General features: G+C 42.8%; 4 protein-coding genes across 9 annotated transcripts; 1 reads left to right on the top strand and 3 right to left on the bottom strand.

Moving 5' to 3' along the window:
* Positions 1–33717: 33717 nt before the first annotated feature.
* Positions 33718–51494, bottom strand: LOC310861450 (solute carrier family 26 member 9-like; the record flags this gene model as incomplete). Its single annotated transcript, XM_083768882.1, has 20 exons — positions 33718–33840; positions 43285–43340; positions 44176–44316; positions 44990–45044; positions 45512–45760; positions 45966–46103; positions 46204–46296; positions 46426–46495; positions 46602–46708; positions 46912–47007; positions 47189–47266; positions 47757–47870; positions 48039–48186; positions 48306–48388; positions 49279–49431; positions 49590–49754; positions 50086–50261; positions 50382–50492; positions 50642–50781; positions 51370–51494. 20 exons carry the CDS (start codon positions 51492–51494, stop codon positions 33718–33720), a joined length of 2421 nt encoding a protein of 806 aa, XP_083625008.1.
* Positions 51495–53392: 1898 nt separating this feature from the next.
* On the bottom strand, positions 53393–56516 carry slc48a1a (solute carrier family 48 member 1a). The gene is made up of 4 exons (XM_083768742.1): positions 55973–56516; positions 55300–55346; positions 54931–55051; positions 53393–54645 (listed from the first exon to the last, which is right to left on the bottom strand). Exons 1-4 carry the CDS (start codon positions 56100–56102, stop codon positions 54509–54511), a joined length of 435 nt encoding a protein of 144 aa, XP_083624868.1. The 5' UTR covers positions 56103–56516; the 3' UTR covers positions 53393–54508.
* A 695-nt stretch (positions 56517–57211) lies between these two features.
* On the top strand, positions 57212–94840 carry rapgef3 (Rap guanine nucleotide exchange factor (GEF) 3). 5 transcript variants are annotated; one of them, XM_083768998.1, is made up of 29 exons: positions 57255–57326; positions 59840–59891; positions 60973–61055; positions 69824–69868; positions 76120–76226; positions 76652–76773; positions 78889–79066; positions 79660–79744; positions 80214–80274; positions 81467–81543; positions 82233–82379; positions 82985–83091; positions 83907–83995; positions 84544–84622; positions 85004–85154; positions 85288–85382; positions 85518–85548; positions 85739–85817; positions 86033–86170; positions 87451–87548; positions 87997–88122; positions 89330–89511; positions 90076–90166; positions 90863–90913; positions 91405–91492; positions 91708–91772; positions 91883–91937; positions 93799–93870; positions 94090–94840. In XM_083768998.1, exons 3-29 carry the CDS (start codon positions 60987–60989, stop codon positions 94206–94208), a joined length of 2607 nt encoding a protein of 868 aa, XP_083625124.1. In that variant the 5' UTR covers positions 57255–57326; positions 59840–59891; positions 60973–60986; the 3' UTR covers positions 94209–94840. The 5 variants fall into 5 exon arrangements, with proteins under 5 accessions (XP_083625122.1, XP_083625124.1, XP_083625125.1 ...); XM_083768995.1 differs by lacking the exon at positions 57255–57326 and adding an exon at positions 60199–60283 and having other exon boundaries at positions 59190–59891; XM_083768996.1 differs by lacking the exon at positions 59840–59891 and having other exon boundaries at positions 57212–57326.
* Positions 94831–142631, bottom strand: itga5 (integrin, alpha 5 (fibronectin receptor, alpha polypeptide)). Of its 2 annotated transcripts, XR_014569492.1 has the most exons (31): positions 142092–142631; positions 129539–129669; positions 122788–122888; positions 122082–122205; positions 121217–121278; positions 121080–121125; positions 120836–120961; positions 120704–120748; positions 120137–120180; positions 118879–118935; positions 118144–118196; positions 117405–117613; positions 116603–116794; positions 116458–116503; positions 116209–116322; positions 114030–114085; positions 113433–113590; positions 112386–112523; positions 109858–109925; positions 108301–108451; positions 107695–107787; positions 105706–105785; positions 104992–105072; positions 104404–104509; positions 103816–103974; positions 102945–103046; positions 100045–100158; positions 99174–99275; positions 98739–98861; positions 95644–97814; positions 94831–95611 (listed from the first exon to the last, which is right to left on the bottom strand). XR_014569492.1 is itself a non-coding variant. In XM_083768994.1 (30 exons), the coding sequence occupies exons 1-30, from the start codon at positions 142301–142303 to the stop codon at positions 97731–97733; spliced, it is 3177 nt and encodes a 1058-aa protein (XP_083625120.1). In that variant the 5' UTR covers positions 142304–142631; the 3' UTR covers positions 94831–97730. The 2 variants fall into 2 exon arrangements, 1 of the variants encoding a protein (XP_083625120.1); XM_083768994.1 differs by having other exon boundaries at positions 94831–97814.
* Between the last annotated feature and the right edge of the window lie 1548 nt (positions 142632–144179).

Below are 144179 nucleotides of genomic sequence, written 5' to 3'. Positions count from 1 at the left end.
TGTTGCTCAACATTATTATTGGTCTGCTGATTAGCATTCTTTGACCTACGTATAGCCCCCGCCGGGAAATATGTTAAGTGATATTCCGAATCAGATGTATTCTTTAGTTGTGACTGTACATGGCCTCAAAAATGGAGCAATGCTGTTGTTGGGAAGGAAGGAAATTAATGTAAGAGAGAATGGTTGACTGGTGAGTCATTATACAGTGTGATCTTTTGACCGACTGAATGGGATTGGATTATGCAAAATTGATTTTGCAGCTCATGGGCTAATCAAGACAAGATAAGCAATAATGACTATTGACATCCTGATAAAGTTAACAACTACTCAATGTAGAGGGGCTTTGTGTTAAGACAATGAGGCAAGCTGGCATATGATTCATCCGCATGTGATTACAACATTCATTACACAGCTCCCGTCACAATACAACATATACAGCACAGATAACAGAGGTACAGTTTAAAAATGCAACTGAATTTGCTTCATTTAAAATAGGATCTCATATCTGATGTAATCGTCAAACGGACGTACTGAAGATGGCTGTTGAATCTAGAAGCAAGGCACTGTGTTAACCCATTCTGAACGGGCACCCATTTGTGTCAGCATCATGTTATGCTTTAGCCATTTAAAAATAGCAGATCTACAAGCTCATATCGCGCCACCGAGTGGCGCGATACGAGCTTGTAGGTCTGCTATTTCTTTTGAAAAATCGAAGAACGACTGACATTTTTAGAATCTGATCTCAGGTCAGAATGGGTTCATCAGACCCAGTGTTTGTCCGGCGGAAACCTCGTATGAATCTGATCTCAGGTCAGGGTTAAAAGTGTCACTCTGAACTGTAATATTAGCCACTGCAATATACAATAGGAAATGTGGAATACCTAAGTTATGCATTTAAGGAGATCATGGGAAACTAAACTATGAGAAGCCGTTTTCTTTTTTCTTGTGTGGTTTGGGGGGTCTTCCCATTGTCTCATGTGTTAAGACCCACCTACTCCCTGGGGGGGGGGGGGGGGTAGGATTGTATTTAAGCTGAAGTCTGACTGAGTTGTGTTGAGTCAGTACATGGCGTTCCATTGCAACGCTTCATTGCCGGCTCCGTATTCGAATACAAGACTCTAATACTCTGAAACTCTGAATTGTGTCCGTCTCATTATGTTCATATGTCGTTTAACTGTGTTATAAGTGCTCTGCCAAAAGATTCCAGAACACACCGGCTGGAGGAGATGGTGGTGATCGGTCTCTGCGTAGGCATGTGCGATAGGCTGCACAGCGGGCCTAACAAAGACAGATTGGGACCTGCAGGGCACATGGCACATAGCAGTATCCTCACACATGCTCCAGCTTAAAGCTGGGGAAGGTGGCTGCATGGATCACGGCTGACAGAACAGAGATATCATCATGCACCCACAAGTTACGACATGCAGAATAAAGGCTACCTACGTACAGTCGTACGCACTTACAAGATAATTAAAAGTGAACTAAATGAATCAATTCAATATACAGTACTACTGTAGCACTAGTACCACCAGGACACTTGCCCTACCCTGAAAGATCTTCCTAGCATACGCAATACACTCATTTTTCATTATATTCCACTGTTAGGTTCTTAGCTTATACGTAGGATTCTTGATGACTCCTACATCCAGCAACGTCCGTGTACCTAGGTAGGTAGGTAGGTACCTGTATGTATGTTTGTATAAGTGAGCACGGGTATGTTACTTATTTATACCAGTAGGGGGCACCAGAGTACAGAGAAGAAATTGGAACGATACAGAGAAGAAATTGGACGATACAAATTGGAATGATACAGAGAACCAATAGACGGGAGTTGCACCACTCGGTTCACACTGGTGTGATTTTTATGTATTTGATGTATTCCCATGTTTTGTTCTTGCTTACTGTAAATCGCTCTGTATTAAATTACTGCTAAATGCCTAAATTGTAGTGGAATACAGTTGTTTTTAATTTAACGGCTCAGTATAATTGTTGATAAAGCTAAAATGCTGTAACTTATCATGTCCTATATAAACTATGTTATAACAAAGAGCTAATTTGGACATGTTACATATATTTTCCTTTCAATTTCATGCAATCCTTTTTTGAGGGGCACTGGCCCCTTCAATTCCTGGCTTTTGAAATTACGTCATATGGCAGCCAAGTCTATGGACTTTTGATGTTTGTTTAGGGCAGCAATTAAACAAAAATTGACTGAGTCTGAAATCTGAATCAAGTGAAGAATGAAAATGAGGCTTCATTTTCCCCAAACTCAAAAAAAAAAACAGCCAGTGGGCGCCCCTCACTTCACACAAGTGTGATTCTTTTTTTTATTTTTAGTCCTATAGAATGAATCAAAAACAAAGAGGCGTCATAGAGTATGACAGCATGTTTCACGCTCTCCTTCAATACCCTTCCTTTAAGGTGAGCTCCAATTTAAGATTCGGAGCATGCCTATACTTGAACCAGCCTATGGACAAGTACGTACGTCCCTAGCATGAGATTCTATTTACCCTATTGACTGAGGATGAGCCTGTCACTGGATTCGGATTAAGGTCTTAAGACTATCTATAAAAGGGGGAGGACGGGTGGAGAGGGGGGCGTACTTGTCAAAGATGTGTTTGCTGTCAGGGGCTTGTTAGGGGCCAGGTGAAGTGATGGCTGTAGAATACTGTATTCCTTGGCTTGGCACCACCAATGTCATCCCAAGATCAACCACCTCCCCTTGTTATAGTAATAACAAACTGGGCCCCTTAATGAATCGTCAGCGTCCTGTCAATGTGTTGACAAGTCAGTCAGGATAGAGGGGATCTGGATGCACCCAGAGGCCCCATCTAATCTATAAAACCCCACCGTTCTAATTTAGCCGTGCCCCCGTAGCTCATCACGATGAAGCCTTTCTCGGTGCGGCAGAGTGTGCTTCTACATATTCATACTTTGTTTTTGAGGGGCGCTAGCCCTTCCTATACACAGGTTTAATGTTGAACATATGAAGGGAAAATGTACGTCATATTGTCTCTTTATTGTTAATGCCGTTTAATGTTTGTGTTGGCACCGTTTGTTTTACATCACCTAATCAACATGAGAAAGACTTTAATGTATTAGCGCCCCTCACTTCACAGAGGGTGTGATTTATTTTTTGTTCAATGTTTGTTTTAAAAACGCCATTGACAATGGACAGAAAATAATGTTTGTCTTTAGTTAAATGTTTGTTTTAAAAACGCCATTGACAATGGACAGAAAATAATGTTTGTCTTTAGTTCAATGTTTGTTTTAAAAACGCCATTGACAATGGACAGAAAATAATGTTTGTCTTTAGTTCAATGTTTGTTTTAAAAACGCCATTGACAATGGCCAGAAAACAATGTTTGTCTTTAGTTCAATGTTTGTTTTAAAAACGCCATTGACAATGGACAGAAAACAATGTTTGTTTTAAAAACGCCATTGACAATGGACAGAAAATAATGTTTGTTTTAAAAACGCCATTGACAATGAAGGGAAAATGTACAACATCATCTTGTCCCTAACAAATGTGTAAATAATGTATTTGTTGTTGTATTTATATTTGTTATTTTCCATACCTATGTTTGATTACTTTGTCTACTTACCATTTGTATATTATCTTTGGTGAGAACCACATACTGTATAAACCCTCCTTCTTTTCTCACCTGCACAAGAGAAATCTCTTTTATTGACGTTACCTTTTTTGTTACGTTTTTATTGTGCGAATAAACTAAACTAAACTAAATTATGGGAAAACTAGTCCATTCCATGAGTTATTTCGCTCCGTTGTGTTGTTTATTAGCAATTTAAGAAAAACAGTCGCTCATTGACTTCCATTGTAACGGGGGAACAGCTCTCTTTCATAGACTTCCAAGTCAGAATATCCAATAAATCAATTTCTGCCGAACTGATAGACCCCTCGATGCAAAGTGCAGGAATGCACGCACGCACGAGAAAACAACTCAAACCTTTAAAAAAGAGGTCTTACCCTTTAATGTTTGTTTTACATCACCATTACATCACCTAATCATGAGTTAGACTTTAACATATTAGCGCCCCTCACTTCACACGGGTGTGATTTTTCTAAGCTTCACCGAGGCCAGAGAAAACATGGTTTCATATACAGCAGAAGAAGTGAAGGTATAGCTGTTGTCCATTACAGTGGATTATTGTTACAAGATGGCAAGATTTGCCTATTTTTGACGAGTAGCTCACATTATGGCTCACATTTCAAATGCAAGCAGCATTGTGGGTTCATGTTGTCCCCTCGTTACTGTGCCTGTGTGCGTGCGTATATACAGTAAGTCTATTTAAAACTCCTGGCTGACCCTGATATATTTGCATTCGCATCCTTGTATAGGTTCTAACGTTCTAATGATTTGGAAATTACATCTATTCTAGTTTGCACTAATAGAAGATCAAACATTAGGCCTATGTGCAAATAAAAAAAAATGCTAATACAACAACACAGGCCCCCCCAAATGGATGCATATTGACCCGAGTAAAGATGCCCGAAGAACACACATGCAGATTACCTGCCTGTAGACCCGTTCTTAATTATTATTCATGTTTACAAACTTTCATCTCTCGGGAACGGGGCTACCGGAGCCAGCTGCATACGTAATGAGCAAACAGAGGCTGTGCACCGGCACACAGGAGTGGACATGAATTTATTCATGCGGACCACATGGTTAACGCATTCTGAACGGGAATCCATTTTGGTGTTAGCATCATGTTATGCTTTAGCTGTTGAAAAATTGCAGATCCACAAGCTCATAGCGCGCCACCGAGTGGCACGCTACAAGCTTGTAGGTCTGCTATTTTTGAAAAATCGAAGAACGACTGACATTTTTAGAATCTGATCTCAGGTCAGAATGGGTTAATCAGACCAGTGTGTGTCCAGTGGAAACCCTCGTATGAATCTGATCTCAGGTCAGAACGGGTTAAAAAAAAACAGCCCCATCCACCGGAATGAGCTCTACCTCGCCCCCCCTCTCTGCTCCCCAGAGACCAGACATTTATGAAGACATTCCTTCAAAGCCATTATAATAGCATTACCATTCTCAGCAGCCTCTCTATACCGTCCTACGTCATGATTGCATTTGTTTCTCTCTCCCCCTCCTCGACCCCACGCCTGCCCACCCACACCTTCCCCGTATCCTGCGGACATTAGCAAAGCAAGGTGAGGGAGAGTGCAGTCTCTAGGTTTCCCCGGGGACGTGTGTGGAGAGGCGCTTAGCAGCAGCGACATTTTAACACCCATTCTCCACCGTCCATGTGTGTCCCCATGCTGCCACCCACAGAGAGGGGAGAACAGCAATTTATTGAAGAAATAAACACTGAAATATACAGCACACACACACACACACACACACACACACACATATATACCTACATGCGCGCATGTACACATGCACGCACACACGCACGCAATGTTCAATTCAATTCAATTTTCCATTTACATTGCCAAAGCAAATGTGGAACAATACAATCAAAACAAAATGTATGTACAATTGAAAGTCAGAATATCCAATAAATCCAATAGATCCCTCGATGCAAAGTGCAGGAATGCACACGCACACACACACACACACACACACACACACACATGAAATTATCTTGTAGAATGAAGATTAATCGTTTTCATAGATTTCATATAGCTTCACAGACTTGCTTGACAACACTATCAGTGTTGTGTAGCGTGTTGGATTCATGTTACTGTGTATTTCCAGACGTGAACCTGCACTTAAACTGTCAATACTTAGTAATCCTTACCATCCACTGTGTAATTGGTATCCTCAGCACCAAACCTCTGCTGGAAATAGCAGATCTACAAGGTCACTTGGTCATTGTCGTTGTGAGCTTTATCGGCTATTTTCAGTTATCCTCAGAGTAGGGATACTATCCTATCACACAAAGATTTGGTGGTCCTGATCTAAAGAAATGATTTGAGTCTTTTAGAGACGCACTAGCCTAGAAGCCATAATCAAAGTGTGCTTCTCATGATTTTATTTAAATCAGTACATCCCAACATTGCATAAACATATGTATGGAAAAGGAGGCATTTCGACAATTGTGTTTTGTAAGCTTTGTGCCAATCAACAAAAACATGCGTGCAACCTGCTGTCACGTCCTTTTGATGTGGCGTAAAGACAGCATGCTGTCAAATTGAGTCACTCACAATTAACACTGCACAGTCCACACATGTACAAAAATCACACCTGTGTGAACTGAGTGGTGCAACTCCCCTCTCCTCTCACTCTTTCTCTCTCATTAGCAGGCAACAGTACAGCACTATCTCTCTCTCTGTTTTCAGCGCCCCTACTGGTACTAATAGTCATACTCGTGCCCATTAACGTCACATACACAGGCGGACGACACATACATAGGGACATTGCTGCTTGTAGGAGTGGTTGCACCACTCAAAAACATGATGTTGTTCCAGAAAGAATGCAAACAGTTTGATATGATGTTAATAAGTCAGGCATTTACCGGTCTGCTGTTAATTATTGGACAGGAGAGAGGTTTAACGCTAAGGGAAGTAGCCACTGAAAGCTGGCAACGATGTTTCACTATAGATCGTTTTGTCCGACACAGGCAGGCACCGGGCCAGAACAGCTGTGACACACCAATGGATTGTACATATATATCGTACGTAGACATGGGCTAAATCATTCTTGCAAAGCTAAAACATGGAAGGGTTATCGCCATGAGCAAAATGGCTGATTTAATGGCATAATAATGAATCACCGGAAGAGCTCATTCTGGCTGCCGTATGCCAACCAATCAAATCAATTGAGCTCGATTAAGCCAATCTATTATAGGGGCTGGCCTTGCTCTCTCCCAATGCCGGACCACCGCTTGCCAACAGCTATAGCCTAAACCAAGATCAGATCCGTTTCCACGATGCTGTACAGCAGGGGCGCCAATTCTTTTTTTACTGTAGAGCTACTTTCAAAATGACCAGCTGGACAAGATCTACCCACCGAAAAACAATATTATGCCATTGCTGAAAATAGTTTAAATATGTACCCGAGTGGGCTTTGGAATAGCGGAGCTGCCGTTACATATTAGACAAATGCACTTTGAATGGGAAATTGAGGGGGAGAAATGGAACAGGTAGGACTTTTTTGTATTTCATTTGTAATGCTACAGACAGCAACACTCTTGAAAACAAAATGCTTGCATTGTGGGGTTTGAGCTGACAGCAGGCCCTTTTGATGTCAATCAATCAAGTCACCGTAATTCAAGTGGCAGATGTCAAAATATTTTTTTTTACATTTAAATTAAATATTCTTTAGAGGTCATGTGACCTGCACGTGCCTTTGTGATATACTGGTAGATCGTGATCTACCTTTTGGGCACACCTGCTGTACAGTTATGGGCAGCAGGAGGGGTAAAATGTACAGTTATGGGCAGCAGGTGTACATAACTGTACACCTGCTGTACAGTTATGGGCAGCAGGAGGGGTAAAATGTACAGTTATGGGCAGCAGGTGTACATAACTGTACACCTGCTGTACAGTTATGGGCAGCAGGAGGGGTAAAATGTACAGTTATGGGCAGCAGGTGTACATAACTGCACACCTGCTGTACAGTTATGGGCAGCAGGAGGGGTAAAATGTACAGTTATGGGCAGCAGGTGTACATAACTGTACACCTGCTGTACAGTTATGGGCAGCAGGAGGGGTCAAAGCAAAGCAAAGGTACTATGTTTACCCAGGGTAACTCAAGAACTTGTTTACAGCCAGGCCCTGCTCATAGAACATTTCATGGTTGGGGTTCAATGCCTTGCTCAAGGGCACTTCAGTGGTGGTAATTGGGTCAGAGGAAGCCCAAAGAAGGGGAGAGAAAGCAGGTGGTGGAGAGAGGCACATAAGAGAGGTCTTACATTTCTAGAATAATCCTACACTAATACAAATCTGCCGTGTGTACTGTAGAGCCATCCCTGATCTTGAGTCGCACAAGGCTGAGCCATAGGGGGGAAGGATTCGGAATCAATTCCACCTGACCTTCCAACCTAATCACCACTCGCGCCACTAGCTGCTCTGCTGAGACCTCCAGCACTCTGAGATGATGCAGAGGGCCAGGTCTGTGGTGGCCGAAAACGGGGCGGAGAGAGAGAGAGAGAGAGTGTGGCCAGTCTGACCCCTTTTCCACCGGCTGGTTCTTTTTGGTTTTTAGTCCATGAGCCAGAGCTCCAAAATTGGTGGGCAAACTATACCCTATATTAAATTGTTTATAGGATCAATACAAGTAAATGAATACATGATAACCCTTCCACAGTAGTAGCTTTTTCATATTTTCGATTATTTTGCATATTTTCCTACATAATGCCTCATTTGCATATTTAAAAACGTAAAATTAGTAATACAATAAATCATTGTCTTCGTGTAAGTACTCAATTGGGGAAGTTTCATGGTGATAACAATCTAATATAGGTATGGTTTTGCACACTCAATTCATAATTAACGTTCCAATGTTGGAGCTCTGGCTCATGGACTAAAAACCAAAAAGAACTGAACCGGTTCCCATTGGGAAGCAACCGGTGGAAAAGGGGCCTCTGTGAGACTGTTTGTGGGCAGAGAAAGAGATATATTACCTACAATTACTGTATCACTGAATTAGGTAAAGGCATGGAGTTGGTGCGACTGCCAGAAGTGTGGTGCAGTAAAAGTGTTGAATAACCATGGCAGCAGATCGACTGCCCAGTATGGCGGATATCCCATTGCCTGTTACGGATGATGTGGATGATGAAAGAATCCTCGCTGGGCTGTGTGACAGGTTGATAAGAGCCATACAGTAAGGTCAGGTCAGGTTGAGATGCTACAAGCTGTGTAGGCTCTGGGAGGCTGGTTTGACATTGGGCAATAACGTGGGCATGTTTCACGACTCTCAACCCGTCCTCCACCTATTATAATAATACCAAAGCCCATTTTGCACCTGAATGGCTCGGGTCCATGCAATGCCCGATAGGTGAGAAGTACAGTAGAGAGCAGCTGAGAGAATGGAGATCAAAATAAGCAAGTCATGGCAAATTCCCAATGCTCTTTCCACTGAATACAGCTATTGTTTACTGCATAGACGGCTGCAAGCTGGACTATATATATATATAGGAATAGCATTGGCCATGGTGACTCAGTGACATACTGTAGCGTATGTGTTAAATTTCATTTTCACTTTCTTCCCTCTGCAGCCAGATATCCGGTGGAGTCAGTCCCACCTGTACTGGAACCTCTTCGGGTGCCCTTCATTGAAGGGTAGTGGGAAATAGGTTCTCTGGTTAGCCTGCTGATAAGCGCACACACACACACACACACACACACGCACATGCAGCAGGCCTCCAGGGAGCCTGCAGCTTCTCTCCACAACAACACAAGAGCCCTGCAGAAGGTCAATGGAAGGGAGATCTCTGTCTGCCTGGGGACCAGGATGTGGAGGAGACTCAATGACCTGACACCACAGGCCACTGCAGGGCTGCATGTCTCCAACCCCTTAAAGAAGTAAATTATATATGAACTAGTTTGCAAATCTATCCTTGTTTGGCTCCGGCTGCTGGAAAACACAAGTGTACACTGAAGGATGTGTATACTTGGGAAGTTAAACGCAATATGGCTCAAGAAATAGAAGTAACATGTACCAGATGGCGAGTATATTTTGCAGGTCAATATTTGTTGCCTGTATTGGTTTCAGTAAATACTGCAGATAATACTGCAATCTGGGATTTCAACGGTCACCCAGCTGTACAGTAGAGTATGAGATGTATCGTGTGTTCCAGTAATGATGTAACACAGAGCCAGGCAGGTGGAAATAAAGATCTTTCTGCAGAGATGCCTCTTCCCCCCCCACCCCCTTTAATTTATTCCCTGAGGTGCTATGAGTGATTTTGTCTGTTCTCTCCGTTATATTAAACATCGCACCCTATTAGCTCTCAATAATCATTTGCTGCAGTCCAGGACACAATGATTTCCCTTGACGCATGAAACTGCAATAACGTCAACTCAGTTTTCAGAAATAATATTGCCATCATTCGGTTTTATGCGTCTCCCCCGGCCGGAGAAAACAGCTCCACGGGACTCGCTCACTCTCATATGAAGGGGAAGTGGGAGCTTAAAGCATTTGTAATTTTCAAAAGTTGCGAGAGAAACTTGAAATGAAATCTCTGCACAGTTCTTGTCGAAGCGTTGGAAAAAGTTGGAAAACCAAAAAAATAATAGCTTCAACTTTTTGCAGAGAGAAAAGGCAGTGGATTACTCTTTCCCCAGTTCGTAAAGCTGGATGAATATGCTGGATACTGTACTTAATAGTTGTCTGAAGCCAAGGTGTGGCACGAATCCATTTATAACCCAACCCCCATATTTACTGCAGACATGGGACAATTACCTGTTCTCAGAGAGAAGAACCTGTGAGTTATAGTGTTCTCTCGTATTATCTATAGACATTTACCATAAGACATTATAGACAATACAGCTAAGTGTAATATTTTGTGCTTGATTGCATATTCAAAGCTTTCTTCACACAGTCATTATCGTCATCTAAAGTATGGACCATAGATCATTGCTTCTCCCCAAAATGGAGACGGTGAGGTCTTTAAATCTCTCCTGTTTGATGATAATAATAAAGAATCCTCTGTGGATTTGGATTAGGTGTGAAATCACACAGTCCTCTGAACAGTGTCTACCAGTTTGAGTCTTGGACCAATTTAATTTACACATTTATTTTGGTTAAGTAAAAAAGAAAGAACTTTGGAGCTCATTGAGCATTATGTGCAGTGTGCACGTCAACCCACTCATTTTCTTATTAGACATTCAGCAGTGTGGAACTTTCTGTTCTCTATATCAATAGTATTCAAATTAAAGTGCGAGCAGAGTGAGTGAGATCTCAGACAGCGAGAGCGAGACAACGCCAAGATCTCTTGTGTTTTATGTGACGAATAAGAGAAAGGAATTGTTAAGTCTCACATAACAAGTCAAAAAAGTAAAGTACCATTTCAGCCTTGAAATAAGTCTTTCCACATTTTTTGTATCATCAAGCACAAATGCATCAGGAAGATGGAAAAGGCGAATAGGACAACAATAAACATCATTATGAGAGTATATTTTTCGGATCGGCAAAGACCTGAGGGAGTGCAAGTGCCTGATCAGACACTGTCAAACACAACATGGAAATAGACAACCTAGACTAGATCACAGCCATACCGGTCCTCATTGCGCACGTAAGGCCTCCTGCACGAATACATTTAGAAACAAACCCGTTTCCCTAAAAGCCTCTTTAGCCTACACACACCTGTCGACATGTGGCAGTAGTAAAACCGTTCGCAGAGAAATGTGTGATATGAGTGGTGACTTTCTTCATCTCATTTAAATTCAAAAACTTTGAAATAAAAATTCAGCATCAAAGAAATTAAATTGACATAAGAGTGAAGAGAGCCAACTGTCAGCTGCAGCAGTCCAAATATTATTGCCATTGCGCGGCACATCTATTTACAGAATATCTGTTCACAGTGAAAGGGGGTGTTGTTGAGAAGAACCACACGCATACTCACTATATGCATATTTCATTTGGGAAACCCAGCCATTGACCTTACATACATACGCACTCTGCTTGCACAAGAAACTCTGCTTGCGCAATTAAGTAATACTTACTGACCTGAGATCAGATTCATACGAGGTTTCCACTGGACACACACTGGTCTGATCAACCCATTCTGACCTGAGATCAGATTCTAAAAATGTCAGTCGTTCTTCGATAAAAAAATAAATAGCAGACCTACAAGCTCATATCGCGCCACTCGGTGGCGCGATATGAGCTTGTAGATCTGCTATTTTTCAATAGCTAAAGCATAACATGATGCCAACACCAAAATGGGTGCCCGGTCAGAATGGGTTAATTACGTCACCATCAACAGCCAATTAGGGGTATGCATACCATACATACATACATACATACATACATACCACTTTTGGTCCAGCAGACCACAGTACTTGCACGCTCTGCTTGGGCAAGTAATAATTATAAAACATTTTATATATGCTTTTCTAGGTACTCAATGTCGAAAACAGAAAAAAAAAGGACAGCTTTATTAGGACAACTAATTAATTAAGGTTAAAAATTTAAGTAATTGGAATAAAAGACCCTGGAGAAGTGGACCGGATGACAAATACTAACAATAATAACTGGAGAGGAAACACTTTCCATCTTTGCTTCTCACCAAGCTGAAATTATGAGAGGAAATTATGTCTCGACTTACTGTGGACATTTTTGTCAGCATTCATTAATGCACGCATCATGTGAATGCGGAACTGCATCTTTAACCCCTTTTGGTGTTGGCATTACGTTATATGCTTTAGCTATTGAAAAATAGCAGATCTACAAGCTCATAGCGCGCCACCGAGTGGCACGCTACGAGCTTGTAGGTCTGCTATTCTTTAAAACCACCATTCTTCTGTGCGTTAGAATCTGGTCTCAGGTCAGAATGGGTTAAATGCTGTGTGGGTGGGATGTTAGGTTGCATGGTGGCGCTGTATATTTTTGCTACTATGGGCTATTAAATTGTATGAAGCGCATGGGGATTGCATCTGCAATGAAATGTGCCATAGCTATACCAATAATATTGGCTTCACTTGACTTTTCTTTGCTTCTTATTTTCTCTTCATGCTTTTCAATAGATGGCGCTCCAGTTCCAATGCTATAGGCTACTCGTGCCTCATAAAACTCAGGAAATATGAGTTTTATGCAGCCCTTGTCCTTATAGTCAACTCCCTTGGTGTCATTTAAAAAACTTTAACTCGTCATGCCATTTCTTTATTTGTTTATTTATTTTTAATCAAAGGGTATCATGTTTGTATAATTCAAGGACTTCGCTTAATCTTTATCAGTGGCAAAAACGATAAGTCATACAAGCGCTGCATGGTGTTAAAGTTTAACTACCCTTCCAAAAAAAATGCAGTTTGAAATTGTAACACCATTATCAGTGACTCAAATCCCATTAGCTCCACTGAGATGTATGTATTGCGCCGATGCATTACTCCCACACTATATAGAGGGAGTCAAAGAACTCAGAAGGGCCCGGCCGTTATCTACAGTACGCTTGAGGCAAGCCGAGCTGTATTACAGTAACTTGCCATTTCAAAGGAAATCTCATCACTGGCTCAAGTTTCAGAGGCAGACGCGTCCAGTGACTTAACCAACACTGATCAGAGAAGGCTCTAGAGCCCCCCACAAAGATGCTGCAGCTCGTGTTGCCCCATGTTGTCCCCATGTCAGCATCATTCAGCAGAAAATAAAGGCATTCTCCACTCAGTTATGTTCTTGCAGTCATCTCAGCAGGGCTGGACTGGCCACAGGTCATACCGGGCATATTCCCGGTGGGCCACGACCGTAGGGGGCCGCCATGGTAAAAAAAGGGCAGGCAGGCCAATAGGCGGCAGGCCATCGTGATAATGTCACTGACTGTACCTGTATCAGTGAGTGACAAATAAACCCTCTACAAAAAGGGTTGTGTAGTTGTCTGTTGGTTTGTATCATTTATGTTGTTCTGTAAAAGTGGTGGTATTATTAGGGCTTGTTTGTTTGCGTGTGCCTCGACAGAGCGGGCGGTAGAGTTTCTGCTATCTGCGCGCTGGTTGTGGTGGGCCGGTCTGGGCCAAATTCACGCGAAAATGACCGGGTCAAATTTTTGTCCAAGTCCAGCCCTGCATCTCAGTATATGCTGCCTCAATGAGCGTGAGGACTGAGGAGTCATGGTATAGGTCAAGTATAGATACACCTGGTCAAATATTATTCAATCAAAATGTGAAAGCTATACAGTCAAGTTTGTGCTAATCATTTTGTGGCAATCAATAGTACAAATTACAAAGTACATTTTATTTTTAATATTAATTCACTGCTGTATTGAAATTTATATATTATTATAAAATGAATTTGTATCTGCTATTTTCAATATTTACGAGCTTAAAGGTATATAGTAAGTTTGTTAAAATAAATTGCTTTATATTCTGATAGAAAACCAAAATACATCTTATGGATGCACCTGGGACGTATCCTCAGTGATGTATCCCAAGGTCATCTGGGTTTCGGGTCTCCAAAACATCATACCCCTCACTCAGGTGACCCAGCCGGGGTGATCAAGTCCCGAATTACGTCCCAGTAGCTACCCTCGATCAGCCCCATTAGGAAAAAACAAGGGCCACACAATCCGTTCCTCCTGAACTACTCTGCCGGGACTGGGTATGCGGGAGGATCGCATCAATCTGGCGCATGGAAGGACTAGGCTCTGTGGGTTGACTCCTGTCCGGGCCCCTCCTACGTCTCACCAGGTCCACTCCTGCTCTCACCAGGTCCAGCACCTGTGCGTTGCACCAGACTCCCAGCACCTGCAGGCATTTCATTCAGGAGTGGTGGATTCTCGAGCCGCAATGGTTCTGCAGGCTCCACCTAGCCCATGGTGGTGCCGTAGGCTTTGCTTGCAGCTTGACTGGCCCTCCTAAAAGGCCTCACCTTGGGTTTGTTGGGCAGCTTCTTCCTCACAGAAGCAGGTCGCGGTTTCCTCAACCCTTTGTACAAAGCTGAGAGGGAAGGCGTAGATGGAGCAATTTGTCAAGTCAAGCCCTGGGTAATAAATAAATCACTCACGTGGTTGATTCCAAATGTATTTCTGTAAGTTTGGGTCCCACGGGTCCTTTCCAAGACCGAGGAGGAGGTGGTGAAGGTAGCATGGATATGTGTTTGTCACTCAACCTAAAGTGCATGTAAGTCCCCTTCTGTATTGTACTGTACTGTACCGTATTGTATCCCCATGAAGGGCTGATGCATTTATAGAGAATAAAATACAGTGGTTTTCTTGGTCTGCCTTTAGTTTATATCACTCACATTTACCAGGCTATATGTTGACACTAGTGTAAATGTTTTCAGACACCAGGCAGTGTAATGCAATGGTTGTCTGGGGGTCCTTGGGGGTTCCAGGGTCCCCAGCAGTGCCAGCACAACGAGGAACAGTTTAAAAACTTAAGCCCCATTTCATTTGTCGGTTATTCGAAAATAGCCAATCTACAAGATCAGAACAGAACACCTTGCGTCACGTCGCATAATAGTATGTGAGCTTGGAGATTCACTATGTTTGGAAAATGTTGGCACTCCCTGGCACAGAATCTTTTACAACTGGAGTCCGCAGCCAGATACATATCAATTTGGGCGTCCTTTACATGAAAATGTTTTAGGACCACTGGTGTACGTATTGCGTTAAGGAAACATAGGGCAGTATTTTCATTTTCCACAAGTGCCAAATTAGCTCAGACACGAACAGTCATTGGAACATTTGTGCTATGAGATAATTGCTCTGATTTAGGTGGACTTAACTGCAGGCGTCGATTAAAACGGCTGAGCTGGTTTACACCCAGAACTGGAGGCGAGGTAAGCCTGTACTGCAGAGGAGAAGAGATGCAGAGAGACATGCTCAGTCCTGTCAGCATTCCACAGCTCTCTGCAACACATAGCTCTGGAAAATTCCTATCCGAGTGAACATGGACAAAACTGAAGGAGGTTGGTAAAGATTCAGAATAGAGGCAAGGAGGAAATTAATCAATTTCTTAGGTATTTTGACTGATTGTGAAATAAACGTGAATTGATTGTTAACCCATTCAGGCCCGACGTCGAAATTTAAAAAAAAAAGCCCTAAATAATGACAATTTTCGGAAAGATTTTAGGCACATTTTAACGATTTTTCAACTGCTATTTTATGTCTGCTATTTTGTAGGGGTTCCCGCCCCGAGAATGTTAATTTAGATGACTCTTCAAAACTTAGAACGTTACCCTTAATACTGCAAAAACAAATAAAAAATAGCAGGCATATGTTTTGCCTTGCCACCCCTCACAATACAAGTCAAAGCCCTCCCCATCTGGAAAAATCTAAATGTCATGAATCCTCAATACATCTCAGAGATACGTTTTCATTTATTCTGGTGCGCCACACAGAATGAATAAAAAAGGGGCCATGGGATGAATATTTATCATAGATTAGATGGTAGTGTATTCAATCAAAGCCCACCCTCTCTACTACAGTATTCTTATCCACATGTAAAATAGGCAATATTTGAGCATCAAAGTGATAAATAAGCGGTTGCATGGCTTCACATCTGCCTGCTTTACCCCCTCTTCAGATAAAGGCCTATGAAGAGGAATCAGCATTATATGTATAATTCTGTTTCCAAGCCTGGGTTATCCAACCGTTGCAACCAAATAAATATGTAAAGCCAAGGGCGGCTGTTCATATTTCTAAAAGTTCTACTCCTCATGTTTCATTCAGATAAGCAGAGGTCCAAGAAATAGCCAATGCCAGATTACAAATTCTCAATTTGATGACAATGACTTCTGGAAATGGAATGCTATAGATTAATCACCTCTGTGTGCTAAATATGAGCCACCTCCAGTCTGGAAGTAATGATGATGCAATAACAACCCCTCTAATTTCTTTATAGGATCAGGATCATTCAATAATTCATGATGCAGGAGTCTTAAGCATTGATATTGATACTAATTTAAACATTGTCAATTCAATACCCTAGCTTCTTGATTAAAAATGTTGACACCTAAGATGAATGGTATAATGTGACTGATGCAGTGAAAAAAATGAACAAAATAACACAGAAACGGTAAGCCACCCACCTCCTAGAACTAATAGGGTATAATCCATATGGTAGACATGAACTTACATTGAATACTGTGACAGTAGAATGTGGTGTTTATGTGCTTTTGCTAGCTAAGCAATAATAGTAATCCTCTTGACTGTAAAAATAAGTGTAGTCTGTATTTTTGAAGCAACGTGAAGCAACAAAGCAAATCCGACGTTTGTAGCTGCTACAAAAGATACAAAGCTACAAATTGAAGTTGAGCTGGGTTCAACTTCCAGATAGTACCCGTGCAGCTGTGCTGATGCGACGGAGACGCGCAGAGCAGAGCCAGCATGGGGCTAGGCTAGCAGTCTGCATGGGTACATTGCGGTCGTAGTGGCTAATCTGGCATTACATATTATACATTTCTATCGAATATCTTAAGTTTTTGAGTGGTGCAACCACTCCAAGGAACAGCTTTGTCCGTGTTCACCTGTGTATGTGACGTTCACAGAGAGAGAGAGAGAGAGAGAGAGAGAGAGAGAGAGAGAGAGAGAGGGGAGTTGCACCACTCGGTTCACACGGGTGTGATTCTTTTTTACTGTTGTATATCGCGATATAACTACTCAAGGGTGTGCTTTATCGTGATTATTGCCACTTCAGCGACGCTTGTGGAACTCGACTTCCTCTGACACGCCTGATGACATCGACGACTGTGTGAGCAACACATACAAAGTGACAAAGCGACAAATATGCTGTGTATCTTTGCACGTGCCCAGCATGTTAATTAATGCACTATTACATTGGCTCTTTTTGAGCCAATGTGGAGCAGCAGCTACTATTGTACGAAGGACTATTAGTGCACTGCTCAATCCCAATAAGTACTTTGGATGGGATGTATAGAGTCCTGTACCGTAGCAAAGCAACGCTCCTGCCTTGCTTTTGCCTTTTAGCGTTTGGGGGCCGGAATAAACTGTGAAATGAGAGCAATGTCTGAATGACACACCTTTCTACGGTTTGTTTTGTCTGTGGATTAGATTGGGCGGGAACCCCTTCTTGGTGTTATGTTATAATTTAGCTATTGAAAAATAGCAGATCTACAAGCTTCGAGCTTGTAGGTCTGCCATTTTTTTTAAATCGTAAAAAATGTGGCGCAAATCTTTGAATATATATTCTTTCAAAGTGAATGTTTTTAAGTCTAAATGGGTTAACGTCTGACTGTGTGGAGAGGCTGAGGAATCCAAATTGGCCCTAACTGACCCCGTTCAGTCTGTTGTGTTTAGGTGGAACAGCAGATTCATTTGGAAAAGACACAGGAGAATCTTGAGTGTTAATCTATTTGCATGCTTACATTCAATAGCTAAATCAACACTCGGCAGGGTTTTGCAGAGTAGGATTGGGGTAAAGGTATGTACCACGAGGTGGGCTGTAATAACAGGTTTTGGTTGAATTTAAGTTTGGATCTGTGTTAATAGCAGAAATAACAAGTTAGCAATATTACTCCCATGTGAGTCAGCCAGACAGGGCAAAGTGAGACACATCTTCACCTGAATTCTATGCAAGCCTAGGCAGTGTGCTAGGTAGAGGTGAGGTTGTGAACACGCACACGCACACAGTGCACACACACACACACGCGCACACACAGTCTCACACAACATCCAGACCCGCAGGGGGGCGGGCCGGTTCCGGCGAGCCGCCCTGTGTCCGAAACGGTTGAGAAATGACAGAGTTACCGTGTGGGGGTCCCCAGGGGTTCCTCTACTGTACTGTCACACCCGAAATCATCATATATAGTGTGTGTGTGTGTGTGTGTGTGTGTGTGTGTGTGTGTGTGTGTTAGGCTGCGCAACAGAGAGACTTGGTGATGAAAAACGCTATTTTCGTGCTCAGACACAGGGACACAGCCAGCCAGCCAGCCAGCCAGAGACACACAAAGCTCCCTATAGGAGTGGTACGTTGCACCACTCAAAAGAAAATATCACACGTCATGTGATGGTAATGTTGAAATGAAGCATAATTTTGACTTTTAGAAGCCAGAGTCACTTTCATTCATCGCAGATTCACTGCCACTATATATGTTAAGTGTTATTGTATCCTCACATTCCGTGCTAAGCCAATCAAATCATCGCTATGTGGTACACACAAACACACAAAGCAGCATGGGCAAAAAACGAAATCAGTAACAAGATGTATTTATATTGGTCACACCACGTGCCCTAAACAAACATTAAAATATGACGCAATTTCAAAAGCCAGGCATTGGACAAAAAAGTAGCCGATCTACAAGCTCAAAATGGTATGTATACACGATGCGTTGTGAGCTTGTAGATTTGCTATCTTAGCTATTCTAGAAAGTGTTCTTTCGCCCCTAATAATGACATGGCCAAAACAGGTTGAAAGGTTAAACGACGGGCTAGCTAGCCAGATGTTGTGGTTTAGTGTCTGTTCGTCAAAAGGTGAATCTAAACCAGTTGACCTCTCCACCCCCCCCCCCCCCCCCCCCCAGAACCCAGTGCCTGTCTGAGAAACGACACATATACTTTTAGTTCTACAACATTTTTGATTTGGCTTCCAATGAGGAACAACACATTTCCAGCCCAGAGAGGATTTTGTCTGTGTGCATCTATCCACTCATTCACTGCTTATACCAAACAATAACAGCAATTTGATCATGACCTAGAGTGTTGTTATTTTGTTTTTCTACAATGAAACATGGATTTCCAATAACACCTAATCAGACATGAATATTCCACACACACACACACACTGATTTTCAAACACACGCACTCCCATAGAGCACACAAATCATATTCTCACAGGGTCCAAGAGACAGCCCGAGAGCCCATTTGTATTCTGGCCGTGACATCTTGAATCTGCATCCAAATGGGGGATGAAATATTTATGCTGCAAAAATGATGGTACTCTTCATTGTCAATTTGCTTGAACATAAAAGTGCATTAGACGGTAGGTGCATTCCTGCCCAGGCAAGTCAGAACGGGGCTCAGTCAATGAGGCATCAGATTCCCACAAGGTAGAGTGAGAGAATGGGAGGGAGGGGGGGAGGGAGGAGGAGAGAAGGGAGGGATGGAGTGAGGAAGCAGGGACAGAGAGTCATGAAGCCTGATACAGCCCAATGTATACTTCGTTTTACAACTGTGTTGTGCACCGAGTATAGCTGATCTACATGCTGACATGTTGTGAGCTTATAGATCTGCTATTCTTTCAACACAGTCAAAGAAAGAGATGGGGGGGGTGGGGGGGATCGGGAGCGTGAAACAACCTATGGACAGCCACAGGCTAAAGAGCTGTGTGAATTCACACGGAGCGGAAACACACACACGCACGCGCAAATGCACATGCACACACACACACACCGCAGCACATAAACATTCAAATCACGGTAAATGTCAAGTGCCTCCAAACCAATGCCATCATCTCAATATGAAAATCTCCTTTGTTTAATTATTAATAACATGTTATGGGGTAGGGTTTTCGGGGCCAAAATTGAGAGCAATATCTTTGGCTTTGGTAATATTGACTGTGCTGTTTTGCATTGCACATAGTTGGCTTATTACATGTTCCATGACACATTCATGAATAAACAATCAGTTTTTATTACAGCCTCATTAAACATTTATGAGAAATGTATGTAATGTTGTTCACTTTGCAGCTTACCAAATTAACATAGAGCATAGACCACTATAATTTGCATTTTGATTATCCTATAAATTGACTCAATAGGTATATTTAAGCAGTAGTTTGCCATCCTTTCTGCAGTTGTGCCATTCGTTTGATAGACAAAATTATAGGGTAAGCTGCAATATGCCATACAAACTTTATTGTGCTATTATTGTAGATTGTGTCTGCCACACAGGCTAAAAATGACTGAATTACATTTGTGAATTTATTTCATTTGAATGAAATCCTCCATTTTCAGAAATGTTTTAACTAGTAAAAAAAAAAAATAGTGTTCCTCGGAAGACAGGTCTCAACCAAGCCAGGTAGTAGAAGTAAAGACAATCAAAAATCATAGTCTCGGCCACGCCTTCGGCCGGGCTAGGTTAGTTTCCACATACTCTGTGTTAAACACGGTTCATGTTAAAGGTTCAGACAAAACATTCAGCAGTTGGGTGAAACAAATTATGTTGATTAAATAATAAAATCACACTTGTGTGAAGTGAGGGGCGCCCACTGTGGCTGCCACATGATGTCACGGGGGGGGGGGGGGGGGGGGGCATGCAGAAAAGGGGTGGGCCTGCTGAGAGTGCAGTGAGTTGAGCTCAAACTGTATGCCTTTGGGGGACAAAATGCCGTTCAGGTGCATCCTTGCTTCGTGCCATACTCACAGTAGGTTAGACCGATTTGCAAGTTAATGATCGACAAGGATCGCATTATGGGATAAATGTATAGTATAAGCCATTAACTATCCTGTTACCTCTCCTTCATTAAGGGATTAAAATAATGTAAAACGTTTTTTAATTAAATGCCATGTAATGTAGAGTGGTGGAAACTAACACCATTCAGATATGACCTTATTGACCTGTAGTCCTTGAAGTCCACTGAAGTGGAGTAATGTTGATTGTTCATTTTCTAAGTCACAAATCATGTCCTAGTCCTGGTCCCTTAAACTGTTAAGAATGTGTTACAATTAAATTGCCTTTTGTGTACAAATAATTCTATAAAACAAACAGAATATCAAATTCAAGAGCAAACAGAACAACAACAGTGCAAAGCTAATTTTGCTGAGTTCCAGCGTAAACACAATTTTCTTCTCATACAGTATGCAACATTTTTCTCATACGCATAAATAGCAGTTTGCTGATCTGGTGTCTTGGGACTTTAAATAAATCAGAGTGTAAAGCGCCTGAAGGGAGGACACATTCCTCATAGTGACGTGTTCAGACGGAGCCTTCATTCTTTGTGTTGCCTTCTAGGAGCGTAGTGCCTATTTTATTCAACACGTCTTTCTCTTGCATGGGTCAGTGCTCTCCCCACAACATCGCAGTGCTTTTGACCGCGGTGGTTGCTGGTTGCGGAAAAAACATGTACGTGACTACGTGTATGATTTATGGTAGGTAAATCAGGAACCAACATTTCTTACAAATAGTCTGCTCCACAAATACAAACCACAATATATTTTCACCTGACAGGACAGACAATCCACAGTTTGATATGCCTACAGTACAGTATTATGATCAGCAGTAGCTGGTTATAGACTTCATGGAGGATGGCCTATGCCACTGGTTCTCAACATGGGGTCCGGGGCCTCCAGGGGTCAAAATGGACTTTACGGGTCTATAACTGTGAGAGTGTACAAATGGAACCAAATGGACCTGCATGCGTCCATTTGGTAGCATTTGTAAACTCTCAGAGTTAAATTAACAGTAAGACTGGCCCTGAGGGCGAGAAGCACTGGCCATATATGGAGTGTGTCTCAAGTGTACAGGGTTTGATGAGGTCAGATCAACATATGGAATGTCAGAACAGATCAGCTCCATGAGGAGATCTAAGGGTGACAGCGGGGGCAGTGTCTTGAGTGTACAGGGTTTGATGAGGGCCCAGGTAGGGCTGGGACTTAATTTTCGGTCCTGTTGAGAACTAGAGTTTAAATGGACAGGTATCAGTCAAAAGGGAGACATCGAATAGGAAGGATGGATGGGGAAGGATCAACATAATGGAATGTCAGAGCAGGTTCTGACATATGCATATACTATTAATATTGATGACATCAGGGATCTCCATATATGGGCTTAATTGCGACAGCACGTTGCATTTACTATGATCCCTGATTTACTATCATCCCTGATGATGTCATAGTGATGTCACGAGACCTGAGCACAAATATATGGAGGCTTCCCCATGTATGGGGATTTTGAGTGACAAAAAAACACATGATTCCATAGTTAATTGCGACCTTCGGTCGCAAACATTGATTTAAAAGTTAGATTGGGGTCCAAAGCGGTCAGCGGCGTAAGGCATTTCAAATTCAAAAGCTTGAGAATCACTGGCCGATGCGACCATGAAACACTCGGGTGAAGTTCTCACTCCTCCTGCAGTTACTAAGCCAGATAGAGAGCCTAAGATCTGAGTGCTTTTAGAGGCTCGTTTTTCAGCTGTCACCCCCGCCATGCTCCCAGAGATTACCCTCGACAGGCCGCACTGTCCAGGCCCATCAAGGCCCACACAGAATACCGGAGTATAACCCAGTCTGTCTCTCGAGAACAACAGCTCATAACTCAAAGATATTGGTGTCCTTGTCAATAAAATCACATATAAAGAAGATTGGGCTCAAATGAATGTGCTCTCGGGAGAAATATAGTCAGGTGAGGCTGCATGGCTGCATCTCTAGACCTCAGGAATGTGCCGGTACTCTTCTCCCCCCTGATCCCATCCCCCTGGCACCCCCCTGGCCCCTCTATTGTGCAGGGAAGGAATGCTTTTCACCCAGCCACAACCTTTTCACGGTGAGGGATGTTGGGTGTCGCCCTTTTTTTCCATTTAATTCTGAAAGAATGAGATTTACCAGAAAGCTACAGTGCACACTGCACCACCAGCAATGTTGGACTTTGCTAAGAAGTCATACGGTTTTATATTATTTTAAGAAGAAAAAAAAAAGATACAGCATGCATAGCCTAAAGGCAGATACAGCTAACTTCACTGTGGAAATATTATATTAATATCACAGTTCCATTGGAATGATTATTCCTATGATTATAGTAATTCTAGGGATGATTGCTGCTGAGAGATAGACCATTCAGTGATGTGACTAATTACAAAGAGTGGAAATGGTAGGCAATTATCTTTCAAATATTGTTATGAAAATTGAATTGATATGAGTAGAGCAGGGCTCTGAAAGAAAACAAACGCTACAGCTTAATGAAGAAAGTAGAAACCTCTGGAGGATGAGCCAGACTCTAAAGTCTAGCCCATCAAACGGTTTGAATGACCACTAGGGCCTTGCAGCTGACATATTGAGGGCAGCTGTATCGGATGCTATGCCCTTGTTTCACGTTGTTGATTCCTTTGTGGGTTCTTCCATGTAATGAAACCAATGGCATGTCTCAAAACCTTTAGTAGTTTAAGTTATTGTATTTCTGTTTCTTTTTCAAAAATCATGGCGGTAACTGTTGCTACACTAGATTCACTTTGAACATTCATTTTCATTTTAGACTTTAGAATTCTCTTACACCAAGTCTGGGGCATAAAACAATGCCACATTGCAGGGTGTGGCTGCTCTTTTTTCTTTTCTTTAGGTTTTTTTTTCTTGCCAAGAAGAGGGATGGTCCAACTCTGGTGCTAGCGTCCCATTGGTCCTCGCAGTACTCTAAAATGCCAATACCTGAGTCAGGTAGAGAAAAAAGTCAGAGGGGAAGAGGATAGTGATGTGACACTCTTGTCTATCGGCAGGGCACTTCCAAGAATCTTTTATCCTCTGAATACTGTGATTTTTTTTTTTTGCTTTTCAGACCGGCGTTTGCTTGCTTATAGGGAAATCAAACGGCAAAAAGAGGTAAGAGGCACATTTCAAACCAGGTAAGACACCCATGCATGCACGGGAGAAGGATCTTAATATTTGAAATGCGAGACAAGAGATTTCTTATTTATATTTTCAATCTATAATGATAACCCATTGCAAATGTTTCAAAAGGATATTTCGTTTTTGTGAGGAGACAAAGAAAGCACAAGTATAGCTACTTTTTAAGATGTATTGCAACAGTCTCCTGGGTGGTGCAGGGTGGGGTTACATGAACTTGCGTGTAGTAGCTGCACGAAAACGGGAAAGGTATCTATATCAACTCGTCTCTGCATGTGTAGGGCGTGAGCAGAGGGCCATTGTTGAGCTATTGTTGCGTTTTTTTTCCCCCAACAACGGGGGCTCTGAGGAAGACAGACAGGCACCAAGGTTGGCCGTGGTGGCAGTGTTTGGCTGGGGGAAGGCATGAGTGATGACTAAACAGTGGCTTTGCTGTTGGCTCAGGCCTGTGATTTTGTGCCAGAGCCCAGGATCACAACGGCAGCCTGAAGCCCTGGAGCCACAGAGCAGGGCAGGCCTGGTCTCGCAAAAAGCTCAGGTTCAGACTCCAGTGTATAGGGAGCGGCCCGCAGGTCCCCCCCTCCCAGATCCACTCCCTGCCACCCCCTCTCTCCCTCGCATGCCTTCTCATAAATCATACAGTTCCATACCTTACTCTGCAGAGTCTGCACCAGGTACATCATGGGTCTGATTCACTTCTAGCACCTAACATGGAAAGTTGAAGGTTTTCCATAATATAAAAGTAGTATTCAGTGTGTGCAGAAAACACATATTGGCACTGTACATTTGTATGTGAAAGGGGAAATAGGATAGATATCCCAATGCAGGGACTGGAGTTCAACAAAGCTGATGAAATGTGTTGTTAATTCACCAATGTACATTGCATGTTTATTGTGTGTTTCAGGCAATGTTGTCGAGAGCGACCAGCGAGGCCATTCCATGTGTTCTATCCTTCATTCCACCGGAGTCTGTATCTGTTCGACCAGATTTCAGTGGTGTGAAGAGTAAGAGTCATGGAGATATAGCATCACGGCAGTCAGACATCATCCAAGTCGGAGATCAAGACATTAATGTGATACCCAACACATGACCTGTTAAAATCTGGTTTTCTTATGATAATATTTGTATTATTGAAGATTGACATTGTTGTATGATAATGATGTCCTTTATAAAAAATGAATGTGTATAGGCTACAGCAATTGATATGTAATCACATACTGTATGATACCATATTACAGTGTTTTATATTTTGTAATGATATTGATTTTTTTGTCATGTTTATGAATTGAATACATAGACTGAATGGAAGAATGGAAGGACCTTTTTGGTGTTATCCTTTTAGACTGTACTGTTTATATTTCTGTCTAATCAAGTATTCAATCAATCTGATAAAATACATTTACTACAGGAGTTACTATAGTAAGACCCGACATGTACAGAATGTACAGTATTTGTGCATATATTTTATTCATCTAGCTACAGCAACTCATTGACATGAATAAATTGCCTGACCGTGTGACCTGTGTGTTGTCTTTCTACAATATAGTTCCATAATTTACATGTAACCAATGCACCACCCACATCAATATTGTGGCCCTCAGCCCCAGAGCATGATTCTTTCATTAGCCGACCAGCCCACACAAACAACCTTTACAGTTCATCAAATTCTGTTTAACTGTACAATAGAGAATCTGCCGAGATCTTTTACAAATAGGGCTATATAAACATGGCCTTAAACTATCCTGTGCTATTAATGACATTAAACCTTTTTTTCTACTGCTCAAGATATGCATCTTAGCAATATCCCTACTACAATTTCTCCATTATTACACAAGAGGTAGAGGTCAAGCACAAATGTCTCATGTCTGCCTGTTGCTAGGGGTTCTCATTTTAATAGCATTCCATTTTCAAACCACACAAGTTTGCAATAATAAGTGATTCCATGATGAGGCAACGCTTGTTCCATGAAACAAACAATTCCCTCTAAAGTTCAAAGTCATGCAGGGCTTTTCAACTGGTCGTGACTAAGCTTGAAAGAGCAAATTAGGACATTGAATAAGTAGAGCGGTACACAGAAAAATCTGCATACATTTGTCACATCACTGTTGCAGAAACCTTTTAACTTTTGGGGTTTAATGCCCTACTTGACGATACTAAATAATCACACAAGAGAAGCAGATCCACAAGCTCGAGACTTGGTGTGAAGCGACGCGTTTTGACCTTGTAGATCTGCTGCTTTTGCCATTTTTGAATTTGAATCCTCAAAAGTAACAGTTCTGAACACATGAGGTTTCCACTCGACAGGCAATATACAGTATAGTAGTGGTATGTGAATGTGGCCCTACGATGTTGGGGTATTTTGTTTTGGTTCCATTCAATCAATTCCCCTTTGGGGACCATTTTAGAGATTAAACAATAATACCAAAGCGAAGGGCAACAAACTTTTGGCCTGTGGTTATGCCTGTGGGTCCTTTCATATAAACATAAATGCACCCTCTTGCTCTCTTTGGCATGACATGGATTAGTTTACCATATGCCTCATGAAGACTTTGAGCAGCTAAACAATGACAGGCTTTCATGTGCACTGATATTGTTGTACAGAGAGCAATGCTGGCCTGTCAGGCAACACAAAAACACAGTGAGGAGTATGAGAATGGTACACACCAAGGATGCTCCCATACTGTCTGTCAGTCTGGTAAGGTAAAGAACGGTTTCATCAGGGAAAAGAGGCAAACATCTGAACTACAGTATGCTCTATACTATACGGTAGGCCGGCTATATCTCACACGCAATGTCCACATAAGAATGGTAGAATGTTGCTACTTGCTACCTGATAGCACAGCACACAGAATTGAGAATGGATTAGGTTACATGAATATCAATACTGTGCGAACAGGCCAAAGCATTCAAGAGAAATGCTTTTCAAACTAATAGAAAATTACAATATTGTATTTTTCCCCATTGCGATTGTGTTTATTTGCTTGTATACCGATTGGCGGCTTGATAAAACAGAACTCTGTGCAAGCCAGCAAATCGATTAATTGTTGATCACTTAAAATAAACGGCCAGCGGTCACTCGACTGGACCAATCTGTTAATTAATACTGCCGGTCTTCTCCCCATCATTTTACTCCAAACTAAAAGCTTTGGGGAGACCACATGCAGGTAAGAGCAGTATATACTAGCATGCTGTTAATAAGTCGGATTGGAAAAAAGTTATTATAGGCTACAGCTGCAGAACACAGACTCTGTTCCCTGTTGCGAAATGTTGATTCTTCAGCCTCCTAATTGTTGCAGCTGAGGAATGATAATGTGACAGTTTCACACACACAAGCAGCAGCGTTCACTAATTGCCAGCAATGTCATGCTGCTGTAATATTAGCAATAAGCCTCACTAAGTGTGATATATGCTACCTGTAAAAGTGTTACAGTGTAGGCTACATGGTCCTGTCTTTGTGACAGCAAATGGAAAGTGTCCATTCAATTGACGGCTACCTAATAGTAATATACCGGAAATATTACAGTAGGCCTAGGCTACTACCAGTGCAACTGCTGTTACACAAGACTTGAGTGGGAATAACAGTTTTATAATAGCATTTAGCAGTCATTTGTGAGAGAGAGATTCTGAAATCTAATGAATTGCGAGGGCCTATGGAGGGGCCAAAGGCGAGAACTTCCAGCTTTTGGACCATGCACCCGTCACCAGCCCAAAGAAAAAGAAAATAAAAAGAAGCTAGACCTCAAGACCCACAGCAGGAAAGATGCCATTTCTATTATTCATAGACAAAAATCAAGTACCGGTAATCCATAAAGTCATAAAAAGTAAAAAAGAAAAAGAAAAAAAAAGAATATATATATTCCTCACCCAGTCAGCAGGTTCTCCTTTATCCAAAAGCTCTGAAGGGATATAGAGCTAAATGCTCAGAAATGTTCCTTGACCAAACTTTTCTTCGTCCAGATCTCAACGTTTTCCGGCCCCGCTACACTATCGTTTACAAATGTCTGATTATGATTTAGTATTTGCCTTAAAAGAGTCTTTTTCACAAACCACCACCAAACACTCTTTCTGATAACTGAAATGGAACCCAGAGCCACCTCATTTCCTGTACTTTTATAGCCGTTCCTGGTACCTCACTTCCTGGAACTATTGCTCACATGCTTTATTCCCCACAGCTCCTCCTATGATCAAACTTGTCAACAGAAAATGAATGGTCATATCATATCGGGTCATATCGGTATCGGCGAATATGCCAGTCTAACCACTGATCCGTCACAGGGGTAAGGGGTTGACACTATGGCAGGTAAATAAAATGTTGGGGCATGTGGAGTTTGCTATCAAGTTTCCCAAATATATGAGTGAGGAGTCTGCTATAACACAACACGAGATATATAGCTAGATAGCTATAAACACTATTCCCAGTAGGTGGACTTCAAAATAAGATATATATTTTTTTATTATTATTGTAGGCCTATATATCATTCTCTGATATCGGTATTCGGTATCAGTTAACACAGAAATTGTGTTATCGGGATCGAATCGGAAATGAAAATTGTGTATCGGGACATCCCTAATTTTAACCAATATATTCCCTTGTTAACATCCAGTATGTTTCATTTTCTTTCAATACTCACCAGGACAGGACATGCATTTCTTCACAAATGTATGACAAAACATACAACATACAGTACTATCTCACCTTAGACTTTTTGGTCACATCGAGCTACACAATTCATAGGTTTGCAGCAATGCACCAATTATTCCAAAAGAGTTATAACCACGCAATGTGAATATCAAATAACCGAAAGAGCCGCCTCAGTGGGCATACTATGGTGTGTAATGAGACAAAACCCCAATGAGAAGTTTTCAAACTTCATTGTCTGGGAGAGCCCACTGTATGACCTTGTCTGTTTCTCCCACGTCCAACACAGCATGAGGAGGCGCTGGGAGTGAGGGGACTGTCAGAGGCCTGTCTGTCTGAGGAGTCTAAGGGGCATACGTTTTATGTTTACCAGACAGGGAGACTGCAGTGCCGGACGGCTCTGACAGGCTGGATGCTGGAAGTACTGCGACCAGACCTACAACAACCGTCTCTCTCTCTTTCTCTTGCGCGCGCCTTGCAGCATGTCGGCAGGACAGACATCTTCGTGGGTGCGACTGAAATTAATTGCCACAACACAACAGCTTCAATGTAAATTATAATACAATTGCACAGCACTTTGTATGGCAGCACGCACAGTATTTCTGCAGCAGTAAACAACTTTTCAAACAGAGAAGTTTTACTACAATGTCATGGATTTCAAGCTGAACTCATTTACTTTCTATGCACTCAGTATTGCACATCTCATTCTCATGGGTGAACATTGCAGCAACAATATGAAAGGGAAATTGGAACAAAGTCTCATTTGGATATAGGTCTATGCTGCATTACCTGCGTATAATCTCAAAATGAGTTTATTTCCGTCTAAAGGGCTCCTCGAGACTTTAACAATATTGTCTGTATAATTGCTTCATTACTTTGGGACTCTTTTTAATTGGAACTTCCAACAGTGGCATTTTTGCATAATGCCAGTCCCATGGCAGGTGGCGCAGTCCAGTGTGCAAGGAACTCCACAGCTGAGTGGCGTTGGATAGGAGGAGGTGTAAATGATCTGACAGAGGACTCAGTGGAGCTGACACCAGCCTCTGAACAAACCATCTGCTCCTTTCATCGGCAGAGCTCGAGGAAGAGGATGAGAAGAGAAGGGAGGGGGTGCAGACAGTGGTTGACAAGTTGACAAAAGCTATTTATGGTTGGATCAAAAAGGGATGCGTGGAGGAGGGACAATTCAACAGTTATCAAGCACTCGGTGGCTATGAACAACTCTACTCAGACATATACTGTATGGAACTTTAGACAGACAAAAGATAGACAAAGCTCACTAGTTGTGCTAACTTACTGCTAACACTACTGTCCAGTGTCCATGCTGTCCGAATGAAAAAAACTAAACAGAGAAACACCTCAACATTACAACAAATAGCACCATGCAATGCATTCTATTGACGGTGCTTGTGATTGTTGTAGAAGACTAATCCTATTTTAGAGCCAAATAAAAGTCGGTTCGGCTCTGTAGAGCCTACAATGTGACGTCATTTGAGGTTCGGGGGGGGGGGGGGGGGGGGGGGGGCGGGTAGCCGGGTACCGTCCTAAAGTCGGCTCTTCGGTGCTACTGAAAATTTCTGACGAGCCGAAATCATTTTGGCACTACAGCGCCAAAACAGCGGTAAAATAAGAGTATGAATCGGCCCTAACGTTCTGGTTCTTTGAAGTTCTCACTTCTCAGTGGTCCAACCAGGGACAAAAAACTGCAACTCTGTAGGCCAGCAGCCCCAAAGAACAACAAGAATACTGTACTGTACAGCAGTGGTTCTCAATCTTTTTCATGTCAAGGACCCCCAAAATGAATACTATCCCACAGACCCCCATTTGAAAATACATGCCAGGGACCCTGATAAGAGAAGGTTTTTACGAGTGGCCCTAGCACTGATTCTCTCAACCATTTTAATTTCAAGGACCCCCAGTTTGACATGCATTAGGTCTCAGACCCCCATTTGATGGCATTTACATCTCTGGAACCCACATTTATATTGTAAATTCAATGTTAATATAACCCTGAGAGTGTACAAACACTCTCAGGGTTACAGACCCATAAGGGTCCATTTGGTTCCTAGCTATCTATCATTTATCTGGGGACCCCCTGGAACTCCCTCAAGGACCCCTGGGGGTCCGCGGACTGCACTTTGAGAACCACTGCTATTCAGGTTATTTAACCACATTCACACTGTGGCCATTTGAGGTATGACATAAATGACACTCTCCTGCAGGAGACTGTATGAATGTCAAATATTGTAACGTTTCGCTTACTGTACAATGTACTAATCTATTAAATATTAAGATTAGATGCAAGATTAGATTTGGTGGCCGTGGGCTTTCTTCCGACTCATTACTAATCAACATCAGACCCTCACTATATGAAGTCTTATTTTGTTCCCAGGACACACAAACCAAAAAAAATGTAATTATCACCTGTCAATTTCTCCCCTCATATTCTCCTGGGCACTACACCCCCCCCAAAAAACAAAGAAACAGGTGGCATCCTATGATAGTGATAACAGTCCCATGGTCCTGTGAGATAGCAGTGTGACAGAACTGTTAATGTGTGTGTACACAGCAGTGACTGAATGGACAGGTAACACACTGACGTTTACTCTTTGTTTGTTATTGAGGAATACGACATGGCATCATTTGGATTAGATCATGATGAAACACATTCCCGCCCCCCCAGAGGAGACTGCTGGACATTGTAACCTTGTGTCTATAACGTGGAAAGCCTCGTTTCTATTCCAAATGAAGCAGTGAGATTTGGTCTAAACCCTCCCTGCCTACCCTAGAAATCTGTGTCTGGTTTGTGCCGCGATGTTATTGTTCAACCACACTGTAAATGCCAAACGATGGACATTGAGTATTCCAAAATATACTTGCCGGATTCAAAAGATTTCATCTATACACCAATGTTTTTGAATAGCTAGGTGGGCTCTAGACTGGATCCTCTCAATCAAAGTAAATTGAACCCAGTCTCGCTCATTGTGTGACCTCTGGTTTATTTCATTTCATCCCACTGCGGCTTCTGGAGACCCTCACCGATCAGCATTTCTATCCTCCTCTTTATCGTCCACATTTCCCTTAGAGAAGGCAGAGTTCCATAGAGGAGCAGAGGACCAATAGGGTATTGCAGAGGACCATAGAGAAGGGAATAGCAGAGGTCGAGGCAATGCATCTGATTGTTGGTGACATGTATGTCTGTATGATGTGTGTTCAGGGGTTTCCAAATATGTTACTTAAAAGAGCTATCTCTTTTTGGCGAAAGGGCCTTTCTGTGTGGAGTTTGCATGTTCTTCCCGTGTCCCCTAGGGTAGGTACCCTCACAAAAAACATGCAGTAATCCTGGTCTCTAAACTGCCTCTTCCTGGCCAGCCGGGGCGCCTGATGGAGGGGAAAGGAACTGGTTGGAATAACGTGTTCCTTCCACGCGCTACGTCCAACCAGGGAAACTCCCCCCTGTCAGGTGTAAAGGAGCAACTTGGACACTCAGGCATGAAGGAAGCATGAGTTCAAGTCCGTTGCTCTCACCAGGTTGGCGGAGGGTGTGTAGAGCCCAGGATCACATTAGATAATTGACACAGGGGTGAAAAATGGGTTACAAAATCGTGGGATAAATTTTTTTTAAAAGAAAAAGGAGCTATCTCAAGCCAGCCTTATGAAATATGATAACCTGGAGTTGTGTGTGTTTACTGTATATGCATGTACAAATAAAAGTAAGTTTGTGCTTTGTTGTTCTGTTGATTGTGGTCAGCATTGGTTACACTGAAACCACAGCCAATTATGATACAATATGACAAGATTGTCATATTGCCGTTGTCTTACCAGTGGGTAAGATGGCTGGTGACGGGTGTGACAGAATTGTTCTGGAAGCTATCAGCCCTTATTCCACGGGCTGTTCCGTTGTAACTGTGATAGTGATGCCACTTTCCATCTCCCCTCCAAGTGACGGCAATGTGCCCGTCTGGCATCGGAGAACAGCTAATTATCCAGCCTGGCGCCCAGCTTCCCGCAAAGCCTGCCGATACCTCCACAGGCAATCCAAAAAGACTAATAACAATGACAATGCGAGCAGACAATGGTTGTGATGGCAGTTTCCAGAGGGTGACATATTCCAAATAAGAAATACAGAACAATATTTGTTGCAGGTATGAAGTTGCAAATATTTGGTAGCAAGCTGAAATGACTTGTGATACAGACTATGAGTTGTTATAGAGAGGTATGTTGCCCCGGGCCCAAAAGTTGCCAAAAAAGAAAAGCATAAGAGAGTGTGTGTGTGTGTGTGTGTGTGTGTGCGCGCGTTGGCTTTAATTAAGAATAGAATTGCAATGTTCCACTTTGCTCATAACAAGGCCCTTTTAATATACTGCGCTGCTGAGACAAACACTTTCATAATAGGGATACAGAAACAGAACATACCGGTATCCTCATGGCACTTCTATCTTTGTGATTCCTTTATTTTACCCCCATCCCTACTTTCTAAAAACTTAATTGAACTAATTACTTTATACTAATTACATTATACAAGCCTGCCCTAATATGCTTCAGGAGAGAGACAGCTTGGATTAACAGTGCTACTAAGTAGCAATTACAGGCAATTAGTTCATAAATCAACATACAGTAGGCAAATTATATTTCCAAGTTAGGACCAAGCTATGTGCACACAGTGCTTAAAGGCCAAGAGTGCATGGATTCAAGCTATAACACGGATGACCAGAGACATTACAATATTATGCATGTCTAACCAAGTAACCATCCACAGTGCATTACTGCATTTCTTATTTTCTTCTTGAAGACAGGAGAGGTAGATTCTATAGAAACCAAACCCAAGTCCAGGAATGCCAATGTCATTCTGCAGGGGTTGCGTCTCTCTCACCTTCATCCCATAAAGCTTCCCCAGGTATAGCGTAACAGAACTCAAACTCAAACTTCCCTTCCCCTTCAGCTCTGCTCCGTGCTGGCACTTAGCATCCTGCAGGTGCCGTCTATGACAGGTTCACCTGCTGCGGGCTCACCTGTGTTTCTGTAACCGGCAGCGGAGAGGAAAGCCAGAGTACTGTATGCCTGAGTGACTCACAGAAACAACATGACACATGGGGCCTGCGTCACCATCAGCCACTCCGCAGTATAGCCATGCAGGTCTCTGCTCTTAGTGCATAGGAAAAAAAACTGTGTGACACAAGCATGGTGCCTGTCTGCGAATACTATAACGCTTTGATCTCTACAGTATAGGCCACTGTGGCTCTATGTTCATGTATTTGTTTGTTTGGCATCAGGGTCCTTGAATATGGATTTTATATGTAGACGTTGAAGGCCCCCCCCCCCCCGTTCCCTGAATAAGCCAACTTTCATTTCGAACCATTCTTATGCAAAGGGTTGAAGCAATCACAGACGTCATGGGTGAACAGAGGGATTCTTACATGAAATTGACATTTACAGCTCGGGCGCAGTCGATTTATGAGGCGACGCTTTCCAGGCACATCCATTCTCATGTAAAACAGGGGCCTCTTTTCTTTTCATTCTCATGGTTTATTTTTGGTTATTTAACAGTTTTGCAGAGCGTGGATTTTGATCAAACTGGGATGGGATGTTCGGAGGCGAGCACATCTGCCTCTTGCCTCGGCTTCCACATGAGGAATCGAGTGCTTCATGGGGTCCGGATGAAAATGTAGATGGACGGGATGTGATGCGTGCCAAGGGGACACTCACACAGAGAAGCCGTGTCCTTGATGCACAGCAGTGTGCCAGGCCTCTAAAGTGTGCTTAGTGTCACTAAAGGCTTTAACTTCCTCCCATCCCACCATTTGCATCGTCATCCATCCATGGGGCCACAGAGTCCCTGCTCAGCCATCACTCTCCCTTTTACTCAATATATATGGATCACAGAAAACAAGATCACAACGCAAGCTCTTTTAAGTCAAGGTACTTTCTTTTTAATCGCCTCTCACAACTTTTCTCTCTCTTGGTTTCCTTCTCCTTGGGGGCGACCCCTGACACTTTTTCAAAGTTTTCATCAATGATCTGATTGGCAGGAATCACCGGGTACAGAATGGAGCCACAGTGCCATCCTGTGGTTCTGAAGACTCATTACAGCAGCCAGAGCTAGAAAGTAATATGACTGCTGTTGAGCATATTCATTGAGAAACTCAATATCATTACTTGTACTTTTCCAAGTTATATTTCTATTCGTGGGAATTGTGAGTCTGATGACATCCGTGTTACAAATAAGCATTGTTGATATAATCAAAAACAGTTCCAAAGCCTGGCCTGACAATAGACCACCAAATGATGTAAGGACCATAAAACAAAAGTTTAATTGCGCAGTGCACTACTGCTGGGAAAGAAAAGCTACTATTTTATTTTCACATGTATATTTCTTCAGAGACCAAAGGGAAGCACGCACATCCCAACAAAAATGTATAGGTACTGAACTAAAATACTAGGTCGGGAACAGGATCGTGTCATACGTTGTGTGTTTCTGGTTTGACACAATTTCTCCCCTGAGCAAGCAATGCAGGCTCTATTAACTCAGTGGTAGGAATTTCAGCACTTGCGGAGGAGACCCATGTTCAAATAGGAAGAACAGGAAGGTTACTGAGTGCAGGTTTAACTAGAAGTTTAACTAGAATGCTCACAAACAGGTGTCTTAATATCTTGCATTGAACCTTGAAATAAAATCTATGTTGTTTATGGTAGTGATACTTAGTTTGAACTTTGAAGTTGACTGAAGCTGTTGGCTAGCTTTGATTTACCTCTATTTAACCTCTATCGGCACTGTATCAAAAACGGATTGCCTGCCCTGAACTGCAGCCCAGCCAGTGAGCCAGGAGTCGGAGCTGTTGGACCCAGGAGGACACAACATTTTATAAACCAACATTATAAATCTGTCAATGCATCTGTCAATGTGGCCATGGCGGGGGGGGGAACAAAAAATAAGATGAGATACTAGTCTATTCTATTAGGTCAATTTAGGTGGGTCACGCTGAGAGAGAGAGAGAGAGCAAGAGAGAGCGAGAGAGAGCGAGAGAGCGCGAGAGAGAGTATCCCTCCCTCCATCTCGCTCGTTCAAAAAGCCAGCCATTCCTTTACCATTCTGTTGCTACAATGATACAAAAAAATTGAAGAGTGAAAAATAATTAAGCCTATAGCATAAACCTAAGCTAAATTCCAACTGAACCAGTCAGTAGACCACACCAATATAAGTAACCTATCTATGTGAAATTTCCGACATGGAAAGCAAAAGGCAGCACCAGCAATTTTGGTGTGACACCCCAGAGAATTACATGCAGGAAAGTGAAGGCTCGTTTGAGAAATATTAAGAACAATCAAAGCATTGATGTCCATTTATTGGAAACACCCAAGTTGAGCTCTTCTATGATTAAAGCGCCAAACGGAAAGATAAGGAGGGACTTGGAAGCAAAAGGAATGCCCATAGCAGATGTACCCATCATAGGGATGGATGCAGTGGAATTAAGAGTCTGAATGAATAAGGACTAGTTGCACTGGAAAGTGTATTTGGATGGCTGGTGCAAGGAGAAGTCACCACGCTAAATATCATAACTGAAGTTGTGGACATTGAAGTGATGCACATCAGCGTCGGAGAGAACAGGCACTGTCAGATCAGTTACGCAAAGAGCTAGCCCCTCTCGGAACCCTCCATAAGAATCTCTGAAATTTGGATGTCGCTTTGTGTAGGGTCCCTGTTCATAACTATATTTTCGTATGGGAATTTTGGAACGCGGACATAAATATGCTCCGTAACATCATATCTGCGCCGTTTGACGGCCTGATATGGGCTTCTGAATCTGTGAACTATAAGTACCTATACATACCGCTGCGAATATCTCCTGTGGCGCGGAAGCCGTTAAGTATTTTTAATCTTTGTTTGACCGATTTGGTCGCTTTATTTCTTCTTGTTTGTTTACCGTTTATTGTACCGCCTCCCGGTGTGCGGTTGGCTTGTGCGGCTACGTCCCTGCCTCTGATCTGCTCTGTCATAGCTATAGCGCCACTAGCTAGCCAGATAGGCGGTACAATGAGGTGTCAATAAACAAGGAAGGAAGAGAAGAATCAAAGCGACCAAATCGGTCAAACAAAGATTAAAAAACAGCTTCCGTGCCACAGGAGATATTCGCAGCGGCATGTATAGGTACTTATACTTCACAGATTCAGAAGCCCTCACACGAAGAAAAAAAGTCGTCAAAGAGCGCAGACAGGCCGTAAACACGGTGTTTATGTTTTATTTATGTCCGCGTACCAGGTGGCAGCGTACTGCTGGAACAGGACCCCATGGTCTGTGTCGTCAAAAATGTCAGAATCTTCAGTACCATTGGGTTCTGCTTGGAGGGCTAGCAAAGAGCTAGGGATTGGGGTATATGCACGGCTTGGGATACACTGCCATGTCTTCCTTCTCAGAATGCATTTCTTTCATGTGGATTCCAAGGGATTCGATTTCCAACTGGTCTGACAGTGCCTGTTCCTCTCAGACGCTGATGTGCATCACTTCAATGTCCACAACTTCAGTCATGATATTTAGTGTGGTGACTTCTCCTTGCACCAGCCATCCAAATACACTTTCCAGTGCAACTAGTCCTTCATTCAGTCTCTCCATTTTTCCTGTGACCATTTTCCAATATTGGTCTCAGCCAATTAGGACTCCTAATTCCACTATATCAACTGAATATTCCAGCCACTGCCCACTCCCGTTCATTAAACCAGCTTCTGCTGCTTCTTTTTGATGAATTGAACAAGGTGGACCCTCTTATTGTAAACAAGTGTAATGCTATAATTGGGTCGTCCACTCACAGTTAACAGTCTTTGTATTGAGTTTGTGCTTGAAATGTATTGTAATTCTGCAAACTGTTAATAGACATTTCAATCAATCAATGCTAAATTAGCTCCTGGCTTTCAAATCCTGGAATTCTTACCCGGGGCGAGGTGGAGTGGAGGTCTCTTCCACAGCTGAGCTGGAGGAGAGAGGGGCAGATCTTCGGTCTTTGAATCACTTTGTTTTGCGCGCTTTTACTTACCACAACAAAACACAACAGGAGTCAGGACGAGGTGTTACTAGAATGTCCATGCGGTGCGACTGCATAACAGCACTGCCGCTACGGCCTGTGCGGCAGGCAGGTGATTGTAGGCTAAATTGGAACTGCTGCAACTACAACAACGAGCAATTGAGATAATATGCTATATAATATTACTGGGTAAAACTGCGTGTTTCAAAACTGTTATTGTGATCTCTATCTTCAGACAATATCTTTGTTGTTTTTACGTGGTGCAAACGAAACCACTTCCTTAAGTGAGTATGTGTGTGGCTGCCGGCTGGCTGGCTGGCTGGCATCATAGAGGGCTGGCATGTGAGTACTTTTTCCACCAATGGGGTTTGGTATCTGAAAAAAATATCGTCAGTCCTTCTGATTGGACACAAGCCAAGGACAAACCAGACCCAAGCTGATCTGATTTTAATCACTTCTTTAGTCTGCTTGAATAGACTGAGTCTAGTAGGTCATTTTCAAGAGTCTCTCAACTCAACCATTATCAGGACAGGAGTATCAAGAGATTAGTAAATTATTAGCCACAAAAAGGCCTTGACAAAAAGATTCATATTTCAATCAAATGTGATATAATGAAGTCTTACTTAATCCCAGACAGACATTATTATCTCAAGCATACGGCCACAGTTTAATAAAGCAATGATGCCTCAAGAATGAGATTGTTTTCCATCATCCATCCACATTCCATCGACTATTGTGTGAATTGTGTGTGTGTGTGTGTGTGTGTGTGTGTGTGTGTGTGTGTGTGTGTGTGTGTGTGTGTGTGTGTGTGTGTGTGTGTGTGTGTGTGTGTGTGTGTGTGTGTGTGTGTGTGTGTGTGTGAGGGTGTGTGTGTGTGTGTGTGTGTGTGTGTGTGAGAGAGAGAGAGAGAGAGAGAGAGAGAGATTTAAGAGAAAAGGTGGGCTGGACTGGAGGAATGAGTGGGACCATGAATTTGGTTGATTATATTTGGGTCAAATTTAGGATAAATGACTTTGGAAGTGATTATTGTGATTAAGAGGAAGGCAGTAGGCTAGATTCTATGTTCAAAGCTGCTAGATTAGAACATAGCTAGTTGGGTTTAGCTAAATGAAATAAAACAAAGTTAATCAATTGAATATTTCTAATAAAGAACATTTCTAGATCTAGAAATAGGGTGTTGAAATGAGATATGCATGTGTCTCAAACTAACCGTTGGTTGAATACTGGCCGAGACCACTCTACACTTTTTTGAAACTAATGGCTTATCCCTGCATCTTACAATTTTAAAATCATTCTTCAGGCAAGGATTTTGTGGCAACTGGCCACACAGAAACAACACAGATGACTGGATGGCTTTTATAAGCACTCACGACCACAGCAGGATTTCCGCCTCAGTGTATTGCATCACCACTGCTCCTTATTTACATGCGTCTTGGCCCAGTGGAATAGCATGCATGATTTATAACATTAATGAAGTAATTGCGCAAATGTTATTAAATTACTGGGATATGATAACACACAACACCCACGATGACATGTCGCTGCAAAGCATTAGGTGGCTTCCTCCCAAGTTGTGGTGTTCCTAATGAGTCCGCTTAGCGTTGCACCACATGCCATCACTTTGGATTGTCGACTCTAATTTCCCTGCTGATGCTCAACAGCCCAATAAGAAGCTAGTATCTGTATTCATCAGACTGGGATCTTTTATCTACTAGAAGACAGGATACTACTAGCATCCAGTAGAGTAGACTATCGCCCACTCAGTTTAATGAGTTGATGATAATGATGCTGACTACTAATGACCCAAATATAAAGCTTGTCGTTTATTATTTTGTCGACTATACTGTAAATTAGCAATAAATCCCTCTCACATCTGCCCTATGTGATCATATTGTGATAAGCACACATGTGGTGTTGCCGGGTTCCCTTACTTCTACAGAATGAATGTAAAGGTCAAATTAAATGCATATGTCTTGTGTATTTGTTTGGTATGCATCATTAGCTTTGCTTCAGCTCCAGTACAGCCTAATATAGAAATCTGTAAATAATGATTTCTTTCACAAAAGGTATTCTGCAGTAGATAAGAGCATAACCCTGCTCTTTGGAATCCATCTAAATAACTTTGATATTGAATGACCTCTCCACAAAGGCCACCCTTTTTTGAGGGGCGCTAGCCCTCCTATGTCCAGCTTTGAGGGTCTGTGTAAACACAAACATTGAAGACAAAAGTGTGTAAACGACAAAAAGTGAGGACGCAAATTTGTGATTGGCCAGAATGAGATGATGTATGATGTATGATTTAAGCTAATAATAGTATTCTTCTTGAAACCAATAAACGTAATTCATAAAGTAGTAAAACAAAGCAAAAACAACTAACCCTAACCCCCAAAACAATTAGGAGATAGATATAATAGTGCATTAGATACATATGCCTATTTAACATTAAATTATTAAAATTCCTCTTACAAAGAGCAGCCTCTGAAGCAATTTTTTGCCTTAATTAATCACCAGAGAATGTTCCATTCTTGGTGTATTTAATTGCCACTGGACCGCTGGAACTAGACAATAGGCAACATTAATTAATATCAGCTATCAGTGGTCAGACTTGCCCAACAACTGGGTAAACAAACCCTGTCCAAAGCCCATGCATTTTGCTGAAATTGCACAATCAAGATTTATGATCCCCCTGGTTGCAAACTGTTTAGCTAATGAAGCATAATAGATCGCCTACACAAGCCTATGAAATGCATATGCAACGCACCAACTGCTTTCACTTGATCAATGTCAAAAAGCTATTTTTTATATTTCCAGAGTGAGCTTGGGATGCTCTGTCTTTCTCTGTCCATGCGGACAGAGGATCTAAAGATAGGCCTCATCCCCTTGGGCAGCAGTCATCTGATAAAATGTCGCACTCTGTCTTGTTATTCAAATGCCATACATTTAAATCTTTGTTCCAAAAGGTCAGAACATAACTTTTTCCCAGGGCAGGCAAGTGCTAAACGACAAGGTTCCATGACTCATCAACGAGATAGCCCTTGACACTATGCAATTAGTCTCCATGGTGTGAAACCACTGGGCGTGTAAACAAAATGAATACATAAATCTTTCTGCCTCAAATTTACAAAAGAGACCTTGCTAATTAAACCATCATGGTCAATGAAAGTGCAATGAGTGTAAAATTAATTTCTTGGTGAACTTGCAATTACAGGGATTGAGTACCTACACTCCATTATAGCCTAGCTTACTTGAAAAATGGTTTTGGGTAGAATCATTATGATTTAATGCAATCCTCAGAAATTATTGGGTTTGCCTGCCTACAGAATCATCTTATAGGAATGAATTAAAAGTCATAATACTATTATACTACTTATTCTACCATTACTACTACTTCTAATAATAATAACAATTGGCCTATTATATTATTATTATTGTTATAGCTGCAAGCAGTATGATGGCTAAGCAATGCACAATGCAATATAAAATAAAATAAGCAATATGTATTATGCAATATGCTCAAAAAGCCATATAGAAAAGCAATAGACTGAACCTGAGAGAAAGAACACCATGCAATTAACAAATAGCATTGGAAACAGATGAGCAGAGTTGTGCGGGATTGTGGATATAAAAATGCATGTCTTTATTACGTTGCTTATAATAGTACATTGCCAACAAGACAAAAGCTAACACTAGTAAGCTACTAGTAACTGGGGTACAGACCATGCTATTACTACAGTATATGCTTGCCTTGACTGACCAGCAAACTGGCCTGTTGTTGTATGTATTGAGAAGAGGAAGCTGGGGGACACCAGAGCCAACAATATAGATTATCTTAAGGCTGCTATCACAGACTATATTGACACGGCGGAAAACTTGCCATTAAGTTAATGGCAGGGTGGCAAGTTGCCACCCTGCTAAATCCCCCATGTAAATTATGGCCCATAACACCTCAACAGTGCCACGCCCCAATTTGTTAATAAAAGAAAAATGGTTTACTTATGGTTTCTAGCTGATGGACCACAGGAGCAACAGATAACAACAATCAACTTACTCAACGTAATATATTTATAACTTATATTATATTATTGCGTTGTTGTGTTGGCACAGTCGATGTGGAACAAGTCCCATCAACAATTCGCTGCTTGTACCTGGATGACAAACAAACCCCTCTTCTCTTTTTATTCTCAACAATATTTGGATTCATATCAGCACCCAGGAAACTGTACAACCCAAGGTTCTACCAAAGTTCAACATCACTTTAAACCTCTCCCCGTCTGGCAATTTCACTTGGCAATTTCAACTGGGAGAGGCTATCTCCAAGAGCTCTAAATTAAATCTGATGCCTCATGGAAGCCTTGTAATTACTTGTGGTGCCAATTTGGCTCCACGGAAGCAGGAGCGCGGAGGACCAGGTGTGCGCCAGTATATCTTAGGGATGATTTCTTAATAGCTTCATAAATCTATTCATGCATCATCACAGGCATCCCAATCCCAACGCCATCATCAGCCCGGTGCCAGGCGAGACACCACAGGCCTTTCTGAGCATCTGATGCGTGACTGCATGTTAGCCCATACATTTCTTTAGTTCAACATCATTCCAGAATTACTACACTACACACACACACACGCACACACACACACACACACACACACACACACACACACACACACACACACACACACACAGGTATGACTGGCTGCAATTAGAGGTGTGATTTTGTTGTAACTGTATTCTGTAGGTACAGTAAGCTATTCCTCTGGGGTGTGAGGATAGGGGGGGGGGGTGGAGGAGTGTCCTTTCCTCACAATGGAAAGAGATAATGGTGTTCTATAAAATTGAAGTTGCAAGACAAACAAAGTTGCGTGAAAGTGCTGATGCTACTGTATATGTTCCCCCCCTCTCTCCCCTGCCTGGCCTTTCCCTGAGTCTCGTTGTCTCCGCGGGGACTCTGCAGCCGGTCTGCTCAACTGGCTACACCTCACAGCTGTGGCCGTGCAAGCTCTCAGTTAATTACAGCACCGCTGTCTGCAGGTCTGCTCAGTCAGCAGGTTCACTCAACAGTTGTTGTGAGAAGTGGGCAAATTGTCTTTAGAGGTCCCCTCATGATCTGCTCATGCTTTCACTTGTGTTACAAAAGGGCTCATGTGCTATAACACACTGCCCCCTGTCATCAGAGCCAAGCACTGATAGCGCACCAATTAGTGTATTGTGTTTTATTAGGATCATTAATTGGATGTCAGCGTTGAAACGACACTTGTTTATGTTCAGAAACTGTAATGAATTATGTAAATTAGGATGACAGTGCATTTTTCTTCTGCAGCAAACTCTCTTCAACATCATGCTCCTGTTTATTTTCAAGACTCTATATTATGTGCTCAAAACATGTTCTGTGGAAGCAAAAGAAGTCTTATATAAAAATTATGCATTGATGATTAATTATAATCTAATTAACATTTCACGTCAGTATACAGCGTGACCATAGACTACGTATACCTGTTCCAGATCTTTCTCTTCCTCCATGTTAAAGGCAAGTTCTTGTTTCTCTCGCGCTGCCTGTAACCAACACAGAGATTATTTTTACACATTATATACAGTACAATTAAAACATTCAAATCATGTCAGGGCATAAAGCCTAGGTGAAAAAGTGAAGTTTTTTTTTTGTACATCTTGTACATTATAATGTACAGAATGTGCTGTATTTATAAATAACATTTGTTTAGATACAGATTAGTATTTTGTTAGAACAGTTTGGAACATTGGAGTATTATCCAGTTTGTTCTGAAACAAACAGAAAAACATGTTTTCTTTTGTAAGCCAATTCTTACTGTCGATCAGATTATAGATCCCCTGCGGGGGTCAGAAAATTGGAGTATTATCCAGATTTCTTTTGTGGGCTAGAAAATTGGGGAAATGAGCCAATAGTTTGTTCTGAAACAAACAAAACAGAAATAAAGTGGGGGTTTTTAAAAGCCAATTCCTACTGTCGATCGTGCAGATTATACTAAGATCCCCTGACCGAACAAATGCATTTGTTTCATGTTTGTGTCTGTGTTCACATGTCAATATTCCATTGCTCATTCCCACTGCTGAGAGTACACAAGTAAAACATCATCAGGCAGTTAGAGTTATAGGTGAAAAGAAACAACATTGAACGGTGTCAGTAAGGTGAAATTCAGAATTATGGTTAGTTGTGATGTTTTCTGTTGACCCACGTTGGCCTCGATAGGTTGACAAAAGGTTGAAAGGAAGAAAGAAGGAATTTATAAGTCAGGGAATAGATATCAGTTCCCTGAATTTCTTAGTGCCTCCTTTATCTTCCCAAACATTTGACCATAGATAACTTTGCATGAGATTATTTTTTACGATAAAGAACTAAAGAGGCACTTGCCTTTTGGGAGGCTCTTCTGTCTGCAGAGCTCTGCTGGGCAAAGAGCATGGCATCATGGACAGATAGGAAGAGGTGACTCCGTGCAATGCTGCCTTCATCAAACACCCCTCCTGTCTCCAGTTCCTCATACACCTGGGCTGCAAGCAACATAGGACAAGCTCACAAGGCGTCACAATGTGTCACATTTTGAGCTTGTAGACCTGTTATTTTCAGCAAGCGCCACTGTCAATCATACAATGGAATATAAATAGTGAGACAAATCATACAAGGAGAGCTGGGACAAAACGTAACCCAGCGACCTTAAGTCTTACACTGGATTCATTGAGATTTGAGAAACATCAAAGCACAAGACTATTTACCAGGAGGTTTAAACAAAGAAAAAGAACGTAGATAAGAGGCAAAGCCATGAAACTCTAAAGGAAACAGCGGCACACAATGCTAAAACTCAAATGACCTCAACATTGAATTCAGCCTGATGACCAGCAGCACACAGGTTGTTATTTCCTGATTAAATATACACCGATCTGAACTGGTCTAATAATGAATCACTAATGACTGACTGGGTAATGAAGAAAAATAAACAAATAGATGACATATCCTACAGTTTGGTCCGTTGTGGTAACACTCTGGATTGTGTTGTGTAGTGTGAGCATGTAGACAATGAATTTCTGTTTTAGAAGTGGGAACTGTGTGGCCCATTGCATCCACAGGTTTCATCCACTGTATCGGCAACGACGCGTAAGACACCATGACAATATTGTATTCTATACTAAAGCCAATGAGTCTGAAAAGCACTTGCGTCATCTTTACCGTGTACATTAGCTAGGTAGAGTTGAATCCCCAGCATCTGATAGCTTGAGTTCATCTGCGTGGGAGACAGAAAGGCAACGTACACTGAATACATGCATACATTAGCTGTAAACTATCCAAATTTGAAGTCTTCTTCAATTTCAACTACTTCGTCATACAAGTGTGTTACGCAAAGGTAGCAAAAATAGCTGATCTAGAAGCAGCTTGTAGATCTGCTATTTTTGAAAGATTTCCAATGTGAAAGGGAAAGTTGTTAAGTGTGGTTTTGAAAAATATTTAACGATTTATTTAAAATAAATGGGTGACACGATGTGCAATGATTTATTTTCTTGATTTTCTTCTATCTATCCCCAATAAAAAACTATAAATATATTGAACGATTAAAAAAACTAAAACTAAAACATTTATTAAATAATTAATTAATAATAATGAATCATATTTATTAATAAACAATGACTTCAGCTTCTTCTTACAAGGTATTGTGATTCTGCCAGTAAAGTGACACTGCACACATAGGCTGACCTTGGTGAGCGTTTTGATGCCCATGAGGTCGATGAAGCACACGCCCGACAGGTCCAGGATCAGTGTGTGGAAGGGCATGGGCTGCGTCTCTGGTGCGACTGCAGAAGGACTGGGCAGCCCTTGGTTCGGTGCTTTCTCACTTATCTCAATGTCACTACAGCTGAAGTTGACATAACTGGTAGACTCTGGTTTGTTGGCACTACCGTCCTGCGACTCAAAGTAGTTCTGCAGCTCAAGCTGTGATGTGGTCTGGATTGGGGGGTTTTTTTTTGGGGGGAGAGGGGACAGAAACAGAAACAGTCCGAGGTTATAACCATGCGGTTCATGAATATGTAGAATATGTAGGCTATATGTATGTTAGCTGCCAGTTGCAGCTTATACTGTAGTTAATGATGAAGTTAATCCCTTCCCTTTGTACGCTATTATATTCAAAAAGGTTAATTTGGCTGCCCACCTCCTCAGACTTCACCAGGGAGCCGAGGGTCCTTCTTCTTACGGCTTTGTCCTTCTTCTCCACATCCTCTGTTCCCGGCTGTTGTTTCTTTAAGAACTTACGCCTGGCCAGGATCAGTTTGCCAGGGTCAAGTCCGGTCTATAGACACAAACATGCGTGGGTAAACACTCACACACACAATCATTCAAACATAGCTGACCTTGAGCGGAGAGCGGACGAGGTCGTAAACCCATCGTACCTTTGCAATGACCCTCCGTCGGAATATCTCAGCATTTGCAAAATAGAGGGGGGAACAGTAGTTGACTATTTTCACGCCCTTGACAGGTGTTACCTGTAAGGTAGAATAATATGATGAGTTTGCCCAATTTTAATTTCCCAATCATTATCGATTTTTCCACCCAAATCAATACTCAGGATTTTGCTGTGTACAAGAACACTCATGAATGTGAAGTTGCAATACCTTACTGTAAACCTTGGGGTTTTTGTAGATATCTGTATCAATGACTTGCACAACTTCAGAACCATTGCGACTAAAGGGAACACAATATTGTTCTAATGAGTCAGATCTCATTTTCAGGACATTGATTTATTAGCACCCCATATTTGAATTATGAAAGTCGCATACATTTAACTTACAATTGTGTTTTGAATATGACCACCAGGATGGAGAATCCCACTCCAATGGCAACCCCGAAAGGCAAACTGAGGAAGAACGTGGCCAGGAATGACACTACCCACACACACTGAGAAAGAACAATGAATGAATTGAGAAGAGAATATATAAGGTACGATGTTGCTTGTCAAAAAATAGCAAATCTACAAGCTCGCAGTGCATTATTGCGACGCATTGTGATCTTGTATATTGGCTATTCACGGCAAACAACACCATATAAATCCGGCTATATGAGAATTACGATGGTACTATTTCATTCAAGGCTTAACTCACACAGTCCAGTTTGCTTTTCTTCCACAGATAATATGGGTCAGAGAGCTGCATGAGGGTGTTCTTCAGGTTGACTGCAATCAGGGCTCCAAGCACTGACTTCAAGCAAATAAAATAATTACTGCTGGTTGATATTACCATGTCTTTATCATGCATGAGTATTTTCTTTTTCTACTCGTCTGCACTGTGCCAAGCAACTTGTTTACTGGCATGTGCATATAGTCTGCATACACTATGAATAAAATAAATGTATAATTTATTCACATAACTTTCTACATACCTTTGGCAGTGGTTTCAGGAAGGCTCCTAAGGCTAGCATGGTGACCATTACCACCAGCATCACACATAGACTGGCAAACTAGAAAAGAGGGTAGAGCAGAAGAGCACTAGTAACGCAAATCGAGCTTTGCAATATTTGTGGTGTTTCTTTGATGACGACATATACAGAATATACAGAAGCGATCTGTTTAAAAGGAGAATGCCAGGCTGTTTTGACATGTTGGTCCTTGTCACTCTGATGCTACATTCACAAAGCTATAAAACAACTAAGCGTGGCCAGTTACATTGCTGGTGAGTTGCCATTGCATTGATGCTCATTACAATCATGAATAGGCCGCAATGACACCGCAATAACAGAATTCAAATCAACTCTCATACAGTGTCACTGTCGCATCAGAACAAATGGTCCCAAGACCCTTTATGCATTGAATGCGCAGGAATGAAATCCTATCATCATAAAATGACAAAGAACCTGTGTCAAAAATGACATGTCAAAAAGGCAGTGGTAGGCCTATATGCTCACTATAAATGACACTTCCAGACATTTTGAATGGCAGAACATCACCCACCTGTGACTTTCCCCCAGCGCTGTCCACAGCCAGTGTCACTGACAGGGCACAACAAATGACATGGATCTTAAAAAAGGACCCAAGGAAGTTGCTGCAGCCAAGAGCTAACATCTCCTGTTATGGGAAAATGCATTACTGTGACAGCGTTAAATGTAAGGACCATGCAATAAAGACTTCCCAGAACCATTTGTAACACTATAAGAGAGAGTACAAAACCATTGAAGTTGCATTTGTACACTCAGAGAGTTAAATGAACAGCAGTTACCCGCTATGTTTTTCTACCTGGTTGGGATCCACATCATATCCATGCTTTGCTGCCAGTGTCCTGCCCATAGCCAGGTTAATGACATACCCGACTATAGCCAGGGAGAACGCTGTGCTCAACATGTCCTCCCACTGACTCACTGTTGGAAGTATCGGTGCTGGGAATCTGTAGGACGAAGACAGGGAAACAAATGCAGCAAAATGTGACAGTGAAAATGGGTTGTGCGATCAGTCATTTAACCTCTGAAACAATCAGTGACTTTGAGATTGTTGAGTGAGCTTTACCCCAATGGAATTTCTCCCACTACGTCCATGTGATAGATCTCTGGAAGGTCCAGGGGTCCTGAGAGTGCTGTAGCCACAACCACCTGTGCCAGAACGGGTCAAGAGAAGAACCAGCTTTCTTTTTAATAAACAGCCTTGAAGATGTACAGTTCAGAAAGCGTTCAGGGCATTGTATGAAAATGGACCCAGCAAGATACTGGAGCACAAATAGAGTGTACATTATTTATTTTCATCCCATGATTTTTGTAACCCTCACACACACATCTTCATCATAGTCAGAGCCAGACTGGTTATACAGTATTTCATAAATGGAATGACCAATCTACAACAATGGTTGCACAAAGGTTACATGATCACATGAGACAAACATAAATCCACTGTAAAATCCTGAGTATTGATTAAACTCTAAGTCCATGTGATTCCATTTGTATGCTTTCAGATAGCTGCAATTTGGAACATATTTTAATTGATAAAAACTAGAGCATTGGCCTACTCTGGGCAGTGGCACAAATGGTATGCAAAGCTGAACCATTCTGCAAAGCCGATGAGTCGCGTTGGCCAATCAGGGAAACCAATGCTTACAACACACAGACTTTTGGTGGGTCCTCCACACACCCATGGACAGATACAGTACAGATATTTGTGGTTCTTCGGTTGTCAGTGCACACCTCCATGTCACGGGGTACACACATGCCAAGTTTAAGGTCAAGTCGGTCTGTGTAATGCCCGGGATAGGGAGGGTAAAACAAAATAACTAGCACATCTGCAGAGGTTGGAGGTGGAGTTGGGTAAGAGACACATTGTTTGACATGTAGTACTGTCTGAAACTCAGTGCATCTCTCCTGGTCAAGCAGAGGTTCCGTATTGATTGAGTGGTATACGTTTGAGTGGTATAAGTTAAATGAACACTGAGGACTTTACTGTGCATATATGCTTTCAAAAAGGAAAATAGCCTAAAGGTTTGGCTACTTACAACGACGATCTCCATTGGGATGGGGAACGGGAGCTTGTGGCGGTAGCGTGCACTCAGTTCCTTCACTATGATGAGAACAATACTGCTCACCAGAGCAAACACTAAAGAGGCTATGTTGGTATCCGGCAGGCCAGAGCAGATATCTACGAGAGTCTAAGAGAGAAACAGATGATCTTAACAGCTAAAAGGATGTTTTTTATAACAAGGGATAATAGTGGTCTTATAGATCTATGTAACTGTTACCATGCTCTGCCATCATTACATACCGGTATATATGTTGTTGTTTTTTTTTTACCTGAGATGTTACTTACATATATAACGGCCAGGGGCCCACTGTAGGGTGGCACCTTAATACCAAAGATATACTTCAGCACCGAGATGAGGATCTGTAGTCCAGCAGCTGTCATGAAGCCTCGTATAAAGGATTCTGATAGATAGATGGCCACAAAGCCAAACTGCAACATGCCCAGCCCCATCTATGAACATATCATGTCAGTGACTTCAACAGTTTTCCTTCTCTGCAATTTGTATGTGAATTATCATTTCTCAAATTTACCAAATTCACCCCTCCCCCCAACAGGATGGCGTTTCCCACCGTCTGAGTGTGACGTAAGATCAAAATGGCCGCAGTGTGAATATGGTGAAAACCCTAGTTGACCGGGTTCCCCTAGGGCTCTACGACGTCCACAAGTATTTCTCTCCACATAAACCTCTTTGCTGAAAATAGCCTACAAGTGTGAGTGAGGAATAGGAATGCTATGGCTCAAGTGCTTAAATAGGACAAATCTAAAAGGGTGCAATAAGTACCTGTATGATTGCAGTGAGGCAGGCCAAGGTTCCTGATATGCCTAGTCGAACCTCATTCATCCTGTCTGTGTCAACTACTGTAGCGTTGAGAGTGGTGTTGAAGTGACTGAAGTCAGACTCGGGGGCCAGCCTGAGACACACCATTCCCACCATGATGCTGAGAACAGCAAACGTACCTGGACACAGAACGGTCAACAAGGGTGTATGCAGCATGGCATCAGCATTGTGTGGGTCTGGCAACTAATCTTTGTCATCATATGAAATGAGAGTGTGGATGAAAATCTTCTTGCTTTTACCTGGGACCATCTGGTGAGCAGTGCCCATGAAGAAATAAGGGATGAGGGGGAAAAATGAGGAGTAAAGCCCATTGACGGGAGGCAGGTTCGCCAGCAGGGCAAATGCCATACCTGGGGAGGAACCCCAAAAACAAATTCAGTCAAATTATGTCATGATAAAAGACAAAACAAAGTCAAGCTGTGCTGCATCAGCAGTGAGTATGCTGTAGGAAGAGGACCACAGAACCATCAGAGATTTAAAAAAAAACTGATTGACAGACCTTGGGGCACCTGAATGGTGCCTGCACTGACCCCACTGATGGTATCACACAATAGGTTTTCCTTCACTTTGTACTTGGGCAGCCAGCTCAGCACAGGCAGGTGCCTGGATAACAAGGCCTTAAGTCTAGGCCCAGAGCATCTGACAGGAAGAAACAGTTAGCGCTTTAGTGTGAAGTGACCAAACAAAGAAGGAATCATTAAGCCTGCTTTATACTTTATCATATATGACAGCTCAGTGCTTAAATTGAAAGTGTTTAAATTAAGCAATTTAGAAGATTTGATTGCAGGTATTCGAAAGACTCCAAACCACATTTCCAAACTTTGATTTGAATCCTCAGTTTTACACAGTTTGTCATTGGAGCCTTCAGCAGTTGGTGAATTAATACAATGGAAAAAACACTGAAATAATATAACATGCTTTTTAAATTCACACCGCGGATAGGAAGTAGCCTTGGGAACCCAAGCCATATAGCCCATAGCAGGCCAGCTGGCCAGGAGCTCATCTCCTGTTTCCGTAGCGTGAGGCTGCATGCAGCGCATAGACAGGAACTTACAGGAACTTATCCCCAATCCAACCCTTGATGCTGAGTGCCAAGCAGGGAGGGATTCGGAAACATCTTTAGTCTTTGGTATATAATTCGGCCAAGGCTCCTACTCTCAGGGCAGACACTCTAACCACAAAGCCGCACTGAGTTGGCAATAGAACAGATAGACTGAATTGATGTACCTGAAGAGCTTCTTCACTTTCTCACCAATAGGAAACTCTCTGTTCTTCTTTTCAAAGTCTTTATCAAAATCGTGGACATTATAAGCAGGTCTATCAATGACATAGCGTGGGCGGTCCTGATGCATGGTTGCGCCTTTCAGGAATCAGGAAACATTCAGCCAACTGAAATGATGAATGCTCAATGAAGACAGCTTAAGGTTAACACAGTTACTGTATGTACATATAGGCCTATAACCCAAAAAGTATAGTATGAGCAAAAATAAAGTACAGCTTATTTAGACGTCCGGTTCTCATGGATAAGGCTAACTAAATACATACAAAATCTCTGTTATGACAAATAGATTTTACATGCTGTATTGTGGTGAAAGTGCCATTACATTACAAGATACAGATACATAAGGTAAGGTCGGGTAAGGTAAGGTGACAGTCATAGCTCTGGTATAATGCCTGCGAGTTCCTAATCTAACCTTGAAAGTGTTGGTAACAGGTCAGTGGAGTAGACTACTTGTAAGTACCAGGTAAACAATGGTCCATTCATAAGTTCATACTTTCTCTGAATAATATTGATAATTTAGATACTGTACATCTAAATAGTATTACTGCTGGTGTACTCCAACGCAATACGACAATGGGTCAATGGTATTGTGCTACAATAGGACTTATTCACGTATGGTTAGACTGTTAGAAGAGTCTAGGCAAGGTTAAATACATACATTGGGCTTTGTAATAAATTATCAGCTTTAATAATAATTTACAATAAATAATGCGCTAGCATTCTTCTCACAAATATTGATTTGGACATTTCAGCTGAAAACTATGTAATATCTAAGCTCAGTAATGTCATAAATAAGTAAAATTTGTTTCCTGTATTAACAAGTGATTATAATTGTTGTTCCATTAATGGCAGTTGTGACAGTGTGGAAAATAAATAGTACAATACCTTACAATTGGAGCAAAGATTTGGGTTCAGTGCTGATTACTGGCACTGTCCACTTCTTGAATGAAGTTGAAGTTATACCTCGCAACTCTCTGGGTGGAGCTTAAGATAAACTTGTTCACAACTAGCCAGTAAATTTCAGGGTTAATATAACTCTGAGTGTAAAAGGACCCATAAGGAGCCATTTGGTTGATTTGTAGTTTGTTACAAATGTATACATAGACACTGCGTACACCTTGCATTGAGCAGCCGATTGGTGAGGGTGCTACTCTTTCAGTGGTGCTGAACCTTTTCAGCTGAGACCCAAGTCACCCAAAAGATTATTTTGTTGCAACAAAAATCCATTATGAATTAATACCGTAAGCCGATTTGAAAATAGTCAATCTACAAGCTCACATTGAGACGTTTTTTTATTTTTGGAATTCTTAAAAATTGATTTGATTTTATTGTGAAAAATGTTTTAAATATAGGATGCAGAAAATGTACTAAATGGGTCCATGGCACAGCTGATTGGCAATGGTACTAATCTGTACAAACTATGAAAAACGTCCACGATAATTTTATTTAATGTGTTTTAATATTTTTCGATCTCTTTACAGCCTTCTCATTTATGTTATTAAAACAAAAACACACCTTTATGCAACATTTCATGATAAAAGGTAGACATTAAGATCGGAACTAAACAATGACATTCAAAAGATTAATCCTGTAACAGACACAAAACCCTATCAGATTTATAAACAAAACAAAAATGGCATACTATATCGTGCTTATCAATGTTCATTAACGTGAAATAGACATATGAAGAACATTAAATATTTCAGGACATATGTTTGTGGAAAAAAATGGCAGCAATGTGTGTGCAAAACAATGGCAACAATATCAAAATCTAAAGTGCAATAATTTATCAAAAATCCATCCTTGTTTTTTCTGGGAGGGATGTCAAATTTGCAAAGATACTATAATAGCGCAAGTATCCCTCTAGTGGAATAAAAGATGAATAGCATAAAATGTACATGTTTGACAGATCTTAAACACATCTGTCTGATATGACCATACATTTCAGACAGAATTAAAGGGGGGTGGGAATATTACGGTATGAATCACAACAATTGTCGTAATGTAGTGAAATTCCTTTAAATGAGCCAAGACCAATATTCTGATCAAGAATGGCAAGAGATACTTTCTAGTATCTTTGTTGGAAATGAATAATGACTCCACGAACATGCCTGACATTCAACAGAACAATGTGACGTGATAAGTCGGGTATGAATTAGCTTCGAACACAATGGCCCTCTTCTTCAGTCCTCCGGGCATATTCAGTCTCGGCAGAACAATAAAGTTATTGATACGTTGTCAGTTTTTGCTTTTCTAAATGCAAGCTTTGAGAACGTGCTCTATGATAACATTCATACTATAAGTGTGATGAACACACGCTCTGTTTTATGGCGTAGCAGCACTAGCACTGAGAGGACCGAGCCCGTCTGTCTGTGGCTAATCTCGCAATCCACTGAAGCTCAGTCAAAATTCTTGTGCACGCTGCCAGGCGGCAAAGGAAGCAAATCCCTGATATTTTTCATGTTGTATACGTTTTGAAATATTTAACTTTTTAAAACTTGTAATACTGGAAATCAGTGGAGGCAAATAAGCCCATATTTGGAGGTCAATATATTGTTAACAGCAATATAACGTCACAGTGTCAATATATGATGACATCAACATGACGTCAGAGCTCCAGAGTCACGCAATTATTAGAATTTCCCTTTGAATAGTATGACAATGAGATTATGGAGAGAATTAAAACAATTCTTAAAGTATATAAATCACATGTTGCTTAGATTTGAGCCACCTTTTGTGTGCAAGTTCTCAAACAGGCTCGACAAGATATTGCTATTTAAAGCACATCCTATAGAGGTCAATCCTAATCTAAGCCGTTTCCAATCAGCGCTTTACAGAGTTCAATGACTTGTGACAGGTATATTATATAAATATGAGTGATTAGAACAGGTTACAAGACAAATAGAGGGCTTGTTCTACAAGTCCAACAAGTGCAGCTGCACGCAGAAAATGTCATATGACATTTTATCCAGCAATATCCGCTTTTCCTCCAGTTCTTTCTTTTAAAAAGAAAAGCTCTTTGACCAGCTCCCGCTGGACACCCAAAAACCTTTGTATAACCTTGTGTAGAAAACCAGTGGGCGTTTAGAAGTCACTCAGGATGCTGATGTCTGCAAACTCCTGGCGGTATCTGTAAGAGTACAAGGCCAGGAGGAAGGCCCACTTGAGGGTTAGAAAGCTCCACACACCGGACAGGTAGAGGCTTCTGGGGTCGGTCGGAGCTGTGGGACAGAAAGGTGAAATATTCCTGCGTGAATTAAACATTTTTCTACATCAGCGAAAGAATTATCAGTAAGAATCCAGTCATCTTTGGCTCACACAGCATATAGTATGGGCTCTTCTAATGAAAGCCCCTGTCGTTATAAGGCATTATATACAATCTGTGCCATTTCAAGAGTTCAGAGCAGATTTTCATAATATCACAGGATAACACGAATCACATTACATTACATCACTACTATACATTCAATTTAGACACTACTGTATGAGCAGGAGAGGAAGATTACATTGCTTCTCTGTGATGGCAAGGGTGAGGAAGGTGATAAGTGCGGCCACAGCCAACCCAGAGAAGAGTGCTCCGACAACGATGAAGAACTTGAGGCCCTTCAGCCAGGTACGCCAGTAGTCCTGTAAAGTAGGGGTGCAACATTTAATTGAACAATCGATGATGTATTTTCAAAAATAGTGTGAATGGCATCATTGCATCGTGAAGCAATGTGCTGTGAACTTGTACAACAAATAGGTTTTAATCGATTTAGTCAAACTCGAAAATAAATACATTCTTTAAAAAAATCATGGCAATTCATTAATAAAATAAGAAATTTATTATTATTATGTAAATCGGTAATCGCTAAGAAGATAAGGAATAGCCCTACCTGTAAGTACATAATGTGTGTGATGAGAGCCCAGAGTGCCAGCACTCCTGTCAGGGGACACAAACAGTTTAGACTTTTAATTACATTGATCACCAACAAAGAGAAAATATGCAATTGCTAGATTTATTTACTAGCTCATCAATCATGTCCATCTGTAGTCCAGTCCTTATCATTGATCCTTGGCTAACAACAGACTTGCTGTAACAAGCTCTCACCATCAGATAAACTACTCTGTGTACACAGTATAATCCTCAGTGTTAATTTAAATCACTGTAGCCTACAAAGTACAAATGTAACCAAATGGACCCTGAGGATCATTGTACTGTGTATGGTAGACTAAAAGGCTCAAAATGTGATCATGTGATCACGTTTTGAGTGTGTGTGACTGCCTAAAGAGCTAAACCCTAAAGTAAAATGACAAATAATGCAGTTATTATTACTAATAATTATATTCCATAAGGTGTGGTATAAATAATGATATATATTATTATTTTTACACCACGCCTAATAATAATAACAATGATGAAAAATACAAATAACTTTTTTATTATTAATGTGGCCTATGTCTTATGCTAATGCTAAGATGTTAACTGAATAATTAATTTAAACACTTCTAGACTCGAATATTAATTCTAATAACAAAATATTTATAAAACAAAGTCTGTTTTTATACCTGACAAGCCTCCCATAGCCGCCGTCCATGGTTGTTTATATGCAATATTCCAGACCAAAAATGCCGAAAATCCAACCAGCGTACCAAAGGTAGCATAAGCAATGCTGATGTATGTTTTGTTGGTCCCCATTTCAAAATTCTATTAGAACCTATTGTTTGTAGCTGACCAAAAAGATCAACGTTTAATAAAAGTATGTTGTGGAAGTTGTGCTGGCAGCTGGATGCTATTATAGCGGCTTAACACATTATGTAATATTCCTTGGCTTACGATCCCTAGACCGAGGTGATGGGGAAATGCATGGACAGCATCAAAAATCCCCTTGTCTGACAGCTTTTACAAATACGAGTATTTTATGAAAAATATAAACGAATTGCTTCCAGGGGCACGAACAAACAGCGATGACGTTATTTCGATCGCTTAAAAAACAGCAGTAAAATAAAGTGTTTATCAGATCCCACATCCCAGTCGTCGGGGGAATCAGCAAGAGTTTGTGTTGCTGTGCGGATATATCTTTGTTGTTTTACATGTACGCGTATTCAGTGGTACCGTAATCACTTCTTATAAGCCTATACCGTTGCTGTTCTGTAAATACGTTGATATTGTGGACACAAACCATTGCGCTCATTGATATCGAGGAATTTAATTATGTAATACTAGCAATTTCACACATTAGGTTGACTATCACTAATGCTTGGAAACATCTTTGCGCAGAGGAAACCTCAAGTCTCACATACAGCGCCTCTAGTGGACTCAATAGATTTTGCAATTCTAGACCTCTGTTAGAACCACAGCAGCATACTGTAGGTCAGGAAATGATAAAATGAAAATGTGCATATCATATTGCTCTGTGACTGTGAAATAAATAGTCGTGGCCACTGGCTATCCATTGTCCATTATTTCGAATAATAAATCAGGCGACTGTTTCCATTTATGGTAGCTGGGATACAAATAATCGTTGTCAAAGTGTCTCATGTGGTTGTCTTGATATGTTAACACAGATGTATACAGGAAAGTCATATCCTGATGAGAAACCACATAATTTTAGAGAAGTTATAGTGTATAGCTGCGGCTGCGAGATATTCTTACTCTCCATTTAGGTAGTAAATGGAGAGTACACACGCACACACGCACACGCACGTGCACGTATCCACACAGATCACAACTGTCTCCCCCACCCCTAGCCCCAGGGCACTCTCATTAACTCATCTCACCAGTGATTCAGGAAACTACTGGAACTCATACACAGTGAGTCAGTCATCATTTACCACATAATAATACAGGATAAGAGGAGAGGCTAAAAGAGAAGTCTCAGGAGTGGAATATATATTTCAAGGATGGCAGAGGAGGTCTCAAGTAAGAAGAGTTTTTTTTGTTTTAGTGATTTTTTTTGTTTTGTATTGTATTCTAGTACTGAGCCTAGTTCAATGTGTCATCTACTGAATATGAATAGGCTACTGTCCACAATTGATAACTGTAAAAATCTATTTTCTAGTGGAAAATAGAAAGCCAAAGCCAATACCTGATGGATACAACAATATTTTAATATTGTAGCCTGCAATCTTTTAGAATATTGTTGCCGTAATAATGTGGCCAAATAGTAGTGTAGGGTTGTAGTGTATTTTGTGTATAGTATGTTGTAGGCCAGGTGTAGGGTTTTTTACACTGTCTGCCTCTTTATTCCTCAACTACCTTTCCCCAGTGAGTGTGACCGATGGGGTCAGACGAATACAATATCTGTCATCCTTTCTGGCTTTATTATTAAGTATTTTATTAAATTTCCATTTCCTCTCCACTCCAGACACTTATCGGAAGGAAGATGTGTGTGTGTGTGTGTGTGTGTGTGTGTGTGTGTGTGTGTGTGTGTGTGTGTGTGTGTGTGTGTGTGTGTGTGTGCGACTGCGTGCGTGTGTGTGTGTGTGTGTGTGTGTGTGTGTGTGTGTGTGTGTGTGTGTGTGTGTGTGTGTGTGTGTGTGTGTGTGTGTGTGTGTGTGTGTGTGCGTGCGTGCGTGCGTGTGCGTGCGTGCGCGTGTGTGCAGTAATGGACCAGTCAGTGGACAGACAAAACAAAGATATATCTGGCAAACAACCCATTCCATGGGCGTGATGCAGGAAATCTCACTCCCATTCCCTGAAGAATTGAACACACACACACACACACACACACACACACACACACACACACACACACACACACACACACACACACACACACACCACACACACCACACAAACACACAGCTTGCATTTGAAATGTGAACAACTCAAAAATAGACTGTGGCGTGTTGTAGTAGTAATCCACTGTAATGACAACAAGCAATGTAGCTACCTTAGTTTGTTGTACCCACCCAAACATGTGTTATCTGGCCTTAGTGAAGCTTGCACACATGCACGCAGCACGCAGCACGCACGCACGCACGCACTAGGATGTTGCCAAACTTTTTAGGCTGCAACCCCCAAAAGAAAATCATATTTGAACTGGGGACCCCCTCCCTGACGAGCAGCACTTGGGCATTACATTTAGTTTGACTCATTTCCACAGATGAATATTGTGAAAATGGCCAAACTACAAGCTCACAAGGTCAAGTGTGAGGCATTGTGAGCTTGAAGATCGCTTTTTTTTTCACAATGGCTGGGTTATATTTGATAATTTGACCAATTTGGTATTAAAATGTATGTATTTAAATTGTAACTTTAGAAATGTGCAGATACCCTGTGTGCACTTATATTCAATTCATTGTATTATGTTGTATGTTGGTTTGTTTACTGTTGAGTGAGAAAACAATGTTCCACATTAAGCTAATCATCTGGAGTCCCCCAAAATAGGTTTGGGACGCCCCCTGGGGGTCCTGATCCTCAGTTTGGGAACCACTGCCCTAATGGATGCTAAGATCTAAGGATTTATTGAAAACTCCTTTAGTATTGAGTATTCTTGTATGTTATGCTCACTAGAGGGCAGCATTTGTTTTGTAACTTGACAGTCTCATTATACAGTACTTTGGTGTGTGTCTGTGTCTGTGTGTGTGTGTGTGTGTGTGTGTGTGTGTGTGTGTGTGTGTGTGTGTGTGTGTGTGTGTGTGTGTGTGTGTGTGTGTGTGTGTGTGTGTGTGTGTGTGTGTGTGTGTGTGTGTGTGTGTGTGTGTGTGTGTGTGTGTGACTGTGTGTGCTTGCCTGCGTGCGTGGTTGTTCGTCTTTTAGTCCATTTGTAGTTCAGGGCTAGTTAGTATATAAATCTGCAACGAAACATATTTTCTCTTCTGCTTGAGATTCATGTATTTTGCACATAGTTCCTGTTGCCTGTTGCCACGGAAACGGATGATAGCGTGACGCCACAGCACGACGTCATATCACCTTTATATGAGATGCAGATAATAGAAGGGATTATCATTAGTGCAGTACTAGTATCAGTATTATAAGAAGCATAACAAAGGAGGTATCTAAAGGTGGACTTTAAACTCTAAAGTCCTCTAAGAAGAAATACAGATCCTTCAGTCATAAGGCTTCCCTCGGTTATAGTTCCTGATGTGAATAAAACTAATAATCCAAACAAAACACTCTTCTTTGCACAGAACACAATGACAGTCAATACTATATCACATAAATCTCAGCTATGTGCTCTTCTTTGTCAACCTACATGTACATGTTTACATTCTCTTGGGTCATAAGAAGGGAAACTGCATTTCTTCACCGTGAACAATCTTAGAACGGCAGACAGTACAGCGCCCCGGGAGGCATTCAGAAAAGACAAGAGAGCTATACAAGACTAACCAGAACCAGTGAGTTGGTTGGTGTTTCATGAATACTGTTTCTTGAGATTGTATTTTTGTTTTCTTTATTTGTTTGTTTGGGGGCATTTTAAGCCTCTGCAGACGCAACAAGGCAAACAATACACCATCTGTAACCCAAAGGAAGTCCAACTGGGTAAGCAGTTTGTTATTTCAAGTAATGGTGGATATTTCTTGAGTAATGGTGGATATTTCTTGATTTGTGAGAATCTCCTAGGCTGCTATTTGGGAGGTGACTTCTATCACAAGTGTTTGTCAGATGGGGTTACATGTACCCCAAGGGGAGGTGGATGTTACTACAGAGAAAGCAAAGAAAGTAGAAAGTGGGAAAACATTATTTACTGTTAAGTTTAATGATGAAACATTGACAAATGTTACAAAATGTAACAAGCACATGCTGTTATTGAATACAATGATGTGAAAGAGTTTGATAACCCCTGCAGGCCAGTTCTATCATGTGTACACATGACTCCCACTACAGTTCCAGGGGTACAATGGTCACATCTAAGATGGAAATAACTGGAAAAGGTGAGGGATGATCGAGTTTTGTTGATGAAATAGATGTGCGAGGAAATTACATAATACCATACAGTACACCAACGTCTTTTCCACATATAGGTCTACCTGAAAAGCAGGAATATGCACGCACACTTGCTTGTAGAAAGCAGGACAGCACAATTACACTTGCCAATGTGCTTCATGTGGAAAGACATGGCACTTTGTTGAGGTCTGTACAGGAAGGGCAGCCCGTTGCTGGAACAATAGCTGGGATCTAAGCAGGTCTTACATAACATGTCCAGCCTGCAGGACACAGATGACCACAATGCTGTTGGTGGAAAACCAAGTGAAATGAGTGGTTCTTCCCTCACGTCTGGAAATCTTTACCGACAGCATTTGAAAAATGTGGGAAGCAACAGTCTGTTCTCGCAAGACTACCTGTATGCCAATTAATTGCCGATTAAAGAAACCAAAATATTTTCCGTGCCAACCTTAGATTTCTTCCCTAGTAGGTGCTCTGCTTTGGGGTGGGGGCTTGTTCGCCCTTTGGGTATGGTATTTATTTTCTTGTTCTTTTCTTTTATTTTATTTTCTGTCTTATGTTCTTGTTGTGTAATGTCTGTTTGTTGTCCTTAAATTTGTTAAACCAATAAATATACTTTATATATATAAAAAAATAAACCAAAATATGTTTTTAACATTCTCCATGTTCTATACAGACACCGCCGACGTTATGGAAACATTATTAAGAGAATTCCTATATCCACCCAGACCCAGGCGGGTGACATCAGGGCTTGAGGAAGTAAGTCAATCTGTTTATAAATCATACATTCAAAGTCCACACAACAATAAGATGAACCATCACACTCATACGCCTGGATGTCACAAAACCATTCAGCATACTGACATGATATACAGTAGGTATACACTGTAGCATTTTAGTTTGAGATTTACGGTTGCTGATAATAAAAAATCACACCTGTGTGAACTGAGTGGTGCAACTCCCCTCTCTCTCTCCCCCCCCCCCCCCCCCCCCCCTCTCCTCTCTCTCTCTCTCTCTCTCTCTCTCTCTCTCTCATTAGCAGGCAACAGTACAGCACTATCTCTCTCTCTGTTTCTGGCACAACAGCGCCCCTACTGGTACTAATAGTCATACTCGTGCTCATTAACGTCACATACATAGGCGGACACGGACATTTCTGTTCCTTGGAGTGGTTGCACCACTCAAAAAAATACAAAATACTAGTATTGCCCACCCCTTTTTCCCCTCACTATATGTTTCTTTTCCCTTTTTAACTCCCTTATGATGAATTCCCGTTCTTTGACTAGAAGTGTCTATTTGTACTTCTCTAAATGTTTTGATGAATTGAACAAGGTGGGCCCTCTTGTAAACAAGTGTAATGCTTAATTGGGTCTTCCACTCACAGTTAACAGTCTTTGTATTGAGTTTGTGCTTGAAATGTACTGTAATTCTGCAAACTTCTGCAAACTTTGTTGGTTGTAAAGTGTCTTGAGACAACTTGTTGTGATTTGACACTATAATAAAATTGAATTGAATTGAAATTGAATTGAAAACTGTTAATACATCAATCAATCAATCAATCAATCAATCAATCAATCAATCAATCAATCAATAGGCTATGTGTGCAGCAGGTAAACTCAGGTTTTACACCATCTGTGAAAATTAAAGTGATCAGTGACAGTGGTTGAGTGACAGTCAACAGCCGTGGCCATCATGCCTTGGCTGCATGCTGACTGTCCCTGGAACAGTTTATCTGTGTGCCCGCATGTGTCTATGTTGCAGGGTAGCCAGACAGCTGTGCTACCTGATAAGTGAAGTGTGCAACTGTGCATGTGATGCATGCACGTGCACCCTTGGTCAAATGTGTACACACACACACACACACACACACACACACACACACACACACACACACAGTGTACACACACTGGACTGCACTAGCACTTAAAAGAAAATATCAGGAAAATGCCAGGAATATTACATCTCTTATTAATCACCTGGGGTTAGCGTTAGGGCAACATATACTTCTTCAAATCGCATGATGGCCCAGGCGAAAAATAAATATATTTATTCCATACTTAAGTACACTTTTAGCACAGAAAGTATGTTAAATGTATACTTGTAGTGTCTCTAATCATATTAATAGTACATTTTTGCTAAATATAATATAAGTGAACATAAATTAATTTGTGATTTAGCACATTTGTGATAAGTGTACTAAATGAGAAATATATTTCAAATAGTATGAAAGTATGCTTTTCATGAGTGCATTAATTTTATGTTTACTTTTGTCTAACTTAAATACATATAATCACAAATACATTTGTGATTATTATATTTTAAGTACTTTATCAATATATTCACAACAAGTTCTCCTGAACATGCATTTATTGTAAGATGTACTTTAATTATAATAATTAAAAATATATTGGTGATTATTATATTTTAAGTCCATTAGCAATATATTTATAGCAAGTTCTCCTGAACATGCATTTATTGTAAGATGTACTTTAATATAATAATTAAAAATACATTTGTGATTATTATATTTTAAGTCCATTAGCAATATATTCATAGCAAGTTCTCCTGAACATGCATTTATTGTAAGATGTACTTCAATTATAATAATTAAAAATACATTGGTGATTATTATATTTTAAGTCCATTAGCAATATATTCATAGCAAGTTCTCCTGAACATGCATTTATTGTAAGATGTACTTTAATATAATAATTAAAAATACATTTGTGATTATTATATTTTAAGTCCATTAGCAATATATTCATAGCAAGTTCTCCTGAACATGCATTTATTGTAAGATGTACTTTAATATAATAATTAAAAATACATTTGTGATTATTATATTTTAAGTCCATTAGCAATATATTCATAGCGAGTTCTCCTGAACATGCATTTATTGTAAGATGTACTTTAATATAATAATTAAAAATATATTTGTAGATTGTATTTTTTAAATGCACTCTTAGCATATTTTAAGTAAATATATTTGTAGATTGTATTTTTAATACATTATAAATACAATACAAGTATAAACTTTCAGTATATTAAGTTTAAGTACATTAAGTACTAATGTGCTATAAATACTGCCAGGTGAAATGGGAGTGGCTAGAGGAAGTCCATTTCCCAGCATACACTGGGGCGCCAAGGACCGTGTGTTATTGTTCTTATTTGTGTTATTATTTGAATATTAGAATGTATACTGGAGTTATGTTATGGGTAATTGTGTTTAGGGTTTTGTTGTGGAGTTATTTGGTGATTTATGTTGTTTTATGTGATTTGTTAGTAAAACCATGAATCTAAATGTCTGTTGGTTTGATCAGTCCCTCTCCCCTTTTCCCATTCATATGTATAGTAACATGGTTGCTCCAATTAAGAGTTATATATGCAAATATATGCAAATGTATACTTTTCCGAAGTATATATATAATATATATATATACTTTGGAAAAGTATAAATTTGCATATATATTATATATAATGCTTAAATTTTATTTGGAGTATAAAAGTCATTAATTTGAAGTATACGTACTATCAAATATATTTTAAGCACATGAGTTTGTAATGTTATTATATTAACACATTGGTAGTATATTTTAAATGTATTTATTTATATACTATACAAATACACTATAAATATAATATAAGTATGCTTTTCACTCATCGGAAAAAGTATACTTGGGATACTGGAAGTATATTTTCAATTTAACACTATTGTTTTGTCAGAAAAGGGTTAAAAAGTATAGAAAAAATATATTTAAGATATGTTTAAGTAGATCTGATAGTGTATTCGAGATAACAAAGTATATTTTAAGCACATTAGTTCATAATGTTATTCTATTAACACATTGGTAGTATATTTTAAATGCATTTATTTAATACTTGATATACACTCGATATATTCGAAAATACACTATAAATATAATCTAAGTATGCTTTTCAAAAGTATACTTGGAATACTGGAAGTATATTTTCAATTTAACACTATTTTTTTGGTCACAAAAGGGTTAAAAAGTATAGAAAAAATATATTTAAGATATGTTTTAGCACATCTTAAGTGCAACTTAAGTATAAAAAGTACAACTTAAGTAGTTTCAAAATAGCACAATTTAAATTCAAATAGTTTCAAGTACAAATAAGTACATTTAGTATACTTTAAAAAAGTATACTAAATATATTTCTTTTTCGCCTGGGGGTGCTGCACAAAAATAGCTAATCTGCAAGCACAGTAGCACACTTGATGCCTGTGGCAATTTAAATGATACGTTGATATGCCCCATATAGGAATAGCCTATAGGCTACCATGTTGAAACTTGAAAGTGGTTAATCGTCATTTACTAGCACTATATATTCTACAGAAAATCTAATATAACTTGAATGACGTGTATAGCTATATAGCCTATGGGAAATGTCGTTATTTGCATTTATTTCAGATGTCAGATTTGTCACAATTTTGATTAAAAAAAACGATATTAAAAATCATGCAGGCTACGCGCGTGACAATGCGAGTCAGCCAGAATTAGACCCATTTAACTGACCAGCAATGATCTGAGGAAGCCGCAGTTTTTAATGACTGGAGTTTCTTGCCAAAGAGGTGAAGAGGTGCGCTCACGCACACACACGCACTTCATCAACAATGTGCGCCTGTGCTGAGACAGAGCTGAGACTGAGAGGCATGGCTGCAGTTCACGCCGGCAGATCGACCTCACACAACAAGCGGTAAACGTTGTGCGAGGTAACAACAACAGGTTATGATTTTGTATGAAGAAGAAGAGACGCAAAATATCATTCCTCCAGGAGGAGATACCGATTAAACTGTGCGGACGTCATGTAGGCTATCAAATACAAGGAAATGTGAGGTTACACTGCGGATTCTCACTATCGGTATGCGACGTTCAAGTAACAGTGTTTGGAGGCGCTGACTTGGAGCATCTACCTACCTGGCTGGGAAACTTATTCGCTTTGATCTTCTAGAAGATATGCATCTTTTTCGGAGTTATAACTACCAAGTTTTCCCGGACCGCTGTTCCGTGGGGACTGCATCTATACGAGGCATCAGCTGGGTACGCACAATTACACTCCAGTTATAAACCTGTAGAATGTATATAGGCTATTTATAGAAAAGATAATTAGACCGCATAGGCTATACAGTATAGCCTATAATCCTGATTCATGGTGATGACTATATTTGATGATGATGGTGACTGTCTGTCATCCGCTATAGTATAGTTACCATCATTCATGTCCCTCTTATTGTGGAATTCAATAGTTTATTTTGTTCCCCCCTTTCTGCATTGACCTCGTTCAATTAACAGCAGAAACATTGTATCCTAAATGGCAAAACGATGGGTGAGTCAGAATATATATATATATATATATTATTTTTATTTTATTTATTGAAAAAATGGGGGGAGGGGGGGGGGGGGAGTGAGAACAGAAAGCTTTATAAACATCTGCCATGACTGTTCTAAACACATCAGCCAACCAGCACAAGATCTGGGGAGATAGCATCTATATTGTGCAGCAGCCTTAACCGAAAACTGTTAAACCAATGTCAGTTGTATAGGAGCAATGCAAGAACCTTGTCAGAGAATACAGTGTGTCAAAAGGACATGGGGAGGGGCTGTTATTAACAAAATGATTTTCAATATGACACGTAAGTTACATTCCCAAAACATCTCAAGAATGTCAAGAAAGGTTTCACTATTGTCTAACCATTTGGGTGTGGGACGGGCGCACAGGAAGGTAGCAAAGTGCAACCAAAGTTTGTATCAAACCAAAGTTATAAATAGTGCATTGTTTATTGTTCACCTGCATTCCCCCCAACTCTAGTTTACAGTAGTTCAGAATGCACAAAGGGGAGTCTTTTGTGTCCAGGTCACCGGAAGACACTTGTTGTCTAAATTTACTTTGAGTTATAGCATATATTATTCAATGGGTCAAGCCACTAACCAAAGAAATTCACATTAAACACACAGGACATACAGTACAGTAGTGTAAAGCATATGCAAAGTCTTTATAAAATAGAAGTATTGAAAATAATAAAAATATGTCTGTCAATCTTAAGTATCATTAAAAAACAAAACCGTTCTTTAACAGTAATAAAACAGCATGTCTTTGCAACTGTGACAGGCCTGTGTGTCCGTTTGTCTCCCATATATCTACCTGAATATAGAAAGTACAGTAGTACACTATAAAATGTTTACTATCACTGTATATCAAAACAAAGTCAATGTCATGTTTTGCACAAGACCACACTACCAGTTACCAGTTGCAGTCTGTGGTCGAAATAATAATCCTGGAAGACACACATGACATCTTAATCTACTTAGCACGCAGGATCATCTTTGCCATGTCTGCATGGGGAAGATTGCTCTTTAGAATGTGACAAGGCAATGAGACAAAGAGATCGGCTTAAAGAGTGTGTTAATACAACTTGTACAATCGGGGTGGTTGTTACAGTTTGTCTCCATGCTCTTCTATTGAGAAATGTAGATCATGTCAAAGCCAAGATCATGTCTCACCTAGACACAGAGTCTAACGGAATGTTTTTCTGTGGTCAAGATTCAATGTATCCCCTCAGCAAGCAGGCAGCAGGCTCTATTAGCTCAATTGTAAAAAAAAAAAAAAAAATCCCAGCACTTGCGCAGGAAACTGGGTTCAAATCCGGGGTAGAAGAGGACAGTTGCATAGTGCTGATTTAAAAAACCTGTTGCAATTACACTTTGTAATTTACAGTTAGGCCTACACGGTTCAGTTTGGAGAAAAGACATCCATTCTTCCAAAAAAATGTATCTGTTACTCATTGTCATTGGCATGAAAGATTGACAGTTAAAGTGGCTCCACACTGCAGATCTGGCTGCTCTAGTCTGAATCTGAACACATGCATTCAGGAGAAAGCTACGGGTCATTTCACAGTCATTAGGGGATGCCAGGGAACGTTCTCTCCGTCCTCATGCCGGTGGTGAGGTGCTCAGACATGGAGATAAAGCAGAACTGAATGCCTCGCATTCACCTAGGGTCCTCATAATGAGTGCTCGTCTACATTGTTTTGTTTCTCCACTCAATGGTGCACACAATCATCCTAATTATGTGATGTCACGTTAGACTGACCTCGCTAGTCTCTGGACTGTAATTATAAACCAACAAAAACTGATTCAATTTCAGGCTTTCAGTTCTGTAAAGTGATTCTACAAGACAGACTCGTAATGGGTACTGAAGGAGTATTTCCTATTTATTATTGGAGCTAGTTAAAAACGAGGGCAGTGTACCACTCAAGATCATGTGACATGACATGACTAGCTGCACAATAGACCAAGCATACTGACTTTACTCTGTCAACAGAAAGGGTTGGGTGGAGCTCCATTCTGTGTGAACAAAGCATGCTGGGATAGAAACAAGAAACAACGTACATATTTGACTGAATACGTAATAAGTATGGAGTGGACGATAACAACTCTCCAATGATGAGTGTCAGACTTTTTGAATCATGTGATTCTTTTGCATGTTTAAACCTTCCTTTTATTCTCTTCAAACAATACCCGGAGTGTACATCATAAACAAGCATATCACAGAGACACACTTTTTTTTTACCACACAACAGATACTATCATCACGTAAATCTTTTGTCCTGGTCACCTGAGCTTAAGGAACAGCTAGCACACTGACACAGTGACATTTAGTCTCTGAGGGCTCCAAGCAGAACACAAAAGGCCCTCACGTTAACCAGATTTGCTCTGGTGCAGAAAGAAAAGCCATCTTCTAGCAGAAGACTGCTGCACCTTTTCTGACACCTCTACTGGCGGAGTCCAATAGGAAGCAGTCAACTTGGGAAAACGGGGACGGTAGTCATAAAAGAGTTGTAGATCAATACAGAGCAAAAAGAGGAAGTCCAAATGAGGCCAAACTATATCAGAGTCAGAACTGTGATAATCAGTGCTGTAGCACACTCCACTTTCGGTCGATGTCCATGGCATACTACTTAACCCATTCCTGAGATCAGATTCATACGAGGTTTCCATTGGACACACACTGGTCTGATGAACCCATTCTGACCTGAGATTCTAGAAATGTCAGTCGCTCTACGATTTTTCAAAAATAGCAGACCTACAAGCTCGCATATGAGCTTGTAGATCTGCTATTTTTCAATAGCTAAAGCATAACATGATGCTGACACCAAAATGGGTGCCCGGTCAGAATGGGCTAAGTTACAGGTGGTCCATGGGAAAATGTTTGAAAATGTTTCAATATATATTGTACCTTTGTTAAACGTATCAAAAGAATTGATCGCGAGTGATTTCAAGTAACTATGGAATCGTGCATTTCCCGTCAGTTTGTGGTTGGTCGGTCACGTGACATCACTTTACATGATCAGGGATGGAACATGTGACATCCCGTGACATCATCAGGGATGGAGCATGTGACATCACGTGACATCATCAGGGATGGAGATCCATCATCAATATTAAGCCCATATATGGAGATCCCTGATGTCAATATCATCAATATTGGCCAGCAACTCTACATCTGACCTCAAACCATTAGATCTCCATATATGGAGCTGACCTGTTCTGACATTCCATATGTTGATCCTTCCCCATCCATCCTTCCTCCTCGATGTCGCCCTTGTGACTGATACCTGTCCATTTAAACTCTAGACAGGCCTGCCCCAAAGTTATTATTGCAGCCAGCGCTCAAACAGCAGTCTGCTGTCACCCAGGCGGATATGTTGATCTGACCCCCCATTCCAAAGCGCCAGCACTCACCCAGCAGTCTGCTGTCGCCCAGGCCGGATGCATGCACGCGACCTCGGCCTTTAGCGCGAGAAGGGACCTCGCCCTCAGGCGTCTTACTGGTTATCTTTTACCCTGTTTTTCTCCCCAATTTTGTCATTATGCCAATTTATTCCCTCCCACACACATTTCATGTTGTCACTTGTTGTTGTAATCCTACTGATTCACCTGCCAGTGAGGAGCACCCACCAGGAGGACGTAGAGCCTTCGTCCTACTCCTCCCGTCCAACACTCCCCAGGAGTACATGCAATGAGCAATATATCACCCTCCTTCCAGTTCATTAATGTTAAATATTAATAAAACAATGAAATAAAAATTATGTGATATGCATTTTGTTATGGGAAGGTAGTGGTCCAGACTAGGTCAAAAAAGCTTGAGAACAACTGTTGCAGCATACATAGGAGAGCCTGGAATTTAAAGCAACCCCTTCCCACATTGAAGTGCATGGCAGTGACAGTAGTACGCACTCCTCCACTGCATTACACAGACAGACACACAGGATAAGACCAAAGAGAAACAGACTTGAAATGAAAAACAAACCATTTATATCTCTATCTGGATATTCCAGCTTGGACATATCTGCTACTACACAGACTATCTCTCTTCCCTCGAGATTGTACTGAACAACCAGTCCGGCCAGTTCTGTCGAGCAAAGGAGGTTATATCATGGCTTATTTCATTATAAAAGCCTTGATGATTTATCAGACTTTGTTCTCTCTCTCTCTCTCTCTCTTTAGACCCCCCTGCCAGAGGCCCTGGATTCAAAGAACACCATGAAGCAGGTGTGTACTGTATGTGTGCCGTGGACATTGTGAGCTGCACAAACTACTGACCCATACAGTGGTACATGACCTTCCCACAGCTTGCTAATGTTCTTATGTCACAGTGTTGTTTATGTTTCTGGTGGTCAGTCCGACACAATATCAAATGGGGGGATATGATGTCAACCGTTGACAGTGAGTGCAGGGGGCTCCTCACTGGCAGGATTACAACAAGTGACAACATGAAATGCATTATGTCTGTGTCCCGGGCACAGACAGTTGGCCAGTGTCCAACGGGCACCGCAACATATATATTTAAAAATAGCAGTGTTGTTGTTTTTATGGACTCGCTTCTTGATAGCAGGAACCTTGAACCTACACGTACACAGGCAAATCCTGAGTGTGTACAAATGTAGTCTTAAAAGAAAAATAATACCAGCACTCACGTAGTATCCTGGAAGGATTAAAGCTTTATTTGGTTTCCCAAAAACAGCAAACAACAACAGTTGTTCCAGGATACTACGTGAGTGCTGGTATTATTTTCTTTTCCGTGACATTATGGCGTGGAAATACTCAACCGAGTGCTTGCTTTTGCCTTCTTCTTCAGTGTACAAATGTAACCTGAGCGTCGCTTCTGGGGTGTAATGAGCTTCAGTCATGGGACATGGGCCATGAACTCCATGCCATTTTACACACATCTGAAGTTGCTTCAGCATCGTGATGACGTTTGTATCAAGATATTCTAGCAAGATATTTTGGCTTTGTCATTCAAATACGTTCAAAAATAGCAAAAGATTAGGCTATTTTCACCACTTTCGCTCGGCCCGGCGTGTGACGAAGTGTAAAATAGGGCTGGATTGGTTAAAGGGAAGCTGTCGCTATCAAACTGAGAAAAATGTTGACGTCACTGATTGGAGTAAAATCAGTGAATGTGAAAACAACCCTTTCTTCCAGTGGCTGTGACATTGTCCTTGTTCTCTGTGTTTTCACCAAACAAAAACAACCTCCCTGATTTCACAAAATATTAATCAGGTTCATATATGGCATTGGCAACCATAGACTGTATGGAGGCATGCCAGTCCAATGCTTTCCTGTGATTGAAATACATCAAGGGAATTGTAGCAACACTGATAGTAAGGGAAATGTTCTCTGTCAATTAGACTATGATGATAACCATCGGCAATGAACTGAAATGCACATCAAAAACATGACACTGTCCCGTTATCTCCGTAACCACTTCCCCCTCCTTCAACCCTCTAGACTTACAGTAGTCAACTGGACCTGAGTTGGCTATACGTACTGTACTGTACACCAAATCTCTTTGATATATATAGCTGTAGATCAGCTGTAGCTGATCTACAAGCTCACGTGTCTCAATGCGAAACATTGTGATCTGCTACTTTTGCACACACTGTTTTGACAACTTTTGTCAAGTCCACAGCTCCATTTCCACTGTTCTAATATGGATTCCAGGTCTGAGTAAACATCTCTGAAGTAGCAGCTCCACCTCTGAAGTGACGCAGATATGTCCAATTGTTATTTGTATTATAATAATCAGACATTTAAAAAAAGAAAAAACTACCTGAAAACTTGGGTCCATCGGGGCGGGTTGTGGGCAGAAATTAGAACTCTATTCCACATAAACAAACAATGTAATGACAACGGAGCTACAAGAGACGTCTCAAAAGAAAATGAATGTTACACAGTATGACTTTAAAACCCCTATATAGTCTACACATCAATTAGCGAAAATAGCAAATTAAAAAGCCCACAGGCTTGTAGATCTGCTATTTTTTGCTGAACGTTTGCCTATTTTGCCTGTTCTGCCATGCCCAGATTAGAATAGGGACGCTATAGGTTTTCAGTTTAATGCAGTTGGAGCCTGGTTCTCATGTCCCATGTCAGTGTGGTGTCTGCTGACCATTCACAGTGCAGCGCTTGCATCCTCTCAAACTGCTGATCTTGTTCTTCTGTTGTCATAATAGCCACCAGTACTACTCAAGCCAAGTGAAAAAACACATTCCTGGCAGCGCAGGCAGTCAAGCAGTCTAAAGGGCACTCCAGGGTCTACACCTAATTGACCCTGACCCTTCCTCGATCAGCCCAGCCCAGCCCAGCCCTCTCATACTCCTTTATCTCAGCTCCTTGAATGACCCGCAGAGGAAAGAACTTTCAAGACTCTGATAACAGGGTTTGATATGGAAAGCGAGATCTCTGACAGGGTTTTTCAGACTCCCCCAGACCATCAAAATAGGCAGACAGAGAGAGAGAGAGAGAGAGAGAGAGAGAGAGAAGTTGGCACAGACAGCAATCAGCATTAATAATGTATTTTAAAGATATATTTAATCTCTTTAAAGAAAGATTCAGTTCTATCCCCTATTTCCCCCAAATAGAACACATTATGTAAATGTTCTAGTCAGCAGAGAGGGATGCTCTTAATTTCTAAAGGTTCTTCAAGAGGGTTTTTGTGTGTTTTTTTTTGTGTTTAGGAAAGGATAATGGAGATAAAGACTTTAATGGGAGAAAGAGAGGCTGCAGGAGGCAGGTCTTCATAGGGTCTTGCTTTATTCAAACATCGCTGTGCTTTGTTTGGTTGCTTAGCAAGGGTTGGCCAGATCGAGACACCCACATAGTAGCAGCCTCTAATCGTGCATCCTGACAGCGCTCCATGAGATGGATGAATTTTAATAACTTCGGCCCATGGAGCTCTCGTTGCACTCAGTGCTGACAAAACAAATTAAACACAGTTAGTTAGTTTGGCGTTATAACGTAAGCAAAGGAAACATGAAACGTGAGAGGTCTTGATCATGTTTGACCACAGGCAGAGCTGATAAGCTGAGATATGAGATTGTTATTTTGCGTCACTGGCGTCACTTGTCCTGGAAAAGTGACCCGTTTTCATAGAGCTGTCAAAGCTGAGTGTGTTTTATTTGCAGTTTACTTTGGAGGTTAAGGACCGCAGTTAGTGTGTTTTACACCTCGTCTAGTGCAAAGAATACTGGAAAAGTGCGAGGCGGGGTGCCACCCAGGACCCGCAAACGTTGAAAATCAATCATAGCCAATCGGAATGGAATTACGAAACATATCATTGATATATCGTATATATATATATATATCTTATATACAAATTTGTGTCACTTTTGGGCTAAATCTGTAGTAGGAAAAAGGATGTAATTGCTTCCACTGATATAGATTCTACATTTGCAACAGGTGTTGCGATTGAGCTGATAGTGAACGGCTGGTACCGGTAGTTGAGAACAGCGGTCTCGGTTCTACCGAGAAATAACTGACCACAGAATGGCGTGATTAACCATTCAGCATCGACCTGACCTGACTGCACAAGAGTTGGTATTGCAAAAACAACTTTCTCCAAGGTCAAATTGACTCTCCTTCCATAATGAATGATACACTGTTAATTTAGCTCAGAGTTAAATTAACTGTGTATTTCACAGGGTAGTGTAAGGATGGAAACAGAGAGGGAAGTCAACCAAAGGACGGAAACAGAGAGAGTCAACCGACCTCTTTTCTCACACCACAAAGTTCGCTGAATGACAAGCAAGTGAGAGACAGAGAGGGAGAGATTGACAGCTTCACCCACATTTACATGTAGGCCTACTTAGAAAGCAAACCACACAAACTCGAACATAGAGTGAGAGCCACAAATCTGACGAGCAGATCGAACACAACTGCGGAAATACACTCAATCAGAATATGGGTCACGATAGGCTTGGGCTCTTCCGACATTTTAGATGACCTCTCCCACTGAAGAACAATCTACAGTATGTCAGTACTGTGTATTGTACCCTGTGTCATTGACTGGCACACCTGTGAGAACCGGCTGTTTGCTTTGTAACCTGACTCAGAACAATTAGCCTAGCTTCTCAACACATGGACTATAATAGTCTGTAGATAAGTATGACTATAGGTGGCCCACATACAGTTAGACAATGAACAATCTACAGTACATGTAGTACACCACAGATGGTTGTATCACAGAATAGAGCTTTTGAGTTACACCTGTGTTGTGTTGCAGACATATAGCTTTCAATTGTAATGTTTGTGTCCCAATAATAATTGCGTGTGTGTGTGTGTGTGTGTGTGTGTGTGTGTGTGTGTGTGTGTGTGTGTGTGTGTGTGTGTGTGTGTGTGTGTGTGTGTGACTGTGTGAGTGCACTTGTGGGTGCGTGCGTACATGTGTGCGTGCGAGCGTGTCAGGATGCAGAACTTCCCCTTCCCCCAGCAGTAGCACTAGCTGTTGAAGATTGATGCATGTTGAGCTCCATATTTCAGGTTTAGTGACATGACATGCCTGAGAATGGAGGTTGAGGGCACCACCAGGGGGGGAAACAAGCCCCTGGGAATAGTGGTGACCCCTACTGGGAGTCTGCCCCGTCCCCTGGGAATGGGAAGGGAGGCAGCTAGGGCACAACATAATGATGCACGATGCACAGCTGGTGTCTGGGGACATGTTCAGATGTTATCTGTACACGTCATGTCTTGGGAACAGGCCAGTGGCATAACAATAAGAATAACTATAACTGTATACTGTCTGCGTGCATGTGATAGGCTGAAGGGCGTGCTGTTGTAGATAGGTCGCCACACTTTATAGATTATAATCAGTGAGTAGCACTGTGAAGTGTGAACTTTGACCGTGCATGCTTGTGTCCTGTTTAATTTGCTCCCACAGGACCCACACACATAGTTTGAACATGGCAGTGGTATTTTATTGCTTGCATGAGACCATGAGGTTGCCGAGGTTCAACAGGCGAGTCGTAGGTTAGCTTCACCAGCAATATCTTCATCATGACAGACTGACTCATAAGACATTCTACGTACATGTATGGAGGGAAAGGCTTTTCCCTACAGCTGTGCATCGTTGAGACCGTCGCTTTGACTAATGACACCGCTGAGAGGGGGACAGCAAAGAACAAACAGGACACTACTTGTAAATCACAAGATTGTGATGAAGAGAAATAAGTAAAGGCAAAGAAAGAGAAAGAGGAAGAGATAGAAACATGAGGTCTACCACAGTCAATCATTCATTAACCACTTAAACCCAGAATACGTCATTGACCACTCCAGTCAGGCGTATATTGAGTTTAAGAGTAGAAAGCCCCAGGGTCTTCCTTTTGTCCTTCTACGCTACATCCCTTAGTTGAAAATAGCCAGCCGACAAGCTCACACCGCGAAGCATTGCTGGGGTTCCATGTGGTCAATTCATGAAATATTGATCTGTTGTAGTTTTGTCAAACGTTTTATCGCCGACAAAGGGGATTCCATGCAAAAGGGCAGGAAGTCAGACAGTGGCTGCTTAGCAACACATTCGGCATGTTCTCCGTTGTATTGTATAAATATTGTTTCTGGATCAGTGGCCACTGGCTGATACAGATTGGTGCATTCCACTTGTGTTGTTCTCCACACCCTGTTTTGGTTTTCCAAACAGGGGGGGGGGGGGGTCCGGGTGAGACGTGCAAGAGGGCAGGCCAGGCCGCAAAGGAATACTCAGATGAGTTCAAGAGCAATATAGTAAACATATTTAAAAAAAGAAAATCGTCGTCGCCAACTTGTACCATGCCAGTTACTGCATTGTGGAGGACGGGAGAGTGCAGCTAAAGTGTGGGAGTTTAGCACAGTAGTTCTTAATACCACGTTCTCCTGCCGGCTCCCACACATGTCACAGTACACTCCAACCCCCACACAACTCTCTACTCACACAGTTGACGTATGTGCATGGCAGCACACGATTGTGGGGAAATGCAAAAGAAACACACACGACAAACACAACAAGTGCTTCAGATGCAGATCACGGGTACAGAAAGCATCGCCTTCTCCATATATGGCGACTGCCAATTATTGCAGACACTGAACAGAATTTTGCCGATGCCTTAGCTCTCGGCTTGGGCATGCCTGCAAGCCCCCTCACGACACACACCACACACACACACACGCACACGCACACGCACACGCACACGCACACACACTCACACACACACACACACACACACACACACACACACACACACACACACACAACCCGTTTCTTGCTTATAGTAACTTCTGTCTGCCACCAACACAGAAGTTGGACTGTTTCTCTCAGTAAACAAGACCATCTGTTACAGTACATACAGTATATGCACTCATGTTAAGCTCCCTTCATTTTCACAGCACACAGTAGTAAAAAAAAGGTCCGCAAATAAGGGCTATATGGCAGTCTATATGCATTTATGATATAGTCTTTGTTGCAATGTTTGCTTCTCTGTCTCCTATAACAGTTTCTGTCAGAACGTATTCTGAAGGCTGCGAGGGCGGTGTACAGTGCCTTGATGGAACGAAGCCGCAGTCTGATCCGAGACAGAAAGTACCACCTCAAAACCTACAGGTGCTGTACCTATACACTAGTGCTGCATCTACTGTATGTCCATATCCAACCATGAACGCAGCGTTGATTTTGACAGCAAATTCTTATTTTAGTTTTAGTCTTTTGAATAGTTTTCATTTAGTTTTAGTCACATTTTAGTCACCTGGAATGTTGTAGTGTTAGTCTAGTTTTAGTCAACTAAATATCATAAGATTTTAGGCGACTAAATCTACAGTTGATTCAGTCGACTAAAATGCATTTTGGGGGGCCTTGATGCCGTCATAATGGCTCATTTTACACTTGCTGAAAATAGCCGATCTACAAGCACACAACGCGCCGCAGCACAGTTTTCCGTCGTAGTATTAGTCGACGAAATCAACATCATGAACGTAATGTTGAATGTAAATTTACTTTTGTAAATTGTACTCTCCCTCTCCCCTTTAAAGACAGTGTTGCTCAGGGAAGGAACTCGTCGATTGGCTAATGAAGCTAAACGAAGGCTTCCAGACGAGGAGCCAGGCTGTTGGAATGTGGCAAGTCTTGGTGGACGAAGGAATCATTGTTCATGGTAAGAAAAGCCATATTTAGTGTGTGGATAGTAAGTGTGGTTAGTAAGTCACTATGTCATAGTGACTATGACATGTGTGTACTTTATGAACAAAGCCATGCAAATCACAATATGCGGTCTTCAGGCCCAGGCCGTAGCGTAACGGTCTGGGCACCGGACTGGTGATCCAGTCGCGGTGTGCCGCGGGTTCGACTCCCGGACCCGACACGGCCTTTACCGCATGTCATCCCCCCATCTCTCTCCCGTTTCCTGTCAGCCTACTGTCTGTCCCTTAAAAAAAATCAATAAAGGCGTAAGCCGCAAAAAAATATCTTAAAAAAAAAATATATATATGCGGTCTTCAGTCATGTTGTACTAGCTGCTTGTGTGTTGGTCCTAATGTGGTGACGGTCAATGTCTCCTTGGGCTAAATAGAAATAGTGACCTTGATATACATGTAGTAAATACACAGAACCCCTAACTAACTGATTCACGTTGCCTCCACCGTCGCTGTGTGAATGTCTACCATGTGTGTGTAACACGTAATATGTAACAGTGTTCTGCCATTGCGGTGTGCGTGAATAAGTGAATGTGAAGTGCAGTCGGATGGTCAAAAAGACGGTACGGTGTGGTGAGAAACTAAATTAAACCATTTTCTTCTCTTTCTGCAACCATCATCAAACTCAGATTCACTCTGTTAGAAGTAGAAAGGGAAAATAGTTCCACATTTGGTGTTTATACTATTTATACTACTACTACTTCAAGAATTATTGTTGAATTAGGTTGACATTTATTAACTGATGCCAATGCCATACTGTACTTACACTTTGCCGCAGGGAACATTCAGTGACCAAATAGCTTTTAGCGACCAATCATGCCCTTTTGATGGGTATTGGCATTGGGTACACTGTAATGACCTTTTGATGGGTATACGCTGCAATGCCCTTTTGATTGGTACACTGTAATGAATCACTCTAAATTGGTGTCAAGTCACTGGCATGCGTTTTGCCACCACTGGAAAACAGAAATGTGGGAACATGCTGTACGGATACCGTCGGTGACATCCACCAGAGAGAGTGTCAGAACTCAGAACGCTCTGAGGCGGTTAGGGTGAGACTGGATGGACCGGGAGTGAAGGGAGGACTTGTTTTGTTTTGCTCTCAACAGAACAAAGAATGTTTTATACATGCATGGCTTTTGACATCACTTCAAAACAAGGCAGTCGGGCAAACGGTGAATGTGCGCGACAGCTGCGCAGGGCAGGCACACGGTCCCCACAATAACAGCTCGCTCGGGGGCATGTCATCGACGTTGCTGTCGGGCGGAAACCTCCATATTTTAACTTTTTGTGGTTTTTTTATCCGAGTCCTGAAAAGTCATGACCAAATTCCTCCCTCCAAAACCTTTGGAAAAACTGATTTTAAACATGATTCAGCACAAGAGAGATCGGTTTAAAAATAAATTAGTTAATTATTTTGTTGGCAAAAGTGAAAACACAGTGATTGATTGTGAGACCTACAGTGGAATAACATTATTCAGATTTTCCCATATCTCCCGGTCTTCTGGGAAATGTTTATGTTGCCATTTCTCAATGTACCGGTAGACATTTCCCGGTCTGTTGGAAAATTTCCCATATCACCCTTCTTACTTACCGTTACCTGTGTTTTCCTTATTCCAGCTGTCGTCATCTCTTCCAGTTTACAGTCTTGGTTGCATTTAAATTTGGGATTTCGTTTCCGATCCGATCCCGATACCACCATTTCTGTGTTAGCCGATACCGATACCAAATACCAATACCAGTGTTGTGATCTCGTGTTGTGTTTGTAGCCATCTAGTAGCTATATATATATATATATATATCTCGTGTTGTGTTTATAGCAGACTCCTCACTCAAATGTGCACTTGCAGTTTGGACAACTTGAAAGCAAACTCCACATGCCCCAACATTATATTTACCTGCCATAGTGTCAAACCCATTACCCCTGTGTCAGATCGGTGGTTATAGACTGGCATATTTGCCGATACGACCCGATATGACAAATAAGGGCCGATACCGTAACTTTACCGATACCGATACGGTATCGGGACATCTCTAATTTAAATCTCCCAAATGTCTTTTCCTTTCCCGCGATCAAGTGAAACAAGAGGTGAACTTCCACGACAAGGACACCCAGTTCTACCGCTTCCTGGACTCAGAGTATGGCCTGAACCACACCGCCAACGACAAGGACTCCGAGGACGAGCTCCAGGAAGGCCTGTCGCTGCTGTCTCAGATCGGTCCCGACGCTCTTCTCACTATGATTCTACGCAAATGGTCAGCGTTCCGCACTGTTCCCGTGTGACTGACGACTGAGTTCTTTAACCCATTTAGGCCAGACGTAAAAAATAAAAATAAATAAAAAAGTCTTCTGAAAGAATATATATTCAATGATTTGTGCCGCATTTTCACGATCTTTCAAAAATAGCAGACCTGCAAGCTCGTAGCGCGCCACTCGGTGGCGCGCTATGAGCTTGTAGATCTGCTATTTTTCAATAGCTAAAGTATAACAAAAGGGGTTCCCGTCCAGAAGTCCTGGACCCCCTAGCCCCAAGGGTCCTTGAGGGGGTCCCCAAAAAAAATCTCAACCTTACTCGGTACTAGAGAGGAACATTATGAAGATTTTTTATGAATACACGAAGATTAGGGGAGCATTGTTAATACCCTTTTAAGAGTTTCTCACACTATCCAGCCCTGTCAGATTTCTGTCCAAATATAATAATACATAGCGTATGAACAGGCCTTATAGAGGGTTTGCCCTTTTTCCAGTAAGGCTGCTAAACAGTTGAGGATTCCCTTATGGTGAACTGTCCTCCACATACAGCTGAATGCAGCTTTTGTGTGTTGTCGTTTTTTCCCCCATGTTGCAGTCCAAGTCATAGGAGTGCCGAGGACCTGGAGGTGATATATGAAGAGCTGCTCCATGTCAAGGCTGCCGCTCACCTCTCTTCCTCAGTCAGTCACCCTTTTTACTTTTGAAGAGTAAAATTGTCTTATGCCCTAATATACACTTCAGCGTAAAATGAACAGCGGAAATAGCCGATCTACAACCCAGCGTGTCGCGGTGCAGCGCATTGAGAGCTCGTTGGTCGGCTATTCTTGCTATTTTGTATTATATATTTTTTCTTTTGTCCAAAAACATAACTTTTCAGGAAATGAAGAAAGTGTTCCAATGTTATTATTTTGTTACAAGCCCTTAAGACTTTTCATTGGTTAAAGGGATATTTCACTTTTCAAAAAAACATTTGGTAATTTAATCATCTACTCAGGCTTATGTGAACCAGACAGTTTTTGATCATGCGCATCAAACTATATTGCGTGGAAATAAGGTGAGGACTAAGTATAGACCCCTGCAGTCTAACTATCCCATGACGGAAACAGGGATGTTCCAATGGAAGTCCAATTGTGTTTTGTGTGTCTGCAGGTGCGTAAGGAGCTGGCAGCGGTGCTGGTGTTTGAGTCACATGCCAAAGCAGGAACAGTATGTGAGTGTCACAGCTTTGTTGGCATTTTCACTTGGGCCAGAGAAGAACATTCTGCACATACACAGATTGCACAAATGCACACACGCACGCACGCACGCACGCACGCACGCAAGCACGCACGCACGCACGCACGCAAGCACGCACGCACGCATGCACGCACGCACCACACACAATTAATGTAGTACAATGCTTGAGGAGTCCTACTAACATGTTAGGCTGCTGCATGCCACTTGTACGTCAGACAAGACATTTGGTTTTCCAGTTTACAAATGGCATAGAACAGACATCAAAGACACAAGACAGACCATATATGGTCAGTCTCTAGATAGAAGTAATAACAAAGATGATAGAAAGGTTTTGTGCTCTCGTTGAATCGTCCAAAAAGGGAGTTTTCCAGCCAGGTGCAGAAGCCAAACAAATCAATTAAAAAATAATATATATATACACAGTCTTTATTTTAATCTGCCAAATCTCTGTGGACATTCCTTCTGTTGCAGTATGTTAGTGTGTGTGAGCATTCCTTTTGCGTTCTTGACAGTCTAGAAGTAATGAATCTTTTACAATCATCAAATTCTTCCTAGGTTGCCATGCGCACGCAAGAAGTAGATTGAAATGACAAAGTCATCACGATCACCTGGAAATGTCACGTTTCCATGAGAACATGTGATGACATGTGACCAGACCGTTATGCTAGGGAGGGTATTCATATTGTTATTAGTTATTAAACTAATAACAATATGAATACCCTCCCTTATCCCATTTTGTGCGGGAACCCCTTTTGGTGTTTTAAACATTATGTTATAATTTAGCTATTGAAAAATAGCAGATCTACAAGCTCATAGTGCACCACTTGGCGCGCTACAAGCTTGTAGGTCTGCTATTTTTGAAAAGTCGTGAAAATGTGGTGCAAATCTTTGAATATATATTTCAGAGCGAACATTTTTAACTAAAATATTTGCTTCTGAGGGGTCCCTGGAACTACATATTTTGAGATGGGGGTCCGTGGCCCAATAGAGATAATTCTGGGGGTCCTTGACATGAAAAAGGTTGAGCACCACTGACCATAGAAACATGGGTTTTTCAGAAAACTATTTGGATTTAGAAGCCTTTTTTTAAATCGACCCGTCCAAAATGGGTTAAACTAATGACAATATGAATACCCTCCCTTATGTTATGTGTCATTTCATTCCAGTGTTCAGTCAAGGGGACAAAGGAACGTCCTGGTACATCATCTGGAAGGGCTCTGTCAACGTGATCACACATGGCAAGGTAATATAGTCAACAAGTTTACCAAAACATACCTTGCTCCGAATTTGTCTCGGTATGAGACAGGTGTTGGACCGAAGTGCAGAACCACACAGGAAGGCAGGCAGATGAAGTTTAAATGAAGATTAATTTACCAACACAGGACATGGGCTGGACACACCATAACATAAACTATACACTAGCAGGGAACACAAGGAACTGAGGGTTTAAGTAGACACAGGGATAATACACAGGTGAACAGAACTAACAATCAACGCTGGGATAGGCTGGGAGACTTAGGGCCGATTCATACTCCTATTTTAGAGCCGAATAAAAGTCGGTTCGGCGCTGTAAAGCCTACAATTTGACGTCATTTGAGGTTCGGGGGGGGGGGGGTACCGTCCTAAAGTCGGCTCTTCGGTGCTACTGAAAATTTCTGACGAGCCGAAATCATTTCGGCACTACAGCGCCGAAACAGCGGTAAAATAGGAGTATGAATCGGCCCTAACAGGAAACAGGTGGAGAAAACTAGTAATCACAGGGAGGTGAGACAACACAGGAAACAGTAACTAGGGAGAACAGGAAACACTAGGACATGACTCCATAATAAAAGTATACAACAGACAGATATCGTGACAGAATTCTTCCAAAATATGAAACATGAATTGATCTGGTCTTGCTACATCATTGTGCTCTTACATCAATGTGTATAGGGGCTGGTTACAACGCTCCATGAGGGGGAGGACTTTGGACAACTAGCTCTGCTTAATGACGCCCCCCGTGCTGCCACTATCATCCTGAGAGAAGACAACTGCCACTTCCTCCGAGTTGACAAACAGGACTTTATACGCATCCTGAAGGTAAATCAAGATGTCGATTATAATATCAGGGTTTTCAACCTTTTTCATATCAAAGGCTCATTATTTATTCGGCATTTGAGCCACGGAGCACCATTTGATGACATTTAGCCTCTCAGACACAACACGAATATTTTGTTGTCGTTGATAACAATTCTTGTACATTCTCTTATTGTATAGACTTCTTGTAAATTAAGTAATGCAAATGTTAACATTTGCATTACTTAACTCTTGAGCGTGTAAGATGGAAAACAAATGGGTCCATTTGGTTCCATTTTATACTCTCAAGAGTTAAAGATCTACGAGGGTCAATTTGGTTACCAACTCTCCATCATTTAGCTGAGGACCACCTGGAACCCCCTCAAGGACCACTGGTGGTCCCCAGAACACTGGTTGACAGGATGTGCAGAGCCAAATGTTTTCCCAGGCCAGCTACGGTCACAGAATTAGCAAAAGCCCATGCAGCTGCTACTGCGTGCTGTTGTAAACCATTGCCTAAACTGCTCTTTGTCTATTTGTGTCTATCTATCTAGAAATTCTACCCCCCAATTATGGCCAATGACAATTTGTGTGTCGGCGTCTCTGCCTGTGTGTTTATTGTTCTTTAGGATGTGGAGGCTAACACAGTTCGCCTGGAGGAACATGGGAAAGCTGTGTTGGTCTTGGAGAAGACCGCCGAGTCGCACGACCAGGGAGGTACCGGAAACGGGAGCAAGTGAGCAACCTGGACACACCCACCTCTCAGACAATATAGCAGTCCATTAACGAGCTAGGATGGCAGTCATTAAGCCATTCTGACCTGAGATCAGATTCATACGAGGTTTCCACTGGACACACACTGGTCTGATGAACCCATTCTGACCTGAGATCAGATTCTAGAAATGTCAGTCGTTCTTCGATTTTTTTCAAAAATAGCAGACCTACAAGCTCGTATCGCGCCACTCGGTGGCGCGATATGAGCTTGTAGATCTGCTATTTTTCAATAGCTAAAGCATAACATGATACTAACACCAAAATGGGTGCCCGGTCAGAATGCGTTAAGATCCAAGACAACACACACAGTATTTTTGGCATTTGGCAGAAACAATGGCGTTAAAACAAACACTGTCGTGATCGCAGAACAATGTTGGAAACTAACGCTAAGTTTATTTATGCCGAACTGCCTAATGGTCAGTGACTCGTTCAAAACATGAAATGGACTTCAACCCTGCCTTGTTGAACGAGCACCGTTTAATCTGCCGTCAACTTGTGTCAGCAAACAAGAAGTTGAATTAATAAGATACTGACTTCCCCTTTAGACTGTTGGTTGGCCTGTGATTTCCTTTGTTCCTCCAATATTATATTCTTTTTACTACAGTCACTCATCAGCCCTTTCTCTCCCTTCACAGCTGACCTGTTTGATTTGTGAGATAAAATAGTTTGGAGTGTTTCTCTCCACCCTGAAACCCATGCAGGCATTTCCTCCTTTCACAAACCAACCAACCATAGGCATCATTATGTTTTCCTTCTGTCTGTTCTCAAAACGTGCAGGTGCACAGTCATGTCAGGAACACCGGAGAAGATTCTAGAACACCTGCTGGAAATGCTGAAGCTGGACACCAATGGGAACGATGTAATAGGTAGGAACCTGCTGTACAGACTGTGCTCACTTGTGGCTTCATGCCTATGAACTCAATCCAAAATGTGTCGCGGAAAAGAGGGATTACATAACGATTTACCCTCTGGTTTAATTTATTCTCCGGTTTCATGGGAAATGTTTGTCTGGGTGCTTCACTTGGAACCAGTCAAAAAAGAAAAACAGTGAAGGCTGTGTGTGTGTAAAGTTCTTCGGGGTCAGCAGCACATTTCCTCGTGCTTCCTCCTGTATTGGCTGATTTATATGCTTGCTGGCTCGCCTTTGACATGCACCAAAAAATTGCCAATCGACAAGCTCACAACGCATTGCTATGCGACGCGCTGTGAGCCTGTAGATCTGCTATTTCCAATGCGCGGTACGATTAGCAGTATAAATATAAATGAGGCATATTCTTTTCATGCAGTCAGATGACTCGGATATTACTCTGGTGCTTTTGGAGACACTGTGTTGTTAGTAGTAATTAGCAGCTTACTCGTTACTCAGCGACGTTGTTGCAGTAAGTTACAGTAGTTGTTGTTTTTCTGCCCACAGATTCCTTCGTGAGTGACTTCCTACTCACCCACAGAGTGTTCATGCCCTCCAGCCAGTTGTGTTCTGCTCTACAACACCAATATCCACTGATGGTCATAGTGACGAACATATGAAGTAAAAAATGAAAACGTGGGCTGATGATCATACAAACAATGATATAGCACATGAGGATATTGACTTATATTTTCAATAGGCTTTTGTAGAGAAGCATATAGTGTCAAATTGGAGACTGCAGGGTACAATTACATGAACTAAGGAAAAGTACAGATATAATTTTAAACCTGAATTAAATGTGAATCTCAGACACACAAAACAGCACACTATAGCCCAAAGTAAACTTAGGCTTAAAGATTCATACAAGTTTGGATTTATAATTATCTCTCTCGGAGTCAGACATCAGACACATACTAGTGAAATCAAGCATGCATATACAACTGGCTCTCCTTAACTCTGGGTGCACTTATCATGCGGAGCCATCAGAAGGCTCCGAGCTGGAGAAGGCTGCCTACGCTCTCAACACCAAGCTGAAGGTGGTGAAACTGATTGGCCAGTGGGTGGCGCTGTACGGCCTGGTGCTGAAAGAAGACCATATTGTTCGAGACTTCCTAGAGGTGAGCGTGGCTGATGTTCAAAGAAAACCATATGACTAAAGTATTCAGTTGCGTTTTTGAGCTGCACATATTTTGTGCTGGTAATATATTAGCTGTGCCTCGGGCGTTAACTTTCACTCTCTCGCTATGGCAGAGACTGAAGAAGGAGGTGGCAGCTGATTCTCGTTTATCAAACATGCTGAAAGAACAATTTAGAGACAGGAGGAGAAATACCTGTAGAGTGTCAGTGTAAGTTGTCTATCTCTGCAATATAATACGCATACCATAAATTCTCTTGGATACACTTTGAAGCAGTGAGTGCTGGTATTCTCTTTCTTCTAAAATACACTGTCACTCTTTTTGCTTTTCATAATGCATGTGCAGGTCGGAGAATGGATACCAAACACTGGCCAAGGTAATCTCAAACAGGGAATGTTTAAAGACAATAGTAGAAACCGGAATGTCAACTCCAGTAGACTAGATATAAGCCTCCTGTCAGAAAGATATTCATTTGAATGAGCAACATGCGTCGTGTAGCTTACTGTCATTTGTCATTTTAAGTACAGTGTGTCACTCACTAAGTCTAAGATGTTTGATTTTATCAGCCAAACCAACAATTTGACTGGTTCTCAAACTGTGAGGAGCCAGTGGGGATGATACAGCCAATCCGAGCACAGGATAAAGGTCAGTATGGCTCAGGCAATGAAACGGGTGAATTAACAGGCAAATTGCATACCCGCATGAAACAGCATAATGTGCCCTTGCTCAAAACTGTGTTGTTTAAACACTAAGATGTTAGAGATTTTCAGAACTGTGAGTATTAAAGCACGCACATGTAGTGATAAAAAACAAAAGCTAAAAATAATCGTGACTTGTTGTTTGTTCCATCCTCACTGCAGTATTGTATGAGATCTTCAGACCAGACAACAAATCTCTCTCACTGATGCTGGCCGTCAACGCAACTGTACAGGAATTGATGGCAGCCATGGTCAAACCGGGAGGTGACCACATCCTGGTCAGAATGAACTCCATGGGAGGTGTGGATCGTACATTGCAAAGTGGAGGTCACCAGGGGGGGAACAAATTGGTTGCTGGGGTGGACAAAGAAAAGTCTATAAAGATCTATATTCATCAACATTTTTATTTCAATTTAAATTAAATTCATACTGTAAGACTATTGTGTCCGTTTAACCAAGTCCAACATTTCAAGAAAAGTATAGCAAAAATAGCTCATCTACAAGCTCACAGTGCGTTGTGATGCGAGGCTTTGTGAGCTTGTATTTTCAGAGGGGGGGGGGATGTCCAAAACAGGGATGCCAGGCTTAACCAAGGTTCATGTTTTAGGTTGTTATTAGAGAAACTAAAAGGTGAGTGTTAATTTTCTTTCATTTGCTGCTTTCTTTCGTTTTAGGGATTTTAGCTCTTTTTGACAGGGGGGCGGGGGCATTCGAGCATGGGGCTAAATATGTATTTCTTTACCAAATTTGATGGTGATTTATTTATTTATTATTTACTATAGTCATAATAAACCTCAGGAAATTACATCTGGCCACAGAAGATCACAGGATCTACTGAATGTGAAGGTAGCCTACTGGGGGAAGGCTTATACTGTGTGTATAGGCTCAATATGTCAGTTTGTCACATTCAATAGATCCTGTGATCTTTTGTGGCCAGATGTAATTTCTTGGGGTTTATTTGGACTATAGTAAATAATAAAAAAATAAATCCCCATAATATTTTGTGAAAAAATACATATTTAGCCCCATGCTCGAATGCCCCCGCCCCCCTGTCAAAAACTGCTAAAATTTCCAAAACGAAAGAAAGCAGCAAATGAAAGAAACCTTTTAGTTTATCTAATAACAACCTAAAACATGAACCTTGGTTGAAAAAAAAACTAAAGTTGTCCTTTAATGTGGTTAAGTTTATTTTTATTTTTATGATTTGTACTTTATAAATTTTCTTTTATATATAAGACATTGACATAGACGTAGACAAAACACAACAAAATAAATGCATAACAAAACAAAACAACAGATGCACATACATATCCCGCAGTCCACCCCAGCCCCAATTCCAGACATTATTCCTTCAGTGTATTTTCCTAAAGTTGCAGCCCGTTCAGAGCTCACTCAGGGCCAGAAACTAATCAGAGTCCTGATACATGCATAATGGTAAAAGCCCCATTTTGAGTCATAGTCGTCCATTCTATTGAGCAGCCTGTATGACAGTCGCTCGTAAGCGGCCAATAGTCCCGTCGAGGCATCCCAGAGGAATGTGGTTGAGTTCTATTGAATTTGAAATCCATCTATACATTCAGACAGGGCTCAGCTGAAGATGGACGCCAGCGCTGTGTATACTGCTCTAGGGCTGAACGAGAGGCTGTTCCTCTGCACAGCCAGTCAGGTGGAACAACTGGTGAGAAGAACTGCTTCTATATCTAATACAAACCATGTGCTTTGCTTCTTTCTTCTTCTTTTTTTTACTGCAAGCCAGGGATGGAGGCATGAGCACATCAGCAAGTTAATGATTATTACACCCAATTTATTTGTGCCTTAACTGCACTTTACACTTATTACACTTCATGAGTCAAAAACCGCCACCATACTGCAGTTTCCATGAATCTGAAATGATGTATGAGTGATTCTCTCCAGGGTGCAGTCAGTGCAGAATGATGTAATCCCCTGCTGCCTCCCTGTGTTTCTTCTCTCTCCCTCAATCTTTCCCCCTTTCTCTCTCCCCCCTCTCTCGTCTCCTCTCTCATCTTGTTCCTCCCCCCTCTGCCCCCATGTATCTCTCTTCCTTTCCCCCAACCCCCCCCCCCCCCATTCTCTCTCTCTCACACACACACACCCATATCTAACAGAGGCCTCTAAAGGAACAGCAAGGACCAAAGCAGGGAACCATGGACACCCTGGAACAGATGTGCTCCAAAGACATCGCCAGCCAACTCACCAATTATGACTGGGAGCTGTTCGCTGCCATGCATGAGGTACACTGCAGTGCCACAACACAGTGAGCGCAGTCCTGATGACAGCTCAGGCATTTAGGCTACATGTGACATGTGCAATCACGTTGGAATTGGATACAGCCATGCATGTTGTTCATGTGTTTATTTTATATTGGGGTATTTATGGTTAACCACTTGAACCCTATAGCGTCCCTTATCCGGGCATGTCATTTGATTAAAATGACAAACTCACAATTTGTTGCATTGCAGGCAGCAACGTTTTGTGAGCTTATAGATCGCTATTTTCGGCAAAGACATTTATAGTAGTAGTATAGTCGGTATAGACTCAGAGGAAAGAAAGGGGGTTCCACTTCCAAGTATAATAGGCCCCCGGGGGACTCCGGTCAATGAAGTATATGGACGTAAGTGGTTTAATAGCTTGTTCTTTGTTTGCTTATGAAAGCCGATACTGGCAGTCAGAGACCAGCGTCTATCAGCATAAGGAGAATGCTGAGATGTCTGGTCGGACAGTCATGCACCTGAGTCACTGTCTCTGGTGCCTTTTATCTGATTGTGGTGGTGTTACGGCTGCTTGGATTCATACTTGGTTGCACACCGTCTGGTCCATCTCACACACAGAAAATAGCAGATCTACAAGCTCAAAATGCTTTGCAGTGAGCTGCAGTGTAAGCTTGTAGATCTGAAATGTCCTGTGCAAGGGCAGATCAGAGATCAGATTCAGATCATCTGGCCAACAACTACTCTATTGCATGCACCACATTTTTCTGCAAATTGACCTGTACATGATCCACTTGGTTTCATTTGTACCTTCTCAGAGTTATAAATGATTCAATTAACACTAAGGGTTTTGCTGTGTAGTTACCCTTTTCACTCATATTCTAAAAAAATATGTATATGGTATGTTAAATGTATACCTTTGTTTAAAGTATATTTATAATACTAGTCCTTACCCGTTCTCAATATATGAACAGCAAATGATGTTCAGTGTGGTGTCGAAACAGTGCCTGTGTTCACGTTAACATGCCCCGTCCGAGTTCGTTTTCCCCGTGTGGGTCTCTTACGCGGAAAAGTGTGTCCCAGTATTAATCTGTGTCCGTCCCAACATGCATTTCACTGGTGACCCGGAATAGGACAGACTGACAGACAGAGGTTCTTGAATTTAATAAGGATAAACTAAATTATCAGTATACTGTATATGTTTGCTGAATAACCTTTGTGTCCTCTCCAGGTAGAGCTGGTCTACTACATATTTGGCCGCCATAACTTTCTGGGCGCCACCACGGCTAACCTGGAGCGGTTTGTCCACCGCTTCAACGAGGTCCAGTACTGGGTGGTGACGGAGCTGTGCCTGTGTGAAGACCTGATGAAGAGAGCCATGCTTCTCAAGAAGTTCATCAAGATGGCTGCCGTGTAAGGGTCATTCTGGTTAAAGGACCACTTCACCACTTTTCAACCAATCTTCATATAATAGGTCCTCACTAATAATCTTGATAAAATGGCACGATTTGTTTCTACTCAGTCTGTGTCTCATAGGAGGGCTGTGGGCAGTTTAGAAACCGTCCTCCAGTGACATCATCATTAGGCAGATTTTTTTTAACAAGACTTTTTTTACAAAAATTATCTCATTATCGTGAGAACGATGGCTTCCATTTTCGCATTGCAACTTTTCAGGACTAGAAAGCCTGCCGTTTCTATTAACTTGTATTCCCCATCAATGATGTCACTGGAGGACGGTTTCTGAACTGCCCACAGCCCTCCTGTGAGACACAGACCGAGTAGAACAAAATTGCATTAAATTTTTTCATGATTATTAGTGAGGACCTATTATATAAAGATAGGTTGAAAAGTGGTGAAGTGGTCCTTTAATAGTCAGCCCCCGTTATGTTTCCGTGCACTCAGTCATGCAAATCACCTGCAATATCAACACTATAGCTTCAAGGAGCCTTATATGGCCTTGTTTCTTCTCTGTTCCAGACTGAAGGAGCAGAGGAACCTGAACTCTTTCTTTGCGGTGATGTTTGGTCTGAGCAACAGTGCAGTGCAAAGGCTGTACAAGACCTGGGAGGTAAGAGCTGCTATAGGGCCTACTGGTGGGCCATGAAGATGTCACAAGTGGGACCCCAAATAATTAATTTAATTTAATATATAGAATATATATAAATAAAAAACAATAATGTAAAAAATAAACCTTGAAAAATGAGTTAGTTTCATTGATGAATGATCAATCCATTGATCCTGATTCAGAAAAGGTTAAGAAGCAAATAGCTGTGTGGAGTTTGCATGTTCTCCCCGTGTCCCCTGGCCTAGGGTAGGTACGCTCACAAAAGAACATGCAGTAATCCTGGTCTCTAAACTGCCTCCCCCTGGCCAGCCTGATGGAGGGGAAAGGAACTGGTTGGAATAACGTGTTCCTTCCACGCGCTACGTCCAACCAGGGAAACTCCCCCCCTGTCAGGTGTAAAGGAGCAACTTGGACACTCATGCTGCATGCATGAAGGAAGCATGAGTTCGTTGCTCTCCCCAGGTTGGCGGAGGGTGTGTGTAGAGCCCAGGATCACATTAGTTAATTGACACAACAGGGGTGAAAAATGGGCTACAAAATCGTGGGATAAAAATGTATTTAAAAAAAAAGAAGCATAGATAGCTACTCAACGTGATGGTCAGAACTACTAATCGACTTCATCAGAATGTATTTGGTCTCACAGCATAAGAGGATAACACCTTTTAAATGATTTCTCTTTTTTGTTATTGTCTGTCACAGAGAATTCCCAGTAAAACAAAACGAGTCTACTGCACTTACGAGAGGTTGATGGTAAGAGACATTTGCCCACTACACTCAATGCTCTCATCTATGACTTGGAAAATGCTTGAGAACTGTCAGTTACAGAGCCCATTGATATTTCTTCAAAAAGTGCAATATTTTCAAAAATAAATAAAAAAATAAAAATAAAAAGTTTCTATTTGAGAGCATTATTTTAACCTAACAATAGAAAGAAAAAGAAATATGTTTATTTTTCAATAAAAATGTACTTTATTTTATTTAACCAGATAAGCCCTGACATTAAAATGTTTGTGCCAGGTTGATATTGATCGGCTAACGGGGTTGATACTGATTCCGTCAAAAACGTGAAGTAATGGCTGACATATCGACCAAACCGATATATCATTTGGACTCTAATCAGTACACTATATAAATTAATGTTTCATTGTCTGTATCCCAAAGCAGCAAAACACTTTTCATACACTGTTAAAAGAAAGTCTCCAGTCTAAAGGTTCCTTTATTTTATCTGCTGTTCCAATTAGGATCCCTCACGTAACCACAGATCCTACAGGCTGGCTGTGGGTAAACTGAGTCCACCTTACATCCCCTTCATGCCTCTGCTGCTAAAAGGTAAGTTACCTAGTATATACGGCTAGCTTCTAGTGATATTAACACACAACACCAATGTCACCAACAGCAATAATCAATGACTACTACTCTGAGATATGCTTAATTTATTCTCCATCGCATGCCAAAAACAGCAGACCCAACCAATTCACAAAGCGTATGATGGAGTATAAATCAAGCTATACTCACTGCTAACGTATGTTCTTTTCTGTACATAGATATGACATTCATCCATGAGGGAAACAAGAACTACACAGAAAAACTCATCAATTTTGAGAAGATGGTAGGAGGAATAGAATAGTTGCACATGAGATTTTATTTTAATTGCCGTGGCATTGCTCCGCTAGCATAATGGAGATTGATCTTTGAATGCTTCATTCTCTCATGTTGCAGCGCATGATTGCCAAGACAGTGAAGATAGTACGAGGATGCAGAAGCCAGCCTTACAGTGAGTTAATAATCAGCCCGGCTGGGCTAAAAGTATCAAATTCAAAACTCACTGCTATGCTGAGATAAATACTGTATCAGATGCACATCACCAATGAGACTTGAATGAATATGAAAGTGAATAACAGGGAAGAGACAAAGCAGGGACTTCCCCCTGGGATGCGCGTTGACATTAATCGTGTAATGGGGGTGCTGATGTTGTTGTTATTAAAAACGTTGGCCTTTCACCAAACAAATACCTCAGTGGATCAGTTCACATTCTTTTCAAACCATGTGAGAAGCTGTTGGAAATATTGGACACCCCCTAGTCCTTACTTTGTACAGAGACTTTGAGATATCCTAGACTAACAACGAAGTTGAGAGACACAACGGATGATGTGATGTTTTGAGTACAAAGCAGGAGCCACTGAGACCCTCCAACGGCCTCAACGCCATCGGAAGAAAAGTGACATGCTTGACTAGATAATCAAAGGCCAACACCATGGGGGAGCCAGCTGGGAACTCTCCTAGGTGGCGACATCTGAATAGGCATATGTAATTTACACAAGAACACACATTACTAGTCCAAACTGTATTGAATATGACTTATGACGAATTATGGGTTCCAAATGTTCCTCAAAGGTCACATCTATCACTGGTAATAAAATAGAAATAGGCCCGGGCGGCTAGTGTAGCGGTCCTGGCACCTAAAGGCTGCTAAGCCAGCCTGACGGCGTGTCACGGGTTCAACTCCCAATCCCGACGACCTTTGCCGCGTGTCACCCCCCCCCCCATCTCTCTCCCCATACTTAGTCACCAATACTAGTGTACACTATCCAATAAAAGGCAGAAAAAGCCCAAAAATATAATAAAAAAAAGACCAAATTTAAGAAACTAGTCCTTACCCGTTCTGAATATGAATAGCAAATTATGTTTGTTTGGGTCTGTTACGCGTAAAAGTGTGTCCCAGTATTAATCTGTGTCAGTCCCAACATGCATTTCACTGGTGACCCGGAAGCCGTCCCAACATGCATTTCACTGGTGACCCGGAAGCCGTCCCAACATGCATTTCACTGGTGACCCGGAAGACGTCCCAACATGCATTTCACTGGTGACCCGGAATAGGACAGACTGACAGACAGACAGACAGCGGTTCTTGAATTTAATAATGATGTGATGATCTCACTTCACAAATAGGAATATTGACCAATAGTAGAACACTGCCTGTCACAATAAAAACCCCTAGTGCCACATACATGACATGATGCCAGTGCCACATGCCATTTCCACATCAGACATAAAAACAACACAAACATCAGACATAGATCACCAACATTCAATTCCCTAAAAACAACAAACGTGATTAATTGCCAGCCCTCCCAGGCCCCAATCAGGGGAGGATTATGTTGGGCTCAGGGGCCTCTGAGCTTCAGCCTCCGCGTGACCGCGTTGCTGTCACACGGAGGCTCAAGCTTAGGGGCCCCCAAAAAGTTAAAAGTTAATAACAGTTCATATTACCTTTGAACCCTTTGCCAGTAAATGGGCTTATCATGTCAATAAAATAACTTCAACTGATTGTGAATGAGGGACCGCCACCCTGACTTAGAATCAACCTGGGGACCACTGTTGTGTTGGGTGGGGATATGGGCTAAGATTAGTGCTTTTGTATCACTTTGCTATGCATCCCACTGTGTCTCAACCAATGGTCCATTGACTAATAATTTCCTAATAACAATGACTCATCAAGACATTCCGGTGAACTTCACCCTCTTGAGATTTTAACTTTAATGACTGCATGGACGGTCATCAATGTCATTCTCTGTTGGTTGAACCAGCGTGGAACTCATTTTGTCTTCTCTCCCTCTCTCTCTCTCTCTCATTAGCACCTTCTTCACCACAGAAAAGTTTGGCAGATCGAATGTTTCCAGAGGCACCTGCTATTCGCATATCTACATGTAAGATGTCATTTACAATAACAATAATTAAACAAACTCTCCATCTCCATATAATTCCAACAGGGCCCCGGCCCCATTGGCCAATAAACTCGTCATCATGCCTATAGGCTAGACTACTATGAGAACGTTATCATTACACAATAGTGCAGAGCATTCCAAAAGGGCTTTCATGTGTCTGTCGGGTCAATTAAGTCCATTTATGTTCCTCTTCTTGCATAGACTCGGAGCACTCTTTGCCACTGCGGAGTCCAACCAGCATCCGGCAGTACATTCAGAACCTCCAGGTGATTGATAATCAGCGCTCGCTAACGCAACTGTCAAGAACAATGGAACGCTAGTACCTAAGTCACTGCCTTTAATCTCTGAATCAGAGAATGGACATTGGATCGACAAGCAATTTTGTTATGCGTTTGTGCTGTCAGTCACTACTGTCTTCTGGTGAATTAACAATTTCAAGGCAGCTACAATAACCTGGACCTGGGTTGCAATGCAGAATGCAGTGTGGGTTGCAGCGACCTCTAGTGCCTTACCACAGTACTGTCTTGTACTCTCTGGATATTCTAGGGCTGTTGAAAAGGTTTGCAGACATGCAGTGACTGCAGTCTGCTGTCTACCTGAAAAGCATTCACTATCATGACTCATGTGCGCATAACTCAAGTGGGCCCAATAAGAGTTGAACACCTAATCTTAGCAGTGTTATATATTGGGGAAACAAAAATCTGCTTATAAGAAATGTTTCATTGGCTGAGTTTAGATGAGTGTGCACTTCTAGATGCCTGGTATCATTTACATCATTTGTATATATTTGTATATCATTCTTTCCTTCAAAACCGATTGTACAGAGCACATTATCACAACAATGTTTGGTAGGCAGGCAACTAACTAAACATGCTGAGTGTGTAAGTATGTTATTTTCAAAATAAATTATTTTGAGTTGTGTTTTCAGATAAACTCAAGACGTCTGTAAAAACGGAACTATTTTATTTAAAATACAAACCATAGCAGGTACAACATATCCTCAAAAGACAATCTCCCCAATATGGGGAGAAAATTATTCACAACAAATACGTTTGTCATTTGAAGTAAAAAATAAAATACTCTCCTTTCAGAAATATGTACAACTTCTTTTAAAAAGTTCAGGAGAGCAATAATGGGACCAAACATAAAAAAATAAAAATACAAACCCAGTGCCTTCTCCTGATGTAACCATGAAAGAAATTGAATAATAATCCCCTTTCGTTATAAATAGGTTGGCATCAGTCCATATGTAACTATTAGTATAACCATACAGACGCTGTTGAAAAATGACAATTATGAATGAAGTGGCCATTTAGAACTTTGAACACCACAATGGGGATTGTAAAAAGTGTAATGAGGCAAAACATAGCCAACACATTATGTGGTTAATACTGTTTGCACAGGTGAAACAACTGCACTGCACATAAATTATCACACTACATCAACATTCTTTAAGCTCAACTTAAGATGTGTTGTGCAGGTCATTAGAAGCCATGTTTCACTCTCAATCAGTGGCATTAAAACAACTCAAAACAGAAAAGTGGTGCAGAAGCGGAGTGGTGAGTACATCTGCAGTGGGAAACGTTCTCAAAAGAGAGGTTTTGCACTATTGCTTGTGCTTTGTAATAATAGTTTAAAAGCCAGAAATCCTTACAGGAGGTCTTAATGGTTATCATCACAGACTTCCCATCACACACACACACACACACACACACACACTTCCCTTCGCGCGCGTGCGTGCGCACACACACACACACACACACACACACACACACACACACACGGTTTATCAACTCGCTCACAAAATAAACAAATAAAAACCTTCAAAACTGTAATACTAACAAAAGTGAATACAAATATTGCACTTCCAAACAACCTTTAGTTCCCAGTGCCTAGTTGCTGTCCCTTTGTTTGAGGTACTAACTGGTATGCTATGCAACATGTGTGGACGGCTGCGTTCCGCCTGATTTACAAACCATTGTACAATGAAGTATAAAACAGGCTCTAGTCTTTCTCTATTCACAGACATAGATGAATAGCTACCATGGTCATCAGTTATCCTACTTTCTGTCATTGTAGTTGAACAGCCAATGCACTGATGGTACTTGTGCTAACATTATCAAGAATTTAAAAGAATCGCTTGATGTCAGCGACAAAGTTGATGGCGACGGACAGGACTAAGCAATGAGAAAGATATGCCAAATTCACACACACACACAACAGACATTCACAAAGCACACCACTCGCACATACATGGGCACATGCAAGTGCACACAGACTTGCATACACATGCTTGCAGACACTCTCTCTCTCGCAGACATTGACTATTTACATTTTAAGGCACATGAAACCTATTTACATGGCATATAAATGAACCAAATACAAGGCATTTTGACCGTCAGTCCCTGGCTATGGCTGTAGCCTTGTGGTGGCGTTGGAATAACTCCTCCTGTTTATAGTCTGTATGCTGCCCTTCTAAACATAGGCTACTTTCACCTGAAAGCACAATCAAACTCACATTGTCTCACAGTGTCACATGCACTATAGTCAGAGAATGGCCTCAGGCTCACCACACTGGCACGATCCTTGTAGTGAGACTGAAGCCTCCCGCTTCTTCTCCACGGAGGTTACAATAGATTGTCAAGTCTTTACTTAAAATCATGGCCATATTGTGGTTTCTCTTTACTCGTGTCAGAGTCTCTATGCTGCCACTGACAAGCCTAGACCTAGCCCAGGCATATTGTTAAGTTAATGCTAAATCTCTCGCAATAGGACAACCACAAGCCAAGCTTTCCGACAGAAGCACCACAATGTTTCAAGCCAATTGTGAGGTTCCATAGGTTTGTGGTGGTTCCAGTCGTATCCCAGTTGACTACAAGACAACAATGACGCGAGCATTGGTTATTCTGAGTGTGTACAATTGGGATTGAAGCAAACGAGACATCAGTAGGAGTCAAAGTCAACAACTCAAAGGAAGACCAGTCTTTGGCGTCTCTTTTTTTTTTTGGTAACATCAGTAGATTTCTCCTCTGAGTGCAAAAACAGCTGAACCCAGCACCGTCCACCAACCTGAGGCAGAGAGAGATCTTTTTTGATGAACACTTTGGTAGCACTTTGGGTATAAATTATGTCAGATACACAGAATTATGTAAAATAAAATCTGAGCTATTAAACAACAACTTTGGTATTGAAAGGGCTGGTAATATGCCCTCTCTGTGACTGTCAGTCAGGTCAATGTTCTCAAGCGAAACTTTGTGGCCTCTGTGACGCGTTACAGAACCTCTCAGGAGGTCCATCTTATGCTACAAAAAGGTTTGCACATTCACACCGCCTTCCCGCCATGTGTGGCCGAATCCTGCTAGGAGAGAACGCGCCATCGCTAGCACCAAACTGCGTCGGTTCAAAAGTGTCCAAGAGGTCTTCTCTCTCACAGGGTATCTCAAACCGAGAAGTCTTTTAGACACCAGACGTCTTCCTTAATCCATGCTATGGGACCAATGTTGCCTGTTACTGCAATTCCTGTGCAGCAGGCAGGTTATGGTCAGTCCAATGTTCATCGCAAAGCAGTCTGACTTTGAAAAAAAAAAAAAAAGGTCTACTTGGTAACAATCCCAACCGGCCGAACAAACAAAAAAACATATATTAAATAAAGCACATTCATTTGGTTTGGAGACCTCATATTTGTTTTTGTTTTTTTATCTTTCTCTAGTGCAGCATAGTGGAGTTCCAGTGGTCTTTCTCCTCCTAAGTCTTCAACTGCAACCTGATCCCTCTCTTTCATCATGTTTCTCCATTGCAATCATATGGGTAGTTTATGTGGTTCCGAAAGCTCTGGTGCTGATTTAGGCCTCAGAGGCAGCCTGTGGTTTGAGTTGGGCCTTCTCCATGGCAGTGCCATATGGCAGAGATCGCTTGAAGAAGCCAAGCTACAAGGACAAAGAGTGAGAAAGGAGAAGTGAACACTAACTCAATCACTCACACCGACTGAATCAATAATGAAACTCAATTCTCAATTAGGTTTTTTATGGATCATGGTTTATGTAATGCACTATATAAACAGTATGTGTAGTGTGTGTAACACAAGAGTGCCCACCCTTTTTTGACTTGAGAGCTACTTTCAAAATGACTGGCTCAAAATTATATTATACCATTGCTGAAAATAGTTTAAAATATGGAATAGCGGCGTTGTTAGTAGATATAAGACAAATGCACTTGGAATGGAGAAATGGAATAGGTAGGTCGTTTTTTGTACTTGTAATGCTACTGATGTTTGTGCACAGCAACACTCTTGAAAACAAAATATTGCATTGTGGGTTTGAGCTGACATGCCCTTTTTGATGTCAATCAATGAATCAAGTCACATTCATTAAAGTGGCAGATGCCGGCCCAGGCCGTAGCGTAACGGTCTGGGCACCGGACTGGTAATCCAGTCGCAGTGTGCCGCGGGTTCGACTCCCGGACCCGACACGGCCTTTACTGCATGTCATCCCCCCATCTCTCTCCCGTTTCCTGTCAGCCTACTGTCTGTCCCTTCAAAAATCAATAAAAGGCGTAAGCCGCAAAAAAATATCTTAAAAAAAAAAAAAAAGTGGCAGATGCCAAAAATATGTTTTTTATCCTTTTTTTAGGGGCATGTCATGTGATCTACCTGCAGCCCCTGTGATCTACTGGTAGATCACGATCTACCTTTTGGGAACCCCTGGTGTAACATGTCTTGTTAAGACATGTAAATGTATACATTTGTTTGCTGAAAATAAGGGACTTTAAATTTTAGAAAATGTCCTTTTCGGCAAGTGATGCCATCGCACAATGATGGTATGAATAAAGCTTTGAGTGTGAGCAACACCGACCTTGTAGAGGACGTAGATCAGGAGAGCCAGGAGTAGCAATCCGGCTAGGATAGCCAGAATGATGATCCACAAAGGAACATTGTACTGGCTGTCTGGTTTGTTCCACACCACTGGAGTCACCACCTGACAAGCAACACAGCATTAGTCCTCCGTTTTTAAACTCATTTAGGCCCGACGTCAAAAAAAAAAGAAAAAAGTTCGCTCTGAAAGAATATATATTCAAATATTTTTTTGGCCGCGTTTTTACGATTTTTCAAAAATAGCAGACCTACAAGCTTGTAGATCTGCTATTTTTCAATAGCTAAAGTATAACATAATGCTTAGTTAAAACACCAAAAGGGGTTCCCATCCAGAATGGGTTAAACTCAAACAATCACGAACATACAGTAATACAGTCAAAACACTGCAATGTAGTTGCGAACTGAGCACAAGTACCTTTTTCTGTCCCATGGGATAGTACTTGGGCAGGATGGCATATGGCATCTTCATCACGCTGTACCTGGCCAGACACTCTAACACAAAACTCTTATACGGATTCTAAAGAGGGAGAAATATGGTACATTTTAGACCTGCCTGAAAATACTTTATTAATATTAAATGTATATATATTATATATAACAGCGTTGTACTGTTTAATTACCAGGAACAAAGCTTACATGGGTGAATGAGTTGCATTACATACACAGTAGGTGGTGCTAACGTCTCACAGAATCTGATGAAACTTGCACAGAAAAGCCACTGTGACATTCCAATCATGAGAGGCCATGACCACCAGCTAATGAATTTTCAATGCAGTCACTCATAAGCCTTGTATTACAGTAGAGGAGCATGTACGGTACACACACACACACACACACACACACACACACACACACACACACATACCTGACTACACAAGCAGTTAATCCAGCATAGAGCCATTCCACGCTTACTGTAGTTAGCTGCTGCTTTCTCTGACATTGAGCAAAAAAAAATTCAGACATTTGGATGCCTTGAAGGACCTGAAGCCAATGCTGACAGCCAGTCAATACAATCATGTGTGCAAGACTGACTGGATATCCGTCTTCGCCAGTTTCAGAATTTAGGTTTTAGGTCTTGATGTTTTCCTTCTTGCCACTTTAAAGCATGGTGGCTACTGACTTTCTGCCAAGCCCCTGACATGAGAAAATACACAGACACCAACGCAGAGATAGAGTGCACAGCACAGCCTTTCCTGTACCGTGCCCTTCTGTCATCTGGTGGAAACATGTGTCTGTACAGTATAGTGCATGTTAGGCGTTTGTGAGGGTTCTATACGCCAACAAACCTCAGTGAAGGTCTCTGCCCAGATGCGGGACCGAACTTTCAGGATGGCAGTGGTTCCCTTCTCCAGAAGACCAACATTGCACTGGAGTGTCCAGCACTCCACATTAGAGCACGACTGGAGAAAAAAAAGAAGCAAAAAAAACAGGGGAAGTGAAACAATGTTAATGCAATGACACATTAGCAATGACACATAATGTAATTGAAAACTGAATGATTTTTCTACTTCATTTCCTTTCACAGCATCACAGCAACTTTATTTCCCGTTGCGCAAAACATAACTCGGCCATTAAATGCGTGCACTAAAAACTTGACAGGAGTTAAAGTGGTGATATGGGAGAGGCAAAATAACAGCGATGTTAATGTTGCAGGCCAAATAAATATAACAAAGAGTCCAATGTTATGATCTCTATTCCAGGCCTGCTTCAAATTAGAGAGAGATTGAGGGAATGTCACGAGACTGTAAAAATGCAGCATGCAGTCACCACTCTCCACATTATGGCCCCGACCACTAAAACCAGCCCATTTTTCACAAGGCTGTAGAATACACCATCTTAATTAGAACCCCATAATGCAGCTTGGCGCTTTTAAACACACATATATATATACTTTGGTCTACAGCCTGCGTTGTCTTTAGAGCTGCTGTTATAGCCAGACCACCCCCAGACGGAGAGGTTTTGGTGGGTTTCCTGCGGGAGGGCATTAGTTTACTTATTACACCGAGGAGGGCAAACGCGGAAAGGGTCGGTCTTAACCCATTCTGACCGGGCACCCATTTTGGTGTTGGCATCATGTTATGCTTTAGCTATTGAAAAATAGCAGATCTACAAGCTCATATCGCGCCACCGAGTGGCGCGATACGAGCTTGTAGGTCTGCTATTTTTGAAAAATCGAAGAACGACTGACATTTTTAGAATCTGATCTCAGGTCAGAATGGGTTCATCAGACCAGTGTGTGTCCAGTGGATACCTCGTATGAATCTGATCTCAGGTCAGAATGGGTTAAACAAGGGCACACAGGCATGATGCGCGGAGCATGTCGGTCCACTCCACTTCCTCCTGGTAGACCTCCCCAATGCCCCAGGCTACGGGGGCCTAGAAGGCCCTGTAAAGGCCGGCGGGTTCTGTGGACCCAGAATGAATATATGGTCCAGTGGCAAAGCTGCCACAGTCCAAAGCTTTCCATATATAAACCCCAAATGGGATTATGTGGCCATGGGCTGTTCCCACGTCAGTCATAAAATAAGGCATATAATGCGAGGGGCTACTGTATGATTAATAATCGTGTCAAAATATATAATAACCATAATGAACTACCAATTAAACAAACAATAACTACAGGGCTACAGCATATTCCGAGCAAACACACGAGCAGTAAATGTTTATGAATATATAACAATTATAATCCCTGACAAGTCATTTAGTTAAAAATAATAATGAACCGCTCTCATGCATTGGCTCAGAGACAACCGGGACTGACGACAACACCAAACACTAGCACACTTTATCCTGTTTCGTCGAGGGAGAGAGAGAGAGAGAGAGAGATGTCTGGACATAAAAACAAAAGTGCACGGTCTGGCGAAACGGGAGAATAAGGCTCCTTTATGCCAGCATGTCATCAGGCGGGCTTGATGAACGAGGACATTTGGTAGCGACAGGCCCGACAGACAAAGAGGTCTTTGACAGAAACAGGTAGCCCTGAAGACAAGAGGGGCGAGATGGAGTGGCTATACCTGCAGCTGAGGCGGATCAATGGGGCCAGTGTGTGGGGGCGCTGAGCCCGACGACACCCAGAGTGCAAAATTAGAGGGCAGTCTATGAGGCAACCTGCACGCATCGCTGACATAACGGCCACCTTCCTCCACCTCTCCAGGGGTCCTCCAAGGTCCACTCTGCTCCATCCCCCCCCCCCCCCCCACCCCCACCCCGGCCAGTGCAAGGCTGCAAGCCCTTTAATGTTAATCACCACATCAGGACCCACCGCACGCCCTCTTGACCCCACCCCTTTAACGACATCATAACCTAATTATCCTATCCCGGGAGCCTTGTGTGTAAAAAATAAAAAAGGGATAGTACCACCAAAATAGTTCCAGACCTAAAACACACTTGACTTCGGGGCTGCCCAGAGAAATGTATGGTTTCGACCCCGTTGGTTCGAGTCTCACCCTCTACCCTAATCGATTGCTGTCCAAATGTGATAGAATCACCGTTTGAACTGTATAATGACATTTATTACACTAATCTGCGACCTTTCCGTCACCTACTGTATTGCATTAAGAGTTCAAACCTGGCCTGAAAGGTTCGTTCCTAGACCAATGTGGGGTATTTGAAAAAGGGCGAGCAGAAGCTGGACAGAAATTAACACTTACAGCGCTAGCATTTTATTGATAAATTATGATCTAAGAATTCACGGCAGCATTTTTCCCAGTTGAGCTCTTATTTCGAAAAGCCACATTTCCAGACTTCCGGAAGTGAGAATAAACTAGGGAGCTAAACAGGTCCTGGACAGGCCTTGTATATAAGATGGATCTCTATGCCGGTGCACTGGAGGGCTCCTCATCATCGGCTCTGTGCCGTCAAAGAAACGTTGTTTTGACCAAAAATGCCATCTGGGACAAGGAATAGGAGATACAGGCGGTTGAAAACAACAGATAGAATGGAATATTATGTCGAGGACAATCTAAGATGGGCGAACCATTGTCATGACAACAACAGGTGCCGATGCTAACGCAAGTAGCATTATGGCTTGATCGATCGAAAGCGCTATGAAAGCGCAATTGCGGTAAGTGTAATATTAAATAATAGGCTTCAAATGACCTAGATCTACGCCAATGGCGCGGAGGGCGTTGAGAACACCATTACGTATGTGTATTTATGTATATCCCATGAATCCCAGGTCTCTCACCAGATTAGTCAACTGAGCCAGCTGGACGTCCCTCTTCTCAACGTGGTGCTCGTGGGCCTGCAGCGCCAGGACAGGCGGCAGCTCTGTGGAGGTCTGTTGAAGCTGAGGAGAAAACACACACACACACACACACACACACACACACACACACACACACACACACACACACACACACACACACACACACACACACACACACACACACACACACACACACACACACATCCACCATTAGGCCAACATAGACACTGACCTCACAGGCAGAAGAGCACGCCACCCTCTCCGTCAATAGAAGACCTAATGTTAGCATGCCATTAATCTGAAGCATGTGCGCTCTTCTCCACATGGGGTTCCCGTTGGAAGCGCACTGTACTTAACACTTCACTTGGGCATAAATATAAGACAGAACACACAACCAACTCAAGCCTTAAACTCGGCATCTGGCTGGCTTCAAATACAAAACAAAAAAAAACAAACAACTACACCAGGAGCCCTTTGCCCACATAAACCCGACCCTACAACATGGCACATCGTCTGATGTCAAAAGACTAGCAAGGGAGTGTATCGTTGGTGAAGTGGGTGGTTCGTCAAGCTGTGCCGCGTGTAGCGAAGAGCTATAGGACTTCAAAGCAGGCGGTGGGGAGAGTGTCTTGGGTGGGGCTGTGAGGCAGGGAGGAGAAGGTGGGTGTGGAGCCCACTAGTGGGAGAGCCCATCTGTGAATCACACGGTGGATTAGAACCATCTTCACTGCTCTCGTCTATGACGTGAGCCGTCACACAAGACACAGCTGGACCTAGCCTCATTTGACCCTCAGACGTGGCGTGCGGGTGTGCGTGCGACGTGCGTGTGTGTGTGTGTGTGTGTATTTACTTTGAGGTTTAGGTAGTTCATAGTGTGGTTGGTGGTACAGTTGAGGGGTCCTGTTGTGGAGTACTCCAGGGGGTAGAGGAGGCGATGACCCTGCAGATTGAGGGGGCAATGCAGCTGAAGCAGGGTGTGGCTGATTTGACTGGGACCGTTGTTCACCAGCTGAGAGAGAAAAGAGAGAGAGAGATGGAGAGAGAGAGAGAGATGGAGAAAGAGAAAGAAAGAGAGAGAGAGAGAGAGAGAGAGAGAGAGAGAGAGAGGTCACAGGGAGGAAAGGGAAATTATGAAATAGACAAACACATTAAGTGCTGCTCTGCGAGTTCTCCCGAGAAATAGTTGATAAGTACGGCACACTAATAAATCACTGTATCTGGAAAACATCTTCCTTGGGTTTTTTTTTTGTTTTTTGTCACTCTGTGAAGTCAGCTGTGCTTACTGCTTATACACAAAGATCTCCTTGTGTAACTGTGGTGAACTCGGCATTGCAGCATGATGGATGGGATCTGCTTTATTATAACCCCATCTGCTCAGCCCTGATGGTTCTGTACTGCTTAACAGACGGAGACATGGAGGAGCTTCCTGGCTGATTACCTCATAGATGTGCTCCACGGAAGGGCCGATGTCCTGCTCCACCTGATGGCTTTTGGTCACCTTCCAGTTTGCTGGCGGGAAGAATACCTTATCTGGCCGGGATACACTTTAAAAAAGAGAAATGGGGATGTAAGGAAGGACTGCAGTGTGGGGTTGGCATTAAAAATAGTATATATGTATCCCCAGAACAAAACAGAAAATGCGTTTTTTGAGGTCACGACACCCGTTTAAAACATGGCCGTTCTCAAAATAGACGGGAACCCCTTTTGGTTTTAACTAAGCATTATGCTATACTTTAGCTATTGAAAAATAGCAGATCTACAAGCTCATAGCACGCCACCGAGTGGCGCTCTACGAGCTTGTAGGCCTGCTATTTTTGAAAAATCGTGAAAATGCGGCACAAATCTTTGAATATATATTCTTTCAGAAGACTTTTTTCTTTTTAATTTCGACGTCAGGCCTAAATGGGTTTAAATAAATGTATACCCTACTAGGCAGGCGCACACTCGCACACACGCACACTTTAAGGCTTAGTCAATTCCCCCAACTTCCAAACTCAAATAAGGGAAATCTAACGGGAACACTCACCCTTGCAGGATAACGTCAGCCTCAACCACCACCTCCAGCTTGTAGGGAACTACCTCACTATGGGAATTATTCTCATTTTTGCTGTGAAAAGGAGCAAATTCAATCATTGTGTTAAAATTACACGATTAAAAGAAAGTGGTGGCTAGATGAGTTTACAAGGCAAATTATTGCCGTTGGTCCTGGGACACAAAATAAGGAATGTAGAGCATGCACATACACTACGATGGTGATCAGGTACAGGACAAACAGAAAATAAGCATAACAACACTGTTGTTAGCTACCATTGTTGAGGGGCGCTAGCCCCTCCTATGCCCAGCTTTCCGGGTTTGTGTAAACACAAACACTGAAGACAATATTGAAGACGGAAAAGTGAGGACGCAAATTGTGATTGTGCCAGAATGAGACGATTTATGATGATAACAAAGAGCGCGCCTCACTTCATACGGGCGTGATTTTCTTTTATTACAGTCTACAGATCGACATTTCAAACCTCAAACTATCTTTGTCGGTTGTTATTATTATTATATATATATATATATATATATATATATATATATATATATATGGTATATACTCATGAAGATCGTTCGGGGATTGAAACGTAGATCTGCAATAAACAGTGGGAGCCAACAACAGTGTGCGCTCTTTTTCTCATTTCTAGGAACACAGGAAGCATCACTACAGCATACGTTCCCGGACGAGTCCTCCTCCTACCTGCGGATCTGGAGTTCAAACTGCACCGTCTTGCGCATGTCCTTCAGCCGCGGCACTGTGAAGCGCAGGCCGGCCCAGAGCTGCAATGAAGATATTCAATGTTATCGTCAATCATCAGCACTATCACGCTCATGATGCCAAGACTAGATTCTTCCATCATCACACAGACCCCTAAAACCAAGACGGAATAATCCCATTTATAACCGGCCAAATAACCCCTTTTGGTGTTAGCATCACGTTATGCTTTAGCTATTGAAAAATAGCAGATCTACAAGCTCATAGCGCGCCACCGAGTGGCGCGCTACGAGCTTGTAGGTCTGCTATTTTTGAAAAATTGACATAGAAACATAGCTTTTTCAGAAAACTGTCAGGATGTAGAGGACATTTTTAGAATCTGATCTCAGGTCAAAATGGGATAAAGGAGTAGAAGTTAGCAGACTGTGCCCAAATTGCAACTGCAGAAAGGGATGCATGGGATGACGGGAGGAGTAATTACAACTGCAGAAAGTGAGCATGGGAGCAGTATAGAACAAGTGCTGAAAAGCACCATTCAGCGTGTGACAGTGATGGCCAACATAGTGTCTCTGTAACTACTTCACAGCATATACCCTGGAGGCCCAGATTTCTCAGACAGCCATGCGTGCCTTTGCTCTCTCTCTCTCTCTCTCTCTCCATTCTCCTCTCCACCCTGCTCATCCCCTCCCCTGTATATTCTCTGATGCTCTGGGGGTCAGTCTGTCTGTGAACCCGGTGGCTGGCTGCCTGCCTGCCTGGCTGGCTGGCTGGCAGCTGCGGTACACCTGTGCAGGTCCGCGTGAAAGGCTGAGAGTATTATCTGCCCTTTCGTCAAAGTTTAATTTCATAACCCTTTTGTTTTCACAACCCGGACCACAAGCTTGTTCAGCGCTGTAATTGTAATCAGGATGCTTGAGTGGAGCGAGTTTTACGGCTTAATTTGACTTTATGTGCCTGCGCATGAAAGAGAGGGCAAGAGAGGGACACAGAAAGACGTTTTGACTCGAGTAGAAGTTGATGGTGATATGGCATGTGTTGTCTTTTCCTGTCTTTAAAAGCTGCATTACATTAAAGTGATCACTTGCCTGACTGATCTTAGAGTATATGACTTAGGCATTGCTGTTGATTCTTTATTAAAAACTCTCATTGTGAAAGTGTTTTGTGAGAGCACTTAATTTCGCTAAAAGTAACTTAGTCAACAATATTGTGATATTAGAGTATGTCAATATTGCCCAGTCCTAATTTAAATACAGTAAATACAGCCCATAAAACTGTTGGCTGGTCCATGGCTCACTTGAGTCATTGGTATAATCATCAAGTCTATGTGCAGCTACCTACACACTTATGAGTTACAGATGATTCACATCACACCTACCTACCGTCTAGCCAAAGCCACGACCGCAGGCCGTCTGGGAATATGAATTAGAATCGACGCCCTCGCTCACAGTCAGAGACATACGTGTCTAATGCTTCATATTAAACATCCAATCGACAGTCTTCACTCTGCAGACCCATTAAATGGTGCCAGCCCGTGACTGGCCCATTAAAGAGGGGGGAACTCTCGCCCAGCAGGGAGCCAGGGTAGTGACGGAGGGACAACTTCCTGCAAGCCGTTCAGGCCCTTTTCCTGTCACTACTCTGCCTCACATTATGAAATGGATGACCTTTCCGTGCCGGCTGTATCCCAACCCCCTGAATGACACACAATCCTTTCCTGTGCAGAGGAAGTGCTAATGGTGTGTAGTCAGGCAACGCTGACCGCTTGACCATAACGCACCTTTCAGAAGTGGTGTTCTTATAAACCCTGTTTACTAGGCCTCGGACTCACTCACCAGGGCCTTCAAGCAACCCGGAAATACCCTGGGTTTAGTAGCAGGTGAGAGAAATGGCTATTCATTTCATTGGGGTCAAAGGAAAACATCTGTGCCCGACCGTCCAAGCATTAAATGGTACAAGGCGTTGTAGTATTCTTACACTGGTGCCAGACTTCATAGGGTTGCCCAGATCACAGCTGAGGTAGCGGGTCTGATTCTCTGTCTCATAGCTGCACGTCAGCTGGGCCAGGCTCTGGAAGACAATGATGATTTGTTACAGGAGGCTCTCAGGTGCAGTACAGCCTCAAGGTTTTTATATAGTCATTCATACTGAATTAGAAACTGTAATCATATCACAACAAAAGACGTAGAAACTGTAATCATATCACAAGAGACTTAAACAGGCTCCAGGCTGACCTTTAAATCGTGGCTACTGACTGTATACAATTCTGTTTGTAGTAGGGCATGTACAGTATATCCCATTCTGACCGGGCACCCATTTTGGTGTTGGCATCATGTTATGCTTTAGCTATTGAAAAATAGCAGATCTACAAGCTCATATCGCGCCACCGAGTGGCGCGATACGAGCTTGTAGGTCTGCTATTTTTGAAAAATCGAAGAACGACTGACATTTTTTTAATCTGATCTCAGGTCAGAATGGGTTCATCAGACCAGTGTGTGTCCAGTGGAAAACCTCGTATGAATCTGATCTCAGGTCAGAATGGGATATATGAGGAATTGAGTTTGACTTTGCAGCTCCACTCACCTCGTTGTTGCGTGCTATCCCACTGTAGTCTGCTTCGGGGGGCAGCACCACATACAGCTCCGCCTCATAAGCCCCTCCCTCGCCCTCATTCCTGGCGTGGAAAGTCAAGGTCAGCGAGTTGTCATCGCCGAGGTAGACTTCCTTCCTGTCCCTGAGGATCCAACCAAACAAAAATTGATTACGAATGGGGTCAACCGTCAGGTTACACGGTGTTCAGCCTCTTCACAAATACACTTGGAAAAAAGGGTATAACACACAAGTTAAAAAATAAATAGAGTAACCATGTGGTTATTTGCAAGACCCGACAACAGATTGTGTAATAATATCGTCGCATTTATTAAAAAACAAATTAATCTTCGTGATTTTCTCTTCCGTCTCACGCGCAATAACACAAGCTTTAGCTTTAGAAATGGGACATGACCCAAAAGACAGCGGCTAGATTAATCTCAGGAAGCCCACTCCTCTCCCCCTCAAATGAAAACGTTTCCAATGTAGCAATAAAGTCATACATGCAAACAGAGCACAGACAAGCACTGTAAAACACCTCCCCCTCCCACTTTCTCTCACTGACTTACCGCCCCCCCCCCTCCCCAATCTCTCCCTCCCCGTACCGTACCCCTCCACAGCTTGGAACAATGAGAAATTCCATATGAGGGCCACACAGACGCTTCTAATTACAGCTCCATCTCATGAAGCAACACAGGAAAAGCAGCAAAAAGAGCAAATTCTTAAAGCTAATATTCTACTAGCAATTCTACGAATTCAAACTACATCCATTAAAACAGGCATCAACCATTTTCAAAAATAAGACAATACTAAACATACGAAAACAACCTCAACCTCAACCATAGCAGAGAATGATTGATATATTCCACTGAAATAAAATAAAAAAATACACCCAACCCCCAAGGCTGGATACATAAGCAACTGGCAACTATAAAGCAGGCTATGGTTGTAGTGACACCTCCTGTAGTTTTTGTTAAAGAAGAACTAGGCATTAATAGTCACAAGAGCTTTCTGCCTATGAGATGGATTAGCGATACATTGAAAAGATGCCGGCGGAGGGGAGATAAATATAGAAATGTGAAATCAAAATGACAGGGCAGAGCGGGGAGTATCAGGGAGGTTGTTATTTTTTGAGAAAAATGCTAACAGATTGCTTAAAGCAAAGTGTGGCAGCGTGCTCATAACACAACTTCAGAGGCAGAAGAGGCTGGGCCTCTGGCACGCTAACTCCCATGCTTTCATCTTTCCCGTCTTTTCGGACAATCAAAGCACCCGTAGAACAGAGCTGCTTCCTGTTTACACCTCCAACTCCTGTACAGCACTGTAGCCGTTAACCACATCTCGATTTTGGGGAGATTTCTTGATAAAAAAAAAGAAAGAGTGTGTGTGTGTGTGTGTGTGTATATACACACACGTATATGTATATAACGTGCCACGAGAGGTCAAAAGTTCAGTGTCTGTTACTGCGTATTATCCAAAGCGATCCAGTATTATTTCCTGAGATCAGAACACTCTGGGATCATAGAAATATGAGGAAATGAATGGACTCACCCGTGAACTTCCAGCTTCAAGTCAGGAACACAGATGTTGTCTTCGCCGCAGTCCAGCAGTATCTGGGTCTGAAAGATGCACATTGGCACAAAGATAATAATAATTAAACAACAGGGACTTACAGGGCTGTCTGAACAATGAACATAGATCCAATTTATACAAATATTCAACCTTTTTGCACACATTAATTGAATTGGGCCCACGGTAAACAAGGCATTTTTTGCATAAAGCAGACAAATAAGTGTACTGCCGCAGGATGGGACATGTGGTACAATGACTAATACATTCCATCTCCTCTACCCCCGTTCCGTTTTAACAAGGTGTCATCACTGCACTTCAGACATGTACACCTCCACGGTTAACAACGCTCGTATTGCTCAGAGGGTACGATGATCGACTCAGTGAGCCGATGACAGACAAGACGTACTGCCTTGACCCAGATTTACCTACACACTCACAGACACACACTCGTGCTTTCTAAGTGTGTCGTAAAAGAGGACAGAGAGGAAAATGAGGGGGGTGTTGTATCTCCAGTCGTAAGGCCCAGAGATACAGCCTGAAGGCTGTCACGGAGCTGGCCACAAAGCCACCAGCCCCAGCTCGCCGACGTCCACATCAGTTGTGCCGTGCGGCAAGCCACACGTCCACCACATGCTACGCCACCCCGGCCGACCACAGCACAGCGTGCATAGTGATCTTACGGAGAGGGAGAAGCCTGAAGTCACGAGGGGGGCACCTACCTACCTACCGAGACGTGGAATATCTGTAACGGAACGGTGGGTGGGAGTGACGAGGGGGCGGGAGATGACCGCTGGACGTGTGGCAGGGCCGCCGCGGCAGGGAAAGCCCTGCCGAGCGGTTAAATTGCTTCCTGGTGCGATTGTGACACGGCTGCGACGATGACGACGACGATAATAAATAGAAATGGAGGAGGAGATTAGAGAGAGCCAAGCACCTCCTCTGTTATTACAACCTCCGTGGGCTCTAATTATGGACACCATGGTAACCGCGATGCTAACTCCACTCCATAAACCGTACTGGTCCACACACACAGGCAGGACCGCTGCTGGGCGAATGGGAAACGAGAGTCGCTGGGCCGTCGCTCTGGTTAAACGTCAACAAACAACTAGATAAATATGGACATGGAGAAGGCTGAACGCTAGCATGTGCTGCTTGCACATGCTAGCGTTATGAAAAACTAATGACGTCGCACCGGGAATCAATTAATCAAAGTCATACGCACGTTGCATTCATTTGAAGAACAATGGGGTCATTGTGCAATAATGTCAGCCCTTTTTTTTACCAGTTATCGATGGTGAACAAAAGTGTGAGCGTTCCTGGTTTTTTCGTATTAAATGTATGCCTTGGCTGGCTCATTGGCCCATGCAAGGAATTTTACTCCGGACTTTCTCAGCGTGGAATTTTATGGAGCTGTCAGAATATTTCTGCTCTCTTGCAGAGACATGTGGAGTGAATTATATTAAGAGAGGGCAACAACTGTGCTGAATTGCTTCGATGATCTCTCAGTGCCACTCAACACTGGAGGGTGTGAGAGCTTTTGCTGCGAGGCCCAACCACACATTTTCAGTGATATGGAGGAATCAAAAAGGCTCCCCGGGTCTGATCAAGGCTACCCTTCTCTGTTTATACACACAGTTACATTTGCACTCGCCCAAAGAGAGTTTCATCAAATATGTTGGCAGCTTTGCACTGCGCCCAACCATCTGTATACTCAAATATATACAACTGTGGGGGGTTCCCCCCTTCAACAAAACTGCAATGGTTTTTCCAGGTTTCAACTTGGGACTACATTTTTAGCTCAGGGTCTCGAGGCCTTGGATCAGCAATACACCAGCTTTTTGCTATTTCTGAGGGGACACCAATGACAGGGTTCAGGCCAGATCCTACAGGAAAACGACAGACATTATAGGAGAGGAACTGAAAAGTGCAGCACAGGAGGGGGAGGGGGGGGGGGGGGGGGGCAAACTAACCTCGTTGCCTTTCCCCAAAGTACTCCGATCCAGTGGTTATCGTTGAACTCACATATGGTGCACGCTGCGCCACAGCTGAAAAGGAGGCCCACGCGTTGAGCCAGCCCCCGCTCACTACCAGAGGAAAACTGGCGAAATGCCAACAAATCTCAACCAGATGGGTAAAACGGCCTGCCTTAGTGTGCCCCACCCAGAAATATCTACTAACCCTCCTCGTCTGGAAACGAGCCTCCTGCGAACCGTTACGCAGCCGAAGCCCTCGCTCGAGAGCAATTCCTAGCAGGGCAGTCAAAGAATGCTCTCCGCTCTACACTACACATGCCTCACATTTTCGTGTCGAAACCGGCTTTCCAGACACTCTGGACCCCATCCCAGCGGAGCAGTCGGTGATTGGGGGCGGTGGTTGGCCAACGGTGATTATCATTACCCCTCAGCACAGGGCGAATAGAGTGTAACTCACAGTCTCAGCACCTCTCTCGCACATGAACCACATTCATACGGCGGCCATTCTTCTCTCATATCATACTCGTAAAGTACCTTCTGCTCAAGGAGGCTGGTGGTCTGGTAGTTAAGGATGGGCCGCAGGCCATGGGAGTCAACTGCAGCATTGGGATCCAGGCTGAAGTTCAATGCAACGTAGATGGCAGAGAGCTTGTCCCTGAACTCCTTGTCATCCTGTAGTTAACCACAGACACACAAACACAGAGTTTATTAATACATTGTGTGCACACACACAACACTTTCAAAATAGTAACCCAGGGCGCCCACTTTTTACATTCTTTTTTTTTTTTACATTTCGTCTTGGGCACTACATAGTGGGATTTCCCAGGACGTCTGTGGACGTCTTGGGCTCACAACCTGTTAAAGCTGCACCATGTAACTTTCACGTTTCTACCCCCCGGGATTTGAACACGGGTCTCCTGTGCGCGCGCATGCTGCATTTTGTACCACTGGGCTAATACCCAGTGGATAATTTCAATTTGCGTCATTCATTTGTGTCAAACCAAAAAACGGGACTGTGTCAAAGGTCGTGTCCAACCTAGACACAGGATCTAAATGTCTCAATGGAAGAGCAGAGAGACCAAATACAACCACGCTGATTGTATAAAGTTACATTGTATTAACCCATTTTGGGCGGGAACCCCTTTTGGTGTTATCATTATGTTATGCTTTAGAAAAATAGCAGATCTACAAGCTCATAGCGCGCCACCGAGTGGCGCGCTACGAGCTTGTAGGTCTGCTATTTTTGAAAAATCTAAGAAAGACTGACATGGAAACATAGCTTTTTCAGAAAACTGTCATTTTCAAACAGACATTTTTAGAATCTGATCTCAAAATGGGTTAACATACTCTACCATCTAGATTGGACCTTTTTTTTTTTTAGAGCTTTAATTTTTTTTTTTTTTTTTTTTTAAACCAGCCCAGTAGATCATCAGTAGAAAATCACCATTGTGGTCCACCATTACTTCTAGGAATTGTCTTTGCTTGCCTAAAACAACTGTGCCAATGTAGATCGTACTGTCATCATTGTACAACACGTCAAGGGACGATGGGAAGCCATTATGAAAGACCTAAAAGACGCACCCGCAGGTAGATCTTGAGTTCCCGACATGACTTCTCGCCGTGGTACAGCCTCACGCTCTCCTGGAACGACGGCTGCTGCGTGTCCAAGAACAGAGCCCTCTTCACGGCGCCCTTCTGTTTAGGTTTATGACTATCCAGCTGCACCTCCACCTGGAAGTCTGGAACACAGTACGCACACACACAGACACACACACACGCACACAAATGAGCATTCATGGCATGATAAATGTGCTCCAGTCACATAATGACAGGGTTTTGTAAAGACCTTCCGCAGCTACTCTGAATCAAACTGACAATGCAATCAATGTAGCTGAAGCATAATGGCAGGCACATGAGAGGAGTAATTAAATGAAATGACTATAGGATTGATAGGGGGGGCCTGGTGAATCGGAGCAGATATCAGGACTTAGGAGCGCGGCACTCGCATCCCTCACAACGCAGTCCAAAAGCTACGTCACCTTATTCCAGGAGGGCCTCTGCTTACACGTTGCTACAGGTTTATAAATTGCCGTTTTGTGACCATGTGACAAGTTCTCCCGTATGTAATACAGAGCAGATGTGGAAATAAATAAAAAAAGAAAAAGAAAAATGTCTCACCGAGGTAGTCTGGTAGGAACTTCCCCTCTGCAGACAGGCAGAAACTCAGGTTGACGCTGTTGTTGGACAGAAGAGACGAGACACGTTGAAATAAGGGATTTCGGACCATGCGACATTTTAGCTCGAAAAGCAGTTAAAGATGGGCATAAATGGCCTGAAATGCAGGCGTAGCAGTCCAGGCACCTAGGCTACAATGTGCCCCGACAGAGTCACCGTGTCGCGGGTTCGAGTCCCAATCCCGACAGCTTTTGCTGTGTCACTCCCCATTTCTTGTCAGCCTACTGTTCTATCTATATAATAAAAAGGCATAAAGCCCCAAAATAAATCTTTAAAGAAATGTCATAAATTATGCTCGACTCCCGACTTTCCCCCTCTCGCTCAAACCCAATTAATTCTCCATTTCTCCCCCAATACACAAACACAGCCCCTCCTAAACACCATGAATGATGTCAGTGCAGGCTCGTTTACATGCCTGGCATAACAAGACATGTGGCGTAATGGGAAAACGGTGACCAACTTTGAAACTGTAACGTCGGAATGTGGCAGCGATATACTGGCCTCTGCCAGCTCTCTCTCCGGCTGGCCCGGGCCGATAAATTGGTGCATCTCCCACTAAAACCCCAGCCCACTCCACTCTAAACAAAGGAATGTTTAAGAAGGGTGAAATTGGGCGACGTCTCGCGTTTCAGCGAAGGCCCGGTCGGCCTGTAGCTCTCTCTCTCTCCCATGACATCAGCCATACAACATGCTGTCCAAGAGACAGCAACCCCACCCCCACACCACCCCCAAAACAAACCCCTTCACTAGGGGACCCCGCACTCCAAAATGAGAGAGGAAATCGTGGACAGAAAGAAAGGGGGGGGGAATTAAAATTCTTGTGAAGGAAAATCGGGAAAAGAGGAAGTGAAAAACGAGACAAAGAAAGACAAAGGGCAAATGGAGCACTTCTTTGGAAGGAGTAGCAATAAGTTAATGTGCAGCATGGAGGGGTCACATTATCTAGTGTTGCATAGTGAAATCAAGAGTGTTAATTCAAGTTGAATAAACACAGTTTGCAGTGTGTGTCTATGTGCTCCTGTGTCCGTTTAGGTATGAGTATGCATGTGCATGTACACACACACACACACACACACACACACACACATCTGCGTGGCCTGATGTTTTCCAGCTGTGTTCCACCAACCAAACAATATCTCATTCAAAGCAACTGCAGAACCTTCTGGCTCCTCCTTCCTTCCCTTCCTCCCTCCTTTCAACCCCCCCGCCCCCCCCCCCCCCCCCCCACCCCATCACCAGGCAACATAGCGTAATCAAGACACATGTGTGTATACAAGAGTTTCCTTTATGGACTGGGGACCTGGATAGATGCGCGTGTGTGTGTGTGTGTGTGTGTGTGTGTGTGTGTGTGGGGGGGGGGCACAAGCATGGTGTCAACCATATAGACCGGGCCGAGTCTGTTTCCTTTCCCTGTTCAGTGTTGCCGCAAAATGAACACTGTGCACATTGCCAGCAGGGCAAAAAAAAATAATGCTGACAATGCCGTTATTCAGTGCGTTATTACATTGCTCCTTTCCCGCTGTGAAAATAGGTCGGCAGATAAGACGTGACCGCCTGCAAAAAGAATGAACAAGTAACGTGTCTGTTGATCTTAGGATCGAGCGGGTTTATGCGTGCGAGATTCAGGGAACCCCATGCTGCTCTGCTGTTAGGTGGGTCCCAGAACATGAAGTCCAAGAGAATGCACACGCAGGTGCTGGACAAAGAAAAGCAATAGAGAAGAGAGAATATCCACACACTGTTCTGAATGCATCTCAAAGACAAATCGGGTACTTGCACCAGAACATATGCCGTCACGCTACAGCATGACAAGCTTAATTTATAGCTTTGTCGCGCGCCAGAGTGCCGCATCAGAAATTGCTACTTGCTAATTGAAACAAGCTACTTTCGGCACGTGTCGCGAGTCGTGACACAATCGTACGACAAAGCATAAATCAGACTCAGCTACTAGAGCACTGACCCTTTTGTGGGTTACGCACACCTTTTGTGAGCTTGTAGATCTGCTATTTTCACTAGTTTGGGCAAACATATTCTTTAGCTCTTAGCTCTTTTGGGTCTTGACCTAAAAAGGGTTTGGGAACCACTGTACTAGAGTGTAGGAAAGGAATCCCTGGACACCCACCAGGAAACTGGAATGCTGTCATTGTCGCTGTTGACCACGCACGTCTTCTCCTCCGGATTGATCATAGTGGGGTAAACCTGCAGGGAGGCGCTGGTGTTTACTATTGGGCGGGATCTGTGGGTAACAGAACAGAACATGTACCGAGGAGGTCGCATCATCACTTTAACATTGTACGGCAGCAGAGCAAGAAGAGTGTTCATGTTATGAATACTGAATAAGTGTGAATGTGAACATTTCAGAAGAACATACCTATAGAGGACCGCCTTGTCAACGCCAAAAGCACCAACAATGAGATCTAAGGAAATGAGTAAAAGAGCCAAGATTAGCTATTGAAGAATTTAGATATTAAAAGGATAAAAGACTAAATAGCCATCTTCTAAAAGACCCTGCTCACCTGGGTACCCGTTCATGTCCAGGTCCTTGGTTCCTCGGAGGGCAAATCCAAAGCTGGCAGGAATGACCCCCGAAGCCCACTGGCCTGCGATCACCTGAGACGGCGTGTCCCGGAGTCCGCCCGAGTAGCCGTTATAGATGAAGACCAACCCCTGCTGGCTCTCGCCTCCAAACGGACAGCTGATGGCTACATCTACAGTAAGTAGAGTACAGTTGAGCCTGATTTAGACTTGGTCACATGGACAGTGTCTTGCGCCAAAAATAGCGGATCGACCGACTTTAAAATGCCTCATGAGAAACTGTCTTGCACTAGAATTTTTTACTTTAGCCATTAAAGGGAAATCTGATGACTTTCAAGAAATATGGGGACAGTTCATGCATTTTATGAACAGCAATCCATTAGGACGTGTTAGATAATCCACAGTAATGTGGGGAGGAAAATGGGGGCCGTATCCGTTTTTGTTTTTGATTGTCGAGTTGCGTTTGTTATGATTGTATTTTTAATTTATTTGTCGTCATTGCATTTGTATTGTATTTGTGTATCTGTTACGTTAGTTTTTTCCGGACATTTTATTAACAAGCTATAACTGTAATGTTTTATGAAATTGAAAAAAGAATGTCAATAAATATATTATGAACAAAAATAAAAAATAAAGCCTCATGAGTTTTTTTGATGTACTATTTGCGGCATGGGGACACAAATGTACAACGGAGTATATCATGCTTTAGAATGTTTCTCCGTGAAGAAAAGGGGTAAAGATTGAATGTTTCTCGTCCCATTCCCCCACAGCACTGCTTCGTACCGTTGAAGCCGTCCTGGTTCAGGTCTCCCAGCGGTGCAATGGTGCTGCCAAACCTCCCGTAGGCCTCAGTGCCCGTCAGGTGAGGCAGGATGGGCTCCAGGTTCAGGGGGCCACGTTGCATGTAGACGTAGACCCGGCCCATCTCTTCCAGACGCCCGCCGGAGCCCCTCAGCATGAACATGGGAGCCCCCACTAGAAGGTCAGCCAGCCTGAAGACATGGAGGTGTAGGGGGGTGACACAAATAAATGGTTGAGACCCAAAACTTCACAATGGCTTAAATGTTCCTGGTGCACACCTGCTTCGAATGTTAATCAACCCATAATCACCAGTATGTTTTTATCAAGATGCAGCCAGTATGGACATTGCCTAGATACTGCCTACCGCGAGTAGGCGACTAGGACATGACTGCCGCCGACGTGAAAACATAGTGAAACTGCACTATGAAACAACTTCGCTTTATGTTTACTGAAATGAAATCAAGACTTCGGTTAGGGTTAGTAGTCGGACAACATGCCAAACGCGATGTCGGACAATGGCTGAAAACAACAACTATCACTATGTAGGAAATGTCCATACTGGCCTCCGTTGCATGGTCTTGATAAGAACATCTGGTTGATAACATTCGACGCGGAGCCAGGAGAGACTGATACCAGTGACAGAGTAAAAGTGAGAGAGACAGCGTTCCAGTGGAGAGAACGAGAGAGAGAGAGAGAGAGAGAGAAAAAGCCTCCTACTCACCCATCGCTGTTAATGTCGGTTGTCGCCACAGCGTAGCCAAAATATGATCCCATCTGTGAAAACAACCATTGTCGCTCACATTAACATGACTGTCCTCGTTGAAATTCATATCCACTGAAAGCATCGTTTACATCAAAGTTTCATTTCTGTTCTTTGTTTATGCATAACAGTCACGCGACCGTAAAACTCTAGCTCGTCTATGATTCTGATCCATTGCTTGTATTAAAAAAGAAAAAGGAGAATCTTGTGCACTGCATGCCCCTCCGTTTAAGGCTTTTAAAATGGGCTGGGTGAAGGGGTCTTAATTTGATGCTGGCCTGTTACAGCTCTGTTCATTCCATTGTTACAATTAGCAGACGTAAAACTTGAGCCTGCAGAACAGAGGGTGCAGAAGCAGCCTGAATTCCCAGACTTAGGAGGAAAGCACATAGACATGCATAATTTTATTTATTCAGCTGAACCAATCTGCATTGTTAAAACCAGCGCGCTCGCTCCACTCCCAGAACCATTTATACAAAATTGCCGCTGTACTTTTCTTCCATAATTGAGCTTCACGGTATATCACAAAACATCTTGAATATGGGTGTAATATTATGGTAAAGGGAATTACAGTATTTCTGCTTCTGTTAATTCAACAAATGATGAGTTCTCATGAGAAACCAACTTATCGTAACACGCGTGTACTGGGCCTCGGAAACACTTTGGATAGTAGTAGATGGGACTTGTTTGACTCACCTGCTCACCAGTGTAATTAATCATGGACTTCAGATCACTGCCGTTCAGAATAGACACCTGTGAGACAAAAGACACATATGGTGAAAACCTTTATTTTTCTTTTTTTATTTAACCTTTATTTAACCAGTAAAAAGAGAATGAGTCTCTTTTGCAAGTGGGAACTGGCCAAGAGGCAGAAACAAAATTACACTTCAATGCTACATCGTAAAATGTACAGTCAACAGCCAAATAATACATCCATGACATACCTCAAGAAACCTATACAAAGTACAGTATACAACAAATTTCCAACAACGGTACACCAACGATGACTGGTCACAAGAAATTGTGCACAGAACACATACACAAAGTACATTTTAAAACAGGAAGAAATGAATATATGGGGCTATGCAAAGGCTAGCACACACCCGAACATGTGCAGGTGTTGGACTGTGCATTTAAGATGATCCTTTTGAAACTTCTCAAAGGAACTTTCAAGGCCAATTTGAGTGTGAGCTGCAGGTCATTCCACGACCAGGGGCCAAAGAAAGCAAGACACTTTTTTACCCCCCTCAGATTCGAAGGCTGGCACTACACACCGTAGCCAGGCATTTGATCTGAGATTAAGACAATTTTTTGACCTAATTAAATTTGGAGGAAATGTAAGCCACCAAGAATGGCTTTATAAAAGGAAAATATACCAATGATGCAGCCTGTGAGATGTCAATGAGAACCAACCAACTGCAGCATACAACGAACAATGAAAAGTACCTCAGTAATTTACTGTAATTCGACTTCAGCATAATCTCTCATTGACCATATTCATACGGTGGCCGTTCTGCTCTTAACCCATTATGACCTGAGATCAGATTCTAACGCACAGTAGAATGGTGGTTCTTTAACGCATTTTGACCTGAGATCAGATTAAAAAAATGTCTTAAATCCTGACAGTTTAATTAAATTAGCAGACCTACAAGCTCGTAGCGTGCCACAGAGGAGCTTGTAGATCTGCTATTTTTCAATAGCTAAATTACAACATAATGCTAACACCAAAAGGGGTTCCCAAAATGGGTTTTAATCATGCTCGGGGGGGGGGGGGGGTATGCTATGCGAATATGGTCAATGGCCTTGATCAAAACAAAAACTATTCAACAAATATTACAAAAGGACTGTATTTATTCTTTCCATTTCATGCTGCGTTTGTCCACTAAGTCCAAGTCTAACTTCTTAAAATCTCAATCTCCTCACAGAGTTATGAGCAACGATGTGGCTTTCTTACCAAACCGTAAAGCATGACTCCCTTCGGGACCCCGGCCACAAAATCTGAGAGGTGCACAGGAGAGAAACGGAGCAGAGATTTAGTAGGGGAAATATCGCACAGGTCGAAACAGTCTGGAACTCGGAATTCCAGAAATCACGTTTTCCAGCTCAGCAGTAAAGGAAAGATATTGCAGGTGAGTTCAGTTCAAGTTCATTTCAGGTGCAATATAAATATACATTAGATTACTCTCTGTGTGTGTGTGTGTGTGTGTGTGTGTGTGTGTGTGTGTGTGTGTGTGTGTGTGTGTGTGTGTGTGTGTGTGTGTGTGTGTGAGTGAGATAGGACGATCTGATAATTGCATATCACGATTATTGTGGTAAAAATAATTGTGATCAATGATATTATCTCAATAAAACTTAAAATGTCCACCCCCAGCATTCTGGGAGGAACGTTTACCAAAAATAGCTACGCTTTCAATGCAACACATGCAACACGCGCGCATATATGAGTGTATTTGTATTTGCTTTCACCCGTGCACATAATAAAGTCTGCAGTGCAGATGTACGGCCTGCATGTTTGCCTTACCTTCGTTCTGATCTCCGCTGAACTCGCCGACTGCAACAGAGTAGCCTGCAGCAAAGAACAGGTAATAGGTTTAGCTTGCTGAGGCGTTGTTATATTTTAGCAGTGTCTGAGTCAGCAAATTGTTCATCATACCTCGGTAGCTATCGTCATATTTGACTGGAGCCTGTGTGGTCTCGGCCTGGCCCGTCACAGACTGCAATAGGTATCCTGGGTAATACGCTTTTATAATCTCCTCCTTGGCTGCGGAGATGATTTGACCTTCAGGGGAAAAAACAAGAGAGATCATTGAGAATGTACCTAGACACAAATATTTTCAAGTGATTATGATCTTCACTTTGATTTCTGACAGTGGTCCAGATTTTTATGTTGTGCATACCTTGCCAATAGTAGCTGCCAGGTCCTCCCAAGACCACCTTGCCATCCTGTAAGATTGAATTCAGGTATTGGTGGCAATGAAGAGAAAATATAATTTTAAGAAACCGCTTGAAGTTCCAGAAGAAAAACTGTGTTTACCTTAGTGAAGTCAGCGCTGAATCCTCCCTGACAATAGCCTTGTCCCGCCCTCCCGAATAACTCTGTAACACAGAGAGGAAACAGTTCATAAATCATTAGTGATTCATGAAAAAGTATTAACCCATTTGGGCCCGACCTCGAAATTAAAAAAAAAATCTTCTAAATCCTTTAGTTTTCTGAAATAAATATTTTCACGATTTTTCAAAGATAGCAGACCTACAAGCTCGTAGCGCGCCCCTCGGTGGCGCGCTATGAGCTTGTAGAGCTGCTATTTTTCAATAGCTAAATTATAACAATGTTTAAAACACCAAAAGGGGTTCCCGCACAAAATGGGTTAACTGTTGTTCAAATGCCCACAACATGACAGACTGCCATTAATCCCCGACAGGCTGACTTTATAGAACAATAACTTATTTCAATTCTCATGCATGACTCATGAATGGGGTAACAGCACCTCTTAAAATCCATTTCAACCATTGATGCAGATCTCTAAGTCACCTATGGTCCAATAAATATGCAGGTGCCGGCTCAGCGGTGTTGCAGATAATGTCAACGTCTGTCTACTGTCACAGCAGGGGAATGCCTCGGTCTATATAAAGTGACATAATTGATTACCGATAACTGGGAGGGCTGGGAGTGTGTTTCTGTAGGGCTGTCTACAAGATGTTTCTGGAAACTTGTTACTCGATACTATGTCATCCCCTTTCGTCTTGCCCCATGGGTGCAGCATTTGAACGCACGCCAAACTTCCAGTGGAATGGACAGCTGTCATGTTAAACGCCACATTAGACCCTTCAGGCAAGAGAGCATGATAAAAAACAAAACAACCGGACGGACTCAACTTAAGAAGAGTTGCAGTGGTTACCTGTGCGGCAGGGAGCGTACTCCACAAACTTTGTGAAGTTATGGACAGAGAGGTAGCAGGTTCCCGTGGCGTCCGAATGGGCCGTGTCCTGTTTGGTTCGCCAGGAGTAGAGAGGGGCACAAGCCTGAGAAGGGAGGGAGGGTCAGGGGATTATGTGGGAAGGAACCAGCGGGAATGGGAGTATAGGAGGTATGAGGTGGACACTAGGGGAGAGAGAATAGGTGGATGATGTTTTTCCAGTTGTAACAACACCCGCTGAACTCCGGAGGAGATCCAGGCTGAGGTCGATGGTACATCTGGAGCAGGGCAACCACCTAACTCAACCCAGGTCACAACACGTAGCACACAATGAGACCCGAGCTACGGGCGGTTCAACTTTGATGTAACATGGGGGGGGCCACGGAACTGCACTTCTCGGTTAGTGAAGCGAGAGTGGAAGTGAAAACTGGTGAATCGCTACAACACCATTGACTGTGACCTTTGACCGAAGCACATTCATTTCACGTCCCTCCATGACATCACAACATGTTCTGCTGTGTAAAAGAGGCAAGCGCAAGTTTCTCATGGGCCACGTGATGTGGGTGGCTTTCAGAGAGGAAAACAAATCATAACACACAACCCCATTGCAATGGAGCAAACCTCTTTATGCCCCCACCCAACCGCCCCCACCACAGGACCCCCGGTCTCTCTCAGAGGGTCACCTTACCAGAATGGTGTCGCCGTGGGAACGCACAGTGGCGCCAAACCATTGGTGAGACTTGAATTCCGCTTGATAGTCTGTGTCATTGAGCGAGACATTGCGGTCCCCTGGGAGAAGGAAGGCAAGAGAGAAAGACAACACTGAGTGACAGTATTTTGACAAAACATGCATGTCGTCGACTTGGGACCCCGGCGACTAATCATCCCCCCTCCCCTCCCCCGTCAGTCTCCCAGGCTCTTGAAAACATCTGCCCCGTTTGGCAGAAAACAGGCCTCCAGACTCCAGTTACATTATTTCTCATGTAATAAACGATCGGGCGAGAGAATCTGAAGAGAACGGAATTGGTTTCTCTCAGCCACTGTTCAGATGTCAACATGAGGTCGTTCCCTCAGTGTGGCCTGATGTCTGGACTGTACTAGCCTGGCTTAGCCTTGTTGACCCAAGGCTCTGTTTGGCCACCTGGCCAGTAACGCCGATCTCCCACTTGAGCTTTGCGACAGCAGCAGGTGACACGACAGATGGCCAAGTGAGTCCGATCTACAAACTATATTGGGAGACAGATGCAACATCTGCGTTGCCATGGCGACGAGGTTCAAAGTAACAAAACCCATCCTCCGGAAAGGTGACGTCCGATACCTCGAGGGTTTGTTGCTCAGAACATAATTACCGTATTCAGGGGGGGGGGGGGGGGGGGGGGGGGGGACGACACACGTGCTGACAACTGCTCACCCTTATCATTTAAAAATACTCCCAGACTTATTTCCTGCTATATATATTTCGTCAGTGAAAAAAATGTAAAAGCCCACAGGCGAGTTGCAACAGAGCAGCAACAAGCCGTCTCCGTGTGAGAGATCTTGACCTATGTGGATGTGAGGAAAGCAGGCTGTGTGTCACTAGCTCCTTCTACATCCCGACGCTGCCTCTCGCCTACCCTTTTCCTCTCCACTTTCTCAGCCAACTAGGCAGCCTGGAGCTGGGGCCGAGGGCCTGCTCCATGTCTTGGTGGAAAGAAAGAAAGAAACAGAAAAAGGGGGCTGGCGTCCAATGAAAACACACACTCTCTCTGGCCTGGCTTCCTCATAGCGACCCCACAGTCATCTTTGTTTCAAGCACATGCTTCTTCCCCTCCTCTCAATCTCTATCTCTGTCTAGCTCTACACTCGCCTCTCAATTTCTTTCTACGTTTCTTCAACTTTCTATGCGCCATCATTCTGTCCCTTTTCTGGCATCTCTCTCTCTCTCTTTCTCTCCCCTAACAGTAGGTAAGCGGTGGGATTATGTCTCCTTAATAACCTAACAGTAGTTCTGCTCCATGTCCATCAGCAGGCTTTTCCATGCAACATCACTCACCGTGGGGCAAGGCCGGCTGCTGACCTCCCCCCAGCCCAGCCCCCCCGCCCCATTACATGTCTGCAACAGGCCATGTGTGAAGAGATATGCTTTAGCTGTACCAGCATTAACATGACCTGCACATCAAACAAGCGTCTTTAGGAGCTTGTTGCTTTAACTAATCTACAATAACTGTACGGAAACCTTGTTCCTACACCATACCTGCCTTCATATTTTCATAACTCGGGGGAGCCATTGTTTGGATAAGGGAACACAGTGCTACTCTGGGGGATTTTGGACGCGTTGAGAGGGCCATGCGCAGGTTTGAGGTGATGTCACAACAGCAACCAGGGTTGGAACAGATTACAAAGGTATCGGTCTCAAATTGTAAAACTATCTATTGACATCTTGGGGAGAAGCTGTCACGCCGCAAGAAGGGAAGCATATCTATGTCAGTTTCCTGTTATGCTTCGTATTCTATATAATTGATTGACATTCAACGGCAGCAGCTAAGACGCTAGATAAGCATGCCTAGCTGTGGCTGGAGGGTAGGGGTCAAATCCCACATTCAGTGGGAAAATCTGGTGCAGGGAATGTGAATGAGAAATGCTGATAATATTTTTAAGAATGTTCTTTTCTGTGTGGAGTTTGCATGTTCTCCCCGTGTCCCCTAGGGTAGGTACCCTCACAAAAAACATGCAGTAATCCTGGTTACTAAACTGCCTCCCCCTGGCCAGCCGGGGTGCCTGATGGAGGGGAAAGGAACTGGTTGGAATAACGTGTTCCTTCCACGCGCTACGTCCAACCAAGGAAACTCCCCCCTGTCAGGTGTAAAGGAGCAACTTGGACACTCAGGCATGAAGGAAGCATGAGTTCAAGTCCGTTGCTCTCCCCTTGTCCCCCATATATGGGGACTAGGTTGGTCTCCCCTTGTCCCCCATATATGGGGACTAGGTTGGCGGAGGGTGTGTAGAGCCCAGGATCACATTAGATAATTGACACAGGGGTGAAAAATGGGTTACAAAATCATGGGATAAAAAATATATTTAAAGAAGAAAAAAAGAATGTTCTTTTCTTTCTCATTTCTGCTTTATTTCGATAGCACCAGTGAGAGATTGTCAGGAAAGGCTTACAGACATCAGGGGAATGACACAGAGCAAACAGTCGAGCCAGCCCGGGAGTCAAACCAGGGAAACACTCAAGAAGGTATTTTGCACCCATGTGCCATGTCACCCCTTACTTAATTTGTCATACAACAGACAATATTTAGATCTGCTAAAAAAAAATTGAACAACTGGCATCTCTATTTTGGGACATGCCCAAAATAGAGATGCCAGGTTGAACCTGAAAAGGGGTTCAGTGAAAGAGAGGTAGACTTAGAACTTCCAATGTGTCTAACGGAAGCTCCTTGTACCGAGGGCAGGTGCCCGGTATGAAATGTTACATCAGTGACGTACACACACACACACACACACACACACACACAGCTCCCACCCCATCAATCAGTTCATCTGTGTTCATGCCAACGAGAGCGAGTGACTGGAGTAGATCCGACAGGAGGTCCGATTCAGATAGAGAAGGAAACCCAGAGACGTTGTCACAATAACGTGTCATCTCAGGCCCTCCTGGGAAGCTGGCTAGAGCAGCGTGCTGATGTGACATGGTGCCTGGTCACGTCTCTAGAGCAGCGTGCTGATGTGACATGGTGCCTGGTCACGTCTCTAGAGCAGCGTGCTGATGTGACATGGTGCCTGGTCACGTCTCTAGAGCAGCGTGCTGATGTGACATGGTGCCTGGTCACGTCTCTAGAGCAGCGTGCTGATGTGACATGGTGCCTGGTCACGTCTCTAGAGCAGCGTGCTGATGTGACATGGTGCCTGGTCACGTCTCTAGAGCAGCGTGCTGATGTGACATGGTGCCTGGTCACGTCTCTAGAGCAGCGTGCTGATGTGACATGGTGCCTGGTCACGTCTCTAGAGCAGCGTGCTGATGTGACATGGTGCCTGGTCACGTCTCTAGAGCAGCGTGCTGATGTGACATGGTGCCTGGTCACGTCTCTAGAGCAGCGTGCTGATGTGACATGGTGCCTGGTCACGTCTCTCTAGAGCAGCGTGCTGATGTGACATGGTGCCTGGTCACGTCTCTAGAGCAGCGTGCTGATGTGACATGGTGCCTGGTCACGTCTCTAGAGCAGCGTGCTGATGTGACATGGTGCCTGGTCACGTCTCTCTAGAGCAGCGTGCTGATGTGACATGGTGCCTGGTCACGTCTCTAGAGCAGCGTGCTGATGTGACATGGTGCCTGGTCACGTCTCTAGAGCAGCGTGCTGATGTGACATGGTGCCTGGTCACGTCTCTAGAGCAGCGTGCTGATGTGACATGGTGCCTGGTCACGTCTCTAGAGCAGCGTGCTGATGTGACATGGTGCCTGGTCACGTCTCTAGAGCAGCGTGCTGATGTGACATGGTGCCTGGTCACGTCTCTAGAGCAGCGTGCTGATGTGACATGGTGCCTGGTCACGTCTCTCCCGGGACACCAGAGTGGTGTGGGGGGCCTGCGGTGGGTCCGTATACCCCCCCCCCCCCCTCTACCCTTTGAACTGTGTGTGAGAGGATAGCCATTAGTGCATTTAGAGCCTGTGTTTGTGTGTGTGTGTGTGTGTGTGTGTGTGTGTGTGTGTGTGTGTGTGTGTGCGTGAGTGCGTGCGTCAATAGCTTAGAAGACAAATGGCCAAATTCACTCATCACATCAGCTGCCCCTGTGGGAGTGCTGGGGTTGAGGGGGGGGGTTATGAGAGGGCAACAGAATAGAGAACCAGAGCTCTGGTTTCTCCCTCCATTCTCGAATCTCGATCCCTTCCTTCCCTCCCTCGCCCTGTATTATGACCCTCCCTCCCCTCTGCCCTCTTCACCCCCCCCCCCCCCCCCTTCTTCTTTGCTAGGGATCCAGACGAGCGCTTATCTCGGTGGAAGAGGAAGTTGGTTGGTAGGAGGAGGAGGGTTCTCCAACCACTTTGACCCAATTAGTTAGGCTAATTAAGAGGGCCCATGGCCTCTGGGTTAGACCTCACCCACACTCTAGAGATAGCAGGGGACACACTGGTGCTGGAGAGCTGGGTACTACCAATACTGAAGTGGCAAGAGAAAAGTCACTGTACTTTCTAAGTGCCTGACCCTGTAACGCACAAAACCCAGCAGGCACGCAAGCATACGCACACGGACGCTCCGATCTCGCACATGAAGATTCTTTTTCCCTGCTCTGGGCGGGGAATTAGAAATACATTGGGTGACCAGTTGACCACAGTCACGAGAACAGCCACGCTCAAACCTGCGTGCCCAATAAAGCACTTGCTTGGTGGGTTCAGTGCATACAAGAGTACATTTTTACACTCCCAGAGTTGAAGTAAGAGTAAAGACAAGTTTGCAGTGCAAGGAAGAGATAAAGCATCACTAAGCACTCAAGAGGTAGAGCAGGTCGTCCAATGATCCTTGGGTCGGCGGTTCGAATCCCGGCTCCTCCTGTCTACATGTCGAAGTGTCCTTGGGCAAGACACTGAACCCCAAATTGCTCCTGATGTGCTGGTTGGTACCTTGCATGGCTTCCGCCGCAATCGGTGTATGAATGTGTGTGTGTGTGTGTGTGTGTGAATGGGTGAATGTAATGCACAATCTATGTAAAGGCGCTATATAAATGCACCATTTACCATAATGTTATTAGACCACAACATCTTATCATCCGTTCTTTATTTGACCAGAAAAAACAACTGCCGATTCATTAGATTTCTTCCTTTTTTAAGATTCTTTTGAAAAAGGAATTCTATAGGAATGAATGTCCACAGGCATCCCATTTAATGTCTCAATGGCACAGATAATATGCTTCATTAATTTATACTCTCGTCATACAGCGTTGTCACTTGCTGACAATAGCCAAACTACAAGCTCACAACATGTCACAATCTACTATTTCCGGCATGTGACACTGTCATACGATGAAGTATGGGCCATATTAGATAAGATAGGCACGTGGATAACAACAGAATGTCCTCCTATTGTATAGCGGTTCTGCTATGGTCCAGATGGAGGAATCTGGCTCTCGTGTAACACTTCTTTGTGCCTTCAAAGCCCCAATGAAGGAAAAAATATGAAGGACACGCTGACAACTCATGGGACTATATCCTTCACCCTGAGACCCCACTGGCGCGGGATGACATCACTCACCATGGCCTTACGCCAGCACCCAAGGATGTGCAGCACATTTTCTGTTGCAAGGGGGGGAAATCGGGTAGAAAAATAAATGAGCGCAAGGCAAGCGGTGGTGGAATACTGCACAAAGGGGCTGTTAAACGAGGCTTGTGAAAGACTCAGTGGAATATTTCTCCCCTATTGTGCATTATAGACTGTAAATCTTGAGTTGGCCCAAGGAGTGAGGCTTTGATTTCCCAGGAAAGACGCCAAGAGTCCCCTGCTAAGTAGAGAGCAGAGCACACACGCTTGCTGTCCTACTACATGTGTTAGGAATAGTCTGGGTGTTTGTGTGTGTTCTGTGCATGACATAAAACCTCATAAAACTCTAAAAATACATTTACATCCATACCTTATCCCTCAACACCATCAGTTCCATCAGTGGGGCCTTTGACCTTTGACCAAAAAACTGATCATAGTAAAAGATTGCATCTTTTCTTTCCCCGAACCAATTACCCAAGTCTGACTGCATACTGCATAGAAGCCCTGTTGTTGAGACTGGTGGTGTCTGTTTCCGTTGTCCTACAACTGAGACATGAGTCTTTGTTTGACCTATTTGTTTACTGGACGCTTATCTCTCTCTCTCTTGCCCTTTGGGGACAGGACAGCACAAACATGACCTCGAGGCAGGAAGGAATACCGTCAAAGACACTCCATTATCCTTTTCAACCCAGAGGACGCAAAAAGGAACAGGAATCACTTTTCCAGGAACTAGCATAGCCATCAACAGTTCAGTGGAGTGGAGTGGAACGGTGACGTCCGATCCAAACTTACTGCTGACTACACGAGCACAAAGGAAATGGACTACTGGCTTAACAAGTGTTTGGAGAAGCAGCAAAGCTCGACCGGCTCAACAATTCTTAACACTCCATCCCTACTTCCCTGAAGCTCTCGAGTCACCAGCCAAGGCAACAAGAGGTTAGTGATGAATGTCATGTAACCTGAAAAGGTTACAATAGCACACTATTAATGTCCACATGCTAAATGTGTGACTTAGCTAAGAGGATCAAAATATTTGTTGGATATATCGCAATTCTAATCTTAGTGTATTTCAGCAGTCCTGTCCATAACATAAACGCATAATATTACGTGAGACTTCCACCTCACCTGCAGTGAAAAACACAAATGATAAAAAATAAAAAAAAAGGAAACGCATACAGATATGGTTGTGTCAGTGATGAGATTTACCTTCAGGGTCAAACTCAATATTGTGGCAGTCTGATCGCTCAGGCCCCCACGGGCAGTAGAAGACAGACCCTCCCTCTGTGATTTTCAGCTGGCTGGTGTTGGCCTTGGGCGCCCCGATGACCACGCTCACACTAAGGAGGAAGAGAGAGAACCAGAATGTCACATGATCCAATCATCCAAACCGCAACATCCTTTATGAATCTGAATTACTTTATCTGTCCCAACGATAAGGTTGGTCAAAATTAGATCTTGGTGGTCTGGCATCAATTAAAGAATGCATTCCAGACCTCCCACTCGACACAGTTTTGAACATTGTGCAGAACACCAAGTTTTAAGGCTTAACGCGCCGCTGTATGCAGACTAAGTGTTGAAACCTGTTGAAAAGGTTTCCTTTGCGGCGTTGCATAATCCACTGGACCCGAGAGCGTTCTGCTACCACTGACACACACGCATAAAACGTCGAGAAAGGAACCTTCAGCACAGAGAGGCTGATGCAGACCTGTGTGTAAGCACAGCACACAGGCACACTCACGTGCACACACCTACACACAGACCGACACACACACACACCCACCCCATGGGGCAAATTTGATGGGAAAACAAAAAAGCAGGCGGTCTAAGTGGAGTCACACTGTTGTTTCTACAGCTGTGTGTGTGTGTGTGTGTGTGTGTGTGTGTGTGTGTGTGTGTGTGTGTGTGTGTGTGTGTGTGTGTCTCCCGAAGGACACGCAATACTAGACATTCATTCTGCTGAAGCTCCAACCGATTTGGCAGCCGTGACGGGAACGGAACACGTGGTCTTACGGGTCGACTGGCCTGGTCCAAGAACAGGTAGGAAGATAGACAGACAGAGGAGACAGACACTAGCACATATAGATAGAAGATAGACAGAGGAGACAGAGGAGACTGACAGCACATAGAACAGGTAGGAAGATAGACAGAGGAGACTGACACTAGCACATATTAGGGGCAGACGATGAATTGAGGGAGATGATGAATGGAGAGAAGGAGTGGTTGGGCTGGGGGGACAACGGAGACCTGGGCATGGTAAAGTTGGAACGCTTTTCTTTCCAATAGTCAATCTGTCTGAAGTAGACAGTTCAGCCATTACCTCATTGCAGACTCACTTAGAGATAGAGTGCCACAAATTTTGTATTTTTCCAGTTTTTCATGTGTCTATGAGGTGACAGTACTTCATTAGACACTCCGGAGTTGTTTTTATGTGCAATGGTGTATTAACTTTGTATTTAGGGTTTCTTCCTGGAGGCTGAACCCTTGACAGTCAAACGGGCCAATGAAGTAAACACTAAACAGTAATATCGTGACGCCACACTATCAGCCCCTCCCCTAACCCCTCCCCCTTTATGATACAACTACAGCTGTGGGTGCGGCTTCAGTTCAGGTGGATCACCACCCATCACCACCCACCAGGCAAACCAGGAATACTTAAAGGTATTATGACATTCATTTTCATTTATTTTTCTTTTTTCTTTTAGGTTTTATGACCTCAATTACACCCAAAAAACCTGAACTTTGAACATTCAGTGGATTTTCTGTGGTCTGAAGTTTTCTTTGGGGTTTTTTGGGCCTTTTGAGCTACAATGAAAACAGGCAACACAGTGAAACAGTGACATCTGCTGGCAAATCCCATTGACATATATGGGATTTGCAAATCAGAGCACCTGTTTGAGCCAGAAAACCCCAGATCACAGAAAATCTACTGAATGTTAAAAGTTCATGTTTTTTGGGTGCAATTGAGATTAGAAAACCTAAAAACAATTCCAAAACCTTTTTTTTAATGTCACAATCCCTTTAATGAACTGGTGGGCGTGTCCACATAAAAGCATGATTTTAACAAATACTGTACACTTTTTTGGAAAAAGTTCTTCCCCCTTATATTGTAATAATACCTGATGATCATGTTTTAGGGTGTAAAAAAATCATGGCACTCTTTAACATGACTTTAAGTCTGATTTATGCTTTGTCAATGGTGTACAAGTGAGGCATTTTAACATCGTCCTAACATCACAGGGATGGGTACGGTCATGCTGTGTAAGGGAAGAGGAATGGGGGCACAGACTGTAGACGGGACGCTGGGGGCATCCCAAACAGGAAGTGCACACCCTTTCCTGCCCCAGATCTTCCAGTAGTGCGTGGACGTTTATATACGTCAGCTAAAATTAGCGTCTCGCCCCCAAGGATAACTGCTCAGCAGGGTCTATAAAGAGATGCTACCGAGCAAAGAAAAAGCTTTTAACGAGAGATGTCCCGATACTGTATCGGTATCGGGAAAAGTATCGGATCGGGTCATATCGGTATCGGCGAATATGCCAGTCTAACCACAGATCCGACGTAAGGGGTTGAGATACTATGGCAGGTAAATACAATGTTGGGACATGTGGAGTTTGCTTTCCAGTTGCCCATACTGCAACTGCACATTTGAGTGAGGAGTCTGCTATAAACACAACACGAGATATATAGCTAGATAGCTATAAACACAACATGAGATATATAGCTAGATAGCTATAAACACAACACGAGATCACGACACTGGTATCGGTATCGGCTAACACAAAAATTGAGGTATCAGGATCGGATCGGAAGCGAACAAAGTGTATCGGGACATCCCTACTTTTAACCAGGGTGCCTGGAGGCTCGGCCCATCAGTGCACAGTTCTGCACGCCCCATAATGCTCCTTGGAGCCGTGTGGACCCAAGTTAGAATCCGACTCCTGTGCAGCCATATCCTTGCCATGTCATGTCTTTCCTCTCTCATCTCATCTCATCCTGGTTTCCTGTCTCTCTGTACTCTCCCATTTGGAGAATTCAAATGAATATAATAAGAATAAATCATAAAAAAGGCCAAAAACAAATACTTGAACACAAAGAGAAAGAAGCAGTCCTGAGGCCCACAAGGAGCAAGAGAGAGCAATAAATATAATTCAACCAAATGTGTTTGGTAAGAAAATAAATCCCTAAACTAAAAGATGCATTACATTTTTTTTTATCTGCAATGACAACCTTACACCTATATAATCCTGTACAAATGCATATGGTCCTGAAAACACACTTCTGTAATAAGAAAAAAGGCATGAAACAGAGGCTATAGCCGAAGTGTGAAAGAAACACTAAAACTCTATTTTGGAAAGGACAAAAGTCAACAACGATATCCCTCTGGCAAAGAAAAGAGAAATAAAGAAGAGAGCACTTTACTGCCATGTGTGCAGACGGAGGGGATATCCCAGAGGACGACCAGAGCTCTGCTCTGTACAATAATGTAAATCCCAGTGAAAGCCAGCTTGTCACGGATTCTCACGATGAGAACAGCTGGGGATGCCTCTCTGCCATCTTTCTTTCACATATAAAACCATAACAGACTGATACATTTTTTAACATCTGAACTCCAGTGCAGTGAATGGACACTGATAATAGACCACAATGTTGTGCTCTTCTGCTCTGGACAAGCTCCAGTGGTCAACATGGCAGCACGACTGTGGCTGCTAACATTCAGGGGTTTTTCTGAGGAAACAAAGATGGCCTGTTCCAAGATAAATTCCAAGGATAAACGGCAAGAGATAAACAATCCCATCTTGACCGGTGTGTTTTGAAATTTTTTAAATGCTCTTTTTTGTTTAGCAATAACATTGCGAAAGTTTCCACGCCAACTCAGCTCAAGAGGATAGTGAATCTGATGTTTATACGGGAAAGAAACAAATTGTGGTTATAAACCTTCGCTCACACAAATATCACTAGGACAGTATGCACTTGCAATGCAGGTAGTAAAAAAAGTCAAATACATTGGTAATGGAAGCCAATCACAATGTGCATATCAGTTCTGGCTATGGGATCAATCGTAAATCGCTATGGCATAAATTGAAAGGGCATAAATGTCAGGGTGGGGAGGGGGACTTTCTTTAATCAGCAAATTGGTATGAAGCATGATTTCACTCCGCACACACGCGCACATGCACGCGCACACACGCGCGCACACACACACACACACACACACACACACACACACACACACACACACACACACACACACACACACACACACACACACACACACACACACACACACACACACACACACACACACACACACACACACACACACACACACACACACACACACACACACACACACACACACACACACACACACAAACACACATAGTAATCTCAAAGCACTGTAAACAAGGAAGAATTAGTAGTTAATGGGCCTTTATCTGTGATGATCAGTCTGGTTCCAAATGGCAAATCTCCCCTCCACCTCCTCTGCCAACTATGCACTTAAAGATGTAGCTATTAAGGACTTAACTGTATTCGACAGATTGCAGGACTGAGAATGGGTTTTCACGTAAAGAGGAGGCCGACTGCCCCACGGAATGGGTGTGCAAACAGGGAATGAGATAGGGGACCAGGCCAGCTCTATTGTCAGCCGCTTCATTCAACAGCGTACTTATGGACTTATCTGCAAGCAGCACTAATGTGTCTCTGAGAGGTAGAAGACACTCTGCTGAGAGTGGGAGTGAGAGGCAAAGAGTCAACACCATTGTGGCACTGATAGGGATCACGGTCGACGGGGGAGGCCATGCCAGGATGCCGGCATTGTGCCGAAGAAAGAAAGAACGCCTGCCAAAAGTCAACTGCACCCACTGGCTCCTGAGGCAGTGTGAGGAAGGTCACCGAGATACATGTGTTCATTTGTAAACAAATGTATTCGTAAGGGTCCATTTGGTTACAGTACACTCTCGGTTACAGGACTTTGCAGTGTGTGCTGTTTCTCTAGTGTTTTTCTTTTTACGAGCACTGGCATCTTGAAAGGTCTGCTTGACCTGGGCTACTAGAAACCAACCGTACACAAACCGTTTTTGCAAGGCTCATGGTTTATTTTTCGAGTTTACTCTGTTCCGTTGAGCAATTTATAAGCATTTGGTTAATGACTCTTCTTGTAACCACCGCGACTTCTGGTGCGCTATATTTAGGTCAACATCATATAAACAAAGATACAGGGTCGCACACAGTGGCAAGAGCACGTTTTAACTCTTTTTATTAATTAACAAAAATGGACAAACGTTTCGGGCTATCCAGCCTTCGTCAGTGTAAGCATTTGGTTAAATCACGTCGGGTTGCAGTACATTTTTGGCAGGAATTCGTTTCTTGGCACAATCGTTTTAAATGTTTGTGTTTTCATTTTCCCGGCCCATAACCATACGGTGGCTATAGCCATTAGCCACTGATCAACACCAGCTGGAAGACCAGTGGTCAAGGCCAAGGACACCGACTACAGTGTCCCCAGCATGTATGTACTGTATGTACTGTCTTTGTCAATGGCAGTAAGTTCTATCAATGTAATGAAGTTCTATGGCGCATGAGTGCAAACTGGTGTTGAGGACAAGGACATGCCAACTTCACACAGAAAGGCCCCAGGGGGCTTCTTCTGTCCAAGATATAGCCCTGGAATCCGGACAGAATGACATGACAAATGACACAGCATTGCAGTTGTTGGGCAATAAAAGCGCCATCACAGCATACACACATTCCTCTCTGGAATGTCTTGGCATCTGGTTTTAAAAAAAAAAAGAAAAAAAAATCTATATTCATTTTTGTTTTTTTTGTTGCTGCAAACAAATTACAAAACAATTTAGTAGGAAAGAGCCTTGAGCAATTTACTGGTGAACAGATGGGTGGAACTGAAACATTAGTCTGCCATAGTCATTTCCACCACCCCAATCAGCTGCCATTTGCCAACCACTAACAATCTCAACACGCATCTCTCATGATTTACTGTTAATTAAAACTACTGTAATTGATTTGGGCTGCAAGAGAGGAACGCGTAAACACCAGCCTAACTCTAACCAAAGACTGGCTTGCTTCATTTGAAGCTTAAGCAATCAAATGACATTCTAAAAAAGCTATCTCGCCACACCACAATTGCCCAAATGTAACCACTATTTTATGTGGGGTTGAGAAATTAGGGGTGATGCAGAATGTTGGAACTTGCTGAAGTCACACTATCCTTCATAGCCACAGCTAATCAGGCCTATGATGGAGGTTCCCGAAAGAGGTTGTCAGAGGGCAAATTCCTCTTGCGCCCCCTCCCCAGTGACCGAAACACCATTTTCCACCAATTTCACATTTAATTGTCTTCCTCCCAGCTGCAACGCTTATGTCACTTGAACACTATTATAATTGCTTTAAGCTAGGTAGGGGGGAAACACATGCTGGTTTAACTGTATAGAAAGAAAGGGGGAAAAAAACAAGAAAATCACAATCACGTTAGCCTGTGTCCCGGCTGCAGATGCAGCCAGTCACCATCTGCACTCTGCAGTCATAAAGACGGCATTGGGGAGTCAATGGCACAGGCACCAGGGACAGGACCAAACCAGGGGGAAACAGGCAGGGCGCTTAAATGCCTTCTAAATAAGTAGTTCTCAAACGTTTGTGCCAAGGACCCCCCATGATCTCCCTTTACCTACTGTACTGTGAGTGTGCGTTTCATGTCAATCAATCCAGCTGTGTCCAAGAATAGCTGCTCACAGACACGCACATACAGACACATGGAGTGGGTGAAAACATAATCCCCACCCCAGTCTGCCAGAGGTAAATATACATACGTATTTGGTGGTCCATTAGCCATTAGGTTGGAAAACAAAACAACACTGTGAGAAAATATGCTGTGGGCATCTCTCTCCCTGAAATTTGAACCTTTCCATTGTTAGCTACAAAATAAGCTAATTTGGCTGATGAAATATAACCCAGTTAGTCAATACTAATTACAAGATAATAACCAGCCAACGGCTAACCGGATGTGTCCAAGGGCTTTGGCTCATCTCCTAGCCACATGAGAGGGCTTGGACGAAAGGACCATTTATACAACGTTCCACAAAGTTTACACTGAGCTAACACCACACACTCACAGACTGGACAGGTTCCATATCAGTGAGCCCAATTATTTCAGATGAGTGTCCTGGGCTGAACCAGATGCGACTCTTGTCCTCCCGTCCACTTCCTCCAGTCCCGGGGACAAAGGACTGGCGTGGGCCCAGCTATGAGTAAACAGCAAAGACTCTTCGCCACCCACCAAGAGGAATCATAACATCAACACCTGGCGACGGACGTCCTTCAGTCCAATTCACCTACTGTATGCCATATTATGTCATGCAACTTAAAATAGAGTGTCTACTGTAAGTTTACATTGTCACTTTGGAGGGACTGAACCCATGAGAAATGAGTCGTACTAGCAGTCAGTTAAGTGATGACTTATTCTAGACAGCACGGAGCCATGAGGCTAGTCTAGCATCCTCTCAGAGTCAAGGCCAGACAGGAGCTGTTTGAGTCCTTACCGCTGCCTTATGGCTGGTTGACTACTCAACGATCAAGTGCACACACACACACACACACAGTCCAGGGCCTCGGAGAATGATGAGAGTAGCAGTGCCTGCTGGGGTAGCGTGTACTGGCTACAGAAACTATACAGTGCTGAGGCCACATATTTTACAATCAGCTGGTACAAGTCACAGAGCTGGAGAAAGGATTTGTATGCCGGACTAGCGCTCCTCCAAAGCCATCCATGTCTGAACTAGGTCCAGACAAAAGCCCAGGTCCATGCGCTTAATTTATAGACAGTTCCACATATTTGGCTCATCATCAAAAAGGTGATAAACATTCTGGCCTGTTAAGCACCAGATACAGATAGCAGCACGAAAGCATTTCCTCAACATTTTCAAAGGATAATAAAAGTTCTCTGGTAACATGTGGCCTGCAAATTGCAAGGTAGAAAAACAGTGACATAAGAGGCATTTCACATGTTTTCGTTTAGCCTACGCAATTTGTTGTACACCTGTGTTGGGCCCACTAAACTAAACTGGTAGCTGTGTCAACATGCTGACAAATGTTGCAGTCACTCTTTCACTATGTAAAGTTAATTAGTAACAGGTTTTATTACGCGACAGCGGCGACATGTGCAATGATGTATAGAAACAATGGACTACTTATTTTTTAATCTTGATTCGGGTGCCTCCTTTACTGCCAATTGTACAGTGAACGCCAGCTACTCTTTATGCAAAACCACCAACCATGTCATTTTGCACCGAGAAGGGTTTCACAAGTGGTAAGTGGGTAATTGTAGATGCCTTGCAGCTTCAAAAATCAACACAAGCTGAGGTTTCGGGCTGTGTATTTTCTGATACCATATTGCCGCCTACCCCCGCCCCTCAACTACACACATAGCCTTGTAATTCACTGACCCCAAAAACCTCACGATGGGGAGTTTAACTGCTGACGGTTCAACACCTCTCCACAATGCCACCTCAGGGGGTCCAGGTCTTCACACCTCTGGATAGAGAGGCTGTTTTGGGAATGTGGGGGTGAACAGGAGGGTGTCACAAATTACAAACCCACCTCTCTCTCTAATCACGCCCAATCACTGCAGCTGTTAGAGCTCTTTGTCTCTACACCAACACCCCTCAAACACACACACACACACACACACACACACACACTCAATAATTCATTTCAGAATGTTGTATCCCATCACCCCATTCTGAATATTGTTGGAATTTCATGAATAGCCGTGACAAGTGTGTCATTCTTTGTCTCAGTAAGTCACTTTTTGGCCCATGGCCTTTATAGCGCTACCAAAGAAATGAGTCATTATGGGCCCAGCCCCAGGGGTTAAAACAAACCAGAGGCTTGATGCTGGTCAGAGATTACATCTTACAAAAGCATGCGTCAGCACAACGACACGAACCAATCCAAAGTAGACGTGATACCCAGGGGGGGCATTCCCCAGCCCCACAAACACACACAGCAGACCTGACACAGGGTCTGAGGAGGGCCCTTTAAACCCACCGTCATACTGACATCTTTTTCCACTGAAACACACACAGGCTCATTATGTAAACCCCTTATAACCATCAGACCAATAAAAGTGAGAAGGGCACTTAATGTGAGAGACAGACTGCTGCAAGTTCGTGTCACCGGGCCACAGCATATTCCTATTAACCTTTCAAAGTAGCAGTCTACTCAGCTTACCAACCTACCAGCTTAGCCTATAGGAAGTATAGGGGCATACATAGCTACTAGCTCTACTAAAGAATAACTATGCAAAATGCCAATAAATAAATAAGAAATGGGTCACATGGAAAGTTCTTGCAATGGGGAACAGCGAGCGATTTCTGGTGCCGGACAAAGAGCCCCATTGTCCAGTGGAAGGCCGTTAACGGGCCACGATAGCTGAGAACCTGGATGAAGAATAGCCTGGAAGTCCAAATATACAAGCTCCACTTCTGTAAACCAAACACGCACTAGTTTGATTTATAAACGGGTCCATACGAAAAGGACAGCAATGAAAACAATAACAGAAAACGGCCTGATCATATATGGAGAGGGACCGCGGCATAGGCGCAGGGAAAACATTTCTGCGTTGGTAGCCAAAAAAAGAAGATCAGGCCCGGGTCAATATTTATTTTAACGGCAACCCTGTTCGAGGGCGTAAACTCCGGGAGAGTGACCGACATGGACGAGGTGACCTCATGTAGTATGCACTCGTCACATGAGCTAATGCAGAACGAACGGCACCCACACCCCACTCGGAAGAACACGTGCGCAATGGAAGACATTACCATCTCCATCAGCAGCAGCGGAAAAGCCACCCTCCATTACAAACACCCAGAGGTATTTAATGATGATGACCTCGTATTCATATTCAATGATAGATAATGGCAGATCCCACTGGAGGAGCTCAGAAGGGAGGATGCGTACAGTCAAAGCCTCAGTGTTAGTTTCCATGAGGAGGTGCTCAGCCTCCCTGACAAAGAACAGAAGTCCAACTGCGTAACTATGAGCCATCCAGTTGTTAACGTCATCATTACGTAGCCGTATGGACCAGCTCCAAAAAATCCTCTTGGGTCTTTCCAACCAACCCCCCGGCCCTCACCAGACCCAGAGTCTGTTTTTATTTACAGACCGTGACCTCTTAGACCCCGTCTATCTCAGTGTGATCCACTCCCTGATCCCTGCCTGGCACGGGGTAAAGTCAAATAGGAATGAGTTACTGATTATGTGTGTGAGAAGAGACCTGCCCAAGCATGATGGGATGTGGACTGATAATAGGCCGCTATCGGCTTTAGTTGAAACCGTTACTTGCCAACCTTAACCTGCACAGGGAGGGAGACTCTCTTTCTGACACACTCCCACCATCTACCATACATACACAAGTACTATCCACATGACCGCACAAATGCAACGTGAACATGCTTGGATCCACACCATGCACAAGAACATGCATTTGAACTCTAAGTTCATGTGTGTGTGTGTCTGGAGCTGTCACACACAGTTCATAGATAGATCCTATCCTCGGGCGTTTCTCTACGGTGGTCTGCCCCGAGTGTCCACATTTAATTCTATTACTCTCAGCCAAGGGGGCATGACAGACACACACACACACACAGACTATATATAAACTCATTGTCATGGATCAGTGCCATCAGTCAAAGAAGAACAACGTGAGCCTTTGTGCTAGAGGGCATGATATGGGGAGGTCAATATATATATACACTCATCTCCCATCATTCATTGTCATTATGCAGCTGAAACATGACAGCAATTTAACAGACTATAAACTATAGAGAAGAATGATTTCCCCCATCTAGTCATACACAGTAACATTCAGTGTTCATCAACTCTTCTTTTTTTTTATCTCAACCTTTCAGGGTTACATGAACACTCCGGATTTGACCGTGTAGCTGTTCTTTGAAGGAGGAACTCCCTCTCTGGAGTGGACTACCCCACCTCCTTGGATTCCAGATTCCCCTGCACTCCCCCGTGTCTCCAAGACGTGGAGGATAGTGATGACGTGTTGGTGCACACACACACACACACACACACACACCACACATATTGACATGCCAAGTTCTTTCAGACGCAAACAAGTGAATAGATCCAGCGGTGGGCTGGCAGCTTATAAGCCCGCCTTACACCCGCTCTCACATGTCGCTTGGCTTTGGCATTCAACTTTTGAAAACATACACAACAACCACAGGGAAATCGCAGACGACTGGCTGGGTTGGAATATCTACACACACACACACACACACACAACCCATTGTCTCATCCTCTCCATAAGCATTGTGTCTCAGCTGGTAAAAGTTCAGATGAAGTCATCGGAGAGATGTACTCCTGTGCACATACATGCTGTAGAAAGGGGGGAGACGAAGGGGAGGGAGTCTAGACTAGACAGTGGGGGAAGTGTGGTGGATGGAGGGGTTTAAAAGAAAAGGCAGAATGACATCAGCGTAGGAAGTGAGGGGCTAGTCTTAACACACACTCTCCTCTGACTCCACTAGTGTCTGCTAACATCACAGCCTAAATAAAAAATACAGACCCTTTAAAAAGAGAAAGCAAAGAGGCAAGGAGAGGGGAGTTCCCCCCAATGTCTGAGCGAGTGTGTGTGCCGCCTGGAGAAGGAGGAGGAACACCAGAAAACTAGAGATGCTGGCTACCCACTCGGCTACAAAGATCCCTCTTGGAGCCAAATTTGTTGTTCATAAAAACACACCGACTGACAGAGCAACGACCCATATTGGCCAGGCCAGCACACCACTCACTCCTGATACAAGGACCAGACCAGCTCCTCCTGGACATGATATTGTGCCAGACCACTCTGGGTGCCTGCCTTACATCATACTGATGTATTCGCCACAGAGACCACGTCACAGCAGGGCATTTATACTGCTGTGTGGCAGATTAAACTGCCTACTGCAGGGCTGAGAGAGACGCCCATAATATGCAAGAAAGAATACCTCTCAGTGTCTCAGCAGCTCTACAGGGGTACTACTACTAGCCTACTGATAGAATGCTTGCTGATAGTCACAGCATGTTTGCAACTCAGACTGAGAGAAATCACATTCCTGCTATGTGTCAAGCATCTCATGTAGCCTGCCCTGCACTGGTGAGGGTTTCACAGCAATAAGATGTGATTGTTACAGGCTATTGGTTTTGCGGGACATTTCAACCTGAAGACAGATTCAAGAGGTCAGAATTTAATTAAACTGCCAGAAACTGGCTTAGAATTTGAGGATGATTGTATCAAAAAGGGTTTATTTCCCTTTTGCGTCTGAGTTAATGCGTTTTCCATGATGAAATGGCTACTCTTTTCTAATGACATGCTCAGGGCAGCAGATGTATCTGCAACCACACTTAAGGTCATGGAATTCCTCAGTACATATTCAATTAAAATAATAATTGGATGGAAGCTGCGCGCGTGCGTAAAAGTCTCCAAAATGATGTACAAAATGTAGGCTCTGTGTCGAGGCCTCATGAAAGTAATGTTCGCGAACGTAACCCCTGATTTCTAACATTTGGGGGTTCTGTAACAAAAACAGTTTCAGTGCGCGATACAGGAACACAATAAGGCTCTCTTGGACGTACCCAAAACATTATATATATATAAACAAACCTCCATACTGCTGGCGTTGCTTATTTACATGTCACCTTAGGGTTGCAACATCTTGCAAAATAAGATTTCCGTCTCGAAAAACCAACTCACCTAGCAGAATCGGCCAAGTAAAATTCCACTGCATATCCGAAGTAACTCCCGTTTGGTCCGCTATAAACTGCGGGGTTCTCCACGTCCAAGTTGAACGCTTCGCAGAATGGCTGAGAACATCGGAGTAGAAGAACCCCAACACTACAAAGAAGCGTGCGGATAAGAACGACGGCTGTCCCCGGCGTTTTGGTGCGAAATCCTTTCATCCCCATTTTAGGAATAAATAAATCCACTAAAGTTTGTTTGAAAGGCCAAAAATGTCCCAACTTCAGCGCTTTGAAATCCACAGAGCCCCTGAAATAGCGGTTAAGTCTATCTAAACTGCATCCCTGTAACTCTAGCCGGGTAGTATCTCATAAATGCTCCGTCAGCTTCTCTCGGCGTCCTCCTCGGACCTCTCTCTCTTCTTCAATTCACTTCTCTCTCTCCTTCACTACTCTCTCTGAGTCTCTCCCTCTCCTCACCTAATTGACGGGACGACTAGGGAGTTCCTTGACTCGTGACAAACTTTTGGGGAGGTGGAGCCTGTAATTCACAAAAAGTTCGGAGAGAACTCTTCTCAGCTCTACTTCTCAGCCGCTACTATCTGAGAACAAACCTCTGCCAATCTGGTCTGGTGGTACTGTGGTCCTGGTCTGGACGGTCCCTGTAATCCCTTTCGGCAACGGAAATTTGAGAGAGAGAGAGAGAGAGAGAGAGAGAGAGAGAGAGAGGGAGAGAGAGAAAGAGAGAGAGAGAGAGAGAGAGAGAGAGAGAGAGAGAGAGAGAGAGAGAGAGAGAGAGGGAGAGCGAGATAAAGAGAGAGGGAGAGAGAGATGCTTATCTGATGCGAACATGATTAACAGAATGAACAATGAATCTCAAGTGTTGGATGCTAATCTCGTTGCTATGTTGACAGTTTCAACATGAATTTGCTGTCAGACAATCAATGGAATGGACAGGCTAACCTTTTTGTAGATAACTAAATCTGGAATGTAGATTGTTTAAAAGTAGGCTATATGTTTGACAATAATGCCATGATCATCGATGGTGAATGCTGAATGGTGATGCCACCACTGTGGTGGGGGGGGGGGGATTAACTACCTAAGCCACACAGGAGAGATATATGCCTATCTCACAGTCACAATTGAATACTCATAGTAAAAGTGAAAGTCTCCCATTTAAATACCAATTCAGCAAAGTCTTACAATAGGCTACCCATTTTCAACCTATCTCCATATAATTATTAGTCCGACTCCTCTCTATGGCTCATTAAATGTGTACCATTTCTGTCTACTCACCCTAGTGTCTCAGAGGATTGCTATTGACAGTTCAATTGCTTTACCAATTACATCATGTTTGGTCAATTCAAACAAGATTTAATTCAAAAAAAAATTGTGGAACTTTCCAGGAAGATAATGAAGGCTGTAGTTTTAGAAGCTTGGAATCCCCATCCATGATGTCATTAGTTTCTGAATGTATTTTTGCGTATCAAAGGTAGAAGTATGCTTAAAATATAACTATCATGTAATGCATACTTTTCTCTCTCACTGAGCTTATATGTTTATTCTGTCATATTAAGGGTAAATGTGTTCAGATCTTCAAATATAGAGGACTGATGACCATTTGACACATTTTAGAGAAAATGTGAGAATGCTGAAAAGTCATTCCCTCATTGCACAACATTTCAACTCATGTGAATTCCTCCTCGCTTTGGGAGCAGCAAAACAAAGGCAATTATACTGGTCAAATAACCCAAATCTGCCAAATGTACTACTGTGTGAAAACAGAATAATTACTTAAGTATTAAATCCCCACTAAATACACCTTTATGTCATAGCGTGAGACTGGCTCAATGTGTGATCCATGTGTGCCCTACTAATTACAATGTTGATCTGATTCTGAAATATGATGTTCTCTGATGCCAATGGGGTGTGGGAAGATTTAGTATTTATGCTTCTGAGTCACACGAGACCCATGCAGTTTGGAAAGTGGTTAGGCTGCAAGAAGCACCCTCACGCTGAAGTGAGACCTTTAATAAAGTGATCCAGGCTTGCTGGAATTAGTGGCTGTTGATTTAGCTGATTCACTTCAAGCCCAGAGGATTGA

Source organism: Protomyctophum parallelum (assembly GCF_964188405.1).
Source record: "Protomyctophum parallelum genome assembly, chromosome: 7".
NCBI classification, from domain to species: domain Eukaryota; kingdom Metazoa; phylum Chordata; class Actinopteri; order Myctophiformes; family Myctophidae; genus Protomyctophum; species Protomyctophum parallelum.
This window is presented reverse-complemented; position numbering and strand designations above follow the sequence as displayed.

What these genes read in the sequence shown, in the direction of transcription:
- slc48a1a (XM_083768742.1), bottom strand. Translation starts at nt 56,102, where the DNA reads ATGGGGACCAACAAAACATACATCAGCATTGCTTATGCTACCTTTGGT. An exon ending in CACACATTATGTACTTACAG is followed by an intron (nt 55,052 to 55,299) that starts GTAGGGCTATTC and finishes CCTACTTTACAG; the next exon opens with GACTACTGGCGTACCTGGCT. An exon ending in TGCCATCACAGAGAAGCAAT is followed by an intron (nt 54,646 to 54,930) that starts GTAATCTTCCTC and finishes TCTGTCCCACAG; the next exon opens with CTCCGACCGACCCCAGAAGC.
- rapgef3 (XM_083768995.1), top strand. Translation starts at nt 60,211, where the DNA reads ATGTGTACACATGACTCCCACTACAGTTCCAGGGGTACAATGGTCACA. An exon ending in CGAAGGAATCATTGTTCATG is followed by an intron (nt 76,774 to 78,888) that starts GTAAGAAAAGCC and finishes CCCGCGATCAAG; the next exon opens with TGAAACAAGAGGTGAACTTC. An exon ending in TTCATCAAGATGGCTGCCGT is followed by an intron (nt 89,512 to 90,075) that starts GTAAGGGTCATT and finishes TCTCTGTTCCAG; the next exon opens with ACTGAAGGAGCAGAGGAACC.
- itga5 (XM_083768994.1), bottom strand. Translation starts at nt 142,303, where the DNA reads ATGGGGATGAAAGGATTTCGCACCAAAACGCCGGGGACAGCCGTCGTT. An exon ending in ACCGACATTAACAGCGATGG is followed by an intron (nt 117,614 to 118,143) that starts GTGAGTAGGAGG and finishes CCATGTCTTCAG; the next exon opens with GCTGGCTGACCTTCTAGTGG. An exon ending in GCTGACGTTATCCTGCAAGG is followed by an intron (nt 104,510 to 104,991) that starts GTGAGTGTTCCC and finishes TCTTTTTTAAAG; the next exon opens with TGTATCCCGGCCAGATAAGG.